This window comes from Lissotriton helveticus, chromosome 1_1 (genome assembly GCF_964261635.1).
Source record: "Lissotriton helveticus chromosome 1_1, aLisHel1.1, whole genome shotgun sequence".
NCBI lineage: Eukaryota > Metazoa > Chordata > Amphibia > Caudata > Salamandridae > Lissotriton > Lissotriton helveticus.
The window spans coordinates 1,092,368,249-1,092,512,427 of record NC_136057.1 but is presented as its reverse complement, the minus strand read 5'-3'; positions in this window follow the sequence as shown (position 1 = coordinate 1,092,512,427).

Sequence of the window (144,179 nt, the reverse complement as noted above, 5' to 3'; positions counted from 1 at the left end):
CCACGCACTGCCTTAACCACGCATAGAGCTTGTGTAGTTGGAACACTTGTGGTTCAGACTGAGGTGTTCTGACTGTTTCCTGTAACCACCTCATGTATGCAGTCTCAGCCCATATATGTCCAAATTTCTTCATCATCATTAGGTCCCCTCGGAACCTTTGTGTGTAGGTCTAAAATGTACCTCAACTCTAGAACCTGTAACTTTTTGATTCAATTCCCCTCCTCTTTTATCTTACTGTATTTGATCCAAGCAGAAACATCTGAGTAGATGTTGGTTGCTGTTATTTTGGATCTCAATATGCCAGGCAACCGGTTATTAGTTAGTAACTTCATAATTCTTCTGTGCTTTTTGATGCCTGGAACAATATAGTCCTGTGTCTTGCTACTATATTTACATGCTTTTCATTTCATGATGGTAAGCCTTTTGTCACCAGGTGTGATTGATATATTGGAGGGATCCTATGTCATATAGCCTACTTATAATGAAAATTATTGAGAACTTCCTGCAATTAGAGCACAAGAAGATCCTTATATTACACCCACTTGCTGTCAGCAAAATTAACCTGGCACTCACCTCTGAGGCACTCTCCTCTTTAAGATTTGGATTTGTTTGCAAAGTCGATGAGGGTATATGCCTGCAACAGCATGGTGATGAGGATTCCTTACCACACAGTCCCTTGCTTATGAAAATGAAAGGTTCTTTGTGTAATGCTTGGAAATATCATGTGATTGGATGTTGAAAAGAACCACTCAGCTGTGTGCAGCATTAGATAACAAGGCAAGTCCATATCCAGCCCCATCAGAAATGTGAAACAAAGGAGCAAGTGCTACAATCAAACCACAAGAAACTATGCATATCCAGAGTACATGCCTCTTTGTCTTTAGAAAGAAAAGTCTAATCAGTTAAAATAAGCATGTTGGTAGCTTGTTTAACAAGTTGTTAGTATTGTATTTATTTATATCTATTTATTTGATGAGTGCTAAAACCTTTGCAAATATTTGAGAGCTGTCAGCCTTTGAAATACAGCCCTATACACATATTCTAGTTTGAAGCTTTACTATAAAGTCAACTACCCATTTGAAAGTATCAGTTGGCTGGGTGTGAATGTTTTCTATTGTATTTAGGTAATTAAAACCTTTACAATATTGTAACAAAAAACACATGATTAAAAAAAAAGAAAAAAAAGAGGACAAAGTCTCAAATGGTTAAAAGGATAACTTTCTAAGAGTCCATGTAATTGAGGTGTTTGTGAGAGGGGAGAGGGGGTTCTATGGATCAGTTCATTATGCTTCATGCATCCAGCTTCAACACTATAGTATCGTGTTTCTCAGTAATTTGTATTAGCTGCAGTGACTTTTGACAGAATCTTGCGGCTCTACAAGCTGTCTGCAGTTGTTGGCTGTTCAGTGCTAGCATGACAGCCGAGCGGCATGATCTAATTTAAAAAAAACGGAATGCGTGAAGGAGAAAGTAGCGTCCCAGATTTTTCAGAGAGGGGCAGATGCATAATATGTGCAACAATGATTCTTCCTTTTGTCCACATAGTCTGCAGTCAGTGGTCGACCATGTTTGCTTCCATGCTGGTGTATGTTCTTTTAAGGTGGAGGTGCCCAGCCGTAGATTTAGAAGAGTCTTTTGGGTGGCCGTGGATATATGGTTGACTAAGTGAGATTGAGGCTCCATTTTCCCATACGTGGCCAACACCGTCCACCCGTGTTTTTTATTCGCTGTTGCTACTTTATCTAATAGCCATGATCTTTGCTTTGCAGCTCCGTTAGTCACTTTTTTTAAAGCCGCGAAGGTTTGGTTTGTATTCCATGCCTTTTTCAGATTGAGTTCTGACAGGGCATTCACGCAAACTGTGTTCCAGTCGTTTTTGGATTTTCTCTGGTGCTTCATCTCCATCCAGCACAGACCCATGAGCGTGTCTTCTTGAGCTGCTCTTAGTTTCCAACATGTTTTTAAAATAGCCTCTTGTCTGACTTGGTGCTGATTTGTTAGGCCGAATTCTAGGCGGATCTGCGATTGGGATACGAACCTCGGAACGTGGAAAATATGTTTGAACAGCTCTGACTGTTGCGTGTTCAAGAAGTTTGCGTCCTTACACCTGTACAATCCCGACCCGTAAGTTAGAGATGGTAGAAACTTGGCAGCTATTACCTTCAACAGGTGCGAGTTCTAGTTTGAAGCTTTACTATAACGTCTAACTACCCATTTGAAAGTATCAGTTGGCTGGGTGTCAATGTTTTCTATTGGAACCAGTTTATGGATAATGACGAAAGTTATGCTTTATTAATTCAAGCCTCAGGCAGAATGTAACATTGTAATATTTTATTTCACTGGTATCATATTTTAAACCAAACACAAGGAGATGATGGACTGGGCGCTGAAACTTTTCAGACATTCACCCACAGTCACAGATCTGGGTTGATCCATCATCGTTCTTTAGCTTACTTCACCACCCCAGTTCAGACATGGCTATATGCAAATCAGTCTTTACCCTGTGCCTCATGTTAACAGTCCAGCCCAAACTGCCAAGCCAGGTATTCCCTGAACCGTAAACAAGCACCCTGAGACCAGTTTCTGGGTAACATCCTTCAGCCAGACTAGCTTTAATCCAGTGTCTAAGTGAGCACAGGATCCCCGTCTGTGCATACCCTGCCAACTTAAGGAAAACAAAGCAAACACAAGATGTTGGATGGAGCGCTGAAACTTTTCAGACACTCACCCCCAGTCACAGATCTGGATTGAATCCATCATCATTCTTTAGCTCATTTCACCACCTCATTACAGACCCAGCTATATGCAAATCAGTCTGTCCCTTGCTCACGTTGCCACTGGATTCAAGCTAGTGTGGCTGATGAAGGATGTTACCCATAAACCGGTCCCTGGATGCTTGTTTCTGGTTCAGTGAAGACCTGGCTTGGCCCTTTGCGCTGGACTGTTCCCATGAGCCACTCAGACTCAGACAGCGAAGCAGTTACAAGTCATTTGGAAAATGTTCAGCTTTACACAAATTACTGCTTCACTCCTCTCCATTCATTATTTCAATGGTTTTACCAATTGTGAGAAACCAGGACCTGTTGGCAGTATCCCCCCACTTTTGCCCCCATATTGGCTACTAGATGCTTGTTTACTGACTCTGATTGTGCCCCGCGCTAAGATGCCAGACACAGGGCCTGTGCTCTGATTAAAAGTATATGGTAATCAGGTATAATAACAAGTGATACTGACAATCTACCTGTAAGTCCCTAATATATGGTAGGGAATGTAGGTTTAGAGGACCAGTAGACATAATGCAGCCCTGCCTTGCAGGTTTCTTTTAAAGTAGAAAACTATGCACATTCAACTTTAGAATTAAAGGTACTTGCAAAGTAGTAAACTATCGTATTTTTACACATAAGTCAACTCTAAGGTCTCCCCTAGGTTCACCATGGGTAGAGTACCTTGTAACTAGAAACAGGGACAATATAAAATAGGTTTTATAAGCCCTGTTGAGGGAAAAAAACGCCAATGTTGTTTTCCCCATTGCCATGTATTGGGTCCATATGCTAACATGAGAATACTTCAACAAAGTATAACTATTGATAGAAGCGAGCTTGTCATAACTATTACAAAGAAGAAGTTATAGAGCTTCATTTTCTGTTAGGCAAACTCCAACCTTCCAGCAGCCCTTTTCTTATTGGCCTGACTGAGCCAAGTTGTCTTAATGAGGTGTTAAGGGGCCAGACTAGAAACAAAGGATTTCCTGTGGGGAGAGAACTGCAAGCTGCGGAGCAAAAAACAGGAAGTGGTGGAGGGGCCAAACTGGTTCTAAAATAGGGAACCACAGTTTGGACAGGACACAGCCTCTCACCAACATCCTGAACACCCAATCAAACAGGAGCCCCAGTAATTAGATCAGTGAGCGGACTGGTGTAATAGGGAAACTTAGCCACACCAGTGGGTTGGCTTAGCCACATCTAAATCTCCAGGAGAGACTAACTCTATTTTGGATTTTGAAAGCATTTTGCTTTCTGGGACAAGACTATGCCAAACTTTGAAGGAAGTGGTCATACACCAGGGTGGCACCCTGCGCCCTATTGGTCAGGGATGTCCCCCTGCTTGACATCCAGGAACTATGAATAAATATGGAAAGCTGCCAAGCAACTGAGATCCCTGCCTGAAATAATCAAGAGAAGAAGGTCTGCCCTGTTGGAACCCCTGGACAGCATCCAGAGAGGACTGCACTCATAAGGACTGCACCTGCTTGGCAATCTGGTACTGAAGCCCTAAGGAATTTGCCTGGCTTCACAAGGATTAAGGAGTGGACTTCCTGCAAGTGACATGTTAACAGAGCCCACCTGCATCATCTCCACTAAGAAAACCCCATTTTGGAGTGCTTCCAGTGGACCTATAAGGATTTGGGAAGGAGCATTGTGGGAAATGTAGTCCCAACATCCCAAGGACCACCTCAGAATATCTAGACCCCTAGAATGATGTTGTTGACATATTGAACCTTTAAGGAGACCTTCTGGAAGAAGTTCCAGAAGTGTTGAGAGGCTTGGAGCAACTTCTTTGAAAATGCTCCATAAGTTGACTAGGTGCATTGTGGGAGTTGTAGTACTAGACCCCAAGAGACAAACCAGAGCATGCAAACCCTTGGCTGGTGCTGTGGACCACTTTCCCTCATTAGGAAACACTTTTGAAAGTAAGTGTAAAGAACTCCTAACTTTGTCCCGTTCCAGCATGACCTTTTTTACCTCTTTGAGTGCTATTTGCTTCTAAGCACTAGTTTTACTTTTAATCTTTAAAAATTCCTATCTTTAGTTCCATAAGATGGATTTATGTCATTTTGATGTTATTTTAATCATAATTCTTTTTTTATACATCGGTGTTCGATTTTATTATGTTTTGCTACTGGTGTTTTTGAATGCTTTACACACCTTCTTTCAGCTTCTACCGGGGTTGAGCAGAGGAATCATTTATTGAAACATTGACTGGGCCTTATATTGTAATTGTGGCCTTATTACTAGTGGTAGGTATCTACTTATCTACTTACCCCATACCAATAAACCACTTTCCAATACCAATGCGGTGGTTATTTCGCACATTCTGCTCCTGAATCCTTCCAAGGAAACCTTCACTCTTCTGGAATATTGCTGTTTGTAGAATCCGCTTAACTGATCAGTTGTATCCTAGCCTAAATCTCAAAAACATGCCTTTAAAGAATACCCTAGAAAACCTAATGATGAAATGAGTGGTGCACTCTGGAGCCTGAAACACATTCTTTTTTTATTTTTATTGCAGACAGGCTGATACAAAAAGCCAAAGAAAAATACATATGAAACCAGAAAAACACAAAAATATCTTCCGAAGCAACAACGAATCATATACATACAAGTTTAAATATCGTCCAACACAAACACCAAATAAAGTTTTTCTCATTAAATCTCCCCTACTTCCTCCCTTCCCTTCTCTTCCTGTTTCCCTCTTATCATGTTATGTTGAACAATAAGGGAGGAGAGGGAGGAGAGTGAAACGAGGGAGCTGACCTGGGCAATAACTGTTTGAATCCTGCTGCTGGCCAAAGACGCTGACGAGCGCTTCCTCTTCTGGGCACTTGGTCCCCCCCGCCGCCGCCTACACCTCGCGGCCGCCGAGCGGGGGGACTACATCCCCCAGAGTTCCCGGCGACCCCGCCCACACACGCCGGTTGACGCACACGGAGGCGCTCAAATCACCGGCGCTCCCCTGCAGGAGTGGAGGAGAGTGAAACGAGGGAGCTGACCTGGGCAATAACTGTTTGAATCCTGCTGCTGGCCAAAGACGCTGACGAGCGCTTCCTCTTCTGGGCACTTGGTCCCCCCCGCCGCCGCCTACACCTCGCGGCCGCCGAGCGGGGGGACTACATCCCCCAGAGTTCCCGGCGACCCCGCCCACACACGCCGGCTGACGCGCACGGAGGCGCTCAAATCACCGGCGCTCCCCTGCAGGAGTGGAGGAGAGTGAAACGAGGGAGCTGACCTGGGCAATAACTGTTTGAATTCTGCTGCTGGCCAAAGACGCTGACGAGCGCTTCCTCTTCTGGGCACTTGGTCCCCCCCGCCGCCGCCTACACCTCGCGGACGCCGAGCGGGGGGACTACATCCCCCAGAGTTCCTGGCGACCCGGCCCACACACGCCGGTTGACGCGCACGGAGGCGCTCAAATCACCGGCGCTCCCCTGCAGGAGTGGAGGAGAGTGAAACGAGGGAGCTGACCTGGGCAATAACTGTTTGAATCCTGCTGCTGGCCAAAGACGCTGACGAGCGCTTCCACTTCTGGGCACTTGGTCCCCCCCGCCGCCGCCTACACCTCGCGGCCGCCGAGCGGGGGGACTACATTCCCCAGAGTTCCCAGCGACCCCGCCCACACACGCCGGTTGACGCGCACGGAGGCGCTCAAATCACCGGCGTTTCCCCGCGTCGCGGGAGCACGCAGGAGTGCCCGGGGCTAAGCCCGGGCAAAGGGCGGGCCCTCTGTGGCCCTCAGAGGCACAAAAAGGCCAGGCTAGGCCACCCCCCTGACACCTACCGTTCGGAGATGATAAGGTACTGTTTCCAGTTTGACATCCTAGTATATATTATTTCGCTGATGAGATTAGTCCGTCAAATCGTTGTCGCTGATTGATATTCATACCCTATTGTACCGCTGCCATTTACTGAACTCACCTGAGTTAAACCCTGCAAAACCGCTCAGCCATCAGACAGCCTTTAATAGCCTGCAGCAAATATGGGGAAGAAACTGGTACCTGCTCCCACTGAGCCACTTAACACCTTAGACTCTTATTTAGTACAAGTGGTTAGCAAGATTAACAATGAGAGAAGGCAATCCCTAGGCTTGAGCCAATCGCCAATTCTGCCTCCAGAAAGCCCTTCCACAAGCGTTTTAAGCACAGCGACATCCGATGTACCGCTAGACTATCCCCCTACAAATACAGCAGACCCTATTCCTCAAGATAATGGCAATGAGGTTGATGACTCTGACCCACTAATAGACCTAATAGATCTATCAGTTAATATTGTTGCTGATTCCAACCACCAGATAGCTATAGTGGATGAAGTCCTATCACCCCTGCAGCCTGCAATACGGGCTGTTAGAGCCTGCAGAAAATTCCCAGCAAAGCGGGGGGGGGAAGCAACAAGGTGGGAAAAAGCCCGCCACCCCACCTCCAAGACGTGAAGGGAAAAATGCGGAGCTCGACATTGATGTAGAGTCAAGACGCATTATTGACGATGACCTATTTAATAGGATACAAGATATGATAGACATTAAAATCAGGACTATAATTAAGCCCCTGATCGGGAAACTGGACAAATTAGCATCTGAGGTTAAAAAGTTGGGTGGGGTACACAGCAAGTTGGCTGAAGAGGTGGAGAACCTATCCTCCCTTGTTACAAATTTGGTGGCTACGGATGTGGAGGTCACCCCAACCGAAAGCAATCCACAGCCCACCCTACAAGGGCAGCTGCAACCATCTCCATCACTACCTGTACCTAGACAGGAAGCAGAAGCTGGAGACCCCCCCACCAGCACAACTGCTGTTACAGCGGAACCGCAACAAGAGGATGTCTCAGCCCAATTTATCTTGGAAGCCTCTCCAGTAGTACTCGTACTAGCAAACGTCCCTGTTCTATCACAAGACAAAACAGAGTCCAATCAGGGTTTGAAAGATAAAGCGCTACATTGGCTCACTAATAACATGCACATGGCACATCAAGGGTTTGATAAACTGGCAGGGGACATCGTTATGACCAGGAGGGTATCTTGGATTGGGAGCAAGCCAAAAAAGTTTAAGGGGGATTGTGTAATCTTAAACTTTGCCAATGCGGAGGTCCTCCCAGACATTCTGAATAATATTTTTCCACCCCAACGTCGCAGTGGTTCCATAATTCCCCTCACCCTTAAAATTTTTTATAGTGAGACTCAGCTTGCCACCTTCCCCAACATCCCCAGATATAAGAGACCTACTAACATCATTAGCTGGGGAGGGGGCACCAGACCTCGATATTCTAACGATCGTTTCCAGCCCACAACCAACTTTGAGACAGGAAGATTCAACTACCCGAATGAGCTAAACACCGGGCCTGCCATGCCACACGAGCCTAGTATAAATGGTTGGGGTCCTGGTTTCCCGGGTTATGATCATAGTGGTCGGGGCAATAGGTTTACACATCGGATGAGAAATGATCAGCTTTTGACACGTCCAAATACGCCACAACCCATGTGGAACACAGCAGTTTTTGGACAGGGTCAGGTAGCTACTCCCTTTGAGTGGGGATTTGGAACGGGAAATAGGTATGGCCCCCTATCCGATCTAAATACCTGTGATTGACTTAAAGTAGGAGTTGATTCAGAAAGTGAGGCACTGAATATGCCATCATTAAAAAGTGGTCGACATAATATTGTCGAACACCTCAGTGAACTTACTTATAAGGAAGCACCAGAGTCTCAAGAGTCGTAAAATCTTGACCACCCCCCGATTCTATATCGGATGGAGGCCTGCGTTATGCCGAGCCCGCTCAGCGAGAATACACAGAGCCTCTCTCAAGTGGAATTCAATGAGGGATCATTAACGCAACGAATAGCTGAAGGGGACTTGGAGGGGGTAAATGAACCCAGGATACCCACTGACTCCTGCAAGATCATAAGTTGGAACGTAGCAGGCTTAAATGCAAAACGTCAGGATAACGCCTGGTTGAGCTTTGTCTCAAACCATCACATTATCGCCCTGCAAGAAACTTAGGACACATCCGCCAATCTTTGGTGGGATGGGTTCACCAGTTTCACCAAACCTGCAGTCCCTAGCCGCGTGGGTAGAGCTAAAGGTGGCCTGGTAATTTTGTTTTCCTTAGACCTAAAAGGAAGTTACAGGCAGATCAGCACTGACTCTGATAATATCTTAATGGTTGAAAGGGTGATCAATAATACTAGCAGAACCTTATATGTCAACTTTTATAACTCTGGGAATAGCGATTACAGAGGTTGCAACATCGCTAACCTAGACAGCATCTTAAATACAGTATAACAGAATATCAAGTTAGTTTTTGAGTTTATCTTATTAGGCGATTTTAATATCCATTTATGTAACCTAGCCTGTAAGGGAAGTAGCGATAATGAGGATGACGATGCGGCCTTACAGGGACCTCACTTTGAACATTCCGCAGAGGGGCAGGAGCTTGAAGAACTACTCGCTAACTATGATCTGTACGAACCTGACTGGGGCCTGAGAATGCCAACCTTTACTGGCACCCAACATGGAACAGTGATAGATTACATTTTCGTCTCACAAGGCATTCTAAGTCGGACCACGGATTATCGTACAGTTTTAATACATTATAGCGACCATAACCCCGTATTACTCGAAGTGGCCTGGGGAGCTCAGATGGGGGCACCCCCAATAACAGTAAAACTTGCACATCCCCTGAGGACCACTGATCAAGATAGACGAGTGAAATGGGCCAAAGTGATCCCGGAAAATTTCTACGCAAAAACCTTCCCAAAAATTAAAGACAAGGTAGAGTTCTGTAAAAAAGCTGGCGCCCAAGGGAAAAAAATAGTAGCAGCATATGAGGCAATATGTGGCCAGGTGTCAAAGGATCTTTTAGCCAAGCCAAAAAAGGGAACCCCAGGAAACAAGCGTTGGTTTGACTCTGCATGTTCGAATGCCCATAGAGAACTGCTGGTAGCCCTAAAAAATGTTCCTAGGGTTAAAGATGATATCTCTAGACTAAGAAAAAATTACAAGGCAGCCATAAAGAATCGCAAGGACTACATCAAACGCGAATCATGGGAAAATCTCCTTTCAGCGGCAGTGTTGAAGGATAGCAGGAGATTTTGGGAGATCATCAAACAGCCCCTATTCTCTGAAGACAAAAATGCACCCATGGACTGCGTGATTACCGATGAAAAATGGCTGTCTCATTTTAAAAACGTCTATGGGGGCGAGGAAGAAGGAATCAAAGAGGTCCCACTGCCCATTGTAGCTGTACACCCTATCATCTTTAATCCCCAAGAAGTGAAAAAAGCTCTATTGGCAACTACAAAACATAAGGCACCTGGCCCTGACGGAGTCCCCGCTGACTTTTTTATGTTCTCACCAAATCTGTGGGCGGAGGTTATGTCAAATGTGTTTAACGCAGTTAATGGTAACCCAGTCCCTGCCTAGTGGGCCATATCCACCATTGTCCCTATTTTCAAAAACAAAGGTCAGCGGGACGATCCCGCGTGTTATAGGCCCATATCCCTTTTGGACTCAACCATAAAAATCTTGGGTAGAGTACTTTTATTCAGACTGAGGGAGAATGTTGAGAGTTGTGGTGGGCTGTCTGAACTACAATATGGCTTTAGAGAAAGAAAAGGGACCATTGAACAATGTATCAATCTGCATTTACTTATCTCTAAATACACTGTGGCCAAGGAGGGTTCCGTGTTTCTTGCATTCATGGACCTCTCCTCGGCTTTCGACCTGGTCAATAGGACAAAACTATGGTTGATCTTGTTGGAGATGGGTATCGACGAAGCCTTAGTTGCGTTCATGGCCACTCTGCATCAGGAGCTTTTTGCAGCTGTTCGAGTGTCAAATAATGGCAGATGTACCCCACTGTTTAAATCTTTAAAAGGGGTACGGCAAGGCTGTATTTTAGCCCCCTTGCTTTTTACCATCTACATCAATGGCCTGGGGGCACATCTGTGGGGCCAGGAAGCTGACGTCCCGCGTGCAGGAGGCGCCCAAATCCCGGCACTCCTGTATGCGGACGACGCTGTGTTGATTGCTCGTACCGGCGTTGGCCTCCAGCTCCTTCTGGACGCCTTCGGTTCTTTTATGGATAATTTGGACCTTAAGGTTAATGTCTCTAAGTCACACACGATGGTAATGGGGCGTGAGTGCACTAAAAAAGACATAAAACATTCTTTTGCAGGGGGGTCCCCGTCTCTAAGGTAACTACATTCCCCTATTTGGGCGTATTGTTCGACCAGAAAGGATCATGGGGCCCACAGATAAGAGCAAAGAGGCTGGCCGTAATCAGATCATCTTCAGCGCTCCTGGGTTTCACTGGCAAGTTAGGAGCTAGGCCCATGGAAGCTCTTTTAAAAATCGATAAGTGTAAGCCTGTGGCTATTGCACTATATGGGTCCCCTTTGTGGGGGTATGTAAATCTCGACCCCATTCAGAGAGCAGAAAATAGATTTATTAGATCCCTGCTCTCTGTACCACAGTCAACCCCAACTTATTCTATTCACAAAGAGGTGGGCTTACCTTATCTGTCAGATACATTGAGTCTAGCCCCCCTGACCCTGTGGTTGAAAATGTGGTTGAACGAAGATCTCCCTTTGAACCATAAAATTCTACATTTATTTATTTATTTATTTATTTATTTTCAGGTTTGTATGGCGCTGTGAATCGATTCCCGAAGGAATATCTCCGCGCCTTAGGCCACAACCAGAGAACAGAAAAACTCGTCAACATTTTAATGAAATCGGCAAGAGATCAGTCAATTAGAGATTTGAAGAGGAATGTTTTAAGTTTTTTCCTAAAAGGGAAATGTTCCCTACATACTCTAATTTCCTTCGGGAGTAGGTTCCACAACTTTGGACCCGCTACCGATAGGGCTCTTCCCCCCTTTCTTGCCTTCATGGCCCTGGGAACACATAGTAGTTCCTGATCTCCTGATCTCAGGAATCTGGACGGTACATAAGGGATACATTTCTCAGTGAGGTAACCCGGACCAGTTCCAGTCAAGCATTTGTGGATGACGCAGCAGATCTTAAACATCACCCTCTGCTTAACCGGAAGCCAGTGCAGTTTGGCCAACAGTGGTTTTGAGGGAGTGCGGGGCGGGACATTCAGAACCAGTCGTGCAGCCGTGTTTTGCACAACCTGCAATCTAGCGAAGATGCCCTCGTTGGCAGCTAACATTAACCCGTTGCAGTAGTCCAGCCTGCTTAAAACTAGCGACTGGACCAACGTTCTCCTGGTGGTATCTGGTAGCAGGGGGAATACTCTCCTGAGAAGCCCGATGACATGGAAGCATGAGCCCACCACTTGATTAGTTTGTTGTGTGAGGGTAAGCTCATGGTCCAGTTTGACTCCCAGGTCTTTTACCACGGTTTTGGGCACAGGGACCGGGCCAAGATCTTGAGGCCACCAGTCCGGGGTCCACAACCTTTTTGCCTCTCCGAATAGCATAACCTCCGTTTTGGAGACGTTGCACTGCAAATAATTAGCTGCCATCCATGATGTCTTATCGCTTGACAAATACAGCAGCATTCCATGGCTGGCCTATTTAGTCAAATCATTTACAGATTTGGGTCGCCCGGAACTTTTTTCATCCCCAGAGAAAATTAGGGCTCAGGACATAGACTATATAAAAAAGTCATTTAGGGAAAGGAAGGAAGCGCGCCGCGAGGAATACGAACTGTTGAAACCAGCAGTAAGGGCACACAGCCTTTTGGTTAGAGCATCCTCACTTGCACCTTATCTTAGCTTTGTTACATTCCCTTATCACAGGTTTTTATTAACTAAGTTTAGGTTTAACCTGTTACATTTTTATTTAGGTTCTTTTAAGAGCTGGCAGAAGCCAGACTTAGCCCCTCCCTGTAGCTGCGACCATTTTTCCGTGCAGGATACAATGCATTTTGTCATGTTTTGTAGTTTGTACCAAGAGCAGAGGAAAAAATATTTGCTTCCCATTTTGAAAGAAGCCGGCTTCACACAGGTGCGCCCGGCGCTGCTCTTCTTACAACTTCTGTCAAATCCTCGCATTACTTTCTGCACTGCTAACTTTTTGGTGGCCGCTGCAAGGGCGAAAGCTGTCGGCCAAATTTCGTCTTAAAACTAATGGTTTTACTATGTTCTTTTTGACATGAAATGTAAATCTATTTTAACCATGTATATACCTTTTTAAATGTACACTTAGACTGTCGCTTTTTAGGAAAATGTAGGAATAAGTATTGCATGTTATGTTTTTATTGTTTTTTTGTTTCTTTGTATGACTTGGAACAAGTCGAATAAAGATATTCTGACTGATGTTATGTTGAACAATAAGTCCCGCCATTTCTATCGAATTTTGCCAGTGCTCTTCCACCTCTTATGTTTGCTAAGGCAAGTTCAATGGAGTGTATTTCCATTACTAGAGCTCACCCGTCCCAAGCAGTAGGTGGATCTGTAGCAATCCAGGCTCTTGCGATGCTTAGTTTAGCGCAGGATAATAGTATGATTACCAGGGAGGACTGTGGGGTTGAGGATGGGTGACAATCTAATAAGATAAAGGGAGCGGAGAGAGTGGGAAGAACGATCCTTTTAATTTTACAAATATTTTGGATCTCTTCCCAGAAGGTCTTAAGCTTAGGACAGGAAAATAGCATACGAGCTAAGTTGGCAGCTACCTCTGAACATTTAGGACATTTAATACGGTCTGTAAAATCTGGATTAGGGGACCACCTTGAGATCCTTGCCGGAGTGTAATACAGCATGCAAGTTGTTCTGTATTGCTGTAACCTAAGACTAGAGGATCTAACTAGTTTGTTGATATTGGACAAAGAATTCTCTATTTGTTTTAGAGTAACATTTGAGCCGAGTTGGGCCCCCCATTTTTCCTTTATTTTAAGCAAATCATTTGTTTTGTGTTTTAATAGTAGTTTATAAGCTATGCTAATAACTGATTTTTTTTTTTGGCATATAAGCAGGTCCAGATGTCACAGTCTGTAACACTTCGGATCTTTTTTTTGTTAATTAAAAAATCATGAATCTGAAGATACTTATATCTAGCATTTTCCGGTAAATCATATGTTAATTTAAGCGGGTTAAAGTCAGCAAATACCTGTGGGCCGTATAAATCAGACAAAGTATTAATTCCCTTCACAGCCCATATGTTGTTATTGTTATCAGAAAATACTCCTGGGAGACCCGGATTGCCCCATAATGGGAGCTTTGGGTGAAAAAATGATGTCCTGCAGTGTGTCAATAGGTTCTTCCATATCTTTATTATATCCCTGGCCGTCTTAAACCTTACCCTCTTAAAGTAGTTCGGATCGTTTGTTCTAAATAGAAACATGTTTGATTCATCCTTCAACATAAAATAGTAAAAAAATGTGGTTTCTTCCTTGTATAGTAAAGAACGTAATCGTAAAAAAAATGAAGACAATACAACTTAAAATCTGGGAAATTAAGCCCTCCCTCATTCGTAGTATTTTTCAAATGTTTCAGCGCTCTTCTTGGTTTTTTATAGCCCCAAATAAAGCTATTTAAAACATCATCCAGCTGTTGAAAGAATCGGTTATTCAGTGCCAATGGAATAGATCTGAATAGGTATAGGAACTTGGGTAAAACCTTCATTTTAATAAGATTAATTCTGCCTATAATATTCAAAGGCAGCCTATGCCATTTCTTTAAGAGTAAAGCCGTGGACTTAATTAGCCCATCATAATTAATATGATTTATATCTTGTATTTGGGCCGAGATTTTGACTCCAAGATAGGTGGCTGTCTTGCAGATCTCTGGAATAACCATGGAGGGGGAATGGTTGGCAATAACTTGCGTCTTCTGTATATTAAGCCTGTAGCCAGACACTTTCCCAAATTTAATGGCCTCTAATTTAATTCCTTTTAAAGCTTCATTATATCTTCTGTGTAGACAGCAATATCATCTGCATAGGCGGTTAGTTTAAGGTCTTGGAGGCCAAAGCGGAAGGGGACAATCAGATTTGGAAAATTGAGAGCCGTTAGGAAAGGTTCCAAAGAAAGGGCAAATAAAAGGGGTGAGAGAGGGCAGCCCTGGCGCGTCCCACGCAGGATTGGAAAATCCGAGGAGTTTAGGCCGTTATAGCTGGTGCAAGCAATAGGATTATCGTATAAGGCCTGTATACCCCTCAGAAACTTCCCTCTAAACCCAATTTTAGACAACGTACACCAGAGATAGTTCCACCCCACACGGTCAAATGCTTTTTCTGCATCTAATAAGATCATACCTAGTGGGGTGGATTCTATCTCTGCGACATCAAAGGCGGTAATGGCCGTATTTACATGTGACGTAGTGTCTCTACCTGAGATGAAACCGTGTTGTTGTATATTGACGAGTTGAGGCATAATGGGTACCAATCTATTTGCCAGGATTTTAGCGAATAATTTGGCGTCTGTATTTATTAATGAAATCGGTCGATAAGACCCTCTCTCTTCCTTTGGTTTACCCTTTTTAAAAAATATATAATTTTCGCCATGTTCCAAGATTTAGGTGCTTTTCCGTTACTCCCAACTGATTGCATAACTTCTAGTAGTAACAAGTCTAATTCGGGTAAGCAGGCCTTATAAAGTTCTAACGGAATAGTGTCTTCCCCTGTTGCTTTGCCCACAGGCAGAGAGTTAATAGCCTGGTGTAGCTCAGATATGGTTAGATCTTCAGACAGAGAACTCAAATCTGAGCTATCAGCATAACACGATGCATATTCATCGATATAATCCCGTATAAGGTCTGGTTCTCTGGGGTATATAAAGTTTTGTAGAAGCTAGCAAATTGCTCTAACACTTCCTGCAGTTTGTTATATACGTTATTATCTGAACCCCGTATATTGGATATTAAGGAACCTGCTCTAGATTCAGCAACCTTATAAGCCAGAATGCGGCCAATTTTGTCCCCCCCTTCGTATTGAGTTATTTTATATTTTTGAATAGTGGCGCTATGTCTCTGATAGAAGCTTTTCTTTATCTCGTTTTTTAGTGCGCTAAGTTTGAGTTTAATATCCGTAACATTCGGCTTATTAAGTTGAAGAGCTAGAGCTAATTCCTCTTCTTGGTTAATTATTTGTGATGTCATCTTACCTCGATTTTGTTTATGTTCGGTATTTTGTCTGAACACAAAAGCCTGTGTAAAACCCCTAATGCTAGCCTTACAGGCGTCCCAAACTACATCGCACGAAACCGAATTCTTATTAATGTCTATAAACTCAGCAAGATGAGCTTTCAGCTGCGAGATATAAGATAAGTCTGACAGGAGATATCTAGGAAATGAAAACAATCTAGAGGGGGATGTACTGTGTGGTATAGAAAATGATATGATTATGGGATTGTGGTCAGAGGAAATGCGAGGGCAAAGGGTCATAGAGCAAGTCTTTAGTAGATTGTCGCTAACTAGAGCCATGTCTAGTCTGGAGCATAATTGGTGAGGTGCCGAGTAATAAGTATACCCAGGTCGTTTTGGGTGTAATTGTCGCCAGGCATCTTTGATGTTATGTAAACGACATATATCTGATATAGCTGCCCTGGTCTTGTGCATACGTTGATGGCTATTATGTCTGGTCGTGTCCAGTTTGTAATCCATGATGCAATTGAAATCGCCCATAATTATAGTTTCCCCCGTCCAATCCAGAAGTTTGATGTTCAATAGATCAAAGAGCATTGGCTCATCTCTATTAGAGCCGTACACTGCACATAATACAAATATATTATTTTCATACTTGAACTGGGCTATTGCCCATCTGCCATCCCTGTCATGAGCTGTTTGCATCATTTCGATCTTGACTCGCCAGTCCTTAAGTATGGCAACCCCTCTAACAGATGTCCCAGCAGAAGAGCAAACCATGGTTTCATAACCTAACTGATTCATTAATTTCCTATCTTTTCAAATAAGATGTGTTTCTGATAGTATACAGAAATGTGGCTTATATCATTTTAGCTCTTCAGAAACCAAAGCTCTTTTGCCTTTGCTATTCAGTCCCGCTACATTCCAAGCTAAGCATTTTATTTCATGCATTTAAACGGTAAAAACGTCGGTCCCAGCTCCCATTTATCCATAGCCGGTGATAGTAATATATTCCAAAAAGAAAAAAGAAAAGGAACAAAAAACAACAAGAGCATCATAGAAACTCGATTTACCAAACAAGTAATGCTACATCTGATGTGCTTCATGTTTAGAATTAAAATGTCCGTATCTGGTCCATCTTCAAACAAATCCTTGTCAGCCTGTAAGCTTGTTTTAACTATTTCCCCCTCAACCACCCCCCACCCACCTTGACCTGCGGAGAAGGTCCCCTCCCTCCTACCCCCCTTGGTGTCTCCCCCGGCCGGGGAAGCACCACCCTTCAGCTTCAGCTGCCGTTGGAGAGGCAGCTCCATAAGGGGATCGTCCCCTCAGACCCCTCCCCCCTCCTTCCCCATCATGAAGCAAAGAAACCTATGTGAAGTACTACGCCGGAGCAGCAACGAAAAAAAAAAGACCCAATAGCCCCGATCGTCCACAACTCACTATTGACCCTCCTGACAAAAAAAATCTTAAGCTTCCCAGTCACCTCATCTTTTTATCGACTCCCTATTAAAAAAAAAAAAAAAAAAAGGAGGGAGACAGACGAAAGGAAGAGCCGGAAAAATACAAGATAAGTGGAGAGAGGAAAAGAAAAAGAAAAAGGCTAAACGAAAAAGGGGTCCCTACATAACTTCACTATTAATCTCTCTACGGATCAGTCTCTAATTTTTGTCAGAGTTAATGTTGGCTAAAAAAGCTTCAGCCTCCTTAATATCATTAAAGAAATAGGTGTGCCCACTCCTAATAACTTTAAGACGTGCGGGTTCTTGTAGGAATATCTGAGCGCCACAGGCTTTGATGGGATCTATCAATTTTCGGAGTTGCCAACGCCTATCCATAGTTTCTTTACTTAAATCTGAGCGAGTGAAGAGCGACATCCCACCAACCAAGATTGGAGAGTTAGGATGTGCTCTCTGCCAGACTGCCTGACGCAAAAGAAAATGCCCAAAATATATTAAGAATGGTCGAGGGAACTGAAAATTTTTGTTTCTCTGGACTAGTGGCAGACGGTGGGCCCGTTGGATCTGTGAGTCCCAGTCCCAGTCGGCCAGATCAGGGAAGGCTTTCTGAAGTATCCCGACCACATATGCCCTCGGATCTGAGCTTTCCGATTTTTCCGGGACCCCAAATAGTCTCAGATTAGAGCGTCTTTGTCTATTTTCCAAATCTTCAACTTTCTTTTGTAGCCCTGAGATCTGATCATCATGTTTCTCGGAGAGAGCCGCTACCTTAGAGGTTGTCTCTTCCACCTCCACCATCGGTTGCTGCAGCTCAGTTGTTTCCTGTGAGATATCACCGATTTTTGCCGCAAGTTCAACGAGAGAAGACTGCATCTTGTTATTATCTTCCCTCAGTTGAAGATAGTATTCTTGTGCCTCCGCCCGTTGGCTGTTTAGTACTTGTAGTATTTCATCCAGAGGAGATGGATTAGTTATTGCGGAACCGGAGACTGGTCCAGACGTTACTAAATGGATGCCGTCAGGGGTTGATTCTGATAGTAGAGCTGTTCTGGATTCAGTAGATGACAGCGAATGATTGCTGGTAGTGGCCGGTAAGTCCGCATAGACAGAGCCTCCAGAGGATGCTAACGTTGCCAGAGGTGAACTAGGGATAATAAACTCCTCTAAACCCTTTGCAGTTGGTTCCGGTAGCTGCTCAGGTGGCTGGGGCTAATAGTGTTGGACAAGATATTTATGGGAGTTGTTTCAGTTGAAGAAAAGGATCCGACAGCCATAGGGACAGCCATAGGGTCCGGGGGGCTAGCCCCTGATAATCTTAGTGCCATAGTTTTTACTAAGCCCTTTGCTTCTATCCACTTTCTCAGAGGGCTCTTGGCTTGTAGGGGTTTTCTATGCATTTGTCTATTATTGCTTTTAATTTTGGTTGGTGTTCTGTGCCCTTTGCCCCCCCTTTTGGTTTTTTGCTTGTTTTTGAGTTTGCTTACCCCCGCTCCCATTGGTGGATTGGATCTTTTATCATTAGGAACCTCATCATCGTCGGATTCCACCTCATAATCTTCGTAAGAATCCAAATCAATGTCTGCATCGGTGTCAGTCCCTAGATGTTTATCAGGAGGGGTAGCCACCTTGGTTTTTGCCGAGGGGGCCTCATCAGTCTCATTCAGGGGTAGGGGAACACTACTTGGGTCTATATCCTGTGCCGTGAATGTATTGGTTCCTTTGCATGGAGTTTGACCCAGATAATCTAGCTTTGGCCCCGAGGTCAGCTGCTCTTGGTGCTCTGCCCCTTGTGCCATCAAGGTGGCGTGTACTTCGAGAGCAGTTTGAGACGTAGATTGAGACCCTTCCTGAATAGAGCTTCGAGCTGAAGTGAATAGAGTACTTTTTTGAAGCTCACTCATAGAAGTAGGAGTAGTTACAACAGTAGTTACAACAGTACGCAGCCCAGCTTCAATTTCATCCGTCGTGTGCCCAGTCTTAGCAGCCTGCTTCCCCCCAGCCTTAACTGACTTAGAAGATACATTTTTAGTGTCTTTTCCCAATATTGAGGGCTTCAGTACCTGTTTGCCTTTTCCTTTTTCGGGCGCCTGAGTTCCGTCTTGACTCTGATTTTCAGTGGGTAAAGTCGAGATTAGTTGCGCAGGTGGCTGCCCCATACCTCTTGCGATGTTGCTTTCCCTGCCGTTGCCGCTGAGAACAGTATCATGAGCGGCACTGTGAGCAGCGCCCGCCTCCTCGATATCGTGACTTTCTGCAGCCAACTCCTCGATGGTTGGAATCAGTAAATTTACTGTAGGGGCTGCCGCTGCCGCTGGAAGAGTCGAGGTGGCTTGCTTGCTGCTCCTAGTTGAACGAGGAAGGTTCGGCCCCTTGGGTGACATCTTGCTCCGCCACCGCCAGCCGCCGATGGACGCCGAGTGGAGACTCAGTCCAAACCAGTTGAGATTCGAGCCACTGATCCAGACGCGGAGCACGCGTCGGATGAGACTTGCCGAGTCTGAAAGACTTAGCATCGGCTAAGAATCGGCGTCCTGCTGCACTCCACCACTTTGCGCTTGTAATTGAAGTTTGTTCCTTAGGCCCTTCTTAGAGCGGAGCCGGAGCCTGGAGCCAGAGCCTCCTGAGGTAAGTAAATGAAGGGCTCTCCTGTTTTATTGCAAACTCCTTTTGCTGTACCTAATGTAGACTTTTATCGCCGCCGTGCCAATACTGACATCCGCCCAGTCGCTCTCAGCAGCACTTCACCATCTTACTCCGGCGTAGATGCACGATAGAGCCCGTCACAGTCACAGGGTCATTGCTCACGGTAGGCGAGGATAGGAGAGGGTCAGAGCCTTCCGGACGAGCCGCTAGCACAGATCCTCACTCCACCATCTTGCTGCCGAGAATGCAGTCCGGAGCCTGAAATACATTCTGTATCAATTTTACTTTGGAGGTGTTTTACAAACATAGGAAGAGTAATGAATTTTTACTTTCAAGTATACTCTTATTCAATTGAATTCATAAGCCGGTTCTAGGTTAGTGGAAGATGTTTTTTTTCTACAGAGATACAAGGTAACGTGTTAGAGTATGCTATGTGCTGGAAATAGTAGATTTTGTTATGTTATGTTATGTTATGTTATTTATTATTTAGTATAGCGCAACGGTTACTCAAAAAGAGAATCCCGGCGCTTTAGGTAAGGTGAAGCTGGTTTCAGAATAACACAACACAGATAAAAACAGTTTAAAAGTCCACAAAAGAAACAGGGCTACTGGCAAACCTATTGAGAGAACAGCCAGGTTTTGAGGCCTTTCCTAAATTCAAGAAGACTGGTCGCCCCCCGCAAGGGGAGCGGTAAAGAATTCCACATCTGTGGGGCCAGAAGACTGAAGGAGCGGCCACCTAGGCGAGCCCTCTTCACACGCGGAACAGCCGCGAGAAGTAAAGATTCCGATCTCCACCACTAATAGCCATATTTTCAGGAAAGTTGTGCCACAAGGGATTGTTTTGTTTTCTTTTCATGCTTTTTATGCTGACATTCCTTTTTGACAACAACATGTGCATCAATGATTACAAATGAGCATGTATGTTGTTTTTTATAAAATAACTGGTGTTTATTCGACAACTGTATGCAAGTTGAAGTACTAACCTTTAATTATAGTTTGTTGTTTTCTGACTCAGTGCACTTCTCATACTTGATTCTGATCATGGGCATAGCCTTATTGCAGCACTCATTGTGTGAGAATGTTGAGAAAATCATTTGGTGAAAGGGATTATGATAATGTTAACTCTGCACTTCACATCACTGAACAACAGCAAGAGGAAACAGGATTTACGGATTATTTAGATGATTAAAAAGTTCTATAACTCAGTAAGTCCCTTTCTCTAATTCATTTAATTTTGAAACAATAACTTATGCTCCTATTCGCAATTAATGTGTTTTGAAGCAGCAATAAATAATCTTAATTTTACGGAATACTACTAGTTCCATTAAATGTATATGCATCATCCTACCGACAATGGACACACACATGAAAAGGTGTATGTGTGTGTTTGTGTGTGTGTGTGTGCTTGTGTGTCTGTGTGTGTGTGTGTGTGTGTGTGTGTGCGCGTGTGTGTCAGCTTCACATTCTCTGTATGGGGCTTTGTGAATCTTGAAAAGCAGTAAAGTTAGACTCTTGGTCTAAATTTACCTTTGTGAATATTGAAAAAAGTAGTAAAGTTAGACTTTTTGTCTAAGTTTACCTTTGGGAATCAAGCCCTATTTTTTAAAAATGTTTAATGAGGACTTAACCACAATCACCTTCATGCACTATATCAGTGGGCATTTAAACATTACTATAATAACACACTATCTTTGTGAGGGCTTGAAAAAAACTATAATAACACACCATCTTTGTGGGGACTTGAACAACACAGTAATAACACACTATCTTTGTAGGGACTTGAACATCGCTATAATAACATACCATCTCTGTGTTGGCTTGAGCATTCCTATAATTCCACACAACATCTGTGTGGACTTGAACATCATTAACTTTACACTACTTTTAATGGGATTTAAGCTTTGAATGTATACACTATTTCTATGGAGACTTAAACACAATTATCTGCACCCACTATCTCTGTGGGCACTTGAACATCTATTTTGGCAAAGCAGTAAGCAGCTAATCTAGCTCTGGGTTCCACTTGACCATATTCCTTAATTTCATAAGTTAATTTCTTTATGTGTTAGTTCCCAGTATCTCCTAAGATTTTAGGCACTAATAAATAAGTTAAATACACTTTTAAGTCTCTTTCTTTAAGTATAATATGTTATTTTCTGACACATTAACATAATCTGTATTTAATGTATACCCCTAGTATATATGTAGCAATTCATATATGAATAGATTATAATGTTGTTTGTGTATATTGTTGATAAAATAAACATTTAGCCATGTGCCTTCGACTGTATTCAATCACGAACAGTGTTACGGACTAGGTCCCCACAAGGATGGTAGCACATGTTCAAGTCCCCACAAGGGTGGTGCTGTGCGCATGATTAAATAACAATATATTTGCAAATTTGAAGCAGGATCTTCCATCCTGAATATTTTCTTAACATTTTTCTGTTATTAGTGTGTTGTACAAACATTGGGAAAGGTTAGGCCCCACAAGGCAGGTATTCACACATAGTCCCCACAAGAATGGTAACATGTGTATGTGTGTATGTGTGTGTGTGCATGTGAGAGCGTGTGTCTTTTCAACACATTTCAAGGTAGGGTTGACTGGAAGACACTAATCATCCAATTCATTTTTTTTATCTTCTTATGGAATAGAAGAAATTAAAGAAGAATATAAAGTGATGTTTTAGCTCATCCAAGACATGCTTATAGCGTTCGGCTAAAATTTTATTTAGCGAAAACGTGTAAATTATCACTCATTCACATACAAAATAATACAGGAAGAAGGCAAGGTAGACTTACAACACAATGGGGCATATTTATTTTCAAGGAACTATCGCCGAGTTAACAGCAGTTTTTCACAGCCGAAGTTGCAATAAATTTATCGCCCCATTCACAAGCTGGTGTTAACAGCCCAAGACACCATTTTACTCGCGATAGCAGCCGCAAAATATATCGCCACCGATAACCCCGGCTACTATCGCTAATGAGATGCAGAGTAGGCGTACCCGTGCCAAAAGCCGCAACAACACCACTCCGCAACATTCTCAACGAACAGCCACATAGGTGAAAAGACCAAGAAACATATGATAAGGCGCGTTAGCTGCAGGAAATTAACACCTGCCCTGACCTGGTGTAAAGTTGGACAGCAGCCTGCACCTCAAAAGGGAGCCCAGCTCACAGCCACACCTGAAGACCAACAGATGCCATGGAGCCACTAATTATGCGGGCCAGACAACCAAGAGGGCCCCAACACTCTCCACCACCACCCCCTGGACCACCCCCCCGGACACCCACCGCCCTCACACCAACACTGAGGCAGCGCAGACAAAGACAGCGACCCTCCGAAAATGCACTAACCTCACAGTCCCAACACCAGAGAATGTCAGTGCCCACTACATGCTCAAAGGGACAACCCTCCTCCACATCCTGACCCCCATTGCCCACAGGCTAACGGTACCAACACAGCGGACAACCAACATCCCACCTCAGACAAAGCTGATGGCTGTGCTGCACGTGTTGGTCTCTGGTACCCTCCAACCAACATCCGCCTGAGACGGAGGAGTCACAGAGCCAGGCCAAGGCCAATCTAAGTCCCTCACAACGGTCATGGATGACACCATCAGCTTGGTCACACTGCGCAGGAACAGCCGGAGACCAAGCAAGGCATCTACGCCACAGCTTCCTGCATGTGTCAGGGGGCAATTTACGGCACACATGTCCTACTAGTGGCTCCTGGCAACACTGCACACAATAAGCGCAACAGAAAGAGCATATATCCCACCAACGTGCAGGCAATAGTTCACCACGGGGGAATCTCCACCAATGCCGCCGCAAACCACCCAGGCAGTGTGCATTATTCCTACACCTTCTGACAGTCCATCATCAACCTGCGCCACCAGGATGGCTCCTACAGAAATGCACTGCTTGTTGGCCAATACCAAATGCAGACACCACACACCTCAACTCCACAATCATGCAACACACAACACAGGAAATGCACACGTCACAAGCTCACATACAACATACACACCCACCAGGCACGACAGCACAACTCACTGTGGGAACCTTGGACAGCCATGTACATTAGCCATCAACGGCGTGGCACCTTGGCCACACAATAGCAGAATGTCAGAAGAGGTGGGGATCAGGCCAGTGTGAAGGAGGAAAGTGACCCATGAATGAGAAGGTACGAAATGCCAAGTGTGGCGTGGATGTGATGGCCAGCCTGCAGTATGCAGACCACACACATATCCTTGTCAACATACACCGCTGGTGTATGGAGTGTAGTGGACAGTGGACACAACCATGTTACCCCAGCCAGTGGGGAAGATCACGGAAATGTAGCTTGTTACATCCCCCCGTAAGCGTGTGCGGAGTGGGCTGGTCCAGCATACGCCAGGCCAGCGTAGGGGGTGTGAATAAAAAGCACGTGCCCCAGGGCATGGTTCTGCACTGGGAATGTGCATCTGCATGTGTCTCCATGGCAGTGTGGGTCTCCTTTGTGAGATGTAGGTGGTCCCTGAAGGATAATGGATACCCACCTATGTGATCTTGTTCGCCTTCCATGGGTTCAGACCACACCTGCACCTGTCCGGCCACCTCCTTTTGGCGTTCTAACAACTGGCATTGGGGTGCCATTTGTGGGTCGGTGAAGTGTTGTGAGCCAGCCATGCTTGCGGGTGCTTCTTGATGTGTGGTCTGCTGCAGGGGCTGGGTTCTCCTCTATATAGCTTAGCTACCCTGTTCCTGGTGGTGGGTTGCGTGGGATGTCCATGACCTGTTACAGGGGATCGGTGTCGAAGGTGTGGTGGTCCTCTCGGGCATCACTGATGTGTGGTCTTCTGTGCTATGCTGGGGATGTTCTGTGTCCCTCTGCAATGTGGGAGATGCATGTTGACATTGTGTTGACATGTACATTGTCCTTGCTTACATGCAGACTGTATGACAATGTATATTGTGACTGTTTTGGAGGTGCAGGATTTAGATGCCGAATAGTGTACATTTGGACTACATGAAGGATGTGAGGTTGTACGTGTACATTTCCATTTCACAGTTTCCAGCTCTGTCAGATGTAGTAGGCCTGTTTCTGTGCGTGTGCAGAGCCAGAGTGTCGGGGTTGCACATTGCACCATATTGTCGTCAATGTGGATGTGCTGTTATTGCTATGTGTGTGTGCAGCAGTGGGCCACAGGGATGAGGTACATGATCCAGGGTCATTGTGAGTGTGCAGTGTGATACACATCGTTGTGCATGTGGGCCAGTGTGGCCATCTCCCCCGTCCTCCCAGTCCCTGGTCTTTACTCACCCAGTGATGTTGTGTTAGGTCCTCCCGAGCTCTGTCTGCACCCCTGACTCCTTGCACCATCTCCACACAGTTGGCTGTGGCCTCTGTTTCCTCCAGCTCCTCCTGTGGTGCAGGACTCCCACCTTCTGTCGCCATTGCTACCTTCCTTTTGGCAGCGGCTTTGTGCCTGTTTTAGATTTTCACATCATGCCAGCGCCTCTTGACCTCCTCGACACTCCAACTGGATTCCCAGTGGTCTAATTGTGGGTCAGTTGATGGTCGTGTTCTGTCACCTCCGCGATGCTGAACTGGTTTTGCTACAGACTGCACCCCGCCTTCCTCTCCCTCTACTCCCTGGCCTTCCCAACGCCGTTGTACCTTGCTGGTGGTCTGTCGGGCTTGTGGGGTTCGGGTTGGCTTCTGCGTTGGGTCAGGTTGCATCCATGTTGCTAGGCACTTTGGATTGTTTCTAGCGTGTTGTTATTGTAGCTTTTATAGTGCATTTTCCCACCAGATGCAAGGGATTTGTAGGCCTGCCGCTGGTTTTCGCTGCTTTTTGTATTGCAGCTTTTTTTGCGTTCGTGTTTTGAATTCTAGTGGCTTGGCGTTGATTTTAACACGGCCAGTTGATGCTTTATCTGGAGACTATCGCATTGTATCGCCGTGTTGTGAATACTTGGTCAACACTGAGTGAATTTCCAGCGATAGATGCGATGTTGAAGGTTGCGTTAAGTTACTTTTGAGATGGTTATCACACGTTCTTGAGAATATACATCATTGGGCGGGGTAAGAAGGGGACCACAGTAATACATTTTTAAACATCATGTAGCAACTGGAAGCAGACAGGATCGTGGAGATGATCAAAGCAGATATTGGAGTTTTTATCACATGACACACCCTGTTATTAGGATTCACTAAATGTTTGTCAGATTCAAATATTAATCTCCGTCTCACTTTCCAGTGCTGTAGCTGTATTTCTGGAAATCAAATTGAACACCATTTATGCTGCCACCAATGACCAGAACACTGGCACCCTAGTTAAGATTTTTTATGAATGGTCTCAACCATGGTCTTTTCAGAGTAACTTATTCCCTCTAACACGTTTTGGTGTGAAGAGCAACATAAAAGTTATGAACTTTGGAATATGTAAGCATTTTCTTGTTAGAGAATACCTTACATGTAGGAAATAACAAAACAAACCATAACGAGAATCAAATCTTTAGTATAAGGAGCAGCCATGTTCTCGTACATGCACATTAATGCAGGTTTCACACTTTGGTTGACACCCATCCACAGATACAAGTGGTGAGGTTTGAAGGCTTTCATGCAGAATGAACGATCCGGAAAAGCCATGAATCATCAGGAAACATTCAATTTCTTACACGCATGTTGCACAGAAAATCAATTAAGCTTTGATTCACAAAGGTATTTACATATAGTAAAGTTAAGAGTTCAGCATCTCTGTGAATCAGGCCCTAAATATCTCGCAGGAGTATTCTTAAATTATTTTAATTTTAGTTGTTACAACAATTAGGAGTATTATATGATCTGTGTGCAGTAGAGTGCCCCATTAAACTCATAATAATACATGGATAATAATATCGGGCTGCTCATTGTTGTAGAAAGAGCAATGCTTCAGAAAAGGCATCTTGATCATAATCTGGTCCACATTTAATATATATGAGAAATAGCTGCCTGCAATGAAAACAAGGAGACTTCAGCATATTATTACAAAGTTTCTTTCTCAAAATTATTGCAATTCTTAATGTTTAAATGTGCGTGACAATTCTCTGCTAACATGACCACGGATGAGATCAGTGTGTAGTAAGTGCATTTCCCGGACATTAATGGCATCTTCAGCATCACACCTTGGCACAGATAAATCTTTCCTACTTTCAATCTGAGTTTCTTTTAATTATTACATTTTTGTCATAAAATAGTGCTTTTACTGGATTGTATAATTATGTGGTAATATTTTCAAATATATACAAAACGTAATGGGTGTCCCTTCAAATGAACGCAAAGTGTTTCTTAAGAAAGAGGGGAAGAGACTAAGGTCTTTTTGTGAATGATGGTGATATCTCCAGTAAGATGCACCCCTCTATGATCCCCCCCCCCCCGAGATTGTGACGTTTGAAGAAGCGGTTATTAAAGACATCGAAAAATACCAACCCTAAGTACAAGAGACAACATTGTAATTACATCCACAGACAAAGGGGGCGCCACTGTGATTAAGAACATGGAAGATTACAGGACAGCATGCCTACTACTACAACGGGATGAACAAATTTACACCATCCTCCGCAATGACCCAACAAAAAACACCCAAGACAGGATTGAACTACTACTAGACGATGTCAGCGAGAGAAGTTGGATCAACAAAAAAGAGAGAGAATTTCTAACTACAAAGGAACCTAGCACCCCACGATTCTACACAATCCCAAAAATACACAAGGGACAAACTCCTCCCCCTGGTAGACTTCTGCAATTGGGTCTATCCTAGAACACCTTTCACAATTTGTAGCCTGGTACCTGAGGCCACTATTTTTTTTTTTTTTTTTTAAGACCTTTATTGCAAACGATACAAGTACACAGCAGCATGCCTACAACCCGTTGATAGGGCCGGCCGCAAGTGATTGGTAGCAGTAATAACGAAGCACACAATTAATGACATTAGACATCACCTACTGATATACATCAAAGCAGACACCAATCTGTGCTCCAGTCTTCACTTGTATCTTACAGTAGCGTCGTACACAGTAAATACGGTCTCATTTTGTGATTTTATACAACTAACTATTCAATACCCCAACAACCCTCCACCCCATACCCCAGGAGTCAGGTCTTGGCAGCATCACGCGGTGCATAAGGCCATAGATCAAGCAGCAACCATTACTCTGCTGTACAGTATATCAGGGAAACACATCTCAGAGCCCTTGATCGTCCAGATCTGTGTGTAGAACACGGCATTGGCGCACACACAACTCAAACACATGCCCATGTATGCAGGCGATTCATAAAGGGGGTGGGGATGGACAGAGTATCTGAATTAAGCAGAACACTCCTACCCAGTCAAAAGATCAGGGCTTGATCCATCACCGTTTATTTAGCTCACTGCACCATCCCAGCTCAGAACCTGGCTACATGCAAATTAGTCGGACCCTGGCCCAGTGCATCATGGGAACAGGGCATACCAAACTACCAAGCCAATTCTTTACTGGGTGCAGTTAGGACTGTCCCTAAGCCATTTGTCGAGTGCTGTGAAAAAACTGAATCTTTGCTATCCTAGCAGCTGCAGGGTTGGGGTGGGAGGGGTGGGATTTTCACATGGTTACTACGGTCTGCTCTTCGTTAGTTTACTAGCGAGGGCTGTGCGTCACTATGCCCCGACACATGGGAGTTCCCCACACATTAATGGTTGTACTGTTGGGGGTTTGGGGTCTAGGGGGTAGGGGACAGCTTTGGCAGGTTTGGGGTGCTGAAGTGGGTGGAGGGGGGATGTTGGGCTTTCGGAGTTTGTGGGTCAGGGCGATCTGTTTTGTGCTTTATGGTGGGGGGTTGGATTGGGCTGGACAGAAATTGAGTCGAACTTGGTCACTGGGTGGCCTTACATGTGCGGCATTATCTGCTGATTCTTGTTCGTTTGCGTACTACATGCTCTGCAATCTCTGTGGGGCCTTGGAACTGTTCAATTGTTTACAGGGTATACCTAGGGTTTGGTTAAATGAATAGGGGGAGTAAACTTACCTGTATTACCTGGAATGTGAGAGGATTGAATCGTCCGCAGAAAACTAGACAAATGATGGCATTTCTGAACACCCTAAGCGTGGAAGGGTATACTCAGACATGAGTCCCTTGCTCATTGCACCATCAGGATTCAAGCAAGCCAGGCCAAAGACGGCTGTAATGCCAGACACCGGTCCCCGGAAGCTTGTTTCCTTCCCAGTGTAAGAATTGGCTTTTGTAGTTTGGTTTGCCCTGTTCCCATCATGCACTGGGACAGGAACAGACTAATTTGCATACAGCCAGGTTCTGAAACTGGGATGGTGCAATGAGCTAAAAAACGGTGTTGGATCTAGCCCTGATCTTTTGACTGGGTGAGAGTATTCTGCTTAATTCAGAGACTCTGTCCCTCACCACCCCTTGTTGTAAATATTTTTGTCCACCCTAAGCGTGGAAGGGTATACTCAGACATGAGTCCCTTGCTCATTGCACCATCAGGATTCAAGCAAGCCGGGCCGAAGACGGCTGTAATGCCAGAAACCGGTCCCCGGAAGCTTGTTTCCTTCCCAGTGTAAGAATTGGCTTTTGTAGTTTGGTTTGCCCTGTTCCCATCATGCACTGGGACAGGAACAGACTAATTTGCATACAGCCAGGTTCTGAAACTGGGATGGTGCAATGAGCTAAAAAACGGTGTTGGATCTAGCCCTGATCTTTTGACTGGGTGAGAGTATTCTGCTTAATTCAGAGACTCTGTCCCTCACCACCCCTTGTTGTAAATACATGTATGCAGGCGTCAGAAGAGAATCTGTGGACGGGAGAAATCGCAGCACGCATCCAACACTCCTCTGCAGTGGACCCCTCCTGCATCAAGTCACAGTGAGCCTTCCTCCCCCGCCGACGAACCACCATGCACACTGCTAGTGCCATCATCTTCAGCCATGGAGAGCATATACGCCGTATACGGGCCCCAGAAATCACGTGGACGCGACTTCGCAGGGAGCCCCTCGTAATAGCAAACCAGTTGATGCCTGCAGTATGCCATGTCCTGTAGCCACAGCTGTACATCTGGCGCACGTCTCCCTCCCCAGGCCATAGCCACTCTGCGTTTAGCAATCTGCAATGCCAACACTATCAATCGCCTCACACTCGCAGGCACACTGGAGGCCAATCCCAACAAGCACAGGCGGATGTCCAGCGCAACCTCAGCTGACGTCATTTTAGAGAGTGCCTCGGTCACAGCAACCCAGAAAGCATACACACGTGTGCAACCCCAGGCCATGTGTACAAAGTCCGCATCGTCGATCCCACATCGAACACATTGAGACGTCTCTCGGAGACCATACCTCACTAACTGTACTGGTGTGTAGTACCATTTGTGCAAAAATGTATAATGGATAAGGCGAAAGTTGCCGTTGGCCACAAACCCCCCAGTCATAGAGCAACACTCAGACCACTCATCGTCTGTTAGCGGGTCAGGTAAGCACTCGTCCCATCTAGCCTTCGCCGCCCCTGCGCCTCCGCCCTCGTCCTCCTGCGAGGCTCGGTATAATCTGGAGAGTAATTTTACTTTATCCGGTGCAGTGTATAGTAATTGCAAGGCACCCAGCAGCAATGGTTCCTCCGGATATGTAGGATATAAGGCGTGTATGGCAGCTCGGAGGCGGGCATATATAAAGGTGGACATAACAACGTTCGGGGAACGGTCCGTCATAGCCTGCAATGAGAGGAAAGAGGCACCTGGAAAAAGTTTCCCAACCGTGTTGAGCCCCGCACCTTGTAGGACCTGCAAAGCCCCAATTTCACTGCAGACCGAAATCTCTGTGTGATACAGCAGTGGCATATCTGGGGCATACAACGGCAGTCGGTTCGCTCGTCTACCCAATTCTCGCCAGGCGTTAGCAGTGGAGCGCACCGTGTCCACTTCCCCCTTCTCAAACACAGAGTGTGTGTTGACTATCATTGCTTTCAATGGAATAGGCATGACTGCACTGGCCTCAAGTGCTACATGTGGCGTATACGGCGGGGCCGACAGCCAATAAGCAGCAAACTGCGCCTGGGCGCATAAGTAGTATAGTTTCATGTCCAGGATGGCAAAGCCCCCCAAGTCATACGGTTTAGTCAGTACATCCCATTTCACTCTTCGTTTCTTACCGGCCCAGGTCAGCGCTATCAGCAAAGACTGCAGTCTGGCAAAGAAATGCGACTTAAGCGGGAGAGGAATATTAACAAAAAGATATAAAAATTTCGGAAGAACCACCATTTTTATGAGAGACACACGATCAGCGAAGGTGAGCGGAAGCCGAATCCAACGTGCCACCTGATCCTCTAGCTTAGAAATAGCCACTCGATAATTAGCTCGAATGACTTCCTGACAGTCCCTATGCATCCAAATTCCAAGGTAACGCACCGGTTCCGTGGCCCACTCTAGCGGGAACTCTAAGGGGAAGGGGACCGCAACGTCAGTGAGTGGTAATATAACAGATTTCTCCCAATTTATGGAAAGACCCGAGTGACGGCCAAACCGAATAAATTTGCGCAGTACAGGTTCCAAATATCGCGCAGGCTCACGCACATAGAGGACCATATCATCGGCGTACATGGACACCGCCAGAGACCGAAGAGGAAACTTCAGGGCAGCGTCCGCATATCGCTGCCTCAGAACACACGCCAATGGCTCCATCACAAGAGCAAATAGCAAAGGCTACAAGGGACAGCCCTGCCTGGTCCCTCGCCGCACAGGGAATGGAGCTGATACATGGCCGTTTACCCGTACACGTGCTATGGGGTTCGTGTATAGCAGAGTCACCAGTGATGTAAAAAAGGACGGCACTCCCATACGATGCAATATCGCAATCATATACCGCCATGCGACTGAGTCGAAGGCTTTTGCGGCGTAAAGCATGACAGCCACCGCAGCCAAGTCCGGTTTGAGGAGATGTAGCACCGCAAAGATGGCTCTCAAATTGTGAGAGGTAGACCGGAGGGGGATAAAGCCAGACTGATCCGGTAACACCATGACCGGGAGGAGCAGGCGCAGCCTGGTCGCCAACACTTTAGCTACGATTTTAACATCAGTGTTCATAAGGGACAAGGGTCGATACGACTCGCACTTATTTTGCGGTTTACCCGGTTTCGGCAGTGCCACCAAAAGTGCCTCTCTCATTGTGGTTGGGAATTGACCCTGTTCCACCGCCTCCTCTAAGACCATTGCCAGATGTGGTAGCAAAAGATCCACATATTCCTTACAAAATTCGGATGGTAACCCATCGGTGCCCGCCGCCTTGCCATTCGGTAAGGCCGCTATCGCTTCCCTAAACTCACCCTCCATTATATGATGCATAAGGAACTCCTGTTGACCCCTCGAGAGCCAGACCAACGCTATATCTTTAAAGTATTGTGCAATGTCTTCCTCCCCCGCCGTCTCCTTATACTCATACATCTGTTCATAATATTTTGTAAAACAGTGCAGAATGCCAGTCGCACTAGTGACAGTGGTATCCCCATCCTCTATCTCCTGCACTGCACAATGTCTAGCCCAAGGGTCTTTAATACGATCCGCCAAACCTCGCCCTGGCCACCCCCCCTCACCATAATAACGCGCTCTAGTCTGCTTGGACAGGAATTTAACCTCCTGTTCCGCTAGATCGTTGTATTCAGTGACTTTCAATCGAATATTGGCCAGCAAGGACTCCTCAGGATGTTCCTCCAGATGTCTTTCAAACAACAACAATTCTCCCTCCAACCTGGCCATAGCATCCCTCAATGATGTAAGCACACTCGACTGCAGGCCTATACATGCTCCTCTTATGGTCACTTTAAAGGCTTCCCACACCGTGCACATACAGACCCAACATTCTTGTCAAAGAACTCCTCAATAATCGTCCTCAGACGCTCACGCAATACTAAGTCAGTCAAGGTACCCGCCGGGAGTCTCCAGGAGAAAGGGGCCGGTGCATGCGACGGCATCCCCACCTCCATACATACGGGTGCATGATCAGAAATCGTTCGAGGCATATGCCCAACATCTATCACCCATCCGCTGACATCTCGGGTCACCAACCAATAGTCCAGCCTCGACCACGTGTCGTGTGCTGATGTGTAACACGTGCCCTCCCTCCGCACAGGATGGTTCAATCGCCACACATCCACCATTCCAAGCCCTCCCATTCCATCTCGCACTGCATCAGCCGCTCTCTTGTGTGCATAAGGCCTATCATGTTTCCTGTCTAGCGCGCCATCAAGAGTGACATTCAAATCCCCCCCACAGATTATAGCCGATGGGGGCAGCAGGTAGACCTTATTCCATAGAGTAACATAAAAATCGGGGTCGTCAGCATTGGGGCCATAGACATTAAACAGCGTAACCAGAGTGCCACATAGCTTGCCATGTAATATGATATATCGACCATCCACGTCAATCTCTTCATGCAGCGAAACAAACGGTACATTTTTTTTTATCAGAATCATAACTCCACGTGCATATGCCGAATAATTCGAGGTCAGCCTAGTACCAGCCCATTGTTTACCCACAGTTTCAGCCGCCCTTCCCCTAAGATGTGTCTCCTGTATGAAAGCAACTTGTGCTCCGTGCCTGTTCAGAAATGCCATTTATTTACAACAAGGGGTGGTGAGGGACAGAGTCTCTGAATTAAGCAGAATACTCTCACCCAGTCAAGAGATCAGGGCTAGATCCAACACCGTTTTTTAGCTCATTGCACCATCCCAGTTTCAGAACCTGGCTGTATGCAAATTAGTCTGTTCCTGTCCCAGTGCATGATGGGAACAGGGCAAACCAAACTACAAAAGCCAATTCTTACACTGGGAAGGAAACAAGCTTCCGGGGACCGGTTTCTGGCATTACAGCCGTCTTCGGCCCGGCTTGCTTGAATCCTGATGGTGCAATGAGCAAGGGACTCATGTCTGAGTATACCCTTCCACGCTTAGGGTGGACAAAATTATTTACAACAAGGGGTGGTGAGGGACAGAGTCTCTGAATTAAGCAGAATACTCTCACCCAGTCAAGAGATCAGGGCTAGATCCAACACCGTTTTTTAGCTCATTGCACCATCCCAGTTTCAGAACCTGGCTGTATGCAAATTAGTCTGTTCCTGTCCCAGTGCATGATGGGAACAGGGCAAACCAAACTACAAAAGCCAATTCTTACACTGGGAAGGAAACAAGCTTCCGGGGACCGGTTTCTGGCATTACAGCCGTCTTTGGCCCGGCTTGCTTGAATCCTGATGGTGCAATGAGCAAGGGACTCATGTCTGAGTATACCCTTCCACGCTTAGGGTGTTCAGAAATGCCATCATTTGTCTAGTTTTCTGCGGACGATTCAATCCTCTCACATTCCAGGTAATACAGGTAAGTTTACTCCCCCTATTCATTTAACCAAACCCTAGGTATACCCTGTAAACAATTGAACAGTTCCAAGGCCCCACAGAGATTGCAGAGCATGTAGTACGCAAACGAACAAGAATCAGCAGATAATGCCGCACATGTAAGGCCACCCAGTGACCAAGTTCGACTCAATTTCTGTCCAGCCCAATCCAACCCCCCACCATAAAGCACAAAACAGATCGCCCTGACCCACAAACTCCGAAAGCCCAACATCCCCCCTCCACCCACTTCAGCACCCCAAACCTGCCAAAGCTGTCCCCTACCCCCTAGACCCCAAACCCCCAACAGTACAACCATTAATGTGTGGGGAACTCCCATGTGTCGGGGCATAGTGACGCACAGCCCTCGCTAGTAAACTAACGAAGAGCAGACCGTAGTAACCATGTGAAAATCCCACCCCTCCCACCCCAACCCTGCAGCTGCTAGGATAGCAAAGATTCAGTTTTTTCACAGCGCTCGACAAATGGCTTAGGGACAGTCCTAACTGCACCACAATACCTCTCGCAGTGCATGTCAGACAAACAGCGCCACAAAATAGTGTCCAGTATCCTTTGTACAGTTCAACAATGGTCATACCAATACAGCATAAACCCTCCCCGACACAGCCACCCACAGGTGCAGATTTTCAGATGACACATGGGCAATTGGCAAATCAACGTAATAAATGTGCAACCATAAAAATCCCAGTGAATGTAGCATACGCAATAGTCAAAAGTGGCTGTCGATCAAGGCGTGGTCAGTGTAAACAGTGTTCCCTTAGGACAAGGAATGGGACCATAAGGCATTAAGAAGTCAAACATCTTGAATCCGAGTGACCTCCCCTCCAGCAGCACGTGGATCTCAGCTATTCGTTAATAACAGCAGAGCGATCTCTTAAACCACCTCCTCTTTTAAATCCTCCTCCCCGTCATGCGCCACATTTGAATCCCTGTTACGTTTTTTCTGTTTTTTGGCATAGTCCATGGCCACCTTGGGAGAGGCAAAGATTTTGTTGTCCGAAGGAGGCCCAATCCGAAGCCTAGCCGGATATAGCATGGCGTACGGGATATTTTCGGCGCGAAGGAGCTGTTTCACTGAGGCGAATTCTTTTCGCGCCGTCTGCACCGCTACCGTGAAATCCGGATAGAATTCAAGTTTATTTCCCTTATACTCCACAGTACCTTTCTCCCGTGCAAGACGCAAGATGACATCGCGATCTCTATAATTAAGAATGCGGGCAATGACGGGGCGAGGCTGCGCCCCAGGCACTGGTCTTTTCGCCAAAGAGCGATGTGCGCGCTCCACAATGAACACACGCGATAGCTGGTCAGCCCCAAAAATGTCTACCAACATGCGTTCCATGAAGTCCTCCATCTTGCCCACATTTGTAGATTCCGGCAGGCCTGTGACGCGGATGTTATTGCGTCTGGACCTCCCTTCCAATTCCTCATTCTTTGCCTGAATGACCGCCAAAACACGCTCCATGTTAAACACCTTGGTGGATACCGTAGCCAGCCCGTCCGCAGTGGCAGACACTCTTTGCTCAACTTCGCCCATTCGCTCATTTTGCCGGTCAAACTGCGTCGCCATGTGGTCCAGCCTGTGATTGACCGCTTCCATGGTGCCCTCAATAGACTGGAGTGTCTTTTGCATCGCCACCAGTGTGGCCTCCAGGTTAGAGGTACCACCAACCACCCCGGAGGAGTCATTGTCTGGAGGGGCCTGCGAAGATGACATCGCTGTCTTTTTAGCGTCGAAGTTAAGTTTGGGCTGGTTCCTCTCAGGCCTGCCCATGTCGATTCACAAGGCCCACAGACCGGCCCAACAGCAGTAGTCCAAGGGCAGATTACCTCCCAGTGACCCTCTCAATGCAGGTCCAGCCAATGTCCACTAACCGGCAAGGCCGGAATGCGCCCGGCCTCCCCGCCGTCTTATGAGCAACTGCCAAATAGGGATACCAGGCGCCAACCCCGCAGGCCAAGGCTCCACTCTCGTTCCGTGCTATAGCTCAGCCGGCACTCCGCAGCAGTAGCAGTGACTCCCCGGTGTGTGCCCTGCCTTCAGATCTCCCCCAGCACCGCTTCTCCGCTGGGGTGTGTGCCCCCCCCGCGTCCCCGCCAGGCACAGCTAGTTCGGCGCGGCCCAGTGCGGCCCAGTGCCACCTCCGCAGTCCCGGGCTCGCCTAGAGCCCCACTCCACTCACCGCACGCAGCAGGGCCGAGCTCCGGGCCACAGAATCGCCGCTCTCTCCCGCCTCGACGAGACTCGCTCTCGCCGTCACTGGCGCTCGCCTCAGTTCCCTCGTCCACCTCCTTGACCCAGGGAAGGCACAGTAGAGCAACGGAGCAGCCGCTGGGATCCAACCGCAGGACCGCACAGCTCCAGAGCCGGTCCCGGCGCAGCACGCCACTGCCAGGAAAACAGGTCCAGCGTCCCGCTCAGCGATAGAAAGGCGCCTCCCTTTTTGCCGCAACGCTGTAGCTGTCAATCGCCGTCGGGTTGGTCAGTGTAAGCGGCAGGATTTACAGGATATATAAAGGATATAAAACGGTCTCGGCAGAGCCTCACATATGTGCGGCCATCTTGCCTGGCGCCCTCTAGCGCCCCCCCCACCTGAGGCCACTAGTTATGTGGAGGACACCACCCATCTAACCATCCTGAGAAACATGGCATTTGACCCAAATACCGAAACACTGATGTGCCTTGGAGCCCTCTGTATGAGTATTCCTCAAGAGGAGAGCCTAAAAGTAATTCAAGACCTTTTACTTACCGAAGAGTGGAAAAGGAACACACCAATCGCCTGGATCATGCAACTGGCCATATTGGCATTAACTGAGAATTTCTTTACCTTCGAGGACAAGATCTATTTGCAATGCCACAATACTTCAATGGGAAGTACTTTTGCCTCAAGCATGGACTGCCTATACATGGGATGGTTTGAAGATCACAACATCTAGACCAACAACTCATCTACCAATCATATATAAGACTGTAGATTAGATATATCGATGACATCCTGGTCATATGGAAAACTAACACCACCACCATGGATTCCTTTAATGATTGGCTAAACGAACGAAATGCCTTCATCATATTCACTATGACACACAACAACACCAAGGTATCATTCTTAGACGTCAATATAATCGTTGACAATGGAAAACTCAGCACATCTCAGTTTACCAAACCTACAGACCAGAACAGCCACCTACATTTTAAAAGTGCACACCCTAGAGCACTCAGAGAGTATCCACCAGTAGGGCAATTCATGTGCATATGACGCAACTGCTCCAGGATAGAAGACTACACAAAAGAGGAGAGAACCTATCAGTAAAACTCCAGGACCGCAAATACTGCAAATGTGAATAAAGCCAAGAAGAGAATATGCAACATCCAGAGGGATAGCCTTTTTGAGAAAATGAACAAACCAGAGAATACCAACCTAATATGTGTCACCACCTACAATAAAGGTTCCTATTATGTAAAACAGACTATCAACAAACACTGGTGCATACTTACATCGTACCAACTGGATTTTGAGAAACCCATGTTCTCATTTAAAAGGAACTTAAGTATCTGAGACAGACTAGTTCACAGTAACAGTACCAGCAGAACAACAGAAAGACAGAACACCCTTTGGAACCTTCACCGGTCAACAGCCACTTCCCATGCGGCATCTGTTCTGTGTGTCCCCTTACATCACACACGGGACCATTGATCTGGGCCTTATAACCCATGGTAACAGAGGTTGCACACAAACTGTAACAGCGCAAATGTCATACATATTACTAACTGCCCATGTGGTTTGAAATATACAGGAATGACTACCAGGAAAATACAAATCTGCATCAGCGAACACAGAAGCACCATCCGATGCAAGAGAACTACCACCAGAATTACAACCCATTTTTTGTAAACCAATCATTCAGAGACTGACATGCTGTGAACTATCATAGAAAAAAATCACATCACAAAATGGGGCACATAAGACACTTCTCCCGAAAGATCAAAGGTGGGTGCATCGGTTACAAACACATATTAGGGGTCTGAATGATGATATACATTGGAACCAACTCAACAACCTTAGCAGATAGCAACACTATCAAAGTTTCACACAGGTGTCATGACATAATTACAGTTCTCATACACATGTATTCAACAACACTGCCGTAACCATGGAAAATATACGATCTCCACCAAATAAATGTGAGTATCCCAAAATGAGCTGAATCCTTTTCCTTTCCCCAAAACCCTACAGGTAACAAATATGGTATCCTGATTTACAAAAAACCACACCATTAGGGACATCACTCAAGCGCCTTTAATATGGCCAACTTCAACGATGTGGTTACTCCACTATTATATTTTGTGTGTAAAAAAAAGGAATAAGAAACAGTAATGCAGTAAAATTCGATAGAATGTGGTACCCACGATCGATAAAAATATCACTCCCTGATCGCCCCACTACTCGGCATCAGACTACTATAAATTACCAATACAAATACGAGTGAGATTCCTTTTTAATATGAAGGAAATATCCCCATATACTAGCATCCATGGGAAAAACATGCTATGGCATGCATCAAACCTAAATTATCGGAAAACTGACAAGGACGCTCCAGCCGTCAGGAGGACCAACATAAATATGAGTGAGATACCTTTTAACATGCGAGTGATATACTCACATTCAAGCATCTATGGAGAAACATGCAATGGTATTCTGTAAAATGACACATGGCTAAATTCAGTGATGCGCAAGGCAGACGTTTACCTGCTGCCTCGCGCATCGGCCAAACTAATCAGAAAACTGACAGGGTGCTAAAGCCGCCTGGAGAGCCAAGCCCCCTACTGCATTTAATACCCACACTCTCTACAGAAAGAGGTGTGGCCGTCCGCCCGTCACACATCAGATGCAGCGCGCGCAAACAGAGGTATTTAACCAAACTGGCTCATACTTGCAAATCAGACAAGCAGAGGAGCAGAGCACAAAGTAGGTTGCGGCTGGGAAGGACCTTTGATGAAGTAAGTGGCTGATCCCCTTTGAGGACTAAGGCGCATTTAGACTGCCTCGTCCGACCTTCAATTCTCATCTTTAAAAGCCAGCTCTCACGGAGTACTCAGCTTTTCCCTTTTTTTCATTTACCCTTAGTGTGTGACTACGAGGCCTCCTCCCTATGTCCCCTTGTGAAAAGACGCTCTGTTTACTATGGGTGAGTGCTTCATACTATCTTAATCAACCAGGACAGTAATTGTATTTGTTTGAAGAAATGTACACACATTGTGTATGCTAATTGTGACAGAAGTAATGCATGTGTCTGTAACCCATAGCTTATGTAAGAAAAACAGACATGCTTGTGAATTTATGTATGACTCATGTGTGGTCACCTGATTGGAAACACTGTCCAGTTTGGGGTGAATCCTACATAATACTCAACATATCCACAGATTTCTCCAAAGGGAACTACACTATGATGTTTTACAGGCAACAACACGCCTTGGTATTTCCCTGCATGATACTACAACTTGCACAAAGTGTTTTTCTTGTCTTCCTTTCCAGAATTCTTCTCTTTATTCAAACTGTTCATCATCAAGCTCCCAAGAAAATAATTGCTCACCCAAAACGAATCATGAATCCAAAAGCAAGTGTCATGGTTATAGCTATATCTTTGCATGATTGCCGGTTTTGAAGTGATGATGCTTGTTCCTCCACATTCTGTACAGTGTTTGTTAGAAATTAGGGGAGGGTAAAAACACAATTAACATAACTGCTTAAATCTAAATTCAGAAACACAGACCATCAGAAAAGAGGTAGTTCAGTTCAATCAATAAAATTAAGGTTGTGCGCCCTGAATATTGAAACCAGAACATCAATGGGACAGAATATTGAGGACAAATTAAAACATCTAAAATATCAACAGTAAGTAATTATAGATTTTCTAAACCTAACCCCATATATATGCACCATTGCAATATATATATATATATATATTTAAAAATAACTCCCTTATCCTCCACACAGACTATTTTGTGAATTATTTGATATTTTATCACTCTTTTATCTATGGGCACTTTTTTATTCCACATTGGTAGCACTTTATGATTTTAATTGCGTGATGTTGCACATTCATCCAATGCACTGAACCACTAGCGATTTTTGCACAAGTGATTGAATTGCCCACATGGGCATTATCAACAACATGAATTTTAACCATTATGAAGTCATTTTAGAAACATTCTTTTTATTTACATGTCTTTTAATTGATTTTATTGTTGTTTTATTCAAACATACGGTTGACAATTTTAACATGTTTATAATTTTGGCAATCTTACAATTTGATTGCAAAATGAGTTTGGCAAGGATCAGGAATACATGTATACAATTTTTAACACACTATTATAACTTATGTGTTTTAAATATACTCAAACCTGATTCGCCAATCCATATATATATGTTTTCATCTTGTGCATCATTATGAGTTGCTATCTCAAGATCAGTGCAAATAAGTTTGATACAGCGTATTTATACAGCAAAACTGAACTAAAATCTGTATTTTACTGGCACTATATTATGTTGGTTTAAACTCTAATGTGTTAGAACTGCAATGCATTCAGGCACGTAGTATGTCTTCTATGTTCATCACGCACTTTTGCACTTTAAAATGGTGGCCAGGCCCCATGACTGCGTCATGTGATCAAGGCTTTTGGTAGCCGAAACGCGTCGTGGCAGACTGATGTTGGGCGCAATAAAACTTTAAACACCACGATTTGGGTCTCGTCTCGTCTTTACCTCGATTTGGCTGTATGCTGTACTGCTGACTGACTGAGGACGATTCATACCGCATATATATATATATATATATATATATATATATATATATACACTCACATATATATAAGTAATAATTGACAGTGACTCAATGACCAGCAGGGGGCTGTAAGTCTCACATTTGACTGCCCCTATGCGTGTGTGACTGTTGGAACTGGCGCTGCGGACAAAGGGGACTCGGGTGGTCTCCCGCCCATTTTCCTTGGTCTATGATCTACCCGACTCACCTGGTGCCGGCACTAACCTACAGTTGATCCCTCTCCCATACACCACCTGCTCTGCAGCGCCGGGACAGTGCCTGCTGGGATTTGGAGTTCGCTGGACTGGATTCGAACTCCTATTGGTGGGAGAACATTTGCAGGGGGAGGAGACATTTGTGCTGGCCATTATTTGTCCAGGAGGAGCTCATTAGGGAAAGACTCTTCACAGCACAGGGCACCGAAGAAGGCGAGTGTGCCGAAATGCATCTGCCGCTGCTGGGATTGATGAAATAAACGGGTTACCTACCCTGAACTCCCCTCAGGCCTCTGATCTTTTCTTTGAAAGGATGTTTTTGGATACAATGTTGCGCCTGCCGAATGCGCAAAACGGAGGGCCACGCGGCAACAAGTGACACGGAATAAAAACGGCAATCCGCTGCTTGCAGCGACATCACAACTGAGGAATCAGTATATTCCGATGTCCGCCAGAAACTACAGGACACCATGTATGGACTGAGATATTTCATCTCGAGGGGGCTGTAAGTCTCACATTTGACTGCCCCTATGCGTGTGTGACTGTTGGAACTGGCGCTGCGGACAAAGGGGACTCGGGGTGGTCTCCCGCCCATTTTCCTTGGTCTATGATCTACCCGACTCACCTGGTGCCGGCACTAACCTACAGTTGATCCCTCTCCCATACACCACCTGCTCTGCAGCGCCGGGACAGTGCCTGCTGGGATTTGGAGTTCGCTGGACTGGATTCGAACTCCTATTGGTGGGAGAACATTTGCAGGGGGAGGAGACATTTGTGCTGGCCATTATTTGTCCAGGAGGAGCTCATTAGGGAAAGACTCTTCACAGCACAGGGCACCGAAGAAGGCGAGTGTGCCGAAATGCATCTGCCGCTGCTGGGATTGATGAAATAAACGGGTTACCTACCCTGAACTCCCCTCAGGCCTCTGATCTTTTCTTTGAAAGGATGTTTTTGGATATATATATATATATATATACACTCACATATATATAAGTAATTATTGACAGTGACTCAATGACCAGCAGTGTATCATCGTAGGACGGCAGTACAAGCAGTACAGGGACAGTAGATGTAAATGTAAATGTAAATGTAGTATACTTGTATAGCACACAAATCGACCCTATCTGGGGTATCTCGGCTCTTGTACGCATACCGCTGTGGAACCCTTCCTGGCTTTTCCCTGTGAAGTGCCCACTCCTAGGCACCTCCAAGGTGAAGCCAGGCATCCTAGCGCTGTTGGGGCCGTTGTGGAGATTAAGCAAGCTATTGCCCAGAGTTGCAGAGTGGGACCCATGATTAGAATAGGCACCGAGGCTAGAATTATCAGGTCCAAGGAAATTGAGCCCAAGACCCGCCGAGGCGGGAATTGAACCCTGGTCCCGGACTAGACCTCTGCATCAGGGTCTGCTGCTCTAACCATTGAGCCTATGAATTTAGACCTTGGAGAAGAAATTGATTTTTTAGTGATAGACTGCCGCCAGCCTTTAATCAGCAAAAGAAGGAATCAGCAAAAGAAAAGAGAACAAGAAAAAACGCAGCAAGACGCGAACGCTGAAAAAAGCGGAGTCAGCAACAAAAGGCAGTACTGGCGCAAAAAGCAATGGTGGAGGACACTACAGTCATAAATTTGTCCACATTAATTTTATCTGAGGCTGAAAAACAGCTATTATGCCTTTGTCTTTCATTTTGTCCCATAAACGATTTCAATTAAAACTCGCACTCGCATTGAAGTTTTCTGTTATTTTCGAAAACTTAAATTGAAGAAGTACTTTAGTATAAAGGAAGGACTAAAAAATCATGAGCAAAGCTCTGCAAGAGAAAATCAACCCAACATTGATCTCCTTGCATCGGATGCTCCCACGTTGCTAATGCTACATGAACTTAGCCATACTAATTCACCAGACGAGCAAACAACACTGGAAGATCAATCAACACAACAAGGATTATCAGAAGCAGCTGTCACATAATGTGGGGCCAACATTAGACCATTCAAGCTGAAATCTAAGTTCATACCCAACATTCGATGGGATGCGATTGATATTTTTCAGGAGGTAATAGTAGAGGACCTCAAAAAGTTGCACCATCAGATCAAACATCGCAAGTGGTATGAAAGTAAGAACGAAATTCAATATGTAAGATTAATAAAAAAAACTCAGCAACAACCACCAAATAGAGGTGACAAAATCTGATAGATGTGGCAATATTGTGATCTCTGTTTTCTTTTTTTCTTTTTGTGTTGCATTTTTTTGTGTTGCAATATTGTGATCTTGCCACAGAAAGATTACATCGCAGAGGCACACAGACATTTAAATGATCAACTGTGTTATGAGAAATCTACTTCCAAACAGTATGATGCATCAAGAGATGACTTGAAAAAGTTACTGTTCAAATGGAAAAAAGAAGGTATGATTTCCACTGAAGAATTCCGCTTTCTGCATGTTGAGCATCCTGTTTTACCCAGATTTGACCTTATACCTAAAGTTCATAAGAAGACAGTGCGGGTCCCTGGGAGACCAATAATATCAGCCATCCACAGTATGGGAGAGAACATCACACAATATAATGATTTTTTCTGCAAGATTTAGTGAAAAAGCTTCCGACATACATCAAGGATATGGGGGACTTCCTTAAGAAAATCGACAAAGTCCCATGGTCAATGGATTCGATATTTATAACTTTGTATATTGAATCCCTTTATACCAGTATTGAACATACCACTGGGTTAACTACACTGTAACATTTGTTAAGTAAAAGACCTTTGGACTGCTACAACCACAATAACATGATTTTAGAGCTGGTACCTTGGTGTTTACACAACAATTACTTTTTATTCGGAAATTATATTTTCTTGCAGATAGAGGTGTGGCGATGGGAGCATGCTTCTCCCTCAGCTCTGTGTGTCTGCATGTAGGCTGCTGGGGGGAGCATGTCGTCAAACGCACGCACAGCACTGTATACTTCAATCATGTTTTAAAATGGATAAGGTATATTGATGATGTTTTTATTATATGGAGAGGGGATGAGCCAAGTGCGATTGATTTTATTAACCAAATCAACAATATTCATGCCAACTTGAAATTTACATCCCATATAAGTAAGGACAGCGTAGACTGTTTGGATGTTAAGGTGTTTCACCGTGAGGGAAAGATAGCAATGACCTACATAGAAAAACCACTGCTGGCAACTCCATGTTACATTCCAGCAATGCTCAAACCAGTCAATTGATCAATAACATCCCATATGGCAAATTATTGGGCTTGAAAAGAATCTGCAGTACCAAAGAAGATCTGGTCATGTGTACAGAACAAGCACGTGTTAGATTCAAGCAAAGAGGCTATAATGACTCCATCTTAAATGAGGCATTTAAAAAGATGAATGCTAGATCTAGGGAATCCCTATTTCCAGTTACTGATGATGTAAACACAGCCAATGACGATAATGATGACAACGTGGTCCCCAGTTTTGTGAGAACTTACAATAAACAAGAAGGAAAACTCAGTTCCATAATTACACCCAGTTGGCCGATACTTCTAACTGATGGGGCGTTAGCCCCTAGACTCTCCACTCACCCTACTATAACTTATAGAAAGGGACCTTCAATAAAAACCCACATTGTCAAGAGCAGCCCAGAACTGGATAAAGTCAAGATGTGGTTGCAGCCCCTGCTGGGGTTTGAAAAATCTTGTTCCTGCAGGTTTGGAATCAATACTACCCAGTATTCCAACCCCTTTAGTCCAGACATGATTACCATTAAAGGAAGTTACAACTGCAGGACAGAATATGCAGTGTATGTTCTGACATGCACCTGTGGCTTGCGTTATGTGGAAAGCACTAAGCTCAGGTGTATGTCAGAATCCTCCAACATCTACGAGCTATTGTGAATAACAATAGCTCATATCCAGTAGTAAGGAATTTCAAGCAAATACAAAACAATGATTTACAATGCTTGAGATATTTTGTTGTGACAGCGATTCCTAAGCCTCATAGAGGAGGTGACAGAGACAAGATGTTGAGAAGGATAGAGTCTAGAATGATACTCGAACTTGACAGTAAATTTCCTAATGGTTTGAATGATATGGATTTATATCACTTCCTATGACAATCAGGACGAGCATTATACTGATTTAATCACTGTGGTAGAAGTTATAAATTGGGGCGCGATTGGTATTCTATCCAGGGTCAGTCAGGCCTCCCTGCAGCATTTCACATTTTTACATAGTTTATTTTTTACTTTTCCACAATGGGTATTTGTTACTAAGGTTAGCACTTGCACTTTAATAGTAATATTTTTCTGGTTTGACACTCAACTTTGGTCAGGTCCAGTACATAACACTTCATAAGCGGCAGCTTGGTAAAAATGTAATATTGTATGGCAGAGATACAGCAAGTCCAACGAGATATCATTGTGTTAGTTGTTGAGAATGTATTCTTATGAGACACATGATTTTATGGTGATATTGTATTCACTTATTCATATATTCATTGTTCTATCTTTTGAGTCTAACTGCAGTTTTGCACAAGAGTCAATGTTTACTTGATTTTGCGGTATTTACACTTATCCATTATAAGCATTTATGCAGTAAAGTTTGGTGTTAATTCCCTCCGGGAGAGGGAAATGTACCGAGATATATTATCTTTGCACTACAGTCTATGTTTACAGAAAATTTTGCGACCTTTTCACATGACCAATACTAGCATTCAAGCAGTAACAAGTGGTGATAAATATTCAGTGTTGCACAGCAGTCATATGTTTAATCTAACGTGGAGGCGCAATTTGCACATACATCTTATTAGACTGACCATTCAACTAGTCAGTTAGGGTTGTTTTTAAAGCTTATGTTTATTTAAAGTCATTTTAGTTTTTAACTGAACAAAATGAAATAACAAAGAGCCGGAACAAAATTGGTCAAAAGATAGTAACATAAGCAAAACCATGTGCAGTATCTATGAAATGTGCAGCAGACAAACATCTGTTCACAACAACTATCTCTGCTTGTAGATTGATGTATTTATTCTGATGCCAACGAAAAATATAAATTATTGCTAATTATGTCTGGCAATTAAACATGTATTCATTTTAAAGAACAGACTGACCAGATTCAACACATTTAAATGTATAGTATTTCTTTTAATTGATCACGTGGTTAGCACAATGCATATTAAAAAAAATGGCGAGCTTTGCCTGGCTATCTGTGAGCAAGGACGTTCCAGTCCGAAACGCGTAAAATCTGAAGCTCTAATAAAACATCAACAGTGCCTAATTCTGAGAGGATTCCTGTTGTCTCTGTTCTGCGGAAGTGCAGATATTCCCTGGGAATATATGGATCAAACTACCCGGGATTTTTTAGGGGATATGAGGCTAGTTCTCAGCCAAAGAATGTGGGAACAAAATCAGAGTCAGAGCCAAGGAGGAAGAGCCAGAGGCAGAGGACGCAAGTGGGTGCCCAGATCAGGTGCCCCGGCATCATCAAAAAAACCAGGAGAGGCAACAGGAGGAAGTGGCTCCTCCGAAGAAATCGGAACAAAAACCAGGAGTATGCGTCAGAAAACCTTGAAGTAAATTGGCAAGATGATAATGCAACAGATGATTTAGTGATAATGAACTTATCATCACGTCCCCTAAATCCAAATGAACAATCACTATTAAAGTATGGTATCAACTTCTGCCCCACAGAAACAATGGATATGGCGCAGACGCGCATAGATATATATAAATATATCCGGAAAATCAAACTGGCAAAGATATTTCAAGAAAATCTGGAAATGTCGAACTATGCAAAGAGGAAAAAGAACAAACAAACAGAAATGAATATGGAAGTGCAAGGGCTTGCAGCAAGCAATCTGCCAGCACTAATGACGCTTGTAAATCTAGATGTCATGGAGGGAAATGATGTGATCCCTGAAGAAGTGGCCTGCCCCCAAAAAGGAGCTGGCCTCAGTGGAAAAAAACCACAGTCCAAGTTCTACCCACAATTGCCACAGGGCAATAAGATCGACCTTTTTCAAGAGGCAGTAATCCAAGACATCTATAAAATCAAAGGCACGAAATATCGGGATAATTTGAAAATGGAGGAAAGAGCTGCTCTAAAAAACCTCATGGAAGACCAAAAAATAACAATAAAAATGGCCGACAAGGGTGGAAATATTGTTATTCTTGACAAAAAAGATTACATAACTGAAGCCCATTCTCAGTTAAAAAACAAACAATATTACAGGAAATTGGAGCAAAATCCCACCCAAATCTTTAAAACAAATCTGGATAAGAAAATAACGGACTGGTGCAGTGAAAATCTGATAGATATGGATGAGAGCAAATTCTTAACAACGAAACACCCAGTAACTGCGACCATCTACTTCCTACCGAAAGTACATAAGAACCCACTAAAACCACCAGGGAGGCCGATTGTCTCGGCGAAAGGCTCGCTCATGGAACCTGTGGCGAACTATATTGACTACTTTCTCATGCCGTTTGTTCTGAACCTGAGTTCATACTTAAGAGATACAGGTGATCTCTTGAAAAACCTGCAAGATCTATCATGGCAACCCACCTACATGTTAATTACAATGGATGTAATTGCTTTGTATTCCAACATAGACCACAGCATTGGCATAAAGGCATGCGCATTTTTTCTAAAAGAAAGGAATATACAATTTAATAGCCACAACCAGATGCTTTTGGACATGATCGAGTTATGTCTCACTCAAAATATCTTTCTTTTTGGGGAAGAAATTTATCAACAGATAAAGGGTTGTGCGATGGGGTTCTCCTTTAGCCCAGCGTTTGCATGTCTCACAATGGGATGGTGGGAGCAACAGGTGGCCTGGCATCCGGACAATGATCATCATGTGAATAAAATAGCGAAATGGCTGAGATACATTGATGATCTTTTGATAGTATGGGATGGAACAGCGGAGGAATTCGAAATCTATTTCAAAATATTGAACTCCACGGATACGAATTTGAAGTTTACATATACCATCAGCCGGGAGGAAGTAACCTTTTTGGACACCAAAATTTACATACATGACAATAAAGTGGAGACCACGCTCTATAGGAAAGAAACCTCAACAAATGCCACATTGCATGCGGAAAGCTTCCACCAACCCTCAGTAAAAAATAACATCCCATACGGAGAATTCCTGAGGCTCCGTCGCATATGCTCACAGGAAAAGGATTGGACAACGAACAGTTGCGAAATGGCGAAAAGATTCACCAGACGGGGGTACAAAAAAGGTACTATCATGAAAGGCTGGACAAGAGCAAATGAGACAAAAAGAGAGGACATATTATAAATAAAACCCAAAAAAACTGAGATTCAAAAAGTAAGACTAATCATGGACCATTCAAGAGAATCAAAGCAAATTATGAATATCTTAAGGAAAAATTGGAAAATCCTGCATCTGGATGAAACTGTGGGAAAAATTATGGGCAAACATCCGGAGGTGACATACAGAAGAGCTACGAGCCTGAGGGACAAACTAGTTCACAGCCACCACCAGAACCCAGAAACTAAGAAAAAAGGCATCCAATGGCTTAAAACCAAAGGTTTTCAAAAATGTCAACAATGCAAAGCATGTCAAATTGCAGTTAACAAAAAAGAAGTAGCGTTGCCTAATAAGAAAACCTGGGTTATTAAACAACTAATCAATTGCAAAACGGAATACGTTGTATATGTGATCGAGTGCCCGTGCGCATTAAAATACATTGGGAGCACAAAGAAGGAGTTAAAGCTACGAATTCTAGAGCACATAAGGGCAACGGTGAATAAAGACAGGGCCAACGCCGTGGCCAAGCACATGGAAGCATCACACAACGGGGACTGGAAACTTCTAAAATTCTATGCACTTGAAACCATTGTTCCACATGAAAGAGGTGGGGACAGAGAACGCAAACTAAGATGCAGGGAATCCCGGCAAATATTAAATTTCAGAACATTACATCCGGAAGGTCTGAATCAGAGTGAAGAACTTTATGTTCATTTATAAACGTCTTTGTAAATAAGTAAGAATCAGAGCTGCAGAAGTATCAAATTGGGACAATGTATTTTTATAAATGTAGAATAATTGGTTTTCTTCCATAAATGTCAATGTAACAAGTAACAGCTTATAATTAATAGAGGAATATGAAGTCAAAAGTGGTTATAAATCCAACGTTGTTATGGCATATAACTTGAAGAATGTTTATAGTATATAAATGCCTTAAGCCCACTGGAGGGCGAGAAATCGTTTAAAAGAACACGCATGAGCCCACTAGAGGGCGAGATTGATTATTTTTGGTGTTTATGACTATACGGATAAGACAATAACACTAGCGCTGTGATGTGCGTATTGAATATTGTATTCCTGGCAGAATGTATAAGCTATGCAACTACATCATCCAGAATCCTCTGGCATTGACAGGAAGTGTTGTAAATCATGTGACTTTGCACAACCACGCCTTATAGGTAGTTGAGAGTGGAAGACTATTGACCGTGATCAAGCCGTCTGTAGGCGGTGAAACGCGTTGGTATCTAACTGCAAGAACTATGGTGCAATAAACAATCGTAAAGGAAAGATCCTCTCGAGTGCGTTTTCATTGCCTGCGAGGGTGTTTTTGGAATATATATATATATATGACATTTTAATGGACATTTGGTTGCTCTCCACATGGAGAGAGAAACGCTGAGTCTGGGGGCATTCATTTAAGGACTACTATAACCAGAATGCCTGCGCCCACTGGGGCGGGACTGTTAATCGCAATAAAGCATTGTTTTGAATCAGACCGCCTAGCGTCCATATTGCCAGTGACCAAGAGCACGTTTGATGCTTGAAACGCGTTTGGCTTCCTGGGATGCCTGCTACTTGCTGCAATTCATGCTGCCTGTGATGGTTTGTGCAGTAACCCTACCTGTGTGACTTCTTCTAGGGGGCAACCTTTGTGGAAAGATATATATATATATACATATATATATATATATATATATATATATATATATATATATATATATATATATATATATACATATACCCATATTATATATATATATATATATATATATATATATATAAATAGAGAGAGATAGATCGATATATTTAGATACATATATTACCTAATGGCATTTTTGGTTTGCTAATAACTTTGGCCCCGTTTGATGAACTTTCACAGAACTTTCTTTAAAAAAGGTACATCCAGCTCAGCTCCTCCCTGGAACGTTTCCATCATGTGGGGGCCCAGAAGAACAGGGGGTCACAAAAAATAAAATCTCCATGCATTTTTCAAAGACTTCTTTAAGACAGTTATAGCAAAAACTGTTCATTGGAATTTCACCAAATTTGTCAGGAAGCCAGATTCTAGTTCACAGATTGACCTTTTTGTGATTTAGTGTAAATCAGTTCAGTAGTTTGGGCGATTTTGAGGGTCAAAATAATTGTACATTTTGGCAGTTGGGCTCGCAAGAGTCCTGTGAGCATGTAAAATAAAAAAAATGAAGCCCTGTGATTGGTGGAGGGGCCCCTTTTCCTGTGAGCCTTCACACTTTTGTTTTAGTAAGAGGCTCCCATGAGTACTGCGAGATTGAGTGCTCTAATTGGCTGGCTGTTAACATTTTAGAAATGAACTGGCTGCCATTATTGTTTACAGTGAAAATTTGGAGGTGTTGTGGAAATGAAGAAAAAAATTATTGTTAAACTAGGATATATGCATATTTCAGTGCCTAGTAAACACATCTTCTACGTTAAGTGACAATATTCTTTCTAAAAACACAAGGGTCCTTACAAAGGTTAGTACCTATGACGTAGACACTTTCTCCTGTTAGAAACTTTTTCGACACAACAAAAACATTGTGTGGCGCATAATGAATACAAGTCAACTGTCAGTTGCACACAGAGTTACTCTTGAATGCAAACATCTTGAATACCTGTACACAGCTAAAGTACATTAGGAGCACATGCATTTAGTAAACACTTATATCCATTAACTGGACCCAAGCGGTAAAAAACCACGCCGAAAAGGAGAACGGTAGTTACCCGCCACTCTTTAAACTGTAAAACAAACTTGCTCACTCATTGGATGATGTCATCAATGATGTCACTTGAGATGTCATCAGTAATGTCATAGAACATATCATCATAGATGACATATATGAGGTCATAAGCAGTGCATGGTGGGGTGCAAGTTATAGCCATAGGTGATAACATCAAGGAATGCATCCAGTTCTAGGCGTAACTGAGCATTTCACAATATAAACACAAAGGCTCGTGTCAGGGGCACCCTATTGCAATATTGTTGGATTCTTTCATGATATAATTCCTTTTTTCTTCTGTACTGACTCTTGGGAGAGTCTTGCCAGAGCAGGAGCACCCAAATATCTGCCTCACCTGTTCTCAAGAGATGCTCATGAGCCCAAACATTTAACCTATATTTCGGGAATAATAGCTCTGTATCATAGGGTGTGTGTATTAAACCTCATAGACACGCAGGCCTCTGCACTGAAACCAATTTTGTGAGAAAGATTTTCTCTAACCCCCTACTTGTTTTTAATTATTTTATTTATGATCCTGCAACAGTCTTGTGAGATTGAAAAGTTTGTGATGGTGGATTTTACACGTTTCTTCATTACAGTACAGACACCTTATTTTACACAATAGTAGCGTGTGGAAAGAAAGTAGCCTCTCTACTAATGCATTTCCACTTTATGACAGGAGTGCGTAGTAAGGTGTGAGGAGAGACTGGGCTCCTGACTGACACCTCTCACAGAGTGACAACTGTGTATAGTAGGGTGCGGAGAGTGAATGCCTCTCCGCTGAGACCTCTCCCCAAGGTGACCAATTTGCAGAGTAGGTTGTAAGTATAGACTGGCCTCTCCACTGACACCTCTCCTCACGGTGACCAGTGTGCTGTGAAAGGACTGGCCTCTGTTTTGAGTCTTCTCTATCAGATGATCAGATACTATAATCGGGTGTGTGAAGGGACTGCTATCTCCACTGAGATCAATCTCTTGGATGACTCACCAGTATAGTAGCACGTAGGGAGGGACTGGCCTCTCTTGTGCATGGCAGCTGTGCATATTAGGGTGTATGAAGGGATTAGTTCTCTGTTAATTCCTCTCTCTCTGATGATGGGTGTTGATAATAGGGTGAGGAGAGAGACTACCCTCTTCATGAGACCTCTGTCTGAATGTAAAGTATAATTGGGCAATACAGTGTCCCTCAGTACATGGGTACATATGATAATTACTACAATGAATTCTGTTGGGTCCAACAAATTCTTATTGTCTAGGTAAAACAAATCATTATTAAATATTTACAAGTTTGAAAATGAGACGGATCAGTCGAGACGCACCAAACAAGCTAGCACATTAAATATGTTTTTAGACTTTACATATCCATTAATTGTTGCATGGAATATAAGGCTGTTGTACAGTGTATTGATAGGACGAAAATAAAGACAAAAACAAAATAACACAACATACAATGTGGCGTGCACCATATATATATCTACAACAAGTGACATACACAAATCAAAAAATAACGGCTACAAGTTACTGGAACTATAAGTCAAAATGTTAGATATGTGGTTCAAACTAAACCCTGAGTAATCCTTCACAATGATTTCGAGGGTATAGTGACTCCGGACATGATATCATTGAGCGTGGATGTTGCGACCCAGGATGTATGTGTTATTGATGAAGCATCACAGGGGTCTTCTTCAGGACTGTGAACTGTCCCGTCTGAAGCCGAAGTGGGTACAAGAGTAAATGCACATTAGTATGGTGTGCCAGTTTGTGGTGTATGAATATAGTTTATAAAGATGAGCCAATTGATGTGACCCACCAAGCGAAAATAAATGGCAAGTATTGGAGGTTCTTCTAATTTCTGAAGAAATCTTGTAGGACAATGCTGCATTCAATCATGTCCAACGAGTGAATTACTCAATATCTAATGGTAAGTCAACCATTTGCATTAGAACTTTGAGGGGTGAGAATACTAACTGCATTATACAATCAGGGACAGAAACAGAGTCTTTTCAACAATCAGATGCACAGAGGTTGGCGCCTTCTCTAGACACAGCAAAACATGGACAAGCAGACCCCATGATAAAACTGTCTAACTACACTCTTACAGAATCTGAAAAAAGCATTTTGGCAAAGGGCCTTTCATTCATCTCTACTGCCCCTCCCAACATCTTCAATTCTATAGTTTAGTTACTGCAATTCTTTAGAAACATTCTGCTAAAATATTTATTTAAGAAAAATCCCTCACCAGTGTCACAAAAGGCAGCATATCTGCTTACACAAAGAATCCTTGCATTCGGGCAAACAGTCCTCAAGGAAGTTATGGAATTAGTCAATGACAGAAAATACATTGAGTATAATCTCAACAACATGGAAAAGAGAAAGCCTTGCAAAACTCCGTAATAACAGAGAGATTGTCTTCCAAGCCGCAGACAAGGGGGGAGGAGTCATTATACAAAACACCTCTGACTATGTCACTGAAGTAAACAGACAACTAGGCGTTCAGGAAAATGATCAGAGATTCAACAAGCATCCCTCTCAGGAGATCGCAAAATTGATACACAGCCTGACCTAGAAAGGGCTGGAAGATGGTATCTTAAGTTAACCAGAACTCCAATACCTTAACAAAACAAATCCATGCTTTCCCACAATATATACTCTCCCCAAAGTATATAAGGATCTCGAACATCCACCAGGGAGTTCTATTGTTTCAGGATGTGGTTCCATTTTGGAACCCTCAATAAGTATATAGACACATTCTTGAAACCATCGGTATAGAAAACTAGGTCCTATCTCAGGGATGCTATAGAAGTCATACAACTGGTCGAACACCAACCATTCGACAAAAACAAGCATTTTTTGGTAACACTAGATGTTGCTTCACTTTACACACGCATACCACAGGATCAGGCTTTGAATGTAGTCCGTGAGGTTCTCAACAAAAGGGAAAATCCATGCTGGGTCTTCACAGAATTCATGGTTGAACTATTATTCATAGTTGAACTCAGGTTAACGCACTCAAAGGCTTCCTCGTTGACCAATCACTTACTCAAGCCTGCACATTACCAACTCACACGAAAGGTGCCACACTGGATTGGATCATTGCTAAGGCAACGGCAGTCAGGCTTAACTCAATAGATCCATGTGACTCGTCTGACCACCATGCTATTATCGTCCTATTGCCTGGCACTCACAAGACAAGACCAGCGCAACCTGTGAAAGCGAAACTCTGACTCAGGGACACAAAGAGCCTAGATCTCAAGAAGCTGGCTGCATATTGCAAGAATGACCTCCTCCCCTCTCCAAATCTCTCAAAGGTCAACAACCTTACAGAACACTACAACTCGACTATGTCTGCGATAATTGATAATCTTGCCCTGCTAAAGCGAAAAAGATCCAGAGTTAAAGACAAAAACCCTCTTTCAACGGATCCCTCAGCAATGAAAGGAGAACCCTTAGACAACCAGATAGAACCTTGAGACAGCACACCTCAGCCTCCCAACTAAAACTTCTCTGACAAACCAGAAATGCTTACAAAAGGTACATCCTCAAATCAAAAATAGAGTTCTTGAGACCAGAACTGAAAAACGCTAAGAACAGACCTTGTCAGCTCTTTGAATTGGTCAAACACCAATCTAGCAAACTGGCTAAAACTTCCCAAAAACCTCATAATCCCTGATAACCTGTGAGGAGTTCTTCTCCTTCTTTACAGCAAAAATTACCTCCCTAGGAAAATGACTTAATTCCTCCACCAACATCCAAACTCTTGTTTCAGGGTCCCATCTCTCCTCTCTCCCCCCCCAGACAACACCCAAGAACCAAGTTCACTGGTCGAACCTCAAGTTATATGAGGATCATTCCATCTTGAAAATTCTATCCTTAAGGGCCATATGTATCAACAACCTATTTTGCATTTCCTAAATAGCTAATTTTAAGGAATCGCTATTTAGGAATTGCAAAATGGTATGTATGAAAAAAATCGCTATTTTTTAGCGATTCCTTAATATTCCTTATTTGCGAATTCGCATTTTGCAAATTCGTAATTAAGGAATAATTTCCAATGCATTCCTATGGGCCAGGATGCCCATAGGAATGATTGCAAAATAATTCTCAATTTGCGAATTCGCAATTTGCTAATCGCAATTTGAGAATTATTTCAAGGGTGCAGGGGTGTCTCAAAGACACCCTGCTGCACCCCTGAAATATACATGTGTGTGCATATGGCGCACATACATGCCCTATGGGCATGTGTGTGCATCACATGCCACCTTAAAAAAGGCCAAAATATGCATTTTTTGAAGAATTCGCAAGTTACCATCAGCTAAAAGTTGGTGGTAATTTGCGAATTCTTAACCATATTTTGCTAGCCAAAAATGCTACATACATAGCATTTAAGGAATCGCAAAATTGCAATTGCCTAAATGCTATGGCAAAATAAGGAATCGCACAACTTTGCAATTCCTTATTTTGGGAATGTTTCATACATCCCAAAACATGCAAAACGGCCGTTTGCGAGTCGCAAAGGCCTCCTCCAGCTGCCTGGAAGGGACCTCCCCATTTGGACTACAATAATCAATGCTTCCCTACTACAAGGGTCCATACCTGACTCTCTAAAAGCCGGTCAAGTAGTCCCCATCTTTAAAAAAAAAACCTTGGATCCTACTACTCCAGACAATTTCAGACCAATATCCAATATCCCACTTCTAGCAAAATCTCTGGAGAAATGTGTGCAACTTCAACTGAGCCAACATATCACCAACTTTTTTCTGCTTGACAAATTCCAATCCTGGGCACAGCATGGAAACTACTGTTCTCCATATTGTGGATGATGCTTTCCAAGCCCTAGACCAAGGCAAAAAATTTCTTCTAATTCTACTGGATTTATCCTTGGCATTCGACACAGTCAACCAAGGGAAACTACATGAACACCTCGAATTTAGTATGGGAGTTGATGTCTAAAACTGCCAGGTTTCACCTGAGCTACCTGAGGAAACTACCTGAGGAAACTAAAACCTTTGCTTGATGCCTCAGACCTAAAAATGACAGTCCAGGCTTCAGTTATCTCCAGAATCAAATACGGATGCTCAACCCTTTCAGGCCTGCCCAAGATCTCCACGGCCCCCATAAAAGCGTGCCTCAATGCAGCCGCCAGACTCTTAACAGGCTCAAACAATTCGACCACATCTCACTGAATGTGAAGGCGCTGAACTGGCTTCATTTTGAAGCCAGAATCCAACTCAAACTGGCATGTATCACCCACAAAGCATATCTCACTCAGAAAATCAAGGTTTCCGGAGGAACCAGAAACTCCAGGTCTGCCAGAGACTTTGTGCTTGAGCCACCCCACTTCCGAAAGGAAAAAACATACAAATGTGCTTTCTCTGGGGCCACACCAACAATCTGGAACTCGCTGCCATCTTTCATCAGAAAATTCCCTGTCTGTCAATATTTAAAAAGGAAGCAAAAACCTTCCTAATGGGCAGGTTTCTCCCATAAATCATGCATTGCACACACCACTCAGTGGCGTTGCTTATTTTTTTTGCCACTAAAGTTTGGACTGACTGGCTGCTATCCATCCTGTACTGACCTTGTACTCTCACAAATGTATTTTCTGGATTTCTCTGCATTATGTTCTGAACATTGTATACACCCCAAACGTTTCACCTCCTTCTACTCCTACTTATGGCATTTTGTTTTTTTCTTTGACTATTTCATACTTGTATACAACGTGTTATCCCTGTATAGCACTCTAATACACTAATGGGTCACATTCGCGCTCTATACAACACTAAATAAACAAAATAAATAAATAAATTAGAAATAGCCATGAGTAAAAACTATTTCATTTTTCAAAAGGAATTCTTTTTCCAACAGAAAGTAGTAGCAATGGGATCCAGCTTCTCACCTAACCTAGGTAATCTGTTAATGGATAAGTACGAGGATGAACACATCTAAGATTTGGCTAACCCATTTTAGGATAAAATCTCAATGTGGAAACGCTATATTGACAATGTGTTAATAATTTGGACTGGAAATGCTATACGTCTACGTGACTTTAACTTGTGGTTTAACGGCAGATCTCCTGGTTCAAAATTTACCGTGACACACAATAGAGAGACCATAAACTTTCTGGATCTATCGCTTAAAATAGACGTAGAAAAGATATTCAGCACCCTCTTCAGAAAACCCACAGAAAGAAACACACTCCTTTTGTATAATTCACATCACCCATGGAACTTTCAAGACAATCTTCCATTTGGACAATTTTTAAGGCTGAGACGGAGCAGTACACAGTGAGCAGATTTTTGTACGATACTGACATACTTTTGACAACATTGCAAGACAGGGGATATTCCAAGGGACTCCTTAAAAGAGCCAGAAAAAGAGCATGGTTTGCCCTTGTGATACTATGCTAGAAGTAAAACCAAGAGATACGGTAACCAACATATTAGTGTGTGTCACTGCTTTCAACTCCAGGAGCAATGACATCAAGAAGGTCAACAATAAATATTGGAACCTAGTTGGGTCATACATCAACATACCAGAAAAAAACGCTGTTTGCCTTTAAGAGAGGGAAAAACATCAGAGACTCTGTAGTGAGTGCATTTCATGACAGTACACTCACCCCTGACATTAGATCTCAACTGAACTTGCCACCGTTTTTGGGCAACTTTAAAAGTGGGCGCTGTAAAGCTTGTGATCATACATTAGAAAGAAAAGAATTCCTGTATAATGATCGCACTTACACATTAAGACACCATACCAACTGCAACACGACAGGGGTGATATATGCCATCATATTTCATTATGACATGATATACGTGGGCCAAACCACACAAAAAGCCAAAACAAGGATCCTTCAACACTGTAGCAGGATCCATTGCAACACAAAAGAGGCACCCATGGTGTATCACTTTCCATCCTAAGGCCACAATGTGAAGGATATCAAATGGTGGATTCTAGAGAAAATTGCACAAAGCCCAAGAGGAGGTGACTTAGATCTAGACTAAACACAAGCAAGTGCATATGGATACATACCCTAGACACAGTGGCACATGGTTGGAATGAGTCTGAAGAGATCAACGGACAGATTGCACTTTTGGGACGCTGATCACGTTTCCTCCTTAATTAAGGTCCAAACCCCCAAGTCCTTCTGTAATCCCTAGGTAAGATGTCACTGAAGTTACTCTTTTATTCATGATGGAACCCATGTCACAATTTGAGACTGATATAGGATCCCTAGGAAGGATGTCACCAAAGTCACAAGTGATTTTATGATGCCACTCAAATGCCATCTTGGTCAGCTATTTTGCTATTTTTACTCAAGTCACAAGTGGTTCCCTTAACAGGATGTCAATTAAGTACAATGAAGATATATAAATCAACTATCAGAAACAACACAAGACACAACATTCTTTGTTTTAAGATTAGATGTGTCATCATTTCGTCATACAAACTACAATTTCATCATATATGCAAAGTCTCCAAGTAAGATGTCCTGTGAGTCACCTACGCCACATCAGTCATTGTGTACAAAACAATGTGATATTCTTTTCTCTAACACTGCAACAGCAGCCAACTTACTGAAAACGATGTTACAGATGCACACTTTTACAATATTGCATTTCACCTTTCAATACCAAGCATGATATGAGAATTGGAATATATTTGAACACTTCCAAGTATGATGTCACTAGTGTAAATTTGAGATTAAGCAATACTGTTGATGCCACAAATGTCACTGCATAGGCAACTATGTGTCACTAGTTCCATTATTTAATTCAAAAGCAACATTTTACTTCTATAATTGCCATTAATTTAATGAAGTATTGCCACTGTCCACTTCCTTAGCTTTCATGCCTTCAAAACAAAGCAGTTTTGTCATTGTTGACTCACAAGTGCTTCAATCTCGAAACAACACACAACCAAACAGATGATTTGTTTGATGCTCATTTTCCCGTGTAAACGAGTCCCTCATTCCATGCATAACACCCGGATGTGCATGCAGACGCAGCGGCCGTCCTCCCTGTCTTCAGGAGCATCCCGCCGTCAGCGTGATGTCCTCATTCACGGAGCCGCGCCTTGCTACATTAGCTGCCTGCAGGTGCAAAGGTGAGTCACCTCTAGACCTTGCCCAATTTCTTTGGGTTTTTCACCGAAGGGTCGCGCAATTTCACTAATAGGAACCCCATTCTTTTGATCTTTTAGGTCACTCTGCAATACGAGCCAGGACCTTACCTGTAATCGAATAAGGGTGAGTTCACTCATGCGCAACAACAACCCTTAATCCTTTAGGATCCTCATGTGATTCAAACACTAACCACTAATTTTTAAAAGCAGATATTGCCTAAACAGGAAACCGTTCTACCCTTCGATGACCATAGAAGGACAAAATTAACAGTGTTACCTTTCTGGAACACCACAGGGTGAGTCCCTAATTCCACAACAGAGTTTTAAATCCAAATGCCATCACAACTCCAATACACCTTAGACCATGTAGAACGCCATTAGTCTTCTCACCCCTCAAATTTCTAATGCATATGGTTGACTCACCCTTAGATATCAAGTAATTCGCTCGCAGGACATGATTGCATGCAGGATTTCTCCAGAAATTAGAAGAACCTCCATTTATTTTCGCTTGGTGGGTCACATCAATTGGCTCAACTTTTTAAACGATATTCATACCACCTCAAACTGGCACACCATACTCGCGTGCATTCACTCTTGTACCCACTTAGGCTGTTGAGGGGTCAGTTCACGGTCCTGAAGAAGACCCCAGTAATGTTTCATCAATATCACATATGTCCTAGGTCAAAACATCAGTGCTCAATGATATCACATTCAGAGACACTATATCCTCAAAATCAGTGTGAAGGATTACTCAGGGTTAAGTTTGAACCACATATCCAACATTTGGATGGCTAGTTCCAGTAACCTTTTGTCATTATTTTTTGATTTGTGTATCAGTCACTTGTTGTAGATATATATATGGTGCACCGCCACATTATATGTTGTGTTACTTTGTTTTTGTCTTTATGTTTGTCCTACGAATACACTGTACAACAGCCTTATATTCAATGCAACAATGAATGGATATATAAAGTCTAAAAACGTATTTACTGTGTTACCTTGTTTGGTGTGTCTCAACTGATCTGTGTCATTTTCAAGTTTGTAAATATTTAATAGTGATTATTTTTGAGATGAGACCTCTCTCTAGGATAACGGGTATTCATAGTCGAGTGTGTGGAGAGACAGCCCTCTCCTCTGAGACCACTGTCTTGGATGACGGGTGAGCATAGTACAGTGTATGGAGGGACTGCCCTGTATACTATATTAGAGTATGGGGAGTAACTAGCCCGTACACTGACATCTGTGCTCATATCTCTCCCCACAGTGATGGATATGCATAGTAGAGTGTGGGGATGAACTGGCCTATCTGCTGACATCCCTGCCTTGGATGATAGGTATGTATGAGTAGGGTGTGAGGGGGAGCTTACCTGTCTGCTAGCCACCTCTCCCCAGGGTGACAGATGTTTAAATAGGGTGTGGGGAGGAAATGACATCTATGCTGTGTAGTCTGTCTTGGATGACAAATATAGAGACTAGGATATGGAGAGAGACTGATCAATCAGACCTCTCCCTCTCCCCAGAGTAACACTTGTATGTAGTACACTGTGGATAGGGACATATCTCTGGGCCCCCACCTCTCTTTTTGGTGATGAATGTACATAGTAGAGTATACAAATAGAGTATCCTCTCAGTTACCCCGAAACCAGTCCCAGGATGCTTGTTCCCAGTTCTGGGTAGACCTGGCTTGGCAGTTCTGGCTATACTGTTCCCATGGGGCACAGGGTCAAGACTGATTTCCATATAGTTGGGTCTGAACTGAGGTGGCAAAGTGAGCTAAAGATCGATGATGGATTCAACCCAGATCTGTGACTGGGGGTGAGTGTCTGAAAAGTTTCAGCGCTCAGTTCATCATCTCCTTGTGTTTGCTTTGCTTTTTAAATAAAGCATTTCTTTTCATACATGCAATCTGTTTTCCTTAAAGGAAAAAGGGATGCATTTAAACAAGAAAAATGAAATGCTTCTGTTTCATTTTCTAATCACTGCCTGATCTTAAAAAATATTTTCGCATTCATTGACAAAGAGGAAGGGGCCCCCTGGGACCCCTTCATGTTTTCGAGTGGCTTATCATCTACTTGAAGTAGGTTGTAAACTGTGAGGGTTTTGCAACCACAAATGCAAATGTAAAACAATAGTATATACTATTTGAATTTGCTATTAGGAAGGGATGCCCCTGGCATGCCCCTTCACAATACCAACTTGAAAATGCTATTTTGCGAGTCACGGACCCTCAAAAAAGCATTTGTACATACCACCACCTTTTTTTGCGGTCGCAAAAGAAACACTTTCCCATTTGCGACAGCAAAAAACGGTCATACTTCTGGCCCAGAATCCCATAAATAATTAGGCATACAAATATTCTGACATTAAACTGTGGACAATACAGGCACGCTCTCCAGAGGACAATGCTGAAAAAAAAGCACTTGTTACAGTAAGTTGATTGCTGTTTTTTTAAAGTCATCTGCTGCAAATTATCTCACTATGAAAATGCATTAGTATTTATGTTCAATGAAGCACCAGAGACAGTAGTGCTCTGTCTAGTATAAATTATTTTGTAATTAGCCTGTTTTCCATTCATCAACAATCATTCAGTATTGTAGTAAAGGTAATCGGGCGGAAACAGATGCCTCGTCTCATTTCACAAATGGTTTTGCGTAGGCAGGGTCGACTTCCAGGAAATTGATTATGATAATGACTCACAGTCCTTCTCTGCAGGTACTGCAGGTGAAAATCACACAGGCTTCTAAAGACAGCCTGACAATGAACAGGAGGGAGATGGAATCTGATTTTATTCAGGACTGCATTCTGGTTCATAGGGAAAACAATGGAGCTTTTTTAGCGATTAGTTGGTCAGACACAAGACGGTGTTGCAATGCTTTTTACTTCAGGATCATAATGATCTCTCGTGCATATACTCATACTTTAGAAGCAACTCGCATCCGTATCCGCTACGTCATTTTCCTTAATTCAGTTGCAAAGTCCTCCGCTGTGAGGAACCGTCACCTTTTTGTTCTTGTCAGGCACAGGATTCACCTGCCAGCCATTATGTTACTTCAGCAGTTTTTAAGTCCACCACAGAGAAAATGGGGACATAATTTCAGATGTGTGCATGATTTACCAACTTTGTAAATGCATAATTTGAAAAAAGATGCAATCAGGAAACATTTGCAAGGCCAGTTTAATTTTGGTGTCTGAGAAATAACTTAGCATTATTTTAAGTAAGATAGTAAGAACATAATACAACGGCAAATCAATATTGTAAAGGGACAAACATATTCCTACTGATTGCTACAATGATTCTGAAGCAAACATGAAGGTTTATGGAAGTGTCAGCATTTTCACATACCAAAATTAATGAAGAAAATATTGGGAGGAAGGTTATTTCTGACACACACAATTCTATATTTCAGAAATGTGAGTGAATGTGAAGCAAAGGACGAATAAATAAGTGAATGAAAGTATGAAAATGTATTAGTGGCAGCTACCTCACTGGGTTTCAAGCATTAAGGCCTGGTTTTATTTCATCACATTAACATATCATTTGCTCAGGTAAAATTCACATTTTATAGTTACAACGACTTGCAGTAGTGGGCGCGCTGGACTTAGGAATAGTATAATTTACTATTCCTACTCCAGTTTGTGCAACAGCAGGGAAGGTGTTGGATTGTAAATCCAACACCAGCACGCCCCCTTCATCAAATTGTTGAAACAACTTACGATCTAATCGTTTGCGTTGTAACACCGAGTTGTAATGGAATGAGTTGTAGCACATTCGATGTAAAGGCTGTTTCCCCTACAGTCACCATGAGCACATGCTCCAAACTCACCATGCAATCCCAGTGCTTCTCCCCTGCTATTACTCCCAGAATAAGAGAAGCGTTGGGATTGGGCTGAAGCGAGCCGGCTTCACACACCAGCAGGGACTGGGAGCCTGTGCTCCTAAGCCCTGAAGATATCTCCAGGGAATAGCCTGGAGATATCTAAGTGTGCATGTCTGTTTGGCTGGCCATGGACAGCCTGCCCAACTCACATGCCTGCTGTCAGTGCCCAGTACTCCTCCTCTCTTTCCGGGTGATGCTGAAACCTGGCCCCACTTCGCTCCACACTCAGCGGACTCAGCAAACTCAGCCAAGTCAATGAAAAATAAAATGATAATAAAATAATTTTCTGCCTTTAAGCAGAAGGGCGATGCTCCTCTGCCATAGAGAAGGAGCTGCCCATGAGCTATTGCTGCTGTTTTTAGTTTTTGTATTGTAGGTTATCCTTGCTTTAGCGGTGGTGACAAGTATGGACTCATATTAGCCTCACATTTTCAGATGCACAGACTAATGTTTTCAGCTTTGTACAACACAGGGGTTAAACTCGCTGAGGAGTCCTCGCCGTCCTCTCTTAGTGCCATCTCGCACTATGAGAATAGTCATTATTCAAAGTGTGCTGGGAGAAAAGTTCAAGGCTTCTTTGTGCTAAATCCAAGCCTTTGTAATTCCAAAATTCAGTTATATGTAGAAACAGGTGGAAAAAGCTCTGTAAGGTACACAAGCCCACATTCTCAAAGGTGTCATGGAATGCTGCGCAACAGCCAACAATGCTGCGCTGCATTGCGTGACAGGGAGAGAGCAGGATAGTGCAATAGTTACAGTGAAATGGCACTGTCCTCCCCTCTCCCTAGCACCAGCACTTATTTAATATGCCTTACGCCAGGCAAACACCTTAGTGCCATAGTGCTACGGTGCACGCCTGAGTCTACCATAGTATTTTGTACAGGAAGAACAACCTTCCTGTACAAAATACCATGGCTAAACAAGTGAAAAACCTTTTACTACTTTGAAAAAGTGCTGTACCTTTCAGCTCACATGTAAAGTCGTGAACGAAAGGAGAAATTAAAACATTTCTCCTTTTAACGCCTGCTTTTCAGTGACGTTATTTTTTGGCGCTGATCCCTGTCTATTAATGTTAGTAGATAGGGTTTGGCATCAAAACGCATGGTTGCTTGTATGGGAATGGTCATGTACCACCTATGTAATCCCCTCTTGAAGCAAAGTAATGCAAAGTAGGATTTTGCACTGCTTTGCGTTACTGCTGGGTACTTTTCAGGGCAAAACAACTTTTGAACTGGAAAGTGAATCAGGAAAAAAACATCTTGTGATGGTTAGCGTCACTTTTGTGACGCTAATCCACTGCAAAATGGTTGAGAATCTCCCCGTAGTTCTTAATAAGTAAAAAAGTAAGTACCTGGGACCTCGTCGGGAGGACACTGCAACTCTCACCATCCCTTGCTCCTGCCAGCAATGCCAATGACACCACCTACACAAATCCCACAAGGGTGACAGTTCAGACTATTCCATGCCTCCAAAGTTGTAAGAATGGCTTGGGTGCCAGGTATTGGTCATTTTTAATGTTTAAACAACAGTTATTGTGATCATCTCTAAATTAGGTAGACCGTGTTGGTAGACAAGTGTTGACAATTAAGTGACCTTGCCGAGCACTGGAAGCCACCAGCTCAAATTGATCACTGAAGGTAAACTTGGTTCACATTTTCGAATCTTAGAGGCTTATTAAGAACTATGGTTGTTAAAAAGGTTTTCAAAAAGATCATAATGCCCATCATTACAAGTGACTCAGAAGCAGAAGGTACCAAGCCCATTAGAATTGTAAGCTGGGCACATGTCCTAAAAAAAGATGACTAATCAGGTTAGGCAGTATTTAAGTGAGATCATGGCACATGACATCAAAGCAAGTGACATCTTAAGTTGCATCACAAAAAGTAGTATCACAGGAAGTGACATCAGCTCTTAATACTTCAGACATATGTTTAGCAGTTCTATCACAAGTACATTCGAGTGCATTACATGATTTAACAAGTGATATTTTGTGTTGGGGCAATAAAAAAAAATGACGCAACCCGGCACATAATCTGGGCCTCCACTTATAAATGTATTTTTGAAAACTCTAACACAAAGAAATTGACGGCGAGGAGAAATGTAGCAATAAATATATTCTGCCTAATTGCTTGCAAATTCTGCATTTTAAAATATCTAATGAGAATGTGGCACCTACTGCAGAGATTACAGTAAATCTCATGGAATAACATTAATGGTAAAATAACTCTGGAGGTTATCTCATTTGCTGGACACATCTATGTTCTGTATAGCCCCAGTTTTGAATCAAAGTAGCATAGAGGGTTAATGTGTCTCTGCAAAGCGCATCATGTAACATGCAGATAACAAATTTTAATTTTATGTAGCTAGGTAGCTGTTTTTCCGCCTTTAACACATAGATCATTTTGTTACTTGCAGTTCATGAATTGTATTCAAACATATATTATTTATTGTCAATCTCTAATGTTTATATGTAATGTAAGAGCTCTGACAGCCTGCATTGGAATGAGTGGCATTATAAAACAAAAATCAAAAAACTAAATAGTGGTATTTAAATTGTTATTTGTCTAAATACTAGGGCATACAAACACATTTGACATCTTATATTGCATGCATCTCTATTATATACAGGGTCAGAAGAAAGCCGAATGCATGCCTCTCTTAAGTACCTGTGAAGTGATAACATGCTGTGCGCCTTTGTTCCCACCCATTTCATTGAGGTTTGAGGCTCCAGATAGCTCCCAGCCAAGAAGAAAAGGACGCCTGATGACCCCTTAATTTCGTCCTTTGTTTTAAGCCAGGTGGAATTTAATAAAATATGAAAGTTCCCTCTGTGCCTGCATGTTGCTGCTCCGAATGAAAGCAGACAATATAGGTACTGCTGAGAGTGTGCCAGAATCTGAAAACTACACGTGACAAATTTAGCATATTTTAGTGGACCATACTTCTTGGCAAGTAGGGCGGCGTCAACCCTGTAAAAAAGTGGGTTGCCGCGTTCTACAGATGTGTACCCCCCACTTGTGTCCTGATTATACATTTAGTGGGAACAACATTGGTGAGTACTATTGCACTGGGCATTTCCACCTGCTACAAGTAGGCAAAGTCATTCAAAATGCAATTAAGTTATACCTGGGATTCAGCATGGTAAATCTAATACCCGTGTTTTATTCCCCAAAAACCTATAATCCCCATGTATTACCCCTCTCTAAAATGACCGGGATGTCTGGCAAGGGTATGTTTGAGGGTCTACGTGTGGCTTGCTAGGTTTTTGACCAGGTTCTTGATCCAGCCTGGACTCAGTGAGCCACAAGGGATTGGAGCTCTGAACAAAGAATTTGAAATGGGTGCAGTCATTGGTAATTCTTGGACATTGGCAGGTTCATCATCTTCCCCACTCTTATTTTTAGGTGGAGAACCCACTTTCTGACAGTGGAGGTACTTCTCAGGCTGCAATCGGAAACCCTCTGCCGACAGTTCAGCATTAGGATTAGCCACACGCTGTCAACTGTGATCCTGTAGAAATATTAGAATCAATTTTATCAGAGCCTTACATTCAAGAGAACACTATATTTTTCTTGTAAATTAACTGCCCCTCAAAGCATTGCTAATAGGAAATTCATGTGGAAGGCTCTGAAATGCCTGTTCATCTAATCTAAAGATTTTTCTCTTGTGATGTTGCCTGACTCTGATGTTGCTGAATGGCATCTGTTCTACGACTTCTAAAGAACAGGAGAGGTGTCTCCTCCATAAAATATGTAATGTTTCATTCTAGGAAGGTCATGTTATTTATTTAGCGTTTTCTTGTGATGATAGGTGATGTCACTTTCCAAAAGACGATCAAAGCATGATTGCATTATTTGACTCTTGCAGCTGATTGAAATATAAATTATCCATAAGCAGTGCCCTGCATTAGAGACTGCCTTAAAAAGTTAGTCACTCGCGTTTTGTCACACAAGAACTGAAATGTCACTGTTTGGCTACAAAGCAGTGGGCTCGTGACTTCAAAGAGATGTGAAATGATAATTAGTCAAGTTTCCAGAAAACTTTATGGAGAATTTTGAGGAAATACACCAAGAGTGTACAACATATTGTCAGACGTGTAGGGATATACAGCATATTTTTAAGATAAGTGCTAGCAAAACAAATGAGTATATTCCAGTTATGCGGATGTATTTTATATGGATATCATGATAATCGGTCATAGATCAGGACTGCCTGCACCCATTTTGCACACCCCTGGTGCCCGATACACAGGACACATTTTACCTATTTGCACCACTGCGCACTTTTAAATAGTCCATAGGACCCGCTATCCCCCATCCAGAGGAATGCCATCAGGGGATGCAATGGCAGTGCACCACCTTTTTTTGGTGCATTCTCACAGTGCCTCCTGACAGCTTCTTTGCCTACGTCCATAATATATCGCAGTGGCAGAGGTAAAGAGATTCCCTCATTTGCATGGGGGCACACCCCTATCCTCATGTGTAGTGCTGACACTCACTACATGTGCACCAATCTATCTTTATAACAGAAGGGGCTGAACAAGTGTCTGTGGCCCCTACTGTACTACAAAAGTTAAGTGAAGTGTACAAAGTGGGCACACAACCCCTTTGCACCCAGGGAGTGCTTTATGTAATACTTCTCCTGAAGTACTGAAGAAGCATTGGAAATCCAATAGTTAATGTTTTAATGAGCTCATGCTAAGACAGACATGTTACCAGCACTGCAATGTAAGGGAATAAAAAAAACAGACGCACTGAAACCATGGGAAATAAAACAGGGGACAAAGATGTAAGAGGCACATAAAAAGAAGATTGCTGGGAGAAACAAATGACATTTTCTGTGTTTTGTGCTTGTCTGTGTTTCCATTCATTGGCACATTTAAGTAAATCTTGCAGGCTTTGATTATGTTTGTAAAAACATTTTTGAGGGTGCAAGAGTTTACCATTTCTATTCTGGGTTTGGAATGGGAAGGTTGTCTCAAGATTGGAATTGTGGTCTGACCAACAATTTGAGGAGATTGGAGATTTGTAGTACATCCAGACACTTGTGGAAATGTACCCCATTGAGGGCACACTGGTGCAGGGTAAAAAACCCTCTCGTCCACGGGTCCGAAGACTAACAAATGGGAGATCGGCACTGGAGTGAAGTAAAACAAACCAGGTTTATTAAATGCTCATGAGCAGGACTGCATCCAAACAACACCCTCAAGTGTTGTGGGAGGATGTGCACATAACGTTAAAACCATCGTCCCTATATACTGTTTGTTAGAATGCAATCTCATGAGAAGGTAAACTGGAGGGAACAGGTTTAATCATGGAAATAGCTATAGGCAAACAAGAACAAAGCCTGACCCGATGGTTAGGAGATGAGGAGGGGGAAGAAGGTATGTTTATGGCGGCAATAAGCTATCAATCTATAACCTCTGAGACCAGGTGCACCGGCAGCTGCAACCCCCCAGCACATACACCAGATTGACCATGTCAGAGAGGTCAGCTGAAGGTAGAGGACACAGGCTTGGCGAAAAGACGAACAGCAGAGAGTAAAATGAACATGACAGAAATGAAATGGATGCGACAGTCAAAATTGCTGCCGCTTATGCTGACGTAAAATTTACACTTTTACACAGACAACGCTTTTAGCATAAGCTAAGACAGTTTTGTTCCTTCATAGAGGCATTTCATACGTCCTCAACGTCTATTGTCATGAATCCATATATTTCTTGTTGGATTGCTAGAAGGGCATTTACATTTTGGACATTCACTTTAGACGGTATGCAGGTAGTACAGGCAGAAGTACAGAGGGAACAGAGCATCGGGCCACAATGAATACACAAGCACCAAGAGAAGATAATAGCTATTAATATTAACAGGTCTGATAGTACTTTTAAACCCCAAGCTGAAAATAAGTCCCAAAACCACCCAGTCCAAGTCCATGTTTCTGGGTCTTGATGTATTTTGGTGTCTATTTTGTGCAGTTTGGGGATGGCCACATAGAAAGAAGGTGAATTGTCTGTTATGAAGACACAGCAGCTTGTTCCGATGATGTGGCATGCTCCACCTTGATCAGCTAAAACATTTCAAACAAGTCTATTCTGTAAAGCAACCATGCGGAACAATGCATGTTCTTCTGACACTTTTCCTGAGGCTGAAGTTGTTTGATTGAGCTGGACCATGTGCCATATGGATCTGAGGGTAGAGGAATGCAGTGGGCAACTTCCATTTAGTTACTTCTCAGCTCCTCCAATATCCCTCATCGTCCAATGCTCCCTCCTTAGCACATTGGTCTAATTCATCAAAGGAAGCAGATTGTTGCATATCCAACACTTCCTGTCTATCATCATGCCAACATTCAGCTTGCGACTTAACCACATACAAAGACGTGGTGCTTCACTGTGTTGCGGTCTCATGAGCTGTGAAATCTGCAAAGGCATTACCTGCTCCTATTTTATCTGTCACCTTCTTGTGTACACTACACTTAACAATAGCTATTTTCTTGGGATAAGTTAAGGCAGTAAGAAGATTATGCATTAGTTCTCCATGCACTATCTGTGTTCCATGTGAAGTGAGGAAACCGCGTTCCTTCCACAAGCGGCCAAAATTGTGCGCTACCCCAAACGCGTACTGTTTGTCAGTGTAGACTTTGACAATCAAGTCTGTACTAAGCTCACATGCTCTTGTTCGAGCAATCAGCTCAGCTGCTTGGGCAGATTTCTGTGGGATGCGAGCTGTCTCAACTACTGTCTGGAGTGTCATAATAGCATGGGCAGTAGATGTGGTGCCATTGGGTAATTTCAAACATGACCCATCAACCCACACCTCCCCATCTGGAATGGAGAAGGGAGTGTCATGCAGGTCAATGTGACCCTTCGTCTGTTCTTCAGTGAGAAATATGCAATCATGTGGCTCTTGTGACTGAGGCTGGGTAGCTGGAAAAGGTAATAGTGTGGCAGGATTTAGTGTCAAACATCGTTTTAGCGTGATATGGGGGCCAAAAGTGTCAATTCATATCCTGTCAAGCGTGCACTAGTCAAATGCTGCATCTTTGTTTGGTTTAGCAAGGCATCAACTCAATGGGGTACAAACACAAGCAGTTTGGGTGATAAAACTATTCCTTAAATCTGGCATATGGATACAGCTGTTGCTTCCACCATTGGAAACATCCAGGCAGCGCACGAGCGACTGGGTCAATGACAGCAGAAAAATATGCACATGGCCGTTGTTTATTGCCGTGTGTCTGTGTATAGACTGAGAGGGCACAACCATCCCTTTTGTGAACATAGAGCGTGAAAGATTTAGTGTAATCTGGGGTACCTAATACTGGTGCGGAACAAAGGGCTTGACGTAACTGTTGGAAGGTGCTCCGGCATTCAGTAGTCAGCGGGAAGGACTTCGGAGTGTCTTTGGTCAAAAGGGCTAACAAAGGTTTAATAATGTGCAAAAGGGAGGAGGAGCTACGCTAGCAACCAAGATGGCCGCATAAGCTCCCGGCTCCGTCGACCTCCGTCGCTGGCGGATCTATCCTGACATTAATCCTGACCTCCCGCCCGACTCCCGGGTGTCTGAATCGTTGCTGAGCCCAGGGGGGCAATCCCGGAGTTTTTCTCACTCTGATTGACGAAGTTACACCGTCTTTCATTTTTGGGCCTACTACAGTGTGTAAACCGGGGCCTCGAGTACTGACCCAGCCGGGTTTCAGTTGAACAACATCGGCCGCGGGTACCTGGCGGGGTCCGGTCTCATCGGAGTGTAACTTGTCCCGGCGAATACTAGACAAACGGCGACGAGACGTGTTTGCTGCGGTGGGTGGGGGGCCAGGTCCCGGGGACCCTGTTGCATCCCTCGGGGTCCGCGGGTGGGGCCCCTGCTCGCGGCAACAGTGTAAAGAGCGCCGAGCCTACAGGTCGCCCGTCGCTTCCTTCCATCCCGCTCCTGTTTGTTTCCCCGGAGTGGCCGGCCTACGTTAAGGACCTGCTCTGTTATCTTGCAAGCAGAGATGGATCGGACCATGTGTGGCCATCACTGGGGACCGTAATGGCTGTCATCGGGGCTCTTCACTTGCAAATGGAGGCTATCTTCTACAAATTGGCCGTAAACATCGAGACTGTGTGTTTGAGACCGGACTCCAGCCCTGTGTCAGACCTGCAACATACGGTGACCCCCGCGAAGCTTGATCTACCTCGAGAGGAGAACCCCGAACACAATCAAGACCTGGTGCCATTTGTCTATGCACGAGTGCAACGGTACGTTGCCGGAGCCCTTGAACAACTAGCACGATCGGCAGAGTCATCGCCCGCGCAGGACTCATTTTTTCCCTTGCTTCTGGAGACTTCCTTTCATACTTTTTTGACTGACTTCCGTGTATCTGGTAGACTTCGAGACTTAAAATGTTTGACCCTTTCAGGCAGTTGGTCTTCTTTTTTTACAACGTTTTGACTCTTTTGCTATTATGTCGGTGCTACTGGATGGGGTTTGTGCGATGGATCGTAAGGGCCAGGGCTGAATTTGACTGTCTGAGCTCGGTACAGTGACTATCTTTTGGCTCTGCTCGGTGGTGTCTGTGAGCGTAGGGGCCAGATGGAAGTCTGATTGTCTGGGTTTGGTACAATGACTATGTTCGATAAGGGATTTGCTGCCTCTGTTGTGCCGGGGTTGGGCGGGAAGGTCTTCTCTTTTTCTGTGACTCCCCTATCTGTTTGCTTATTAGTCAGACCCCCCAGGATATACCGGCATGGATTAGCAAATTTAGCGGCACAAAAATGGAAATTTAGCGGCACAAATATGGAAATTTAGCGGCAATTTTGCGGCATTTTATGTGGCCATTTTTCCTACAACAAACACAGATATCTTCGTTTTTTTAGTTATTTAACAACATGAAGCTTCCCTGCTGCGGTGGGTGAAGGCTCACAGCTGGTGCACAGACATAATATCGACTCCAAAATATCGACTGGAAAGAATATCGAGTTTTAAATATCGTTTGGAGAAAATATCGACTAGACAGAATATCGACAGTCAAAATATCGTTTTTAAGGTAAGTGAAGTAATATCGACTGTAAATAATATAGACAGTGAAAATATCCAAGTATATAATCTAGATAGTAAAAAATATAGTTTTTTCAATAATATTTAATTATTTATAGTGTTTTTATGTTATAATATATGTGAAAAGTGTCATTTTTTTTAATAATTATTTTTAATTAATAATTTTTTTTAATTATTGTGTAATTTTATTCTGTAGCGGGTTGTGGGTTTATAGGGGAATAGGGTGGGAAGTAATTTAATTATAATAAATTAAATATGTAAATTTATTAATTGGTAGTAATAATTAATTATTTGGTAATTAAATAATATATGTTAATTATTTACAATTTAATTGGTAATTAATTTAATTTAATTGATTAATTGCTAATTATGTAAATTAAAATAATGTATTTTCTGTAGCGGGTTGTGGGTTTAAGGGGAATAGGGTGGGAAGTAATTTAATTATAATAAATTAAATATGTAAATTTATTAATTGGTAGCAATAATTAATTAATTGGTAATTAAATAATATATGTTAATTATTTACAATTTAATTGGTAATTAATTTAATTTAATTGATTAATTGCTAATTATGTTAAATTAAAGGGGTATTTTTAGGGTTCAGGGTCAGTTTTCAGTTTTTGGGCAAAGGGGTATTTTTAGGGTTCAGGGTCAGTTTTCAGTTTTTGGGTAAAGGGGTATTTTTAGGGTTCAGGGTCAGTTTTCAGTTTTTGGGCAAAGGGGTATTTTTAGGGTTCAGGGTCAGTTTTCAGTTTTTGGGCAAAGGGGTATTTTTAGGGTTCAGGGTCAGTTTTCAGTTTTTGGGCAAAGGGGTATTTTTAGGGTTCAGGGTCAGTTTTCAGTTTTTGTGCAAAGGGGTATTTTTAGGGTTCAGGGTCAGTTTTCAGTTTTTGGGTAAAGGGGTATTTTTAGAGTTCAGGGTCAGTTTTCAGTTTTTGGGCAAAGGGGTATTTTTAGGGTTCAGGGTCAGTTTTCAGTTTTTGGGTAAAGGGTTTTTTTTAGGGTTCAGGGTCAGTTTTCAGTTTTTGGGTAAAGGGGTATTTTTAGGGTTCAGGGTCAGTTTTCAGTTTTTGGGTAAAGGGGTATTTTTAGGGTTCAGGGTCAGTTTTCAGTTTTTGGGTAAAGGGGTATTTTTAGGGTTCAGGGTCAGTTTTCAGTTTTTGGGCAAAGGGGTATTTTTAGGGTTCAGGGTCAGTTTTCAGTTTTTGGGTAAAGGGGTATTTTTAGGGTTCAGGGTCAGTTTTCAGTTTTTGGGTAAAGGGGTATTTTTAGGGATCAGGGTCAGTTTTCAGTTTTTGGGTAAAGGGGTATTTTTAGGGTTCAGGGTCAGTTTGGGGTTTTTGGGGTACATATACAATATTGCCTATTATTTAATTAAATTTTGTTACTATATATATATGTTTTAAGAAATATGATGAAAAAAAAATATTTTTTTACTTTCATTAATTATTTAATTATTAAAAGTTATTTTAAGTATTGTTAATTATATTTTAGTAATTAATTTTTTATATTAATGTAATTAAACATTGTTTTTAGTAAAGTCGATATTTTTAACAACGATATTTTTGTAAACGATATTTTGTACTCGATATTTTTGTACTTACCTGTTTGTAGATAGAAACTCGATATTTTGTACTCGATATTTTCTCAACGATATTTTGGGTAGTCGATATTCTTTCAGTCGATATTCTTTCAGTGATCCCTCACAGCTACGGTAGGTTTCATGTCTGGCTGCCACTAGCGTTTCCATGACCATTAAATGACAGGAGAGGTAAGAATGTTCTAAGGACACGAAGGATGGCAAAGCCCATGCCCACCACAGAGTTGATTTGAGTATGAAATGATAGTTGCTTGTTGAATTTAAAGCCCAGGGGGCAGATTTATGATGACTGGCGCATCCCTGCAAATCAGCAGAGATGTGCCAGATGAGATGTGTCATGCAAGTTTACCCATGCGCCACCACAGATGCGCTGCATTTACAATGTGGTGCATCATGGCGCAAGGATAAACAGATGCATGACGCATCTCCTGTCAGAAGGGTGGCGCATTGATGGAGTCGTGTCGCAAACGCGACGCAACTCCAGCAATGCTCGTGGCCTGCCCAATTACATTCACTCAGTTACTTTTAGGAGGCGTTCCTGCGCCGGAACGCCCCCCCCCGCGCCAGAACGCCTATATGTGGCGCAGGGCTTTAAAACGTGATGCATCTCCCAGGTGCGTCACCTTGTAAATACCGTGCAGCATGGCGATGGCTTTGCGCCACGGCTGTGTCACAAAAGTGACGCAACGGCAGCATAAAAGCGGCACAAGTGGCTTGTAAATCTGCCCCTCTGTACTTTAGTAAAGCTTTTAAAACCAGACTACAAAGAGGCCCAACCTGTGGACTTTGTCAATTCCTGTTGACCTTGCTCTGTGGTGCAAGTTCCTGTTTGCGCAATATGTGGGCACCCCTGCGTACTCACCAGTCTGACGATCGTTAAGCCATCGCTTTTCATTAAAAAAACAACAAACATTACAATCCAACAAGTGTTATCTGACAGCAGTATAATTGAATTACCCTTTAGGAGTGACATATTATCCAACAATCTGAATTGTATGAGCTGACTGTTACAAATCGAGTGTCTTCCTCCTCTTTTTATTATACCTTAATTTTCAACTTTTTTTAAAGCTCGGCTTGCGTAGTATGTTAAAGGTCCCAGGGCTTGGTTTCAGTGTCAACCCTGCTATCCTACCCACCCGCCAATACAGCGAGGCTGCCTTTGGGCAAGGGGGCCAGGACACCCACTGAGCGGGTTAAATTTCCGGATTTTCATTTAGCAAAGTGGACTTCCAAATGCTTGTTCTTTATTAAAGCCAACACCTCACGTTGTTTTTTTCGTACAGTACAGAAATGTATCTGAAATACAGAATCAGAAATCTAGCCAAATAAAAACTAGAGACAATACTTTGCAGACATCAATGTACTCATGAAGCAAACAGAGTGTCATTCCCCTTTAAACAGATTAGTCACAGGTCGCACGGGGTTCCTCAGTCCCTGCATCGGTTGTAACCCATAATTGTTTTGCTAGGAGGCGAGCGCCGAGAAATGATAGTAAAATGCCAGCACACAGAAGTACCGGTGTCAGACGTTCCTACCATGGCGATAACATAGAAGAGAAGACTGCCGAAATTACGAGGACACATGAGTTTAAATATACCTGACACTGAATAATGTCTCCCGCTTCTAACACGAGTGCTGAAACATTTGTATAAGCAAACCTTCGGAAAGAAAATAGAAACGCCGCGTAATTTTACACTTTTAAATAGTATAAGCACACGAATGATGTGTTTGAAATGGAAATGTGCCATAGCCCCCAAGAGGGATCTCTCTGGCCGTCTCGGTCTGTCTTAGCGGCAGCCAACAGTTATTTATTAACACAATAGACAGCAGACGCCCCAGGATATAGCGGTTTTTGTAAAAATGCCGCGCGATTTCTTCAAAAGTGCCGATTTCGCGGGCACATTTGTAAAAATCGCGGCATTTTTACCAAAGTGCCGATTTCGCGGCAAACCGCGAAATCGCGAAATCGCGATATCCTGGAGGGTCTGATTAGTCTGCTTTAATTCGCTTTGTACGACGGTAGGGGCTGTCTGCCTTTGACGGGGGGAGGGGAGTCCGGGAGCTCGTATTGTATTGTATGACATTTCCTCCTCCATCTTTTCCCTTCCTTGGGGTTTAGTTTAGTGGGCGACAGGCACGCTGCTAGTGGGGTTAGGTCATAGCCATCTGCAGGGGTGCAGGGTGAGGGGCTGAGTTATTTTTTTTATTTTTCCTTTATTATGTTCTATGGCCTTTCTTTTTCCCTTTTCCCTTCTTCACAGGAGATGTGGCATATTATCCTGAGCCACTTTGTTCCTCATATCTGGGTGTCGGGCGTTCGATTTTCATATCCTGTCTTCTGGGTGGGCGGGTCCCGATGATGTTTGCATAAGGTTCTCTGTACCGTATTGTTTTGCCCCAGCTCTAAGCTGGCATTGTTGACTTTCAGATGCTTATAATTGTTGTGTATTTCCTCAAATCATTTGCCCGTTCGCCATTGCAATATGTTCCTCCAAACGACACCCGATATGTAAATTTCTTCTCTTGTGTTATACTTAATAAAAATATATATATTAAAAAAAATAATGTGCAAAAAACTGGGGATCCACTGCCAACAAAAATAAGTAAGGCCAATCAATGCACGGACATCCTTTTGAGTACAGGGTACAGGGTTGTCTAGAATGGTTCGGTAGCGATCTGGTGTTGGCGCACGTCCCTCCTTAGACAGGAGGAGACCTCAGTAGGTAACCTCCTGCCTACAATATTGCAATTTCTTTCTAGAGACTTTGTGATTATGTAATGCAAGAAACGATAGCAGTAACAATGTACCTACTTCACATTTCTCAGGAGTGTCAGCAGCTAATAGAATGTCATCAATATACTGAATGAGGGCAACCCCTTTTGGTACGGAGAAGGAACCAAATTGTCTCTTTAATGCTTGACTGAAAATACTTAGGGGCATATTTACAAGGATGGAGTTAAAATTATCGCCGCTTTAGCGGCAGGAAATTGGAACAAAAATGGGCATGCTGTAGTGAATTTAACTAGTCTGAATTCAAGTGGCTGTGATAGGGGACAAGGTGTAGGTGTTCTATTGATCTACTGGCACCTCAACCAGTCCCACAACCTGTCCTAGGCATCCCTATTCATAATTAGAATCTATCGGCATATCAGCAGAGTAATCAGTCATTTGGTACTGGTGTCATTTGTCAAAAGCATTAGGGTAATTCGGTCCCTGTTCAACTGCCTCAAACCTGGGCTGAGCTCCTGCACCTCCCCTACTTCCTGCATTCCCTGGGAACCCTCTCATACTTTCCCTTTCCCGCTGGTATTGCTGACCTTGCAAAACAGGGCACCCAGAACAGCAGGGCCCAGTCTCTTTACAATAGGCACACTGATCAGGAGAAAAATTTGCCCGAAGGAGATGGAGTGCTCCTGGTGCATGCATTGCACGTCCGCCTCATACACCTCCTCTAAATGGCAGACCATACACTTGAGCTATTATAACCTTTGTTTTTAAATCTTTAACCTTTTTATCCTCCCTTCCCTTCGCTTCTAGTTCCTGTTGCTCATAATATTGTGCCATTGTCAAAAGGGACACTGGGAAGGACGTGGTAAAAGAACTTTCACTGGCCTTGAGGCGACTAGATATTTCTGGTAACATATTAGCAACAAATCTGTCGACAAACAGGTGTGTTTACCTGTCTCGTCGGCCAACGACTGGCCACTAAAATCATGAAATGTCTCCTCAAACCGTGAAAAGAAATCAGAGACTGATTCATCTTTTTTGTGTTTACAAGATGCTAACAAATCCCAATATTTTTCCTAGGGGGTATGAGAGTCTTCAATTTAGTCATAATTGCTTTAGGAAGATCTAATATCTCGTGTTGGGGTTTTTAGGCAGGTAACCTATCCGCATCTATTTCTTCACATTTTTCCCAAGTGTCACCAAATGCCATAGCGTCATCAATTTTACGTATTGTTCTCCACACATCAGGGGCAAAATAAGCCCAAAGAACATATTTATATCCCCTAAGGTCATAGTGCAAGAGCTGATGGCTCCCTCCACCTCCTCATAGAAAGCGGCAAGGTTTTTCCGGGGGCCGGGCAAGGCAGCCTTAAGGGCCATAATATCTGCTCTACTCCAAGGAGTATAGACCAAAATATAAATGAAATATCCCTTTGCATCATCAGAACCCTTATCATCACTTGTTCCCGCACCCTTCGGGGGATCATACAGGGGTGCAGCTTCACGCATTGGTCTCATAGCAGACTCACTACTACTGGGATCATTCGCATCCACTGGAATATCGGTCTTCTCTGTCTTAGATTCTGTTGTCTCAACGCCTGCTTGCTGCTTTTTAGCTAATTAGTTTTCCTTTTGCATTTGTAATATATCATCCCGTAATTCAACCACTCATCTAATTGTGTCAGATATGTTTTTGAAAGGGTAAGTCCCATCTCTTAACTGCCTATAATCTGTCTTCAAATCATTTGGGCCAGATTCATCAGAAATATGTTGCCAATTATATAATACCTTCCCAACAGAACTTTTCTAGAAAATATAACTGTTTTGTGTCTTCCCAAGCCTGAACTGTAGTTGTGAGGATCATCTCTGTAGTCTTCCGCTGAGATTCCTTTCTAGCACTGCCCTTCAAATTATCTTTATCGGCGCTAGACAGAGTAGAGCGAGTCTGTCGCATGGATCGCTGATCTTTGTCCTTACCATCGAATGAGGAGATTTTCTCATCAGAAGCACCTCCCTCAGGGGATCAGGAGATTTATACAGGGGTGGGGATCGCTCTAATAAAATAGAGTCATCATGAGGTTTATGAAGTAGTGGATAGAAAGCACGTCTAATAGGGTACTGGCCAATTAACTGCAATCAACGTTCTATCTCTACCTTTTCTATCCCTTCCTGCATCTCCTTATCTCTTACTTCAACACATTTCTGATACACTGTTTTCCTTTTGAAAAACACTCTAATGTGAACAAACCACATTATGGGACAAATACCAAATTTTATATACATATCTCTATTCAGCGTCCCTTCTGGAGGAGCCGGCTGACTTTGTTCCAAAACACTTCTAGTACTACAACAGCAGCACCACTTACAAAGTGTGCTTAACGCAGGCATGCTTTTACAAGTACATGTAAAATATTACTTATCCAAACTAGTTTCAGAAGGAGAAAATCCTCACAATACCTGCCTTCAGTCTTTGTAAAGAATGAATACCAAAACCAAACCAAACAATGAAGAGTGCTGCATCAGCAACCTTACCAAACAGAAGTCTTCAACTCCCACCTGCCGATCTCTGGGCAACCTAACGGTCACTGCAAATTCACCAAAGAAGCCGTGGTTGAGACTGGTCACAACCCGGAGGGTCAAGTCAAGAAAACCGCAAAGTTCATGTTGGCTTCAAAGACAAAATTCTTCTCATGCCGTGAGCGACCTCAGTGATAATTTCAATCTTCCATCAGGACCACTCCTTCAGACGGCTGCATCTCCAATGGGGCCCCATGTGCTGGGTGCCAATTGTGGAAATGTACCCCCATGAGGGCACACAGATGCAGGGTTACCCTCTCTTCCATGGGGCTGAAGATTAACAAAAGAGAGATCGGCACTGGAGTGAAGTGAAACAAACCAAGTTAATGTGCAGTACTGCATCCGGACAACTCCCTCAAGTGTTGTGGGAGGAAGTAAACATAATGTAAAAACCATCATCCTTATATACTGTTTGTTAGAATTCAATCTCATGAGAAGGAAAACTGGAGGGAACAGGTTTAAGCACGGAAATAGCTATAAGCAAACAAGAACAAAGCGTGACCAGATGGTAAGGAGATGAGGAGGAGGAAGAAGGAATGCTTATGGCAGCAATAAGCTATTAATCGATAACCTCTGAGACCAGGTGCACTGGCAGCTGCAACCCCCCAGCACGTACACCAGATTGACCATGTCAGAGAGGTCAGCTAGAGCTAGAGGACACAGGCTGGGTGAAAAGACGAACAGCAGAGAGTAAAATGAACACACCAGAAATGAAATGGATGCGACAGTCGAAATGGCTGCTGCTTATGCTAAAAGAAACAAATTTACACTTTTCCACACTCTTAATATAGGTAGGGAAGGTGCAATGCTGTGTTAAGTTACTTCTGTTGGGAAGATTTGAAAAGTGATACGTGGGTAACTTCAGCATTTTCCCTGTGGAGGTTGAAATATTCTATGAAAATCTGATCACAAGGAAGTTGATCAGTGTTATAATCAATGAAACTAATAACAAAACTGTTTTTGACGTCAAGAGATGAAACAGGGTGTTTGTATGCGTTGATTTGCCAATCTCATGGTCAAGCATTAGAAGGAGGAGGAGTTAATTTGGTCAATTAGTTCACATTATAGGGTCTTTCATGAATAAGTATACCCCCTAATAGCTTTTTTATCCACAGAAGTAATTGATATTGAATCCTATTGATCAGGTAGTGGTAGAGAGGATAAGAATCAGGTTTCCATGAGTGCAGTGAGGTCAAGGTCATAATTTTAGAAAAGACAGGGATGGACATTGCATTATAGACCAGCCATTAATATTACAGCAGTGTCACTTTGAAGTGTAGGACATGGGTCATTTGGCTGTGGTGAGGTGAATCGTTTACAATTGCTTAGGCTGATTGTTCTTTAAGTGTATTTAGGACATCTAGCCTTGGAAACTGTGTTATTAGCATTGGGTATGTTTTAAGGGCTCTGTGACCACGGAACTATGAATTTGGGTGGAGGATGCTAGCATGAGAAATGCACCGAAGCTTTAGGGTTGTGTGTGAGTTGGGCTCTATTTTAGCAATAGAGGAGTTGACTGCGAGGGGCAGTAAGGAGAGCAGTTCCTGATATAAAATTTACTTTCCAGAAAGAAAAATGAAGAGGATGATTTTCAGACTTTGTATAATCTCACCCTAGTGACACAGCTTCGGATTAATGACAAGAAGTGAATCTTGAGAAGTAGAGAAGATGTGTGCTTTGCCCAGTGTAAATGGCTGTATACAGCATAAGGTGAATAACTGAGACTCTCAGGTGAATCATGCCAAAGGGTGTTTGATTCCTTCTGTGGTGAGTCAATTTTAGAGCTTTATATTTTGGTGTAGCTGGACTGCATTGAGAGCTTGTGTGAAAGGGGGAGGGAAGATGCATGTATGAGCAATGGTAGCTGACATGAGGGAAGTGTATTTGGTCGTTGGCAGCATTTTAGTTTCTGTCAGTGTAAAAGTAGCTATGATTCATATTATGCTCCCAACCTTTATTTAGGTTGAAATTATGTACTCTAATTTAATGCTGTGAGTTGTATCAGGTGTTTTTGTGGAGATGGGTGACTAAAGGACGATGAGTAAGTCGTGGTGTATTTGTTAGAGATTGTAGGCATGATATCACTGTTAGCGTCTCTTGCACATTAGAAACATCTAGGGTATTCATTGCTTGAAATGATGTGTTGCAAATTCAGGAACTGATGTTGAAGGATTGGACCACGACTTTCCACTTTTCATAAAGAGCGATGAGTCTCTCTCTTTTCTGGTTTTTGTTAAGCTGGGATAGCACGTTTTTATTTCTCCAAAAAGAGATTTTTGCCGCCAAGCTATAAGGGCTCTGAGAGAAAAACGTCCAAGCTATTGATCCTGAGAACTTAGGGCCATATTATCAAGAAAGGGCAATACATTATCGCCGCTTTTATTGGTAGGAAACTGCCTCTAAAGCGGCGATAATGGGCTTGATAATATGCCCTTGTGAATTCCCATAGAAGCCCATGTTAACACCATAACCTGGGCTTCTATGGGAATTCACAAGGGCATATTATCAAGTCCATAATCGCCGCTTTAGCAGCAGTTTCCAGCCGATAAAAGCGGCGATAATGTATCGCCCAGTGTGCGACTCCCAAGATGCAAACCTGGGCTATCACTCAGTGTAGTCAAAATTTACTTCAAGACAGACTTTGAAACCATCTTCTTAGAATTATTCTGTTCATGGTATTCATTAAATATCCTTCTGTAGTGTCACATCAAAGACTTTCACTGAATGCTTGGAATTATTTGACTTATAGTAGCTCGGTCTTCAACCTCTTGGTTAGTGATAGCCAAGGAAACTATTATATTAATTTGGAGTATGAGACTCATATTTGGAACTTTAATGGTCTCATCTACATATTTAATGGCATTCTGTCAAACCCCCAAAATTGTGCTAAAATAACTGCCTCATGGGCCTCTGCAGTGTTGTATGCAGATCCTGTATGAACATATTTTCAGACGAGTGTCTTATGTTTTGCTATTGATTATTTTGGCTCAAGATAAAGGCTTTGTGCTATTGACATGTTGAATGTTCACTCCACTGTATCAGCTACTAGAGTAAATCTTGTGTATATCTTATTTCCTGTTGAATGTTACCATTAATGAGAAATCAATGAAAATCAAAAACTGCATGTATTTTCAGTTGCAAGAGTATTGTAGTATTGTGTTATATTTAGTCTACAAATGCTGTCACTCATACAGGATTTTCAGAAAATAATCATGTAAGACTAGCTACCGACATCACTCGTGGGCATTCTTAAATGTCCCTATCTCTCTGTTCTTTTCTTCGCTTCACCGTCAGCACTGTCTTGGACGTATATAGCACTGCAGATATGAATGAAGGCTGATAGGCTCCATATCTTTCCTGCAGAAACATTTGGATCTATCAGATTGTGGTGATTTAAGTCTGACAATACATAACACTGTTGCATGTGCGGCTTCAGTGTATTAATAAAGGGTAACACTTTGTTACCTGGTGTTCCCCCATCACCTTTTTGGAATAAAATTCTTTATTATTTTTAGAGAGAACAGGTCTGATACATCAATGAAATCCTGTGGAACTAACTGATTATCAAACTGGTATAAAGATATAAAGTATAGAAAGCAGTAGAGCATAAAGGTACCATCACAATAATACAAATAGTGTGCATCGTTCCTCCTTCACCCCATAACACCCAAGACTACTCCTCTACCAACCTTTTGATTTTTTTGCAATTCTGGAGATCATGGCTCCACTCCCACATGATATTGTTTTAATTTATTGTTTTTAGTGAGAGCGACACTTGCTATTGTGATAGCTACTTTTTATATGAATTCATTTTTATTTCATTGGGTTTTCTTTGACAGCTTTCTTTTATCTAGATTTCTTTTGCTTGGATCTTTTTACAGACATGCTTCATACTTAAAGCCATAATAAATATAGTTGCCCAAAGTCACTAACCTGCTGAAGCTGACCCGAAAGCAAGCCCATTTGCAGCTGTTCGTGATTCAGCCATTGCCAGTGCAGTGTCCTTGGCTCTTCTGCCCTCTGCATTATCTACACATGCAATCAATTTCTGTGGATCCGTGATGCCCTCAAGGTACACATGTGTACCTTTCTATCACTTTGCTATTATCCCCTTCAGTTCAACCACATCACACCTTACACAACACATTCCAGTGTTCTCAGCAACATTCACTTAGGCACCTCTTTAAACTGCAAGTCTCTAAGCACACACAATCATGTATGAACATAAAATCAGTGTCATCCAGTTGTCCATACATTCTCCAATTCTTTCAATAATTGGATACAGATTTCTCTGCCAGCCAACACGTGTTTCGTCAATGGATACGTTACCATGGGCCAGATGTAGGTAGCTATATACCGGTCGGTAATGGCCGAAAATCGGTGAATTGCCCGTTACCGACCGGTATTTAGCCCTTCCCAATGTAGGAGGCTGTAAACAAGGATTCGGTAATTTACCGATTCCTTATTTTAAGGAATCGGTAAATTGCCGAATCCTTAAAACCTATGTAGGTAGCACTTAAATGAGTGCATTTTTGCTTTAAGGATTTGTTATTTACCACCAACTACAAGTTGGTGGTAAATACCGAATACCTTCAAAAAAGCAGTTATTTGCTTTTGTCAAAGTACCATGTGGCAGACATACATGCCCTTAGGGCATGTATGTGCGCCACATGTGCACACATTCACCCTTGAATATGCTCTCGCTATTACCGAATCGGTAATACCGAATCGGTAATAGTGAATGGCTTGCCATTCATTCCTATGTGCCTCCAGGCCCATAGGAATGAATGGGAAGGTATTCCTTATTACCGAATCAGTATTACCGATTCGGTAATAAGGAATATTACAGAATCTGTAAATTTTACTGATTTTCTACCTACATCATATTTACTGATTCCTAAATACCGAATTGGTCAAATTCGATATTTAAGAATCGATAAATTGAGATTACCTACATCGGGCCCCATATGACTTCCTCAGGGCTGGAAAGATTCAATTGAAATCCCTCTTACAGAGTCATCATGTGTAGACATTTGGAGCATTGCACCAAGTGTTTATATCAACTGATACTCATTATATTTATTAAGATGCATTAACTGATGGAAACCTATGTTTCTTTACACTCGAAGAACCTCTTTTACAATGACCAACATCACCATAGGGGTGCAATTGTTTACATGTGACATACTTTAGTACTTTTCTGCACCTATTGCTTTAGTTGCCACTACAACCTGGCGGTAGAGCATTATCATCTTAATAATGAGAGCTGTATGTCCATATATCAGTACGTTAGATCAGTTATAAAGTTGTGTAGAATGAGTGAAGTGACTGGTAGAAATTGTATAAGGAAAGGTGTAAAAAAACGATAGAGCTAAAACACTGCAGGCATACCAGGTGTATTAAAACTCAAGATAGCCACATTAGTTCAACCCAAATATAAGTGACCATCATCCTTCTAATAAAATACCCGTTATCCGCAATTTCACTCTATGAAAGATAAGATATCTATAATGAATGCTAGTCCCATAGTCCCACCCTAGTACAATATCAATTCTATAGTATGTAGTATCTCAGGGTCACATACCATAAGTTGGTTGATTCTATCCCCCACCTAGCAGGCGTAGCAGTGATATATTTTAATTCCAAAATCAACTTGCAGGTGTATTTGCACCTAGAAAAACTTGCAACCTGAAGAGTGAAAGAAAATAGTAACTAGACTAAATCAGGGGACCAGTACCTGTTGTTACCATGACATTCTGGAAATGTTGCTCAGTTGGTGATACTGACGCGCCCCTGTGTCCCCAGAACTGCGGGGTCAAATTGCTCAATTGTTAATATTGAGGCGCCCCCACCCCACATTCCCTGAACTGCATTCCGTTTCCCTTTATTGCCATAATTATTTAGACAATTAACTTTGTCGGTAACCATGACACGCCCCCGCACAATAGGCAAATTACTCATTGTCAACTTAATGCAAATGTATTTTTTGTGTGTGTATATATAACCATATTTTAACACAATTATTACAATCCCTCAATTTAGGTGCTCTAATTTTCATACCGCCATTGAGTATATCATCAACTTAGTTCTACAATTGTGCTATATGTCACTCTATGGGATGTTGATCATTGTTCAAGTGTAAAGAAGCATGGGTATCCATCAGTGACTGCATTTTCTAAAGTATAATGAGTATCAGTTAATATGAGCACGGGGTGCAGTGTTCCAAATGTATACACATGGTGACGCTGTACAACAGATGTCAATTAATCTTTCCATCCCTGACGAAGTCATAGGGCGACTTACCCATTGACGAAACACGTGTTGGCTGGCAGAGGAATCTAAATCAAATTAAAGAAAGAATTGGAGAATAGGTGGACGACTGGATGACTCTCATTTTATGTTTATACATGATTGTGTGTGCTTAAAGAGTTGTCTCAATTATCTTACATTTGCATTTAGGGATGCAGGGATAACAACCCTTCTCTTTTGAGCACTGCACTAATATAAAAATGCTGTCATGTATGTGTATTATGTCCTGAGCGCCGAATTCCCTTACTCTCCCCTTAACGTGCATTTAATGTATAGGATGGCAGCAGGAGACAAACACCATCAAGTAGCTTCAATATGAGTATCTCCATGGATCAAGCGAAAATGGCAGAAGAAATATTAAAAAACCTTAAGATGGGTAGCAGCATAAAACAGGCAGCTGGTGGCGGAACTCTAAATAAAAAGTAAGGGTGTAGAGACAAATTAGTAAAACTGGAGAAATTGAAAGGGAACGAAATATCGAGATTTCAGGATAGTGTGACACTGAAGGAATATATAAAACTGAACAGGATACCGAGGGTCTGAGCTCACATATGATTTCATCTTATGATGACCTTGATGTGGGTTGGTTATTGGTATGGGAAAAATAATTAACCTCTAGCTCTACAAGGGTAATGGAAATACTAATAGAGAATTGTGACAGAAAGGACTTCAGATTACTCTCTGAGATACAAATTGTGAAAGATGAGATTGAGAGTATGAATCTGGTGAAAGCCACTAATAATAATTTCTTTGCTAATCAATTTTATCGTTTTTTTGAACAAAGATACACCAGGGAAAATCAAATAGAGCACATTACAGTAATGATAGGCCGTCACCACATTATGCCTTTAGAAGTTATATACTTTGCAGTTCATGAGGCCACATACAATATATATTGTCAGGGGAATGGAACCTATTTATTCAATATGACCCAACCATTTGACCCAAACCTTGTGATGTTTAGCCGGGCATCACCAGGCTTTGTACAGAGGTTTCTCTTGTGCCCCACACAAGTCTACCCCTCTGCACCACTTCGTTATACTAGGTGGGATAGGGTTTTTCCAGTTGCCAGCAAGGTCTCTTTTAGCCGCCAATATGGCCGTGTTGAGGAATAGCTTGTCAGCCCTGGTCCCATCCAGCTCATCCATGACCCCCAGGAGCGTGTTCAATGGGTTGTGTGGGACCTCCCAACCCAGGACATCTGTGAGTTTCCTTTCTATAGGCTCCCAATATTGCACTAGGAGGTGGCAGATGCACACTATGTGAAAGTCCGCCTGTTCCCTCTCGCAGCAATTGCTGATTGCAGTCAACTTCAGGCAAGCACTATGAATGCGCTTTGGGGTGAACTAGGCAGCATGCAAGTAGTACAGTTGGCTGAGGTGGTGACTGTTTTGGGTGCCATCAGTGCGTTCCTCCCATCCTCTTCCTCAAGGGGTCCCACCCAGCTCTCCCATTGACTCCTGAGCCAGTCCAATGCGGTTGGAGTGTTGTTAGTTAGGGAACCATAAATACGTGAGATTCTGCCTTTCCCCAGATTTCCCATCATGGTTTGTGCCTCTGGAGGGCTATATTCTTGCAATGTTGTGCCGTTTGGTATGTGTATATGGAGGGCGTGGCCTAGTTTCAAATATCTGTAGAATTATGATGAGTGCAGGGAGTGTCTGGCCTGCAGATCGTGGATAGTGCGCATGTGGTCGCCAGCCCACACATCCCCCAACTGAGAAATACCAATGAGGTCCTACATCCGGAACCCCTCCAATTCGCTAACCTCCATGAGTCAGGTGCCCTGCCAAAGCAGTGTGCATTGGGTCAATTTGTTCGTCACAGGGTATGGCGCAAGGAAGTGCGCCAGGCTGGGAGAACTGCTCGTGTCACCACTGCCAGAGTTCTGGGTATATGTACTCCGAACATCATCGCCTGGATCCTAGGCCGGCCCAGATATCTCAGTTCGCAAGGTCAGACCAGCCCCCATTAAACCAGCCATGTAGTGTGAGTAGGCGCGTTGCCAGGTAGTACAGATATAGATTGGTCATGCCCATGCCTCCATCAAAGGGTGGGGTCTGGCATAGGGCTAAGGCCAAACTAGGTCTCCGCCCACCCCAAAGGAATTTAGTGGCTAGACTGTCTTGCTCTTGAACCAGGTCCTTGGGAAGTAGAATGGGGTGTTTTGGATCATGTAGAGGAATCTGGGGAGGAACATCATTTTAAAAAGGTCAACTCTCCCTAGGGGGTTAAGCTGCAGTGTCTACTGTTTACAGAGGTTATCTCAGTCTCAGTCTCTCCTCCCTAATGGGGTAAAGTTGAGTGACCAGGCGAGGTCAGGGAGCAATGTGACCCAGATTCCTAGGCATTTAAACAATTGCTGCTTGATAGATATTGTGGATTGCCAGTCGAAGAAATCTCTTGTTATGTGTAGAGGGACCAGGACAGACTTGCTTGGGTTCAGTCACAGGCTGGAGACCTGTTAGAAGAAGCACAATACCTGGAGGCAGTGGGGGCCAGATTGAGCCAGTTCCGCATGGAAGAGCAAGACGTCCTCCGCGTACAAGGCAATTTTTTCCTCAGGCCACCTCCATCCCTGAATTCGGTCTTCGGACCGAATGAGGCATGCCAGGGGCTCCACTGCTGGGGCAAAGAGGAGGGGTGAGATGGGACAACCCTGCCTCGTTCCTCTTTTAATGGGGAACATTTTTGATAGTGCCCCATTGATGAGTACCCGAACTTAAGGTCGAAAGTACAAGACCTTAACCAGTTGGAGAAATGTTGGCCTAGTCCCATCTCGGCCAATATGTCCTCCGAGTATTGCCAATCCATGGAGTCAAATGCCTTTTCAAAGTCAATTAGATGAAGTGTTAAATAGGGGGTTAGTGATTGGCGATTTGCTAGGGCGAGGTAAAGGTGTCAGAGGCAGTGCCTAGTCCCCCGTGATGGCATAAATCCACACTGGTCGGGATGGATCAATTTGGTAAGGTAGGGTCTCAAACGGTGGGCCAGGACCGAGGCAAATATTTTAACTGCTGTGTTTATGAGAGAGATTGAGTGGTATTTGGCACAGTTTGGCGAGGCAGGGTATGTTTTAGGAATGACAACAATGGTGGCAGCATCTGTTTCTGGGGGTAAGGAGGCCTTCTCAGAGGCTTCAGCACATAAATCAGAGAGGTGTGGGACGAGTTTCTCCAGATAGTTGGCATAGTACTCTTTTGGAAGTATGTCAGGGCCATGGGTTTTGCCCGGTGCGGTACGCGATATGGCTTCATTGATTTCTTCTTGGGTGATGGGGAGGTCAATATTGGCTGATTTGGCCGCATTGAGGTGGTGAAGGTGGAGGCATTCCAAGTTGATCAGCTCCAAGAGAGTAAAGCTTACAGTAGTAGGCGGCAAAGATCTGGGCCATTGCTAGGGGGAGCGGTGAATAAGGTCTTTCCAGTCCCTAATCTCTGGGATTATGCGAATGGCAATGAGATATGTGGTTAATCTATGTAGAACTTCCTGTTCTTGTCCGTCCAGCCGTACACCCTAGCTATGGACAATCTCCTTAGTAGTTTGGCGTCTTCCATGGAGATTTGTTTGATTTCATCCCTCGTGTGCGAGCTGCCTCGTCTGAATGTCAGCTTGGTCTCCAGGCAGACATTTCTCGAGGAAGGTTGCCAGGGCTTTCAGGAGGGTAAGCTGGCTGTCGTGAGCCAGACGTTTTAGTTTGCAGTGGCCTTTGGTGAAGCCACAGATAATGACCTTGCCTGCCTCCCACAGGGTACCCCGAGAGGGGACAGAGCCATTATTGGTGAGAAAGTACTGCTGAAGTTCTGTCCAACTGCTTTTTTAAAGTCTTTGTCCTCCACGTCGGGCAGGTTGTGCCAGGGGGGTCCCTCATGTCCAGGAGCATGGGTGAGTGATCCGAGATGTCCCTGGGAAGGGTAGTGACATCTCTGATCATCTGGCTGTCGAGAGCAGGCATGAAAATGTTGTCAATTTGTGCATGAGTTTGATGCGCTGCAGAGGTGTGAGTGAATTGCTTGCTGTGGGGATTCCAAATTCTCCAAGTGTCACAGATGCCCAGGGTACTTGTCCAGTTTGCTAAGTGCTTAGTGGGTGTGGTCCTCGCGGCGGAGGATGCGCCTGCGGTATCAAGGTCTGGATGCTCAACAGCATTGAAGTCGCCTCCAACTACTGTCAATCCCAGAGGTAGCGAAGCAATAAGATAGGAGGTACGCTTCAAGGTCAATGTGAGCATTGATGGAGGAGAATATATAAAAGCAAAGTTAAAGGCATTCCCTCCTATTGTTCCACTCAAAGCCACAAAACATCCCTGAGGGTTGTTAGTGGCCTGTGTGAGTACAAAGGGGTGATTGCGCAGCAGGAGAATTGCCACACTCCGTGATCCCCGGGTGTTAGAATTGGGTGTCTCCAGTTGGCACAGGTAGGTACTTGTGACAGATAGGGACCTTTGCCTCTTGTCAGGGTAAGGGGTACACTCCTAAAATAACCCCAGCTATACCCCTTGGTAGCTTGGCACAAGCAGACAGGCTTATCTCAGAGGAAGTGTTTAAAGGATTTATGACCACATACAGTAACCCAGTGACAACACTACAAATGGACACCACACAAGGTTTATATCAAAAATAAGTATTCTTTATATAGACTTAACACAAGACCATTAAACGACAAAAATCCACAATACTATACTTAAAGATGGTAGTTTTAGCTTAGTTCAGTTCAGTTCTTAAGATGCGACACTTTGCGTCAATGTACCTTACAATGCGTTGCGCTTCCACAAAAAGTAATGTTGCAGCGATGGAAATGCGGCAAAGTTTCGGTGCAAAGAAATAAAGATGTGAAGATCTTCCAGATGCAGCACGGTTCGATGCGTCAGCTGCAGCGGCGACACCCTTGTTCAGCGATGCGACGGCAACAGGCTTGGCTGCGGCACTCTTCTCCGACGTTGCGAGAAGCTTCCGCACAATGCGACAACTACAGTGCCGACCTTCAAGATGCGACGGCAGCAGCTCCGACGGCAGCACGCTTCTCCGGGGATGCAAGGTGCTTTTCTCGATGCGGTGCAATACGACAGCTACAGTGCCGACATCCATGATGCAACGGCAGCAACAGCGACACGCTTCTCCCTCATTGCGAAACTCTTCTCCTGATGCGGTGCAATACGACAGCTACAGCGGCGACCCCCTTCCTTGGAGTTGCAACGGCAGCAGCAGCGACATGATTCCTCTTCATTGTGAGACGCTTCTCTCGATGCGGTGCAATACGACAGCTACAGCACCGACATTCACAATGCAACAGCAGCACCAGCGATGGCGACACACTTCCTACTCATTGAGTCGCGCTTCTAGCTCCTTGCGACACGCAGTCCCTCAGAATGCCCAGACAGGCAGCAGGTACTTCCAAAGAACTCTGGGGAGCTGGTGTTTGAAGTCTGTTGTCCCTTAGACTTCAGCAGGAGGCAAAGTCTTTTCCAAGCCCTTAGAGATCCTTCACAAGTTGAAAGTAAAGCACACAAAGTTCTTTCTCCTCTCTTTGGCAGTCAGGCAACCACTGCAGGCCAATCCCCTAAGCCACACTTCAGCTTAGGAATAGTCTCTCCTCAGTTTCCAGGTTCCTCTGCTCAGCAGAGGTTTCTTCTTGTAGTCCAAAAGGGATCAAGGTCCCAATAGTTATACCCCAAAATCCTTTGTCCTCTGAGGGCAGAGGGGCCTTTGCCCAGTCCAAACCAGTTCTGAAGCACTCTACTTACAAGACTCTTTCTTTCCTTTCACAGTGCAGGGCAAAAACATCAGATGCCCCACAGGAGGTAGAGCCAGAATTGTGGAGGGAAAGCACAGCCCGGAGCACTTTGTTGACAGGATTCATTCTCTTCTTTCACTATGCAGGGCAGAGACATCAGACGCACCACAGGGGGTTGATACAGCACTGTGGGGGGCAGGCACAGTCCGATTCAGGTCCCAGGTGCAACTCCTCCCTCCCATCTAGATGAAGATCTCTCTATTCACTACTGGGCGGACTCATTCTGCCTCCTGGAATCCCCCAGCCCTGTCACTCACAAACCAGATAGTCAATTCACAAACTTCCAGAGGCACACAGAAAGGTCAGACAAGAAAGCAGCCACTTTCTAAAAGTGCTGCTTTCAAACACAGGATTTAAAAAACATCCTTCCTAAACGATGTGTTATTACATTCTGAGTTCAGGGATACCAGACTTCAATTTTCTATCTTGCTCCTATGGGAAGATATGCAGGTAAACATTATACACAGCATTCCCCATTATAGCCTATGGGCAAGATAGCCTTTCAATAGTGAAAAATAAAAATGGCTGTAATTCACTACCAGAACAGGTCACCCACACTAGAACATGATCTACCCTTCACATACACTGCACCCTGGCCAGAGGGGTACCTTGGGCCTTCCATTGGGGTGTCCAATGTGTACAGAAAGGAAGGGTTAGGCCTGGCCAGTGTGGACACTGGTCAGGTAAGCATGGCAGTTAGCAACTGCTCACAGGCACTGCGGTGGCAGGCCTGAGACACCATTTTAGGGCGACTCAGGTGGGTGTCACAATCAGTGCTGCAGGCCCACTAGTAGCATTTGAATCACTAGCCCTGGCACACTTAGTGCAATTTACTAGGGACTTCCTGGTAATACAAATGTGCGAATCATGGATAACCAATAACAATAACAGTTTATACAGAGAGAATATGCACTTTAGCACTGATCAGCAGTGGTAGTGCCCAGAGTCATACTGCCAACTACCACAGGTCAGGAAAAACAAGGGAGGAAGAAGCAAGAAGTTTGGGGATAACCCTGCAAAAAGGGCCTTTTCCAACACATCCCCTTCCTCAATCTCAAGGGTTTTCCTTGCTTCTACCCAGGCCCTCAGCGCCTTGTAGAATTCCTCCTTCCTTCTGAATACAGCAGTGGAGACATTGAATTTTTTGCAGAAGTGCTTCTGCTGTGTTACTTTGTAGCTTTCTAGCCTCTCCTCTTCCCAATCACAATCAACAGAGGCTATGGATTATGTTTCCTCCATGACAACTGAATCTGGCACCTTTCAAAAAACAGAAAATCCACAAAGGAATCTACCAAAAGGTATGTAGTTGCGTTATGGTCTGCACTCACTAAGTAGTGTTTACCAATCACTGAACATGAGTCACAAATGCAAGTCCAGAATCCTCACTGCTGACCACCAATGTTAGATTTGGGGGTCTCTAGTTGGCACAGGTAGGTACTTGTGACAAATAGGGACTCTTGCTTTCAGTCAGGGTAAGGGGGTACACTTCTAAAATTACCCCTGCTGACCCCCTTGGTAGCTCGGCACGAGCAGACAGGCTTATATCAGAGGCAGTGTGTAAAGCATTTGTGATCTCATACAGTAACCCAGTGACAACACTACAAATCGACACCACACAAGGTTTATTTAAAAAATAAGTATTCTTTATATAGACTTAACACAAGACCATTAAACGACAAAAATCCACAATACTATACTTAAAGATGGTAGTTGTAGCTTAGTTCAGTTCAGTTCTTAAGATGTAACACTTTGCGTCAATGTACCTTACGATGTGTTGCGCTTCCACAACAAGTAATGTTGCAGCAATGGAAACGCGGCAAAGTTCTGGTGCAAAGAAATAAAGATGTGAAGATCTTCCAGATGCGGCACGCTTCTCCGAGGATGCGAGAAATCTCGGTTCGATGCGTCAGCTGCAGCGGCGACACCCTTGTTCAGCGATGCGACGGCAACAGCCTTGGCTGCGGCACTGTTCTCCGACGTTGCGAGAAGCTTCCGCACAATGCGACAACTACAGCACCAACATTCAAGATGCGACGGCAGCATCTCCGACGGCGACACGCTTCTCCCTCGTTGCGAGACTCTACTCCTGATGTGGTGCAATACGACAGCAGCGACACCCTCCCTTGGAGTTGCGATGCCAGCAGCAGCGACAGCGACACGCTTCCACTTCGTTGCAAGACGCTTCTCTCGATGCGGTGCAATACGACAGCTACAGCGCCGACATTCACGATGCGACGTCAGCAGCAGCAATGGCAACACGCTTCTACCTTGTTGAGTCGCGCTTCCAGTTCCTTGCAACAGGCAGTCCCTCAGACGGCCCAAAAAAGCAGCAGGCACTTCCAAAGAAATCTGGGGAGCTGGTGTTTGAAGTCTGTTGTCCCTGAGACTTCAGCAGGAGGCAAGCTCTTTTCCAAGCCCTTGGAGATCCTTCACAAGTTGAAAGAAAAGAACACAACGTTCTTTCTCCTCTCTTTGGCAGTCAGGCAACCACTGCAGGCCAATCCCCTAAGCAGCATTTCAGCTTAGAAATAGTCTCTCCTCAGTTTCTTCAGGTTCCTTTCCTCAGCAGAGGTTTCTTCTTGTAGTCCAAAAGTGATCTAATTTCTTGGGATCAGGGTCCCAATATTTATACCCCAAAATCCTTTGTCCTCTGAGGACAGAGGGGCCTTTGCCCAGTCCAAACCAGTTCTGAAGAATTCTGTTTACAAGACTCTTTCTTTCCTTTCACAGTGCAGGGCAGAAACATCAGACGCCCCACAGGAGGTGGAACCAGCATTGTGGAGGGAAAGCACAGCCCTGGAGCGCTTTGTTGACAGGATTTATTCTCTTCTTTCACTGTGTAGGGCAGAGAAATCAGCCTCACCCCAGGAGGTGGAGCCAGCATTGTGGAAGGCAGGCACAGCCCTATTCAAGGTGCAACTCCTCCCACCCATCTAGATGCAGATCTCTCTATTCACCACTGGACTGACTCATTCTGTCTCTTGGAATCCCCCAGCTCTGTCACTCAAATACAGACAAGGAATACACAACCTAGCAGAGGCAGGCTTGAAAGGTTAGGTAAGAAATATCTACTTTCTAAAAGTGGTATTTTCAAACACAGAATGTTCAAACCAACTTCACTAAAATATGTCTTTTATCATTCTGAGTTCAGGCATCCTAAACTCGAATTTCTACCATGTTCCCTCAGTCGGTTAAGATTATAAGAATGTCATCATCTAACTGCCCATTCTGGCCTATGAAGAACAGGTAGCCTTGCAATAGTGAAAAATGAAGATGGCTGTAATTCACTATTAGGACATGCCACACACACCAGGGCATGTCCTACCTTATACTTACAAAGCACCCTGCCCTTGGGCCTACCATAGGGGTGTCTGCTATGAAGAAAAGGGAAGGTTTAGGGACTGGCAGGGGGTACACTTGCCCAGTCAGCATGACAGTACCGGACTGCATGCAGGCTCTGCAATGGCAGATCTTAGACATATTTTACAAGGCTGATTCTGTGGGTGGCACAACCAGTGCTGCAAGCCCAGTAGCAGCATTTGGATATACAAGCTCTGGGCACTCCTGGTGCACTGTACTAGGGTCTGATAGGTAAACCAAACAAGCCAATTATGGAATTACTAATCCATACATCAATTTACAGTAGGGAGCACTTGCACTGTGGCACTGGACAGCAGTGGCACCGTGCCCAAAGCATCTAACACCAGCAAAAACACATGAGACAACAGCAAAAAATGGAAGGGAGACCCACGCCAATGGTGCCATGTCTAACACCGGGCAAACCCTGAGTGCCGAATTCTGTCATAGCCATATCTTGCAATAAAGGGACAATTGTTGCTCATCAGGTGGGTCTCTTGAAGTAGAAGTATGTTGGACGCTTGGCATTGGGCAGATCACAAGACTGCTGTCCGTTTAACCCTGTCAAGCAGCCCATTGATTTCATGATAGTTTTCGGAGGGGATCTCTGTTATTACGTTTACATGTCATGGTGGGTATGGGTCAGCTTGGAGGCCTACAGGGTCTGGGCTGGACATGGGATTGGTTGGGGTATGTTCTTGTTGCAAGGCGATAATTGTAGCGCCGTCTTGCAGGTGATATATGTGACTATCATGTTGGAGAATGCAAATGCTGGTATGACAAACAAGATACAAAGACAAAAACTCGGGACAACGGTCCCACCTGAAAATGGACTTATTTAAATTTGTACTACATTTGTAACTCAAAACACTACTTGTGAAGAATCAAAAAAACAATAAAGCTGATAGTGTGCAAACGACAAATCTGTTGTTCAATGATTTATATATATATAGGATATAAATGACACAGTAGTTCTACTATCAACTACAGATGTTGCTGGGACCCAGTCATGACACCCAAAGTAATAGAGGACTTGAATATGCAGACAGATGTAAGCATAGAGATTGAGTTAAAAAATAAGTAATGTTGGACGCCACAGTTAGCCAGTGGTAACAATATTGACATGTTTTACAGATTGGACAGTGGAGACAAAGATGCAACAAATGTAATGATAGTCTAAGTGAAGGTGTGTGTATAGCACTTAAATCACTACAAGCTAACAATGACTTCAATATTGTTATAATGAATTACCTTGACTGTAATCAAGAAATTCACTAAAAACTTAGCAATGCTTCCTGCTACAAAAAATTGTATGGGAATCCAATTTTTGAATTAACCTAAAAAATCAACATTAAACTAAAACTGGTACAATAACTGTCTCCTCACCATTGATGAATACCATTGTTTCGTAATAGATCATCTTGGACACCAATGTCTGTATACACTTTCATAAATTCACAAATAATCTAGTGTTCCCCCAGGAAGACATATTGTGTCTGGTATTGGTGGGTCAACAGAGAGACTTTCCAAATATGTGAATGTATTTACTTTAACCATATTTAGAGAAGCTTCCTTCGCATAGTTGTGATACTAAACATGTTTTAAATCTGTTAAATGGCATACAATGGGAATCTGGGATGTGGACGGTCACTTTAGATGTGATATATCTCTATACCATCATTTCACATGGTAAGGGTATACTTGCCTTGAATCTCATTCAGAATACAAGATCAGTGACACTTTTGGAACATACTCAGATGCTGAGATCTATGACTGACATCATGTTTTAAAACAATGTGTTCCTATTTGAAGAATCATGGTAAAGGCAACTACATGGCGCTGCGGTGGACTCCAGATTTTCCCCCTCATACGCAAATCTTTTCATGGGGTGTTTGAGGAGGGGAATGTCTGGGGATGTAAATGTATTGCGACTTATATAGCGCACATATCACCCGAAGGTATCAAGGCGCTTGCTTAGGGAACCCGTCCTGGTATTCCCCTGTGAGATATCCCGGCAGGGTATCCACAAGGTGAAAGCCAGGCATCCCGCCACGAGGGGCCGTAGTGGAGATTAAGCAAGCTATTGCCCAGAGTCGCAGAGTGTGACCCCGTGAGTTGAGTAGGCACCGGAGCGAGAATTGTCGAGTCCGTGGAATTTTTGAGCCCAAGACCCGCCGAGGCGGGGAATCGAACCCTGGTCCACGGCCGATCTCAGCTTCCGGGTTTGCCGCCTCTAACCACTGAGCCACACTTCTCCACTCCACATGGAGCAGTGCCAAATGGGTTGAGCATATATTATACTCGGGAAGTTACATTGGCTACTGCCTGATGACATGGACAAGCAGCGAATTCAATTGAAGGAATTTATAACACATGTGACTCAAAATGATGTCAATATGAGGTTTACATCAAAATATAGTATGAAAGCAATTGAATTCTTGGATGTGGAGTTGTATGTAAAGGGGGTTAAGTTGCATAGCAAACCTATCCGTAAATCTACATTATGTAATGCAGCCCTACATGCTTCCAGACCACACCCAAATAATACTATACCTTTTGGGGAGATGATGAGAGCTAAACGGAACTGTAGTGAGGAGCAAGAATACTAAAAATGCATATAAGAAATATAAACACGATTCATAGAAAGAGGATAAAGTATGTGAGGAGTGAGATCAGCAAAGAGAAGAATAGGAAATACACATTGGAAACACACGCCAATAAGAGGGACACATCAGAACAAGCACACACATTGCAGACAATAAAATAATTACCACAATTAACACTATGAAATCTAAATTAAATAAATATAAATAAATAAAAAATATTAATTAATTTATTATAATTAAAATACTTCTTACCCTATTCCCCAATAAACCCACAACCCGCTCCTAAAAAAAATAACACAATTAAAATAATTATCAATTAGGTAATTAATAAAAATTAACAACCAATTAATAATTAATTAATAATAAATGAATTACAACAATTAACACTATAAAATATAAATTAAATGGATAATAATAAATAAAAAAATATTGATTAATGTATTAAAATTAAATTAGTTCCCACTCAATTCCCCTATAAACCCACAACCCCCTACAGAACTAAAAAACGCAAAATGTAATTAACATAAAATTAATCACTACTAAAAATTTAACACATATATAAACACAAAAGCAATACTTATTTTAAAAAAATTAGATCACATACTTTAAAAATAGAACAACATTTCTTACCTTAAAGTCGATATTCTGGACCACGATATTCTTGGTGTCGATACTGCTTTATCACGATATTTGCAACTTGATATTTTTGTATTCTGTATTCTGTCTATGCACAGCAGCAACTGCTCCGATGCTACTCAGCTGTTAGCCTTTTATCATGTCTCATATCTCACTATTGCAATTCCTTACTTTTTGATCTTCCCAAAAGCTCTATTCAAAAACTTCAGCTCATTCTAAATTCCCCAACCAGATTTTTCTTGGGCCTTCAGCACACTCAGCAATCTCTTTCCATCTCATCAATCTTTAATGTCTATCTGACCCAATCACTTTTTATTCAAATCACTCTGCTTTGGTCATTACACACTGAGTAAATACAGTCTTTTATTCGTCCAGTACAGTCTTCTCACCTAATCTTCATTTAGGCTTCTTCATTCTGCTTTAACTCATCTTTCGAATGATCTCCAGAATACATATTGCTAAAAATTGGAATTTGCCCCATCTAGCAATTCCCCCTGATTGAATCTATTTCTACTTCTGTAAAAAGCTCAAGACCTTGATGATAAGAAGTCTATTTAGATAGCTGCCCACTCGATTGAATCCTAGCACCAGCCCTGTTACCATGGTAGGGTAACAGAGCACTTGAAAAACTATAATTAGTTTATTGATTAAATAATCAATTCATTCAATCATTCAATCACATCCTAGCTCAAATTATTGGCGTCTTTTTGAATTAGTACTCCTTGCATGTTTGAAGATAAATTCTCTTCTTACAATAACATTTTATTCATAGTGACAGTAGATATTTAAAAGTCATCTTAACTTCCCCGCATAAGATATCCATATGGGATTTTGCTATTTTTGGAATGTTTCAGGCTTACATTATTTGGCTATATTCCCCGTTGTTACTTATAGTGATTGTTTTTCGCTTTTCAGAAATGGTGAAGTTTTTGATTAGTATACTTTATAAAATGTTATTCTTCTTATGTCTATTTCTCCTTTTACATTTGGTTTCAACCTTTTACTTTTGTATTTCTGTAACTATTGTTTTCTGCACTTTTAACATGGCACCTTGTGTATGCTAAAACTATGCTAATAGTGAGCCACGGTCGTCTTAAAAAGCCTAGTGTACCTCTGTCAACCTTTGGACACACCTTGCCGGACACAGCGAGTTTGGCTCCCTCCCTGTGCCTCTGAGCCAATGCGGGTTACCACTGGGGTACCGCGGGGGTCATCACTGAGCCCCCTACTTTTTAACATCTATGTGACTCCGCTGGTTTATCTTGCGGAATCACTAGGGGCTAAAGTGATGGCATACGCTGACGACACCCAGCTCTTGTTCGCATGGAGCATGGAGGATGACTCTGTAGTGAGGGCCCAACATTGTCAGTCTTTTGTTTTCCAGTGGCTGCCCAATGCTCAGCTAAAATGTAACGAAGGGAAATAGAAAGTACTCCTCTATGGTTCATTCACTTTGGATTTTAAAGAAAGAATTTGGCCTACAGGTTTTCCCCGTCCTTTGGCAGACAAAAGTGCTGCAAAAAATCTGGGCGTCTGGCTTGATGAATTTCTCTACACAAATAAGGAAGCTGGCGCGCACATGCTTTGACACCTTGAAAATCTTTAGGAAATGTCTTCCTTTTTTGTCAGGCAGTGCCAGAGAAACTGTGGTCCGGGCTCTCATCTTGTCCCATCTGGACTATGCCAATGCCCTATAGGTGGGCAGCCCGGGCTTCCTTATCAAAAAATTGCAGGTTGTTCAAAATTCGGCGGCCAGACTGCTCTTTGGATTGACATCAAGGCACAGTGTGCACCTTTATTTGCGTTCTTTGCTCTGGCTTCCAGTTGATTCGCGTTTGAAATTTAAGATGCTGACTATCGCTCATAGGGCCCTCCATCGGCTTGGTCCCATCTATTTGCAGAGGAGGTTGTTTTCTACACTCCAAGAAGACAGCTGCGCTCGTCCGCTCAGCGGCTGCTACAGACCCCTAGGTTCAACCACCAAAGACTGGGTGGTAACTCGTTTTATATAAAATAATGGAGGTAGTGGCTTGAAAGAACACTCAATAGGAATTTGTTAATTAAAAAATTAAAATAATTTATTTCGAATTTGAATTTCAATACATATGTTTTTATCTTGTTATGCTTTATATTTATTTTAGAATTATTTTTATTTTGATACATTTATGGTTAATTTAATTTAAATGCTATAATCTTTCAACTTTTAATTACAAAGGATGATAACTGAAATCAACTATGTAAAATGAGTTTTAATACAACTTAATAATAATAATTATCCATACAAATGTTGGTGAGTGTGATATTTAGTTAAACATATCTATATGTATTAATAGTAAATATTCATTAAAAGAATATATTTCATCAATTTAAATATTTATAAAACATTTCATTTAATGAATTAATGTACTGTACCATTCAATTTTTTAAGTTCTAGTAGTTCTTAATAATTATTGCAATTTACATTATTTACAACAAAATAGTGTTGGTATTTCTGTTAATAAATATTACACTTTGTTACTTTTTTTCCTATACTCTAAAACAGAGAGTTCTTGGTTCCGGTAGTGGTGACCTCCTCTTACATGTAAATAATTAGTAGTATTAACTTTACACTTGTGAATCCTGTTCCAACAGGCCCCATTCCCAGGTTTGAGTACGTGGAGACATGTAAGCTGGCACATTCAGAAACAGTGAATAGCAAGAATGTCTAAACTTAATACTAAATGATGTTGTAAGTCTACATATGAGTAAATCTACACAGATACATTTACCATTGAGGATAGGGCCCCTAGAATTTAGTCATTTACACCATGCCTATTCTCTCATTTTTTGCAGTTGACATTCAGTCATTCTGTATATTATGAAATTACAAATGACATAAAAAACGTAGCCTTCAACCTTAGCCTGATATATGTCTTAATCAGAGTACTTTGATGTTGAACTGATAATCAGGTAACGTATCAATCTCTGCTATTAGTACTTAAACTGTTGAGTTATCATGCTAGTCAATTGAATGGAATTTCTCAAAACCGCAGGTCCAGCATTTATCTTCTAGAACTGCCTATTTAAATTTCAATCTTGGTATTAGGCGATCATGGCTCACAAACTCTCCCTTTATGCAACCCCAGAGAAGCAAGAACAAACAAGGAGGAGTCTAGACCACTTACAAGCACAGTTAACCAAGGTTAATTGTTTTTGTGAGGTATTGGAAGCCACAAGGAATACAGTATAAGAAGATATTAATGTAATTAATTTTATTTTTCCTTTATGAGTACTGATTAGTCCTTCAGATGTCCTGAATTTGTTTCAAAGCATGTCTTACTCTTCCTATGATCAATCCCCATTTTTCCTTCTTCCCTTTCCACGTTACGTCCTCCCACTGTACTATGTGTTTCCATCGGCATTGCAAAACGGTATCAAGCACAACACCTAGAGAGTGACAATATCCATGTGTTACTTTTTGCATGTGCTTAAGTATACTCACCCACATGTTGTGAGCATTATTAGCTGATAGATAAACATATGTAAAAGTGCAAGGTGAGTCATATACTTTAGAATGGTTTTTGTGACTTGGTATCTTGAAACATATTTTGGGGTCGATTCCGATCCTGGTAAAAATACCGCGGTACGAATCGTATTCGTCGCCGATTCCGTACGAATGTGAAAAATCCCTCCGAACTGCGAAGTACGATCCATATCCGGATATCTCCACACGATTCCCAGTGAACCGTGCGAAGCGCAGTCGGAGACCCGTACGAATAAGCGTCGGGAACCAAACCGTACCATTCGTAAAGCTGCCATACAAACTGCCAAGTACGATGGACTGCGACAACCCAGTACGCGATATGTACGGAGTTACGGACCAAAGTAGTCGCGCATGAAGAATGATTTGTACGGAAAATATCGCGTAACAGCAAGCCGCATCAACAAATACGACCCGCACCCCCCCGATCAAGCGTACACGAACCCCCCCACCCCCCAACGGCCCGTATAAGTCACATGCATCAACAAATACGACCCGCACATCCCCCCGTTCATGGGTACACGAACCCCCACCCCCAACGGCCTGTATAAGTCACACGCATCAACAAATACGACCCACACATCCCCCTGATCAAGCGTACACGAACCCCCCACCCCCCCAACAGCCCGTATAAGTCACACGCACCTACAAGTACGACACGCACACATAATGCGAACCCCTAAACCAGCACAAGGAGGTTGCAAACGAGTCGCACAACACCGCAAAACATGTCCCCTGTGTACACACCATTGGGAAACAATGTCCTGGCCACATACAAACAGGCAAACAGAGGGCCAAAGTAACACCCACCCCATATAACACACACACACACCACCAATTCAAAATAAGCCACACCCACAAATGGACCAATAAAAGGGTCCACACATACAACCCATCATCCTTTGCAACATACCTATTTGCAAAAAGAAGACACTGCCAACTACTGCAACCATTAACTCTCACACATACACCCTATCTCATCTACACCCACAACACCCCTTCACAATCAGACCCACACACCCCCATCCATACACACCATCACCCCTTCACTCACATACACCCCACACCATGACTACACCAAAGAATCCAAAGTTCACTAACCCGGAGATGGAGACCTTACAGATGAAGTCATCAGAGTGGAGCCACATCTGTTTGGCGCATTGGACAGACAGACCAGCATAGCTCAGAAAACACGCTTGTGGGAGAGGATCGCAGACCGGGTCAATGCTGTTGCACCCATCAGGCACACCAGGCAGGAATGTCAGTCCAGGTGGTATGATCTGCGGAGGATGGTCAAGAAGAAGATGGACCAGGACTACGCCTCTGCACACCACACTGGAGGTGGTGGTCCCCGCAGACCTCCACAATACCAGCCCTGGGAGGAGAAAGTCATGGCCCAGCTACCACCGGTGGGAGTTCACGGAATACAAGGAGCCGTTGAGCCTGGTGAGTATACAAACATCTCATGTAATTTGGTGGGACTCCCAGCAGTGTCCAACAGTATGGGGGTGTGATGGATGAGTCCCAGCAGTGCCCAACGGTATGGGGGAGTGGTGGATATGAGTTCCAGCAGTGCCCAACGGCATCGGGGTGTGGTGGATATGAGTCCCAGCAGTGCCCAACAGTATGGGGGTGTGGTGGATATGAGTCCCAGCAGTGCCCAACGGTATGGGGGTGTGGTGGTTATGAGTCCCAGCAATGCCCAATTGTATGGGGGTGTGGTGGATATGAGTCCCAGCAGTGCCCAACAGTATGGGGGTGTTTGTAAGGGGGAGGGTTACAGTGTGGAAGGTGTAGGGTAGGAGGCTGCCCTCATCCCATATGTCCCGGGTACACACCCAAGCACCATGCCCAATTCAAAGGGAGTGTGAAATTACGCACATGATAGCAGACAATGGGCCCTGGTGTAGGCAGCACAAGGCCCTCCTGTGACCAGTGCAAACACAAACACCAGGACAAGGTCAGACATCCTGTGCAGGAACCCACAACCACGATCATGGCAGCATGCTACATGGGGGTACAGCCAAACCACGAAGGATGGACTCTTGCAAATCACACTCAAACAACTAGCATGGCCTGTCACACACACCCCTTACAGAAACTTATCCCCTGGGGACAGGCAATGGAGTTCAACACTGTCACAATTGTCATGTAAGAACAAAACAATCACTGATATGAATACGCATACTAAATTAACATGCACAGTGCTGTTTCTCAAGTCCATTGTGCCTCTCACACAATGCACTTGACCCATCACATGAACGCTGTGGATGCACTAAACTTGCACCATGGACATGGGTATTGACAAGGTGATGCGTCTTGGAGAAGTGCCACGTTCTAAAGCTATGAGCTAGAAGTGGGTATACAGGTCAAGGGTGTTTGACATCGTTTGCCCATCATGGAACAGTAACACCTATCAAAAGTAGCTGAATTGAATCAGAACTATTCGGCTCTGTCTCTTACATTAACATGGCATCCCCCCCCCCAGTGCTCCTGCTGGTTTGCACTACTGTTGTCTGGACTGGCGCTAATGCCCTCAGGGCTCCCCTAGCCTCAGCAAGGACTGACCCCGCCGGGTCTACCGGGGCGCTCCCCCCTCTAATCCCCTGTTCTGCCAACGGTTCTGGGGGGTGGGGGGGCGGGCCTACCACTTGGGGCAGGGGGGTGATGGGACCTACTGGACTCGCATCCCCAGCTCCTGGTCCCTGCACTCTGTCCTACTTTCTACTAGCCCCCCCTTCACCTTGCGTTGTACCTTAGGCTCCTTTACCAAAGGGGGGGAAGGCTGCTCTGGATGGCACTCCCTCCCTGCGTGGGCGGACCCCCAAACCCCCTGGCACTGGTTCCTCCTGGGTCACCGTCTCCTCATCACAACTCTCGTCACTGTTATTGCCCAGCTTTGCCAGCACCAACTTAAGGAGCTGGCCAATCTCAGGGTCCTTGTCGTTTCTCCTATGGCTCACTTTCTTAGCTGGCATGACAGCTCTGTCCTCCCGCTCTTCTAGCGCTGTGAGTCACTGCCCTGGCGCCTATTGCGTTATTGAGCTGCTCATCAAGCTTTGTCCCTATCCCTTGGCACCAAAAGGACCTAAAATAACCGCCCTCAACACCCTCGTGCTATATACGCCCTATGCGCCTCTGCCTGTTCCCTTCCGGCGTGTCCCGTGCTAAACAAACTCTTAAATGTCCGAGCGCTGCTGCCCCGCAATGATGCTGCTCCGCACCCACAGCCTGCACCCGGACCCTCCCAGACTCGCCGCTTAGCTCGGCAAGGAATCAGCGCACCCGGGGGCCCCCAGCAGCCGCCAAGGACCCAACAGATACCCTACCAAAAATACCCTGCCCGCTCACCTCGGCTGACCACTGGCCCCCCCAGCACACACTACTCCTCACCTTGCGAGTTGGATGGTCACACCGCGCTTCTCACCGCCGCCTCCTTCGTTCGTGGGCTGTACCGGCTCGTCACTCACTCGCACTCCACCGCTCACAGGGACAACGACAAGTTAAAGTTAAATCACACTTTCTAGGGATGGGGCGTGGGCTGCACCACGAGCGAACACAGCCGTTCTGGAGTAGGAGGGGGACAAAGAGACCGGGGCTACAGTGTCCGAAACCTAAATAGGCCCCGGTCTCCGCCCCCTCCCACCTGGAAGTGCGTCAATAGACCTGGAAGCAATTGGCCAAGCTGGGGGCCTCCAGGGCACCCCGCCCGCACACCTGATCACATATGAAGGGGCGGGTGCCGGTGGGCCCGACCCTGTGGGCGCAATCCTGCCGTGATTGTCAAACCCTGTGCATGCTTGACGCTGGCATAAGGATTGACACTGTATTGTGAATGGTGCATTCAACCAAGCACTGCTGTATCTGTGTCGTGCCGGCAACACAAGCCACAGCAATGGCTGTGTCAGTCATTCTCCAGAAAATGGAACATGGCTAATACCCCTGAGCACCTGTTAATTGGATCCCAATACATAAACATACACCAGTGAACAATGACAACAATATAAAGCAGGTTGAACTGTGATGCTGACAATGGAGAAGAAAAAAATATGTGTCATGATAGTGCATTAAATGTAAATGTAAATGTACATGTATTTATATAGCGCAAATCACCGACACGGTATCTAAGCGCTTGCTTAGGGAACCCGTCCTGGTATTCCCCTGTGAGATACCCCGGCAGGGTGTCCACAAGGTGAAAGCCAGGCATCCCGCCGCGAGGGGCCGTAGTGGAGATTAAGCAAGCTATTGCCCAGAGTCGCAGAGTGTGACCCCGTGAGTCGAGTAGGCACCGGAACGAGAATTATCGAGTCCATGGAATTTTTGAGCCCGAGACCCACCGAGGCGGGGAATCAAACCCTGGTCCACGGCCGATCTCAGCTTCCGGGTCTGCCGCCTCTAACCACTGAGCCACGCTTCTCCACCTAGCCTTCTGACTACCTCAAGACCTTTGTCTGCCTCATCCCCAGAGAGTTCCTCAGGATCCTCCTCCTCAACTGCATTTACAGTGTCTGTCTCTCACATCCACAGGGCAACGTGTGGAAACCACCCCCAACCAGGGGGGAGAAGGATCCCAGTCCCAGGCTCAGCAGGAACCCGACCCCACCGACAGCGACGCCTCACAACACACCGTGGATGACCCCAACCAACCTGGCCACTCTGGATCCCAAAACCCTGCAGCAACTGGATCAGATACATCTGTACCAACCACCAGACCCATTCCCACCACATCCCAGCAGACAGGTCAGAGCCCTGCCCATGATCCACCAGAGAGCCAGTCTGAAAATGAGGGACACCCTTCGGCGGGCACCCTGGAGGTGGCAGACAACATCCTCCCTGCTAACACTCGGGGGTCCCGTCGATCCGATGTCCCCACAAGCGCAGGCCGTGCTCATGTGGGTCAGGGTGGTGGGAGTGGCGCAAGGCGGAGGCAAGATTCTGGCCAGGAAGCTGCAGGCCCCGGTATGGCTCAACTGAGTACCATCCTGGAGGCATACCGGCGGGACACCAGGCAGGTCAGCCAGGTAGTGGAGGTCCTCAACGAACTGAAACAACAGCAGGCCAAGCAACATGCCAGGCAAGTACGACATCATGGACGGGTGGAGGCAACACTGGCTGAGCTCTTGACGGTGCATCGGGATATGAGCCAATCTCTCAGTCAGATGTCTGCCAACATGCATCACCCTCCCTGTGTCACCAGGCCACAAACCTCAAGGCAAAGTTCTACACCAGCCACAGGGAGGGAGGAGGAGGAGGAACTGTCTGACGGAGCATCCCATGCATCGTCAAGGCCTGCATTTGAGGGTCCCCTAAGGAAGGTGGGTCATCCACGGCGAAGACGTTGAGAGGCAATGGGCCATGCACAACTCCCAGGACACCTGGCTGGCATATTGCCCTTGGGTGCAACAGCATCACCTATTTGACTCTTCCACATGGACTTGCTGGTCACAGTTTGCCCAATGATGCCACGCACTGTGGCCTGGACTCTGTTGACTGAAACTGTAAGGCATCGCATCTCCTGCTGTGAACTTTGGATTCCACTATTTATGTACAGCACCTAATCACATTTCCTGCACAAGATCACCCAATAAATCTAATAAACATCATACGCATTGGTGTAGTAATCTTGTACCCAGAGTCTAAAACATATTTGTGTGGAAATGTCTGAAATGCTAGAGTATTTAACAAACTGCAGCCATCCACACACTTGGAACTGAGTCCGGTTGAGGACACACATAGGTAAATTTTTTGTAATGACAAAATACAGGGATGGCAATACACACCTGTGATGGTTACTAAATGCTGTAGGGGAGTTTGGCTTGAAATACGGTAATTACAGACAGGCACAGGAGACTCACTTGTAGGTGTATAGATCAGGGTTCAAATGTAGGTGTCCACGTAGGGAGTACCAACATCTGTGTCCTGATGTATGAGAACTATCATCAGCATGCAGCTGTACTGTGGATGTGATGAATGGTGCACAGGCCAAGGGTGGCAGGACAAACTGTGGGCAATGGCCTGTTGCACTCTCTACAAGCTCACCTGTTCACGTGACTGCCCCCTATGCAGCTACAACAACCAAACCCATGTGACGGGTGCTACGCATCCAGAACGCCTTGCCACGTCTGAGAAATCTCTTCGCCAGACCGGCCACATCACACGACACCCAAGAGACGTGGTTTTGGTGTGTGTTCCCGGTGGCTATTTGACTGTCTGTGACGGCGATGTGGAGGTGGTGTGCTGAGGTTGCATACTGCCACGTTACTGTAAGGAAGGCGAGGTGTGCTGCTGTGGTGTTGACAAGGTAACACAGTACAATATTGTGCAGATGGAAGGTGTGTGTGTGCTGTACGAGGCACATTGCCTGGTTGTACGTAGACATACTGTCATGTGGGACAGCATAGTCTTGCCAGTATGTGTTGCACACACAGGCAGAGAAGCTGTGATTGGTGAGTTTGAGGTATCGTGATACCAGGTGGATGAATGTCTGGTGTTCTCTGTGTGTAGGCTGGCAGGTGCATGCTCTACAAATGGATAGAAGGAGGAGTATCCTGTAGGTGTGTGCTGTCCAGGATCTGGCCAATCGGTGCTGCATTGTGGATGTGTCTGGGTGACTCAGGGTCACTGCAAGCAAAATGGCAGAGTAATCACCAAATATCACGGTCACAGGATCAGGCCCCTTAGGGCCAAGTGGGGCACAGGACACACAGCGTCAGCAGGTGTAGTCTGCACGTAGTGGGTAGCAAGGTAAATAGCACTGACACAGCCATCTACCTCATGCACAATATTGAACTTTTGTCTTTACCAACACAATGCATGTTGTCACTGTACACGTATCAACATATGAACTCTTATTTTACATTAGGCCATATTTAATACATGCACATCAGAAAGATATGTGCATTGACAGCAAAGAGGCACAATTATTCAGTGGAAATCACACGTCATACACAACATGATGAAGTTCCTTGGGAGGCCATGCAGCATTATCCAATGTACATGGCCATTGGCATTGCCCTGAACACAATAACAGTCATGCAATGATGTCACCTGTAATGCTGCATGAAGATTCTCCACACGACTGCCAGGGACTGTCCGTACCTTTGATCATCAAAGTAGTGCGATGCTGAAAGGGTTCCACCTCCAAATAGCCCCTTGGTCTGAGTACACATTAAAGACACAAAAGGGTGATCACGTGAGGGAAGGAGAGAATGGGAACTGCAGGGAGGGAGATCTGAAACAGAGGCAAACAAGCATTAGGATAGCATTTTTATGTCACTGATTCAACAAATACCTCATGAGATACACTGTACCAGTCACACCTGTGAAGTGTAACCACTGTACCCTATTTGAGATCACACATAATGCTATGACATAAGATCAGATGCATGTACACAGACACATCAAATATAGTCCAGTCTGTCACCTAATATAATCTTGTGTAACATTCACAAGTCTGCTACTATGCAATGAGATCCATGTTGACAAAAAAAAGTCACAGTGTATGATGATGTGTCCCAAAACAAGACATAAAATTGCATGGCAGTGCTACTTACGCAAAGTCAAATACTGTATTTTGCCCTGTGTATCCGTAAGGGCCATGAAGGCAAACTTGACATCACCCACAACAGCTGTAAGCATCTCATATGATGAGGAAGATATTGACCTAAATCCTATGAAGCCCCTCTGGAGCCAGTCTGTTGCTCTTGCAAATGAGCCTCACTGTGCTAAACATGACAAGCAGGTTGGAATTAAGTCAACAGCAAGTAATGAGGAGCTAGGCCACAGAAAGAACCCTACCGTCACCATGAGATGCTGCACGGGACCAGAGAATCATGTGATTAACCTCACTCCACTGGTGGCCGCCTGGCAAAAGCACAATTTTTTGAGGAGCGAATACAACTTGCCTCAAACTCCTCCAGGGAGACCTTTAAGGTGGTGCAAGAACTGCTAAAAGTTCCTGAGCCAGCAGTCACCCATGACCCTGAGAGGTGTAAGGAGTTGGCCAATTTTTTTCATACTAAAATTGTAAAAATATTCGACTCTTTACCCCAGGTTGCTATATCTCATGGGATTCAAGAAGAACCCCTCTTTATGGGGATAAAAGAGTGTCCTTTCTCCCTTGACACGTTTGGCCCAGTCTCAGAAAGTGAAACACTAAAAGCTATAGTTTCCATAAAAAGCGGTTCCCCCACGGACTCTGTCCCTTTTAAAATCCTAAAACAAGCGGCAGTCGCTGTGGTTGGGCCCATTACGAACCTGATTAACGCCTCCTTCTCTCGCGGTTTGGTGCCACCCACCTGGAAAAAAGCTGTGGTCAAGGCTCTTCTAAAAAAATCTAACCTTGACGCGGCTGAGCTGGCCAATTTTAGGCCCATTTCTCTGTTGCCAGGTCTCAGCAAAATTGCTGAGAAACTTGCTAACCATCGACTGTCCAACTTTCTTGAGTCGAATGGTCTGCTCCGAGACTCGCAGACCGGCTTCCGTCCCGGCCAGGGCACCGACACGGCCCTCCTGGCGGTCGTTGAGGAGTCGAGGCGCATCTTAGATTCAGGAGGATCAGTGGCAGTGATCCTCCTGGATCTGAGTGCGGCATTCGACACCGTTGACCATCAGGTGCTGACCCAACGGCTATCAAAGGTGGGTGTGGCAGGTGTCGCCCTGAAATGGCTTAGTTCATTTCTGGAAGACCGCTCCTATCAGGTCTGGGAAGGAAGCAACAAGTCTCCATCTATTTCTCTCCAGTGGGGGGTGCCGCAGGGCTCGTCCCTGAGCCCGACATTATTTAATGTCTATATGGCCCCCCTGGAGGATGTGGTGACCCCTTATAACATCAAAATCATCAGCTATGCTGATGATACTCAGTTGGTGGTCGCCCTTCCTCAACTGGTGGAGAACCCTGACTTGTTGTCCTCATGTCTGGCGGACATCCACACCTGGATGAGCAGTTCAGCCTTGAAGCTGAACGGCTCTAAAACAGAGATTATGTTGCTTGGAAACAAAGCGCCGCTACTGTCACCGTCATGTTGGCCAAGCTGTATGGGTGACTTTCCAACCATGAAAGAGGAGATTAAGAGCCTGGGAGTCTGGCTGGAGCAAGATCTTTCCCTTAGAACTCACGCCAAAAGAACTGCGGGAGTTTGTTTTGCCCTGCTGCGGGCTGCGCGGAAATTTTTTCCGCTTCTTCCTTTTCCATCAAGGAAGTTGTTGATTCAGGGTTTGATAACATCTCGCCTTGATTACAGCAACAGTCTGTTTCTGGGCGCCCCTGAATCGACTTTTAATAAGCTTCAGCAGGTGCAAAACGCGGCAGCTAGACTCCTTATGGGTATCCCCCGAACAGAATCCGCCAGACCCGCTCTCAAGGCACTGCACTGGTTACCAGTGCGGGAGAGAGTACAGTTCAAGGCACTGTCCATCGCCCATAAAACACTCCAGGGCGGCGGGCCTCCTCTTTTGAGGAGCTTGGTAGTGCCTTATAAAGCGAATAGAGCACTGAGGTCTGACCAGAGATGTCTGCTCCAGGTCCCGAGAGTAAAAAGATCACGCACGGGCGGGAGACGATTCTCTGTGCAGACAGCAATGCTCTGGAACTCCCTCCCCCTAAAACTCCGTGCTGAGACCTGTACCCTGCGTTTTCGCAGAGGCGTGAAAACACATCTGTTTCCCTTGTGAGTCGTTATCATTATTCCATGATCCCACGGTTGATGTACTGTTCATAGCGCCGGGATGCCTCAGGGTAGCTGTGCGCTATATAAGTTTTAATAATAATAATAATAATAATAATAACATGTGATTCAGCCCACCATTCTAATGTCATCAGCCCAACATACCTGGCATCATGGGAATGGAAAGTGAACTTCAACTCACTGTGAAAGCAAGCGTAGCAGTATTCTCAACCTGCACTGAGGTAACGACATGACAGTGACATGACATACTGGCACAAGGTGCAATGCATCGATGCTAACAGACTCACACGACAGTTGTCTTAACATGAGGGACATACACCGGCCCACATCTACACAACATGGTTTTTTGGAAACCAAAGTGTACTGGCCCACAGCGTTGAGGGGATGATCCAGACACATCCAGCTGCACACAGTGAGGCTACAATCCCCCACAGAGTCTGTGGTTGTGATCTCCCACACAATGTCTAAACATGGTATATGAAATGTTTCAGTGTCAATGTTTAAACACATTGATGCATTCAGCAGAGTCAAAACTCTACGACAGATGACTGTCAGATAGGGTGACTATCCTGTCATGGGAGTGGGGCTACATGCAATCGGAAACCTGATGTTGTTGCATGTACGCATGGTCCAACAACTTGCGCATGAACATGTACCACGCAATTGAAACCATACTGTTAGAACTGGCTATTTCTGGTAGGCTAAGGCTGACGCCAAAGCCAAGCAGAAACCACCATTCTAGTCAGGGCATGGGAGTCACACGCCAAGATAACCCCTGCTCACCCCCTTGGTAGCTTGGCACGAGCAGTAATGCTAAACTCGGAGGCAATGTGTAAAGCATTTGCGCCAGCACACAACAGCAACAACATCCTAGGCACACCACAAAAGGAACTCCACACAAGGTTATATTAAAATAACTTTTGTATTGTCAAAACACATCAGATAGAAATCACACATGTACATTGTGCCAACTGGCACGGGCAATATTCACAAGGGATTATTTACAAGACAGGGCCACATGGGCCACTGTCAGAATCAACACTTTTAGAAATAGAAATACTGTCAGAAATTAGAATAAAAGGATATAAAATCACTGTAGCACAAAATAACCATTATAGATCACATCCAGTAACTACTGGGAACAGGTAAGTACACACTACGCAATACTAATAACCATAGGCCTAGATCACGCATGGACACATAACCTCTCTAGTGTAACTATACTAGGCAAAACACAACCACCTAAGAATAAAATACATTTAGGGGTAGAAGCAAGAACACATTACACATGATGCATCAAAAACACATTCAGCGGTGTAGGGAAAAAGGTAAACACATGATGAATAAAACATTCAGAGGTGTAAGGAAAGAAAGAACACATGATGCATAAAAATACATTCAGAGGTGCAGGGAAAGAAAACACAACTCAATAGCGCAAAGACACATGATGCCTAAAACATTCAGAGGTGCAAGGAAAAACCACACAATTGCGCAAAACCTACATAAGCCACCACCTATGGCAGTCCCTAGGCCAACTGGCCTTGTTGGGGCTAGGACGCCCTGTAGTCCAAAAGTCAAGGGCCTAAACGGTGCAGGTGCCCACTACTTGCTGGGCACCTGGGAACATCCCAAGACCTAAACGGTGCAGCTGCCCACTAATTGCTGGGCAGCTGGGAATCATCAAAACTGCACCAGGGCCCTCACTGGCCTTAGAATAAAAGCTGCGCCAACTGGGAGCCACACAGGCTCTGACACCAAACACTGCGCACGTTGGAGCCACACAGGCTCTGGACATCACACATAATCAAACGTTGGAGCCACACAGGCTCTGAAACAATTATGCTCCATGGAGCCCTCAGGCTCTGAAACAGCTGTGCTACCGTGGGGCTCTCTTAAACAAACGTGCCCCCAGACGCTGTGCCTACACAGGCACCGAAATGCGCCCCCATGGAGCTTCTCAGGGCTTTATACAAAGAAATGCCCCCACGAGCCTCTCACCAGCTCGTAAATACAACTGCCCTCAAGAGCCTCACTGGGCTCTAAATAACGATGTGCCCCCTAGAGCCTCCGTGGCTCTAAACACAATCTGGGCCCGGAGCCTCTCGGGGCTTGATCACCAAACTGCCCCGATCGTCGGAGTCCCCCACTGGGGACTCTGCAAACAGTGGCCCCTCTGCTGGAGCGGCCCGCAACGGCGGGACCGCTCAGAACTGGAGCCGGGTTGGGACCTGCTAAACTGCGGCACTCGTGCAGCCCCCACCAGCCCTCCTTACTCACCGGGCGGTTCGGGACTCTGCTCGGCTCTTCATGGGCGTGGCTCTCCTTCACACACGGAGCCCCGCCTGCACCTTCCGCCGCTTCTCTCCTCACTATCCGGGGCCGCAGGGCTCTCCTCGGACTTCCGAGAGCCCTGCGCACGCCTCCCTCACTCCTCTGGGAGGGACAGCCGGTTTCATCTCCTCCCGCCTGAGCTCTTCCCGCAGGTCACTCCAGGATTGGCCAGCGAGCTGCTTCCTGGTGTCCCAACTGGTCCCGCCCCGGCCTGCCTGACTTCCGGTTCAGCCGGGCGGCGACGGGGACCATTTTGCGGGGCAATGCCGGGTGGGCACCGGCTGTAGAGATCAATACAGCGCTCCGAAAGCGCTAGTGAAGAAAATAAAGCCCAATGTCCCTGGCAGGGTGAGCGCCTGCCAGGGGGCTTTAAAATCGGCCATAAAAAAACGGCATGGCAGCCGTGAAAAGGGAATATGCCGGGTGGGCACCGGCCTCAACAACCAAAGCGCTCCCAAGCGCTATAAAGGCAAATACAGCGCTCCCAGCGCTAGAGGGGAAAGTAAAGCACTCCCAGCGCTAGGGCAGGAAATAAAGCGCTCCCAAGCGCTAAGTAGGCAATCCAGTGCTCCCAGGCGCTAGAAGGGCACAAGGTAAAGGTCCCCAAGTCCAGCAAAGTCCTTCAGGAGTCCAGGGGCTGGGCAGGGCCCAGGGATTCCCCTGGGCCCAAGCAGCAGCACCCCCCTGGCAGATTCAAGTCAGAAACAAGAACATTTTGGAAGGGGACACAGCCCCTTCGTATACAGAGAAAAGTCTTTGAAGTCTTTGTGCAGGCAGTGTGAGAACCAGCTAGAACTGGTTATAGGGAAGTCCTTTCAGTATCAGGGACAGAGGTGACAGTCGCCCAGTGGGGAGGTGGAGCCAGCATTGTGGCAGGCAGGCACAGCCTCATTCACTCCCAGGTGCTATCTCCTCCCACTTCCCTGTCAGCAGATGCTGCCTTTCATCCACGTGCTGACTCAGACAACCTCCTGGGGGCTCTGCAGCCCCTGTCACCCTCAAACCAGACAGTCAATCCACAAGCAGGACCAGGCACTCTGGGCCAGGCTCACCAGCCAATCACACGCCAGGCACAAATTACACAAATATGCCAACTTCTCAAAGTGGCACTTCTAGAGTAGACACAATCATGCCGCATACACCATTACACAGCATTCAATCTCACGAGTTTGCACATATCAAACTCGACCCTGCACTCCCCACACATCAGGAACTACCATGGGCATACATATTCCATATTCATTCCTATGGGAGGGCAGGTCACTCACCATACATACACAGAGAGCTCACGCACTTTACACTGTACCACAGTGAAAAAGTACGCCAAGGCCTAAAACCATCAATACTAGGTTCCAGAAACAGGCTAGGAAAAAGCAAAAAGTTTCGGGGTGAACCTGCCAAAAGGGCCAGGTCCAACACATACCAACACAAAAAAGCCTTATATGAGTCCTTACCCAAACTGACATTTCCACATGTCCACGCATGGTCCGTTGATTTGGCTGACGTTGCTATCATCATCAGCAACAGCAGGCTGACCAAGATGACACCAACGGACAACAGGCAGGGCGACCTGGGAATGAGAGGCACACAAGGGGTCAAGTACATAATAATTTCATTCAGACATGGTCATGTTGAATAGACTAAGGTTGTACTACACTTGTACATTCCAAGTTCACACATAGCACGTCTGTGTGTGGCATTACATCAGCACCTGTGTGACACTGCACAACAAACATCAAAGTGATATTGCATACAGTCAGCTGGACACACAGCAGGCTACCCATTCAACTCTATGGTACATACGTGAACAATATTCACCTAGGACTCACCATCATGAGAAGAAGTTGTGGATGAGCTGACTCCGGATATCATCTTCAACCTCCTCGTCACTGGCATCCTGGCCAAGTCCTTCATCCTCCATAGGCGGATGTTCCAGCTCATCAGGGTCTAGGATGAGTGGCACGGCCTCCTCCACTGTTGTGTAACATGCAGCACACGGTGAAGATGTCACACACCTTGAGTGGGGTGTATTGGAGGGCTCCGCCTGTCTTGTCCAGGCACCTGAACCGGCTCTTCAGGAGTGCAAATGTTCGCTCTATCACCCGCCTGGTCTGCCCATGAGCATTGTTGTAGCGCTGGTCTGCAGCCGTCCTGGGGTTGCGTAGCGGAGTCATGAGCCACGGCATGTTTGGATATCCTGCGTCTCCTGCAAATTTACATCATTAAAGTGAGTGTGTAATGTGATGCAGTTGAGGAAATAATGACATACAGACATACATGAGTAAAAGACTTTACCCACCAACAAGACATGCACGATGGTTGCGCAGCTGCAGCATCATCTGTGGTACACTGCTACGCCTCATGATGAATGCATCGTGGCAAGATCCTGGAAAACGTGCACAAACATGGGAGATCAGCATGTTGGCAAGACACACCACCAGGGCATTTATCGAGTGGTAATGTTTCCTGTTGTGGAACGCTTGCTCCTGAGCCTTTGGTGGCACCAGAGAAACATGTGTTCCATCAATAGCACCAATTACATGTGGCATGTGTCCCAGGCCATAGAATTTCCCCTTGACATCTGTCAATTGTGCAGGAGTAGGGAATTTTATGAATTCATCCATGTGCACCAACATGGCTGCCAATACATCCCATAAAACCCTGCTGCACATAGTTTGGGACATCCCCCCACATCAGCTATGGTAAATTGGAACGTACCTGTGGCAAAGAAATGTAGTGCTGCCATCACCTTTACCTTGGGTGTCAGCGCAGTTGGATACCTGTTTCGTGGTTGGAGATGTGGTTCCAGCCTGTCCGTCAGGTTCTGAACCAACTTACGTGTGAAGCGGTAACGCCGTATGCAATCACGTTCCCCCATGGCTTCCAAGTCTGGCAACGGCCTTGCCAGAGGGGATGCCCTGCACAACATATAAAGGAAAAAAAGGGTACAACTATCAGACAAAGACAATTACAATGGACAAGGCACATGCAACACTGCTTCAACGCATCTAATCATTTATGGTCTGGCGTGGGATACACATTGAGGACACATGTGCCAGCTGGCTGCCACTCCTCCATGATAACTGATAGACCTGTTGTCTATGTAATGGACATGACATGCATGCAAATGATCTGCTGTACTTGTCTGAGTGAGCAGGACCATGTTTCATGTCAGTGACACACGTCACGTGAACTGCATGAGGAGGTTGTCTGCACATCAGACAGCTGACAGCAATGCACACACCCACATAACATGTGCCATCATTTGCACATATCAGACATATTGTGCTTGAGGTGTGCATTTGCTACAACTACAACATGTACATTATCAGACTGCAGATATGTATGTTTGGGGACAAATGGTCTATAATCCCATCACACATATGAGCGGATGATTAGCACCAGTGGCATGTTGTGCGTACATGTGTAACCCTATCATCACGGCAAAGACCCATCATAGATGCTCCTACAGCAGATGAACTTGACAGTATACAAACAGCATGCACAAATTCGCACATGGCACACACATTACGTGGTCACACACGGTCATGCTGGTCGTCAATTTTAGATCTGTGACAGTGGCCATGTTGCTGTAATCATGTGACAGATGACTGTACTGAATGTTGTACCATACCAGTGTTGATGTGCATCACAATATGTTCTAGATGTAACTCAGGTGAGAAGTGTTGAATGTATGTGGAACACATGTGCACCGTGATTAATGATATGTCTGAACAGTTCTTCCCACATCCACTGTGCCACAATATCACATTCCCTGTGCTACGTCACTGTCTGCCACACATAGGGCCTGGTGATGTAAGGATGGCATGCAAATCTATACATCCACATCCTCAACATGAGCCTACACCTACATCCCTGCCATGTGATTTCCTGGTATCACTCTCCCAATGTTTACATGAATGAGCTTATGTACGCAGCCTACACATACATTCACTTGAGCATGTCAAACGCACAGTACCCCGATTGAACGTGCGTGTGTACGGCTCGTTTGCCTATTGCATTGTAGCTATACGCGAGCAATGCGTACCCCAAGTGAAGGTGCGTGTGTACGGCTTGTTTGCCTATTGCATTGTAGCTATACGCGAGCAATGCGTACCCCGATTGAACATGCGTGTGTACGGCTCGTTTGCCTATTGCATTGCAGCAATACGCGAGCAATGCATACCCCAAGTGAACGTGCTTGTGTACGGCTCGTTTGCATATTGCCTTGTAGCTATACGTGAGCAATGCGTACCCCGATTGAACGTGCGTGTGTACGGCTCGTTTGCCTATTGCATTGTAGCTATACGCGAGCAATGCGTACCCCAAGTGAACGTGCGTGTGTACGGCTCGTTTGCCTATTGCATTGTAGCTACACGTGAGCAATGCGTACCCCAAGTGAACGTGCATGTGTACGGCTCGTTTGCCTATTGCATTGTAGCTATACGCGAGCAATGCGTACCCCGATTGAACGTGCGTGTGTACGGCTCGTTTGCCTATTGCATTGTAGCTATACGTGAGCAATGCGTACCCCAAGTGAACGTGCGTATGTACGGCTTGTTTGCCTATTGCATTGTAGCTATACGCGAACAATGCATACCCCAAGTGAACGTGCGTGTGTACGGCTCGTTTGCCTATTGCATTGTAGCTATACGTGAGCAATGCGTACCCCAAGTGAACGTGCGTGTGTACGGCTCGTTTGCCTATTGCATTGTAGCTACACGCGAGCAATGCGTACCCCAAGTGAACGTGCGTGTGTAGGGCTCGTTTGCCTATTGCATTGTAGCTATATGCGAGCAATGCGTACCCCAAGTGAACGTGCGTGTGTACTGCTCATTTGCCTATTGCATTGTAGCAATACGCGAGCAATGCGTACCCCGATTGAACGTGCGTGTGTACGGCTCGATTCACCCTTAAATGAGTGGCATTTGCGACGGCAATCGCACCGTACTTGTGTGGGGATTCCAGAAAATACATAGGGAACATCTAGGGGAACAGTGGAATGGTTAGAATGCAGCCAGGTTGTCAAGGAAACAGAGATTTGAGAGTGTTCTGCAGGTGTTCATGAAAATTCAGTTTGGCTACAGTATACAATGTTGCAAAAGTTGTTGTTGAGCTCAGGCTCAGTTTTCAAACCATGCAAATGTGTGTCATGGCCTTATGTGTAATGGCATTGGATGATACATAGGATGCAAACTAATCTGGCCTATCACACACTACTCCTTGGACTCACAGACCCTCTGCAGCACAGATATAAGGCAGCATGTGGCTGTGAGAGGGCACTTGCCTGCACAACATTGGAGTGGACAACCCAGCTGCTGTCTCTGTATCCTCTGGACCCTGATTAGCTGAGCATGGAGAGGGCACCTGCATTCAGTGAGGGGGAGAACAAGGCCCTGCTGGATGCCCTTCTGTCTAACTACAGCAAGCTATATGGGAGACCAGAGGAGCAGGTGAGTGATGTGTGCACTACCTTGGGCTGTGCACCTATTGTGTGAGTGACACAACAGCTATTGTGTATGTATTGTTAAGAGATGCTATGTTTTTTGTAGTGAGTGCCGGTGTGTACAGTGTGGTCTCTCACATGCAGTTAATGATGTGGTGTAATAGTGTTTACTGCTCCTCAGCATTGTGCTAACTGTGACATTAACTGCAATGTGAAGCACACTTTCTGCTGTGCCACACCTTGCATGTTCATTTTGGATGTTTTCCTGAGCTCTTGCAGTGTTCCCCCACAAATGACAGATGAATGTACTCACTGTAGATGGATTTGTTCATGACGTGTGCCTGTTGGACAAAAGCATGCTTTGAAGTGATGTACATTGAAGAGTGTGATAGTTCTTTGTCACCTGGCAAATTGTGTTGGTGATGTTTTTCAAGACTGGTGCATGGCGTATGGCGCAGCTATACCCATGTGATGAGACAAGTATGCAGCGCCGTGTGCATGACTTGGACAGTAGCTTGAGGCCTGTGTCACATATTTCGCAGGTGTGACATGTGTGTGCTAAGTGATGTTGTATACACTGTTGACAATGACAGGCAGATGAGCTGTGCCAGGGTGTGCATGTGTGGTCTGTAGATGGTTATTTGGTGTCATGTGATGTGTGATAGCATGTCACGTGCTGCAGTGCACCATGATGTAGCATATATTGCTCAGTGTGTGCCATGCTCAAAGAGTGGTTTGAACCCCTTATGGCATCTGTAGCCTCTCTATGGCGTGTAGTGCATTGTTGGTTGCTCACAGGCCACATACACATGGACAATGATGCAAGTGTGGTCAGCATCCTATGCCCAGTTGTCATCGTCTATTTGGTGCAAGTGTGTGTCTTTGGGACATGGACCAGGTGTACTGATGTTGTCTCACTTTATATTTGTGACAGGTATCTGCCTATGAGAAAGGTGACATCTGGCTGGACATCGCCAGGGCTGTCAGGAGTGAGGGGGGCCTCGCAGGTGGCTCAGTAACATCAGGAAGAGGTGGCAGGACATCGGGTGCTGGACCCGCCGCATCGCCAGGGTACAGCTCAAGCTTGAAGCTCCACGCCGGCATGGCAGCACCCGCCACCTCATCCATCACATGCTCTGGGTCCTGGAAGTGGTGTTCCCAGACCTCCATAGGCAGTTGCAGGAGGGACAGCAGCAAGAAGGGGGTAGGTATATATCTGTTTGTTGTCATGCTACCTGCAGTGCTCCGAGGCATGGTAACACTCCCACAGTTGGATTGGTGTGGTCAGACAGGTACTTTATGCATTGGCATGAGTATGGCCCAGTTTCAGCAGATGCTTCTTTACATGCCTTGCCCTACTCAACATTTGACCAGCGCTTTGGCTATTGATTGTTTTTCACATGTACTCCTATGGTGCTATGTCTTAGTATGCATATTCCTTTGCACATCATCAAAGGAGGGGGGGTCTGTGACACCTGTTGGTACCTTACATGTAGCACCACATGTGCACTGTGTCTGCCCTTCTTCAGATTTTTGGCACTGATCTTGAGTCTCAACATGTGATTTCTGCACGAGTCAGCCTCAGTGGCCTTTGTCCATGGTACACTTTCTAATCGTCATGTGTTAGCTACAGGTGCACACTGTACAGGTGGACAATTTTTGGCTTGTGCATACTCACACTGGGCAGTGCGTGTGTGAATATTCTCAAAATATGTTGCATGTTGTTTGTAACTAAGATTGATGGTCAGCCACACAATTTGACTTTGCGTGTAGACAGCTGTTGATGAAAAAGGGTTCAGGCAGATCAGGTCGTTTACCCCTTTTCTAGGTTTGCCCGGCGTTAGCCTCTTCTCACCCAACTCACGATTACCCAAATAAAGAGGCAGGCGCTGGAGACTGGAAGGCAGGAAACAGGAGTTTATTTCCGACGGAACAGAACACGTCAAATCAGACAACAGGGTATCTTCTCGAGGTGCTCTCCCAAGTTTCTCTACGGCTCCGTCTTTTATACACAGGTTTATGATGTACAAACATTCCTTATTGCAATAAAGACACTTTGAAGTACAAAAAGGGCATGTTTGGGACCCCAGCTCCAGGCCCATTCCCATACTGACCGCTCTGATGTTGTCTTCCCCTCCCAAATGTGACATGTGATTGTAATCTGCAGCCGGACATTCCAACAGGGCACGAGGGCAGGAGGGGGTGGTCAGAACTAAGGTTGGGCAGGCGATAAGATCGTGTTTCGCTATGCGGGGCCGGAGGGGTACATCCATGAGACCTAGTTTTATGATGTGGGACTGGGTCGAGAGGCCAGGTGTAGCCGGGGGGGGGGGCCATCAGAAGAGAGGAAGGGTGTTCCTGGGAGGGATGCGGGGGTGTCGGTCAGGTCTAGGGGTGTGAAGGCCTTGATTAATCACCGCTCCTCTGATGTGAGGCGAGGTCCTACTGTAGGAAGCAATAAACTGCATCTGTTGGGCTAGGTGATGGCCTGGGATCAGGCCGGGCAATCGGGCAGGGAGGAAGAGGTTACCAAAAGGGCCCGTTCTATGAGTAGAATGAAAGAGCCAGGGGGCAGGGGTCCAGAGTGGTGACAAGGTCGTGTTTAGCGGTGCGTTTATGGCCCGAACAGGAGAGACCGGGGGCTGTCGGGGCGCGGGGTGCTTGCGGGGCTGGAGAGAGAGAGAGAGAGAGAGAGCGAGAGAGAGAGAGAGATGATGGCTATCGGCAATGGGCAGAGAGGTCATGACACAAAGATGGCTACTATCTATGTTCGTGATGGAGCATAAAAAGGGAACAAGATGGTGGGGCCACTGTTTCGTGACTTTCTTTACCTTCAACAGTGGCGAGGGTGAACACAAATGAACGCCGCTTATGTACATATACATTTTGTCATTTTCCACAGTCGCCGCTTTTTACATAAGATAGATCATTTCCGTGTTTATCATACATATAGTCGTGTTTAGTCAATGAAATAGCGTTTGTCAATATTGGTAGACTTACATATAACCGTGTGTAGTTGATGCAACATACGAGGTGGAATACATATAAATTTACATTTGTCGTACTTGAAAGTGACCGATGAAACATTTTACAGGCAAAAGTGATTGAGGGAGGAATTTAGTCCAATACAAGCAATTAGTCAAGGGGTGTAGAAAGTTCCGAAAAAGGGAGGTCTTCGCCACAGTGTCTTTATTAGTAGCGAGTCATCACTGGTAGGTTCTGGTAGTTCGTTTTCTTCCGTTGGCGCTGTTGAGCACCGGCGGTGGAGCTATAGGTCCAGCTCGGGTCCTTCTTTACACGTCGCAGGGTGTGATCTGTCCTTTGCCGTTAGGCCACAGTCCTGTTTCCTAGCTAATCTCTCTTAAGGGTGCCTTATGTTGGGCACCTGCATTTCTTTCTCGGAGTCAGAATCCACGTGGAAAGCATAGAAGGGGTTTTGTCGGATAATCGAGGGAGGAGAGGGCGGAGTGGGACCGGATCTTTGAGACGGACCAGGGGAGCAAAAGGGTGATGCGCAGGCAGGTCCATCAATCTGGCTCAAAGGGGTGGGGACTTCTGGCAAGCGTGGGTCAACAAGTAGAGGGCTTCAAGGCAGCCCCCCATTCCTTCGTTTTCTGCGTTTGAGAGTGGTGCATCGTCCCGTGTCCCGTTGCTCTGCGGCTCCATCTTAGGTCGAGGTCACACGCGCCTCACGATCTGTGGCCAGGCTGTGCGTCACGTCCAGCCCCTCTCCTCCGGTGGCTGTGTATCCTTGAATGGGTACAAAACAGGTTTTAGCGAACTGGCAAGAGAAGGTATTTATACATTTCAATTCCGTCCCAGATCTAGGTAGCTGGGGGTACGTTTCATCGGTCACGGTCAGAAGTTATCACTGTGGAGTATGTATACAGGCGTGTCTACTGATTTTGAAGTAGGTCTATTTGGCGTTCATTCATGTCGCATGTGGCTTTCTGACCCTAGCCCTGGCAGTCTTTTATCATCATGAGAGAGGGGTAGAGGCTAAACACTCTTTTCTCGGGGAGCAACAGTTAAGCAGGGTCATCAGTTATACCTCGAGTTTACGGAGCTGGGGTCAAGCGGGAGGAACGGGGACGTTTTGGACATCCGTACTTGGGTGCGGAGGGGTGGGGCAATCTGGGCCTAGGAGATTGTGTTTCTAACGAGCTGAGAGCAGAAGGCCACTGACGTATAGTCCTCCTATAAAAAGGGCCAGATTAGGGGGACATCAGTCGTCTTACCTGTCCTTTCCTTATAGCCAATTCGAGTTCTGTCATTTTTACAGGAAAGGAGAGGTAGTAACATGGCAAATTACAATTGTTTTAGTTTCTGGCAATTTTGTCGATCACCTTTGTGTTCGAAAAACCAATTAGGCTCGTGCCGGCGGGGCACAACATTACCACACAGAGGAAGAGGGAGCAGGGGTCGTTCGCATTTTAAATGAACTATTCGGTACACGTACAACATGAAGGGAAAGGACGAGAGAGAGAAACGTGTACAATAATAGGCCATTTTGATGCGCACAAAACACAAAACAGTAGGGGTCATATTATATAGAAACACAGACTGAGGGACAACGTAAATCCATATACCACGTACACATGAATTCAGGCGAGGGGGGTACATGCATTTACATACAGAATTCAAGACAAAACATAGAACAGTACTTGGCCAAAGACATTTCCTCCTGCATGCTGCGCATCCTTAGTTTCCTATTTAATTCGCCTGGCTGTCTTTTGCTGTTCGTCTCTGTTGCAAATACTTATACTTTCGTCAATTGTTCGGGAACTATCCTGGTCGGGCTAGTACTTACGGTGGGATCTTTGAATCATTTTTAGCGGACGGGTATCCAGGCCAAGGCAACGGAGGGTGTTAGTTGGGGGAACAATGGGCAACTTCGAGTTTCATGGCGTAAGAATCTACTCGTAGGTGCACGTCATTCTTGGTTGCATTATTAGAGAGATGGTCGTTTCTAAGTAAGGGTGCGTTATATCTATGTCTGTTCATCGTGTATAGGTGCTATGTTCAGACCCCCTTTTTCCCCATTCCATCGGCCGTCCAATCATCACTCAAGTCGTACAAAGACATCTCTCTTATCAGGTCAACGCGTGCAACGTATATCCAGTCGAGTTACACACATTCGGTCATACACACATGCATTCATATCACCCAAATCCGCGTTGCTTAGGTCTTCTTCACACTTTAGTCGATGTTCTGATGCGACCTGCAGAAAGAAGGGGAAGAAGAAGGGGTGGGGGCGGCGTTTAAAGACACATTCGCACGCATAAACCTAAAAGGCTTTTTACTTACTACGTATTTCAACCTATCTCCGCGGGGTGCAGTCCCTTCCATCTCGGCGTTTTAAGCCCCGTGGGACTGGTGGTGCGGGAGGCATAATCATTTATTGACTGCACATTGCATAGATCGCCCACGTGTGGTATTGCGGATCTTGTGTGGGGGGGGTCGAAACAAAAGGGCAATCAGGGTAAAGTGGGTGAACTCGTGTTCTTCTTCGAGGAGTCGGGGTGGTCTACAGTGGTACCGGGTCTGGTTTAGGGGCATCTGAAACAATTTCCCTGAGATATGTGGCATACAAAGTAAAACAGAACATCGGGACCTTTATCGATTGCCTTAGGTTGCACAAAAGTAAAAAAACACACGCAACAACTTGGATCGTTCACATTTTCAATATTCCTAGGTACTTTGCTTTTTAACCTTTCAGTAATCGACTTGCTTTATTTCGCCTATATTTTACGTAGATCGGAAACAAGGGCTATGTATTCAAAACTTACCAATCCAAAAGCTGCGACTGTATTTGTTGTCACAAAATCTTTATTTAAAAAATGTTGACGTACAAATGCAGGCCTACAACCACGTGGGCCAGCCACGGAGCAGACTGGAACTGTACATGAGGGCATATTTATCTGCGGAAAACATAACCGAGTCGGTGGTTGTTTTATTTCATCAAGGTACGATAAGTGCAATAAAATCATATCGAAAATTCATTGTGGGTAAGTACCATCAGTGTCAAAAAGATTCGAACTTTCAATATTACTGTAATCAATGATGCGTCAGAACTTAATATCAAATTCACTGTTCGAATGTTCGAGCAATACTCATCCCCTCCCGCCATGTGCTTCAAAACTGCATACATATCTCACGATATCAAGTCTGAGCATCCGGAACACAACGGGGAATTGTGAGTTTCGTTTGTACCGGCGCCATTTTGGGTGGGGTCAGGCGGGTCCAAGTATAGTCAAACTGTCTCTACCAACTCGTGGTTGGGCCAGAACTTCTTTTCGGCAGTCCAGAAGTTGCGTTAAGGGGCAACAGAAGGGACCGGTGACATGAACCATCAGTCAAAGAAAAGGGAGGGGCAACAATCTTTCCTACAGGGTCATACTGATGTTCCACCGGAACTGATCAAATCGGTAGTCTGCAGTATCTTGGGTCATTCAAAACTGAGACTGGCGCCAGCATGAGGGCGCCGACGTCCCGTGGCTTCGTCTTGGTCGTTCTGCGGGCAATCATGGCAGTCATTTCCCATTGGGGGGCAATCGGGGCCCGCGGAGGTCGAGGGCCCTCCGCAACTCTCGTAGAATCTTCAAAGCTGAGGAGAACGTTTCTGAACGGAGGACTCGTTTTTCTAGCTGGCCAGCGACCAGGCCATCCTTGCACGTCAGGTTCGTTCCTGCAAGGTCGACCGCCATTTTTAGGAGTTCTGCAGCTACCGGCAGTCACTGGGTCAAATGAGCAGACGGACTCCAGCCTGTTGGGTGAGGCGTCGTAGCACCGCCACAGTGGACGAGACCCTGCTGGGTGTGTGAAGCGTCCCTATACTGCAAGAGTGGACAAACCCTTTGCCGGGTGCGTGGAGCATTGGGGGTGCAGCTGAGGGGCCTCCACCTGGGGAGGCGGGAGAGGCTCGTCCGCGCCGCCTCTCCCTCCCAGTGCACCCCACGGCGTCTCGCTGACATTTGTTATGGCGGGACCAGGCGATGAAGAAGGGGGGGGGTCGGAGGCATATGCAAGACATTCCCCCCCGTGGCCTGCAAGGCGTCAGGAGAAGAAGGGAATGGGAGGACGAGTTCATTCCGGGCCGGGCCATTCACCCCACGACCTCTCCGGCCGAGGGGCGGCCAGCCGCTTCTCCATCCCAGGCCACAGGAGCGGGTCCCTTGGTTCATCCTGGGGACAGGCCTTGGCGCGTGGTGTCGCCTCCGGACTATTCGCGTAATGGTTCTCCACCCCAGGCCGCCGCCGACGGCTTTTGTAGACTTTCTGACGCCCAAAAACCTACTAGTAAGTAGCCCAAAGTAGCCCGACATTGCTACTTTGGGGAAAAAGGGACAGGAACGGCGTCAAGCAGACGGCGAAATGCATTGTGGGTTTGTTGTTGCAGCTGTTTGCCGTGTAAATAGTTGTTTAATATATTTTTGTTCAAAATAAAAACGTTTTAACCTGTTACTTTGCTATAGTGTTGTATATTTCTAATATTTGCCTAGGGTTTGTCGTTAATTGGGCGGGGTGGTCGGTGGAGCCGAGCTGTCTCGCAGTCATCATGGCGTTGAGTTCGGCTTTCCTCACTAGTTTCATACTTCCTGAGGGGTTGTTCCTAATGTTTCCATTTCAGTAAGGTTGAAAAGAGATCTCATCAGTGGCCTACTGACTTTACTCGATTCCTTTTGTTTTTCCTAATGATTCTTATGTTCTTTTATTTGCTAGCACGATACCGCGGCTAATCCGCATTTTCTTTATATATGTCCTTTTTATTAGGGGTGTCCTCCGGTGGAGCCAGATGGTCTACCTTTAATAAATGGTCCGGGCTGAACCAACTACTGAGCAATGGGGGGGGAGATAGGCATGACGGGTTACAACGGGGACAAAAGTCAGCACTACCTATCCTTCACTACTTTGCGGAGACTAGGTAGAATATTTCTATTCTACAGTATTCGCAAATAGGGAATACCCAAAGAGAGAATCAATTCCAAACAGTCAAGTTCGGACAAACAATCAATCAAATGAGGAATAAAATAGGCGCGATGGGTTACAACGGGGGCAAAAGCCTGCGCTACCTACCCTTCACTATCTGCAAAGAGAGAGATCTTCCTGTTCCTCTCTGTTTGTAGGCAGAGAAGATCCTTTCCAAGAACCAATTCCGAACGATCAAGGTCCGGTCAAACAATCAATCAGTGGGGGATAAAAATAGGCACGACGGATTACAACGGGGGCAAAAGCCTGCGTTACCTATCCTTCACTATCTGCAAAGACTAAACAGAGTATGGCGGCCCTGTGCTTGTTTGCAAATAGAGAATGATCCAAAAAGAACCAATTCCAAAACAAAAAATGCTTGGATAACAATCAATCAAATGGAGAGGGAAGTAGGCGCGACGGGTTACAATGGGGGCAAAAGCCTGCGCTACCCACCCTTCACTATCTGCAAAGGGAGAATACTCCTATCCTTCCCCGTTTGTAGACAGAGAATCTCTCAGGACAAAACAATCAAAATGCGTAATACTAGTATTTTCCAATGACAATCAAACAATCAATTCGCAATTTGTCGTGTTTCCACGACCTTACCCGGACCGTATGGACGGTTTCTCGTCTTCCGTTTCCAGCGCCCGATCGTCCTCTATTCTCCGTAATTGCTGTGGCACTCCTGATGGTTCCCAGTCAGGACCGTAGATCACTCGAGAGAGGTCTGTTCGGAACCGGTGAAGTTCGGATGATCGGCTGCCAGACAAGGGTCTATCGGGCAGGAGCTCTTCCCGATCGTTGCAGTCGTTCACTCTGTCGTTGGGACCTCTCTCACTGGATCCACGTGTCGCTGATGGGCCCCACGTTTGGGACGCCAATTGATGAAAAAGGGTTCAGGCAGATCAGGTTGTTTACCCCTTTTCTAGGTTTGCCCGGCGTTAGCCCCTTCTCACCCAACTCACGATTACCCAAATAAAGAGGCAGGCGCTGGAGACTGGAAGGCAGGAAACAGGAGTTTATTTCCGACGGAACAGAACACGTCAAATCAGACAACAGGGTATCTTCTCGAGGTGCTCTCCCAAGTTTCTCTACAGCTCCGTCTTTTATACACAGGTTTATGATGTACAAACATTCCTTATTGCAATAAAGACACTTTGAAGTACAAAAAGGGCATGTTTGGGACCCCAGCTCCAGGCCCATTCCCATACTGACCGCTCTGATGTTGTCTTCCCCTCCCAAATGTGACATGTGATTGTAATCTGCAGCCGGACATTCCAACAGGGCACGAGGGCAGGAGGGGGTGGTCAGAACTAAGGTTGGGCGGGCGATAAGATCATGTTTCGCTATGAGGGCCGGAGGGGTACATCCACGAGACCTAGTTTTATGATGTGGGACTGGGTCGAGAGGCCAGGTGTAGCCGGGGAGGGGGGGGCCATCAGAAGAGAGGAAGGGTGTTCCTGGGAGGGATGCGGGGGTGTCGGTCAGGTCTAGGGGTGTGAAGGCCTTGATTAATCACCGCTCCTCTGATGTGAGGCGAGGTCCTACTGTAGGAAGCAATAAACTGCATCTGTTGGGCTAGGTGATGGCCTGGGATCAGGCCGGGCAATCGGGCCGGGAAGAAGAGGTTACCAAAAGGGCCCGTTCTATGAGTAGAATGAAAGAGCGAGGGGGCAGGGGTCCAGAGTGGTGACAAGGTCGTGTTTAGCGGTGCGTTTATGGCCCGAACAGGAGAGACCGGGGTCTGTCGGGCGCGGGGTGCTTGCGGGGCTGGAGAGAGAGAGAGAGAGAGAGCGAGAGAGAGAGAGAGATGATGGCTATCGGCAATGGGCAGAGAGGTCATGACACAAAGATGGCTACTATCTATGTTCGTGATGGAGCCTAAAAGGGAACAAGATGGCGGGGCCACTGTTTCGTGACTTTCTTTACCTTCAACAGTGGCGAGGGTGAACACAAATGAACGCCGCTTATGTACATATACATTTTGTCATTTTCCACACTGTGATGCCAGTGTGAGGTGATGGAACACTTGGTTCATGTCCCAGGCTGGCATCACATGGCAGTTCGGGCAGGACGTTTCCCATGTGGCACAGGGTCAAAGTGAATCAAACATGACGAGGTCTGGATTTGGATGGCAGGGTGGGCAAATGAACTGTCATTCATCATCAGCTATCCTGTTGTCAGGCAGTGGCTCATCATTGTGTCTCTCATACAAATTTTTGCCTTGCCTGTTACTTCTATCCTACTATACATTGAGCGTTGTGTCTCTTACAATTGCCCATGACTAGGTTTAGCATTGCGCCGAGTTCAGTGGCATGTGACTCATGATGCATGCCATGTTTAGAAATGTGCCCAAATCATTTGTAGCTGATAAGTCTGATGTGTACAGGTGACTGATATGTTTTTCTTATTCTCCTTGCCAATAGCATCATCACCACAATCTGGAGGATACACAGGTGCGGACCAGGCAGAGGGACCCAGCGACAGTGCCACCTGTTTTGAGGAGTCTGAGGAAGGCAGTGGCACGGAGGGTGAGGAGAGTCAGACGGCCGGACCTCATGTGCACGACACCTCCTACCATGCGGACGGCTCGGAATCAGACTCTCCGGAGGAGGGGGAATATGCAGCTATGCCATCTTCTACATCTTTGGCTGTCCCCTCCTCCTCCAGTACCATCTCCAACCTCCAAGTTGTTAGGGTCCCTACGGTCCGTGCTAGCCCCCGTGTCTCCTTTGTTCCCGGCACCGCAGCCGCTGCCCCTGTCTCCCCTGCTGCCCTCAGTGCTGAGTCTGTGGACCTACTCCGGCAGCTTCTATTAGGTCAGACATCCATGTTGACTGTCCTCCATGGACATACACGAATCATGACACAGTTGTTGTCGTTCGTGGAGGGCATGTCATCTGCCATGTCTGATCTACGTCGGAGTGTGGCTGCCATGGAGTCATCACTGATGGCAGCACTTTCCACCCAGCAGCATCTGCCCCCCCACCCTCCTTCCGACCCATCCACTTCCGCCTCTCCCGAACCTATCCAACATACACGCAGACGCCACAGGTCAGACGCAACAACAGACACACCCAGCACACCCACACGGCAGACAAAGCGCAAATCTCCACGCACCCAATCTCAAGGGGATGTAGGCACACCCACAAGGAGAGGGGACACACGTCACACACGCATCCACAGACCCACGACCACACACTCACAGCCCTCTACCTCCACCTCCAATGTGTCCTCGGGTTCAGGTGGTAGTTTTTCTGAACTGGCTGAAGTGTGCAGCCAAGTCTATGCAGCCACATTCGGTGAGGCACCGGCCAGTGTGGAGGGATCCACACCACCTGCACCCACTACACCTGTCCTTCCCTCTCCTGTCCCTGCGGTGCCGGAGGATTCCCAAGATGATACCCCAACTGTTTCCACAGACAATTGAACTCTATGTGCAGGCAAGTGTGGGTGTGACAACATCCAGGATGCCACAACCTTTTTTCTACTTTATTTGGACTAGCCATTGGCCTTCTATGAGCATGGACTCATATTTACGTTTTATCTTTCGATGCGGCTGAATAAAGCTTTAATTTTTCGGTTCAGTACTTTTGGTTTTCTGATAATGGCTTTGACTGCTGTGTGCCTGGGAACTGGTGTGATGTTCACATTTGGGTATTGATACATGTGTCTATTTCCTGATGGTAATGAGGTTAACCATGGCATGTTTCTGCTTTCACTGCTGGGCACTGCTGGTGGTTTTAGCCACTCACACACTCTAATGCTGGGCACTGCTGGGCACTGCTGGGGGTCTTAGCCATGCACACACTCTAATGCTGGGCACTGCTGGGCACTGCTGGGGTCTTAGCCACGCACACACTCTAATGCCCATCTGGAACAAACTACCCCTGGCCTTGAAACAAAGTACTACTTTGATGGTCTTTAGGAAAAACATCAAAACCTGGCTTTTTGGCCTCTAGAAATCTATGGACATCTTGGGGGAGATATTCACATTATTTCAGCGCCAGGACACCGCCCGGTAACAGCGCCCTTAATAAATGGTATAATAAATAAATAATAAATAAATGCTGGGCACTGATGGGGGTCTTAGCCACACACACACTCTAATGCTGGGCACTGCTGGGCACTGCTGGGGGTCTTAGCCACGCACACACTCTAATGTTGGGCACTGCTGGGGGTCTTAGCCACGCACACACTCTAATGCTGGGCACTGCTGGGCACTGCTGGGGGTCTTAGCCACGCACACACTCTAATGCTGGGCACTGCTGGGCACTGCTGGGAGTCTTAGCCACGCACACACTCTAATGCTGGGCACTGCTGGGCACTGCTGGGGTCTTAGCCAAACACACACTCTAATGCTGGGCACTGCTGGGGGTCTTAGCCACACACACACTCTAATGCTGGGCACTGCTGGGCACTGCTGGGGGTCTTAGCCACACACACACTCTAATGCTGGGCACTGCTGGGCACTGCTGAGGGTCTTAGCCTCGCACACACTCTAATGCTGGGCACTGCTGGGCACTGCTGAGGGTCTTAGCCACACACACCCTATGATGCTGGGCACTGCTGGGTGTGTTTCACACACATCACTTGGATGTGACGCAACATACACATGCATTACTGACGTATGTCCCACATGTCTCACTATTACACTGGTGTTATGCGGTAGCGTAGCGTACCCCGGGGTCGATGACGTAGGTGCGCCACGTCTCACTAGTACAATGGTGATATGCGGTGGCATACCGTACTCCGAGGTCGATGACGTAGGACCCCGAGGTAGATGACGTAGGTGCGGCACGTCTCACTAGTACAATGGTGATATGCGGTGGTGTACCGTACCCCGAGGGCGATGACGTAGGACCCCGAGGTCGATGACGTAGGTGCGGCACGTCTCACTAGTACAATGGTGATATGCGGTGGCGTACCGTACCCCGAGGTCGATGACGTAGGACCCCGAGGTCGATGATGTAGGTGCGGCACGTCTCACTAGTACAATGGTGATATGCGGTGGCGTAGCGTACCCAGAGCTCGATGACGTAGGTGCAGCACGTCTCACTGGTACAATGGTGATATGTGGTAGTGTACCGTACCCCGAGGTCGATGACGTAGGTGCGGCACGTCTCACTATTGCAACGGTGATATGCGGTTGCGTATGGCGCAACGTACCCCAACATTACCGGCGTGCAATGGTGATGTGCGCGAGTGGCGCCACGTACAGGTATACTTCAGTTGTTGGGGTTCGTTGTACTCACCGTCTGCGCCGTTGTCGGTTTCTATGTACGAGGTGGTGGGCATACAGGACTGGGATCACACGGATGATTGCGTTAATGTCTTGTTTGTCGCATACCGGGGAGCAGTTTGTGCCGGACTCTGGTTTTACGGTAGTTTTGAGCTCTCGTAGCAAAAGAGCCGTACGGAGTGTGTTCAACACGGATTGTACTTCCTGGTACGGATGACGCGGTCTATTTACGTTCGGACGTGGCGTGGTGCGTCAGCCGACTGCAAATCGTATGGACTTTTGATTTGTACGGAGTTTTTTACGAGTCGTACGGAGTGATGCTTTTGGTTGGGATCGTATTTGCTGATTCGTACGGGGAAAAACGCTCTGTACGTAGATTCGGAGCGCTTTTTACCCGATCGGAATCGACCCCTATATTTGCATTTTTTTCTAAAATTTGGTTGCACTTCACTAAGGGCCTCGTTTATGAGGATTTGGGGTAGGGCAATGCCACAGGTCTTCTTGCTGCGCTGCTCTATGCCAATGTGACAGGAGTGCATCATATTTATGAAATATCGGGCATTCCTGTTCATTCCCGCTGCACTTTCACACAATTTGCTTCCTATGAACAACGTAGGTACCCTTGCCCCATAGTTCAAGCGTGTCTCCGTTGGAAGCAGGATTGTTTTTCTGCAGGAAGGGGCCATTCCTACACAAAAACAATCATAAGAGGCATTTTCCTCTTTCTATGAATGCAGCACATATGGAGAAAGAAAAATATGTCTCCTTATTACACCTGCTCTGGTGAGGTGTAAGGTTTTGACAATGGCCCAGCTTTACGTAATTAAGTAAAACTGGGGCTGCAGCAAAATCCATGGGTATGGCATGGGAAAACCCAGTGTGACGCCCATGGAATGACTCCTTGGCACAGAAAAAAGGCAATGCAGTGACTTGTGCTGCATTATCTTACTCCATATCTACAAGGCCATGCAAAGCCATGCAGAGTGGCTTTGCGTAATCTCATCGGTACGATTGAGAGCCTTGCGCCTCCAAGGCATCAGAAAAGTGAACCTCAGGCATTGCAAGCCTCTCATAAATAAGCCCCCCTGATTTTTAAATCATCAATAACCTGTTCAGTCTTTCTTAAGTATACAATCCTCTATAAAATGTGTAGTGTTTGTGGTATGGCCTATTCGTACAGTCTAGAAACTTGATTGAGCTTTGCTTGAAGCATCACATAAACATTATATCTCATTCCCACTTATACGGTGGTGAAACTAATATCGCTCACACAATCACCGCTATCGCCTGGCACAGTATGTATTTTCATCAAGTATGGACATTGTGGAGCTGGTTGGGGTGGGAAACATCCAATATCTGTTCTATAAAGGGGGGTACATACTGCCGTTGGAGTTTTCCCTTTACCGATCATTGTCCACCGATCTGAAACAAGTGGCTTTTCCTATCTCATAGCCTTCCCTATCAGCTTTAGTTGGATTTTGCTGCATTGTATACTTATTTCAGACTGTTGCTGATCTTACTCCTGTTTTGCACTCTTTGTTAACCAATGTGTCCTGAAATACACATAGAGTTTCACAGAGTCTGAATTGATGAAATTGTTGAATAGTGTTTTATCTGGTGCTAATCTTCACCTGAGATTGTACTTTGAAGTATAATGCCTTGCGGGGTTGGTGCTTAGGCTTTCCTTTTCTATTAACTCAACACCAATTAATTGACCCCACCATTAAACCTTCAATGACCATTACCTTGATGTGCCATTTCTCCACTCACTGCCACTGTTCTCACACTCAGGTAGTCTTGTTCTGAATTAGAATTATAGCTATCTGCTCGGCTGAACTAAAGTCGCGCTAATAGTCTCATACACCTAATTCGGAATCATTTTTGAAAGAGGCCCAACTTTTTTTATGTATTTTTTATTTTGCAAAGAAAAATTAAGCCCACAGTAGGTTTCATTAAGTACGTCTCTCTCGCTCTCTACTATCTAGGCATCCACAGTATCAAAGGATTAAAACTAACACCTGTTTTTAATTCTTTCTCATTAGAGGGGAAATGCTTTGCAATATTTGTTGTAAAGAGAAATACAGAAGGCTGTACGAGTTCGATGAAGCACATCAACAAATCGTGCACGAAATGTTTTTCAAAGAGATTCAATATTTGTTTTCAATGCTTTATGGCTAATCAGCATGCGCTTGGCTTTAAAACTGCTTCTATGTAAATTAATTAGTCCCTCAACATATCTCGAAATGAGCTGTTCATGGTTTTTCCAGCTCTATTCCCTGAGCCATTTGTGTGAGAAGCTGAGTTCAGAATGTTTACCAACATTGTGATCTGATAATCTACAGTTAACTGACATTAAAGAAAACCATTGCCATGCTCAAAAAAAGTATAATTTCACTATTCTAAATGATTACAATTTTAAAATTAAATAAAGAGAAATCTGTTCACCCTTTTTGCTGCAGGAAGTAAAACAACACAAATCCCAAACTAGTAAAATAAAATACAATAGTGCTACGAAAAGGAACAGGGTTTCAGAAAATTAGAAATTGTGTACATAATGCACTAGCAACCACCAAGCAAAATATTATCACAACAACGAGCAAGTAGATGAGCGAGTTGGTTGCAGGTGACATGGCCAATACTGCTATATACACAACATGAGGCAGAAACACAGTGATAGAGATGAGTGATCGACAGCCCGTTGCAAAACATGTTCTTTCATGATGATATAAAGCTCCGATTCTGCATTTATGTTTCATTCTTTCAGGTTCTGGATCACGCTTCCCAAAGAAATACAATATTCTAAAGCAGACATATTGTTAAATGATCTGTTGGCTTTGTCAGGTATTCATCAAAAGTCCCGATGTTTGTGGTTTGAAGTAACCGATACAATAATCCAGCTTTTGACCAGAGTATGATATAGCAGTAGATACCTCTCGGCAGGAGGGGCATAATGCTAATAGATCATTCCATCCACTGAGGGCAGAATGTTTTAAATTAAACAGAGAGACACAGAAAGCCAAACACTGAAATGATGATGCAAAGGACATAGTCCATCCATTAATCATCCTTGACTATACCACTGCGTTCAACAGGGTTCCCAACAGTCCAATGGTCTATTAATATATGTCATAGTCATTATACCGAATTCCAGCTCATTAGGTACTTCATTGTCTAGAAGGAAATAATCTAAGGCCAGACAGTCACTCATCATCTCATTGCTCTATCTCACACGATGGGGGCATTGTTTCAAATAAATTTAGATTACAAAAAAACCTTCTAATATATCCTTGTGTAAGGAAATGTTACATCGGTGGCAAGAGCTCATCGGAGATTGCAAGTGTTCAGGAGAAGGTGTGGTTCTCCCGCAGAGGGCAGCATGTTCCTGTAAGTAGTTCTCAGCATGTGGTTAAACCACCAAGATCCCTTTGGAGTTTGTGCCTTGCTGTCACCTGCAGGGATGGTGCAGGAACTGGGCAGAGGGAGGAGGAGAAGGACAGCTGCAGGAATGTGAAGTTCAGTGCTGGGCAAAGGATGCCATGGTTGCACTTTTTTGTCACGTGCCAAATCATATCTAAAGAGCTCTTTATAAATGCATTAGTACGCCTGCCTTTTGAGACCTTGCTTTTATATGGAACAAGCATGTACACATTTGTATTTAGACCACTACCAGCATAGAGCAAGCAGGGTCTGGAGTGTTTTGCAAACATTTTCCAAGTGTGACAGGACAGGGTTCATCTAAGCGAATAATGCTTTCTGAGATCTGCTACATTTCACCTTACTGGTGGTTATACGAGGTGTATAGTTTTAAGTTGAAAGTTTAAAAACAAATGATAGAGCTAACCCCCAAACTGGAAGTTTGAAAAAAACAAAAACTTGAAAACACTTAGCTTGAAACATTATAAAATGTCAAAAAATATATATTTCACAGTGAATACATGATGTGAGTTCAGTGAAGGGATAAGTTAGGGATAGAGCTGGGTATATAACAAAGAATAGTATTTCGGCTAGCATTAGAAGTAGGGTTAGATTGATGGATGTGTTTGGGAGACAGGGTTTGAGGGATTCATTCGGGTTTGTTGTAAGGTCCAGACTTGGGAACGGTCCTGAGCTGTCATAAGCTTTGGACTATTAAAGCTTAGGTTACTTTGAAGCGTGGAGATTGTGAAGATGTTACTCGTAGAGTTAGAGAGTGAGATATACGGCTAGGGTAATTGTACGGTTTGAGATTACGGGGATGTGAGGTGTGGGTATAGGAAGCGTTAAGGTTCAGGTGCAAGAATAGGTTTGCATTAGACCTCAGGTAATTAGGTTGTTGTTGGAGTTAGGGTACTTCCCTTTATGATAGACTACTAAGAAAATGATGTATATGAGCACAAATATAAGCTCATTGAAACTTTTTTTTCAAATGTAATGCAGATGATATAGTCCGTATTAAAATTCAAAACTAAAAGCTTGAACATTTTGCTTTCAAACGTTCAGCTATTCAAACTTAAAAAGTGAAACTTTCCACCAAGAATAAAAGTGCAGTGCACTCCAAAGGAATTGCTTAACTGGAGTCACCTAAAAGGCATTCTGTAGTGGCGAGTGCCAAGCTGAATGTGGTGCGTCGTAAAGGAACAACTGAATGTCTTTTTACTAATAACCTTCTGTTGTGCAGACGCTCCACTGAAGCAAATCCTGCCCTGCCTTCTGTTGAGCAGAAGATATCAGAAGAATTTCTGTTGGAAGCAGGAAAAATGCTCTGCATATGAATGATGAGATGGCAGATGTTTCACCGCAAGCAAGGGAATCAGATGATGCTCTTCTCGGTTGCCGGACACAGACACACTACTGTGAGACTCCATTGCATACCATAGGCATGAAGTATATTAAATCAGCAGTTTTCTAATGGTTCCAACCAAAAGGCTGAAGTACAAACATGCAAGAGGCATATAATGCACATGCAAGATACCATCTCGGGCTATAACATTGGCTGGAGCACAATACGCAAAAATGTGTCAATGCCCAGACATGGACTTGATCCTTGAAGCATGACCTAAGGCTCAAAGCCTGCATAAACTATGGTCACCTTCTGAGTCCTCGCACAATGAGTGGGAACATATATTGGACATCAGCTGCACATCTCTTGTACGAGGCAAATGTCATCACTGCCTCTGTAACATCAATTGAGAATAGCACTGGAATACGTACTCTGATCTCAAATCAAATTTGCAAATTTTCAACCTTCATTTTTGTAAGGGTGTTGTCAATAATAGTGGTCTCTCACTTACAGTGCTTCACAATATTCCTTCTATTCTTTATTTTACATTTATTGCTAGTCGTAACGTCTCCATATCCAGAGCATTATAATATTGTTACTACAATGCTATTTCCAAGACCTGTTCAACTTAGTATGACAGTAAATACACCCTCTGTTTTATGCCTTCCCCCTCGACTCTCGTGTCCATGTACAAACCAAAGTCACATACTTTCTGTCACAACAAAGGGATCACTGAACCACATCATCCAGAATTTGCCAATTGGGGACCAAAAGTGTAACGTCTGACATATGGTGCGATTAGATGTGCATGGCCTGGTATTCTTGAAGTAGTAGAAAGTGTGGTGTGCACACAAAACTTTGAAGTTTTCACATGGCTTTTGGGAGACACTGTTACAAATTGGGGGTTTAAGTTAAGAGGGTGATGACCCACCATATGCAATAGATACAATCTTTGTCAGGGAGAACCACTAAAAATCACTAAATTAACCCGAGCTGAGTCACCAGGTAGCTATGGCACAGACCTGGCAGGCATAACTAAGAGGCAATGTATAAAGTAATTATGCAGCACCAAAACAGTAATAAAGTCAAAACAAAACATAAGAATATTCTCAAACTGAATGAGAGAAATAGAGCACATTTTAATAAATAAAAAGACTCCAAAGAAAAAAAATCCAATAAGTAACACGGAGATATGATATTTTAAGGTGCAAAATAGCTTTAAGCGCCAACTGCTGTCAACCTGTCACAGTGGACCGGGACATAGGCACGATATGAGGGTGACCATGATGAAGCTCAGGTCGGCTACAGAAACCAGGTTCAACCTGGACAGAAGTTTTACCTTTGAACTTAGACTCTGAAATTTAAGTCAAAAACCCTCAGCAGGGCAAGGAAGCAGGCTGTAATAAGGGAGGGCACCAAGTCATTAGATATCCAGTAAATGAGGTCTAAATGAAGTTGACTTATGGCAGAAAATCTCAGAGTGGGAGAAGTTTGAATTACACACCCAGGGAAGTTCCATCACTAGCCACATGCTTTTGATGGCTTTGCGCGGTAAAGATTTTTATGTTAAGGCTTAGTAACTTTTTCGTGCTTACATTCCTTTGGTGAAGCAAGGCTGCAGGCTGTATTCAAAAAAGGTCTCCACAAGGACATATAACTTCTCCAGATGGTCCAGCTGGATCAGATTTGCTGATACAGTAAATCTCTGAGTGGGAGGAATTTCAATCTTCAGCCCAGCGGCAATGCACCTTTGTTGAATCATTTTGGCAGATTTGGCACAGTTCTCCAGAGATCTTTGGTTTCAGGAGATATTCGGAGGAGGGCACTTTGACACAGCTTAGGGTTCCAGGATCTCAGACTAGCATTTAGGGGTTAAGACTCATTCCGGTAGAAGCCACCAGCAGGGACCAGTGTAGGTCCATTTAGACTTGGTGAGATGGGCAGCTGCAGGAAAGGCCACCCATAGCTTGTTGTATCTCTGTAGATGTTAGGGTGAGAAGGAAGGGGGCAGGTGATTGCAATGGTAACACTTAGCAAGGAGACATGACAAAGTAAATAATAGGCTACTTAAAGGATAACTAAAGTCATAGATGAAGTTTGGAGAAGAGATGACTGTAAGCAGAGACAGTCAAGAACAAGGTCGAGCAAAGTAAGGGATGCACTGGTATATAACAAGAGGTCTCTTAGTACTGTTGAGAACGCCCTTTGGACTGAGACCAACAGATTGCTCCTACAAACAGTCATATAGTGAAGTCATACTTTGGCCTGCTGTTAGAAAGACTTTGTTATTCAGTGCAGGATGGAGCAAACTCAGAACAGCAGCAAGACTCTGAAGGACCTAGATGCAACAGAAGTCCTTTCCTTATGGACACAATTTGGAATGGAACAGAAAACTAGTGGTTTGGAAAGAATAATCAGAATACAAAACAGACAACACAGCAAGAAGACAGTGAGAAAACAAAGACAAGGAATTATGAACAAAGTTTTAGAAAACAAGAACAGGACTACTGGGATCAAGAGCAGGCACTACCCAACAGTCACAGGGAGAAGTAATGCCCCGTTGGTACATGGAAATGGAAATCAGAATCAGTCCAAGGCATTCAAGAAAGGACCCAAAATGCAATGTTATGGTGGCAGTGGCACATAGAATGAAGACAGATATTTAGAACAGGGTCAGAACGGTAAATCAGAACAAAGTAGTAAAGGGATAGGCTGCCAGGTCAGTGAATTCATGGTCAAAATCCTAACAAGGAAAACAGAGAATTCAGATTATGAGGCTAGAAAGGATGGTCAGAAAGTTGAGACTGTAAAGAAAGAAGAACACAGTAAGCACAATGATGCACAGGGTAGCCACAGGAAAGCAAGACTGTACAAAACGTAGTGGCAGGAAATATGACTCCTCAGGATTTCAAAGGTTCTGCAGTGCAGGCTACTGGAGAAGAAATCAGAAGCTCCTAGCAATGGCAGCTGAAGCACAAATTCTGAATGTAGAAGCGAGTCTTCAATCCCTCTCCAGCTCACAGTCACACAGGATGACTGAAGCTCAGAACAGGTGAGCGCCAGCTCCAGCACAGTGCAAGTGAGACCAGTTAAAGTCACTCTTTCATCTCTCTGCCTGACGGAGTGCACTGAAGTTCCAGATAGCAACCAGTGGGTAGAATAAACCTTGAGTGGACCAAGGATAGAGTTCAAAGTATAATAGGATCCAACAAATTCTTGCCAGCTCTCACCCTTTGCAAAGGCATACATGAACTATAATGCATTAAGAATGTATAAGTAAACTCTGGAATGGAAACTGGAGTGGATCAAATTTCCAGGAGGATTTGTTAAGAGTGTGAACTAACATTGGTTCCAAACTAGAGTTTACAATAGAAGCATGGTCACAGGAGGTCTTCATGTAGCAACACCCGTAGCAAGTAGTGCCACCCGATGGCAGTATCGAAGGATCCTGACAGTAGCTTGAAGAGTAGCTCAGCCTTGTTATCCTTGAACTCCACTTCTTTGTCTTGGGTACAAGAGGGAGAGCCGGTCCAGTCTTTAAGGCACTTCTCAGGTCTCAAACAGCAGGTTCAGTCCTCTTCTGATCTTCGACATGTTCATAGGTGTTCTACAGAGGGTACTGTGGGTGCCACATTTATGCCTGGCATCAGACTGTGGGTAGGGGGGACTCCAGTCTTCTCACTAAACAATAGAGTGAATGTTCCCAGGGCTTATGCAACCCACTTCTGCAGTGTTTCCTGTGTGTCCTACATCAAATAATCCCACAATGCCATTCTCTGCCTCACTCCAATATGGTGTAATCCTTCTCCCCTGGTGCAGAGCCTGTGTGCCCAGCACAGAGGTGTGGCCAGTAAAATGAGCAACACCTCCTCTGTAGTCATTTCACAAGAGTTCTGTGGGCAGCTCCCATTCCACTCGAGTGAAGTCTGGCTGGTTGAGTGAATAGAGAAGGAGTCAATGCAGGTGTCACCTGACATCTGTCTGTGATATATGAGATGCCTTTAAAGATAATTAAGTTCCTGGGCACTTCCCAATTGGCCACCCTGTCAGACAAACAGAAACACCTGCCACACCCAAGCCTGAGAAGTTTTCATACCTTATTCAGGGTTCAGTAGTCAGAGTGCTGCAGCTGGAGGCTAATGCACATTAGCTTCGAGATTCTGTGGATAGGTAAAAGGTACCTTTCTAAAACTACATTTTCCACAATAGTTAATGAGTATTTCAAAGAGTCCAAGAACAATATTTCTAGGTGGGTCCCAAGTAGAGATACCATTATTGAATTTAGTACTGCATCCCAATGCTTTACTGTGCAACAGCCAGCCTTACTACAATGAAAACAGCTTTTAGGGCTGTTCCACTGTAGGGACGTAAAACAGTACATGTGTCTACATGCAGGGCTGGACTGACTACCGTGCAGTTTGGAATGCTGCCGAGCTGGGGGCTGATTTCGTTAATGGAGACCTGCGTTTGCTTCAAAATAATGAAAGCAAAACGAATTTTGTTTAGTACACGCAGGTCCCCATCAACGAAATCAGCCCCCAGCTCAGCAGCATTCCAAACTGCCCGGTAGCCAGTCTGGCCCTGTCTACATGCCCTACTTTTAAATATCATGCACTCTGCCTTATTGGCAATAAGACCTACTTAGGGGAGACATATTAATATTTTTAAAGGATGTTTTTACCTCTCAAGAGTGTTCATTTTGAGAGGTCAAACTGCATTTTAAAGTTGCCACAGCCTGGCTACAAATGGTAGGTCTGCATGCATGTTTGGCCTGTCACTTTACTGGCTGGCACAATGGGTGCCTGTTAGACTTGGAAACTTTTGGTGTGCTTTTCCTGAGTTTTTGCTTTCTGACCTCCCGGTTCTGACTCTGTTTTTGCTGGCTTAGTGTCTCTGCACACTTTTCTCACTGCTGATCAGTGGTAAAGTGCAAGTGCCCTTGTTGTAAACTGTGTTATAGATTGGTGTTTCCATGATTGGCATATTTGATTTACCTGTCAGTCCCTGAGTGTGCCAGTGCCTGTAAATCAGATACTACTAGTGGGCCTGCAGCACTGATTGTGCCACCCACATGAGAAGCTCTGAAAAGGTAACTCTGGCCTGCCATTGCAGAGCCTGTGTGCAGTCTGGGACTGCCATGTTGACTTGGCAAGTGTACCCACTTGCCAGGCCGTAAACTTCCCTTTTCTTTCATGTCAGTCACCCCTAAGGTAGGCCCAAGGTAACCCTGTGGGCAGGGTCCAGTGTATGTGAAAGGTAGGACATGCCCTGGTGTGTGTGGCATGTCCTGACAGTGAATTACTGCCAATTTGGTTTTTCACTATTGCAAGGCTACTTGTTCCTATAGGACAGAATGGAGAGTTTGTTTATAACATCTTATAAACATAACTGGCACTGGAAATTAGGTAGAACAATAATGTTTAGTATGCTTAAACTCAGAATCTAAAGGTGCATCTTTTAGTGAAGGTGATTTTTACATTCTGTGTTTAAAAATAAATTTTTTAGAAAGTAGGTATTTTCTTGCTCAGTCATCCAGTAGGCCTCTTCTGGGGTTGTGGATTGACTGTCAGGGTTTTGGATCACAGGGGCTGTGGAAGAGTCGTGGCTCCAGATAGTCTGGGTGGGTCAAGAAAGAGCTGAATGGACCTGGGCTGCATTTAGAGTAGGGTGAGGAGATTTCCTTTCACCTGAATGGGCCTGGTCTGTCTCTGACAATGCCGTCTCCACCTCCTGCTAGAAAGCCACACCAGGGAGGGCAGAACTGGTTCTGGCTGGGCACAGACACTCTCTGTCTGAGAGGAAAATGCATTTAGGGCCATAAAAAGTGGGGGCCAAACCCCTGAACTTTAGAACTCTTTTGGACCAAGAAGACTGCCAAGAAGAAGAGCTGGAGAAACTGTGAGGAGGAACTACCACTTTGCTAGGTGCTTTTCTGTGTTGGCCTGCAGTGGCTGCTTCTGAATTGGGCAGTGAAAGGACTGGACTTGAACTTTCTTCAGTCTCTTTTTGTGAGTGTCACCAAGAGCTTGAGGTAGAGCTTGCCTCCTGTTCAAGAAGTCTCAGGAACAGCAAAGACTTCAAGTTCTTCCGCCCTCAGCACTGGGGACTGTGTGTTTTGTGCTGCAACAGAAGAAAAAGCAACCCGATGCCGTTTAGGACACCGCTGCTGACTCCGTGTCCGGAAGGAACCGCATAGGGCACCGCCGCAATGCCGCACCGTGACCCTGGTCTCAATGACGATGCCTGCTGACGCTGCCACCAAGCCACTACTTGCACCGCGAAGTTTGGGCACCACACTCTGCATCGCCTTGCTTCACGACAACACCTTGGTATCCCTGACAACTCCATTCCACGCCGAAATCGACGTATCTGCTTGCATCGTGGTTCGAGGGCACAGCTCGTAAAGTTATATGACTCACCGCCCTCATCCCACACCGCAGCCTTGGCCTACCGACCCTGGTGCCATCGACTCCAGTTCATCAGCCGACGGCAGAGCTTCAGCAACGACGCTGCTTGCACCATGACCTGCCAGCATCGCGACGAGCACCGCATCACATCACACCGCGACCCTGGTTTAAACGACAACGCCATCTGACGCCTCCAGCGAGCGGCTGAAGGCATCGCACGCCGCACTGTTGCTCTTTGCACCACAGCACTCGACACCCACAAACACCAGCACGCCTGACTTCAACCGCGAGGAGTTTGATCTGCAACACGTGTGACTTCAAGGGCCCAATGACTCCTGCATGGACCTCTGGAACCGACGCCTGCGGAAGCCATGCTTTCGGAAGCTCAACAAGAGGTTGCCGACGCCCTGCATTTCTAAAGGTACTGTTTTGCGGGTCTTCTCGACATTGTAGCTGGCCTGGGACACCGCGGAAAACCAGAACTGTTTGGATTTGTTTGTTCACGATGCTGTGATAGCCCCGTCCAGAGCTATCAACTTCAAGAACAGTATTTTAAGGTTATTTTAATTACTGAAGATTTCTATGTACTGCATTGGGGATTTTATCGTTTTTGGTCTTGTCTTAAGTATATAAAAATATTGGATATTTTTCTATACTGGTGTGGTGTCCTTTTGTAGTGCTTACACTGTATTACTGTTGGTTATGTGTAAATGCTTTACACACTGCTTCTAAGATAATCCTGACTGCTCGTGCCAAGCTACCAAGCACATGAGCAGGGGTTATTTTAGGAGTGTAACTCCC